The sequence below is a fragment of the Heptranchias perlo genome, chromosome 5 (assembly GCF_035084215.1).
Source record: "Heptranchias perlo isolate sHepPer1 chromosome 5, sHepPer1.hap1, whole genome shotgun sequence".
NCBI lineage: Eukaryota > Metazoa > Chordata > Chondrichthyes > Hexanchiformes > Hexanchidae > Heptranchias > Heptranchias perlo.
Window position 1 is genome coordinate 112,882,719 of NC_090329.1, and position 139,996 is coordinate 113,022,714.

Here is a 139,996-nt window from a genome sequence, read left to right on the forward strand (position 1 = left end):
TGCCTCCAAGCAAAATTCCATTGCTGAACAGTAAGTTTTTATTCCAAAATCCCATCGGAGTTCTCAACTCCCTGCAGTTTATACCTCACCAGTTGCTATGGTGCTGCTTCAAATTCATAGCCCTTGATTCAAGTTAGCTGCAGGTGGGAAAAAAAAATCTTGACTGGAGGAGACCACGAATTCAGAACAACGTAAGAAAATGCCCAAAAAGGGTCTTTTTTCCCCAGAGGTCTGTTGAGAGTTCATTAGGTGCAAAGAGCTTCAGAGTGACCAAGTAAGCTGTGGGAGATTGAGTCAGTTGGTTGTAATCATTTATTTTTTTTGTGCCAATGCCACTTTCCAAAAGGCATAGGTCAGAAAAACAACTCAGAATAAAAATTAAATTGTATTTCCAAAAAGGGTCCTGCAACAACAGCAGCATATTTATACAGGACTCATTTAGGGCGGTGGATAGCGAGAGGACAGCAGGAGGAGGAAGGGAAGGAAGCAAGGAAGCACAGTGAAAAAGATGGGGCTTACGGAGGTTTTTGAAGGTAAGGAAGATGGTGACAAGCCAAGATGGTGAGGGAGAGACCTCTAGAGATCGGTGACAGAGTGACTGAGGTTCTACAAGTAAAGAAACACATTAAATTCCTGAACTTTTACGTCCTCGCCCCTTTCATCTCCCCCATGAAAAAGCCTACATGGAATCAGCATTCTTCCTGCAGTAAACAAAAAGATCATAAATTGTTAGCTTGGCTCAGTGGTAGCACTCTCACCTCTGAACCATAAAGATATGGGTTCAAGACCCTCCCCCCCCCCCCCCCCCCCCCGGCCAACCTTCCAGGACTTGCGCTTATGCTAGGGCAGTGCTGAGGGTGCATGCATTGTCAGAGGTGGTGCTGTTTGGTTGAGACGTTATGCTGAATCCCTGTCTGCTGTTTCGGGTGGATGTTAAAGATGTCATGGTGATACCTGAAGTGAGGTGGGAGCAGGGGGGGTGGTTCTTTTGATGTCCTGGCTAACATTCAACCACCAAAAGACAAATCAAATAGAACCACAGAAGTTTGCAGTACAGAAGGAGGTCATCCGGCCCATTGTGTCCTCTGGCTTTTTGCTAGAACAATCCAAAATCAATTGCAAGGTCAATGCTCTCTCCGATAGCCCTGTATCTTCCTCTGTTTCAAATATTTATCCACTTTTTCCTTAAAAGATGTGATGGGCTCTCATTCAAACACTCCCTGTAAAAAGTATTCCGTTCTCCAACGGCCCCCTTCCAACCTCTCTACTCATTATCAGCGTCAATGATAAATTGATGACCCCTCATCACTGACTCTGCAACCACAGGAAGTCGTTTTCTTTCCCTTCATAATTTAAAAAAAACTTTCATTAAGATTAAGTGGTCATTTCCCTCACTGTTGTGTACAAAATTGCTACTGTTGCCTCCATAACAGTAATTCAAACTAATTGATTGAACGTGAAGTACTTCTAAGAGACATATTAAGATGCTGTATAAAAGTAAATTATTTCCATAAGTTAATTCCAAGGCACTGAAAGCACCACCAGCTCTCAACCCACCCCCCATATACGCACAAAATTGATTTCAACCCCCCACTGAATTAATTTGTGTATTAAAATTTTTGTTTTATGAGAACCAAAGAAAAGGAAGGCAGGTAGTTTAAAATAATTTCTTTCCTGAATGTTTTTATTTCCTTCTGTAATGCGTATATCATTTTGTCACCAATGTTGGCAACTGTCTACCCTGAGAACCAGGTCACCCATAAATACATTCCACATTGCACAAATATTACCTTTGGCCTTTAATGTGTCTAACAGCTGAGCTTGTCCATATTATACACATACATCATGACTGCTGCATATGTCTCTGCTCCAGTAATATCCAAATCAGATGCCGGCCCTGTTTACTGTCTGGAGAAAGCCATAACACCGAGCAAGGATTTGTAAATAAGCAGCCACGGTGACAACTGAAACTGTTCTGCCGTAAGAACTCAAGCCTTCGTTTCTTTGGAATAGTTTAATATACCTGAAGCAGGTTCACACTGCTGATCTCCGATAGTTTTCTCATAATGTATGCCTCATAGGGTGGCTCAATTTGAGCACTTGGAAGTCGAAACAGTAGCATCTTGCCTGTTCTGTCCTCACAACACATAGGTCAGTTCAGCTTGTTACCAATGTGTTCTGTATCTCCTGATTCAATACTATCTCCACTGGGTGTTGACCCAGCTGAGTATATAGCTGCTACTAGCATTGAAAGCTTGCTTTTGCAGGAAGATTTGTGGCTTATTTATGTTCTTGTAACTGCGGAAAAGTTTGAAGCTCCTCAGTTCTAGTTCCTTCAGAAGACTGTACCAATACCGAACAACATCACTGTCGTCTCCGCTGACCTCGAACCCAGGCCAGTGTAGATGTATTGCAAAAACCAACTGTCCAATTTCTTCAATGACATTTTCCAGAATTAGGTTTTCCAGAATCTTCCACTCTGCACTCTCCATGTCTGCCTTGAGAACATCAATCTAGGAAAGGAAAACAGATTCATTGGAATGTGCATTCTTAAATCACTATATCAATATCAAACTGATCAGTGCCCTGATGGCTTAGTGACTCCACTCCAATGACTTGAGCACAAAATCTAGGCTGAACACCCCAGGGGAAGAGGGGAATTTTAATTATAACGAGCACCAAAGAAAGAGTATTTGTTTCTTTAAAGTGGCACTTTAGTGTAAGATTCAGTACTAACCCCAGCTAAGCGTCAAGAAGTAACAATTTTTTTTAATTTCACAAATTTATCTTTTTTACTTTGTGTCCATTAAAGTGATGTCTGTCAGTGCTGGGGAATAGAAAACTTTTCTACTTTTGGCACCCTGTATCAGCATCAAGGTTTTTGTTTTATTCATTCATGAGATGTGGGCGTCGCTGGCGAGGCCAGCATTTATTGCCCATCCCTAATTGCCCTTGATAAGGTGGTGGTGAGCCACCTTCTTGAACCGCTGCAGTCCGTGTGGTGAAGGTTCTCCCACAGTGCTGTTAGGAAGGGTATTGAGCTTCTTGAGTGTTGTTGGAGCTGCACTTATCCAGGCAAGTGGAGAGTATTCCATCATACTCCTGACTTGTGCCTTGCAGATGGTAGAAAGGCTTTGGGGAGTCAGGAGGTGAGTCACTCACCGCAGAATACCCAGCCTCTGACCTGCTCTTGTAGCCACAGTATTTATGTGGCTGATCCAGTTAAGTTTCTGGTCAATGTTGACCCCCAGGATGGTGATGCCGTTGAAGGGGAGGTGGTTAGACTCTCTCTTGTTGGAGATGGTCATTGCCTGGCACTTGTGTGGCATGAATGTTACTTGCCAGGAAGACCAGATGCAGACTAAACCTCCCTCTATTTTGTCCCAGCAATAAGCTTTATCCCCAATTTCCCAGCATCTACTACAGCAGTGTATTTGCATTCCCCACACTAGCCAACTTCATGGGCTCTCTGAGTGACAGAACAAATTTATCAGCAATTAGTACCAAATTCTGGGTAGTTTTATGCTGAGGACTGGCTTGAATTTGCCCAAATTCGTTGCACATAGAACACTTACAGCTGTCAGCGGCTGGCCTTTCATCCCTTGAGTCTGAAATGGATTCAAACATCAGTATTGTAACACACTGCCTCCCAGTTCCCCATAATTTCCTTTTTAATTTATTTGCTTCATTTAAAAAAATATCAAATAATTTCATAAATAATAAATAATAATATAATTTAGAGCGCGTCCCCACATGGAGCCTCACATTCGACCATTTCAGTGGAGTGGAACATGAAGACTAAAGGGGATTCTCTTGCTGTACATCTGAATATTTGTGACAATGGGATCAGTCTATTTACCGACCTAATGCCGGCTGGCTCCTTTTAATTTTAGTTTTCACTAAAACGTGACAGGAATTAGTGGGTCTGCAAAAATTAAAGTAGAGAGTATATAAAACCTGTGGCACCTCCCCCCCACACCCACACCCCCACCTTTTTCTAAGGGCATTAATTCCTCTTTTTATTCTCAGTCCTGCCTCAGTCTCCTAGGTTACGCACTTCCTACACACGGCCTGATGAACTGCTTCCAGGCTACTGTCAATGCCACTTTGAATCAACCAGCAGCAGGAAGGAGAGAGACACCGTTCAATTCTCTCTGTCTCCTGTCTTGGGGGGGGGGGGCTCTGTTTACAGCAGCTCAGCTAGGGCCAGGAACCCTGCAAAGAGATCAAACCTGCATTCCCATCTATTGATGCTGAAACAAATCAGGGCTCCAGACCACAGGCAATGTGGAAAGACTACAGTGTGAATATTGCTGTAGGCTAAATGCAAGGGAAGATATTTTCCGTAAACAAAAAGCTCATACTGTCAGAAGTTCCCATGGCCGACCCCACCCCCCGCCCCCCCCCCATCCCAGCACCTTCCCCCACACATGCTAACAACCTCCCAGGGCGAGAAAGCAGGTCAAAACAGGAAGACAGCACACAGTGGCCCACCCAATATCTAGCACGGACAACGGTCTTAGCCAAGAGGACGAGTGGTTAGGCAGGACACCACTGCTAACCCCAACCCACTAACTGAACTCTCGTAACCAAACAAATTGCTTCAACCCTTAAAGTGTTCAATCAAAGGAATCTAATGTATCAAATACTCTCTCCACAAGCATCACACACGTATATATCCAGATATAGGAACATAGGAGCAGGAATAGGCCAGTCAGCCGCTCGAGCCTATTCCGCCATTTAATTAGACCATGGCTGATCTGTACCGTAACTCCATTAACGCGCCTTTGTTCTATATCTCCCAATACCCATACCCAATAAAAATCTACTCTCAGTCTTGAAAATTTCAATTGACCCAGCATCCACAGCATTTTGGGGGAGAGAATTCCAGATTTCCACTAACCTTTGGGTGAAAAAGTGCTTCCTGATTTCACTCCTGAATGACCTAGCTCTAATTTTAAGATTGTGCCCCTTTGTTCTGGATTCTCCCACCGGAAGTAGCAGCTTCTCTGTATTCTCCCCATCGAATCCTTTTGTCATTTACACACCTCAATTAGATTACTCCTCAAGCTTCTTAACTCAAGGGAATACAAACCAAGATAAAATTAAGGTAAAAAGAAGCTTAAAATAGGAACATAGGAACAGGAGGAGATCATTCAGACCCTCGTGCCTGCCTCCGCCATTTGATAAGATCATGGCTGATCTGTGATCTAACTCCATATACCCGCCTTTGGCCCATATCCCTTAATACCTTTGGTTGCCAAAAAGCTATCAATCTCAGATTTAAATTTAGCAATTGAGCTAGTATCAATTGCCGTTTGCAGAAGAGAGTTCCAAACTTCTACCACCCTTTGTGTGTAGAAATGTTTTCTAATCTCACTCCTGAAAGGTCTGGCTCTAATCTTTAGACTGTGCCCCCTACTCCTAGAATCCCCATAGCAGGACCATCTCATGTAGTATGGTTTAAAACAACAATAGTTGCTGAAGGCAGGAAATCAATTTGACGAAGTGTTTACCCTGAAAGACTTTTATTCAAACGTGTACACATCTGTGCAAACACCAGAAAGTAATAGAATTAGGTCAATAGGATGGCAGCAAATAACTCATAGGTACCGATCTCTACCATGCTGAACACATTTGAATGTAATACAATGGTGTGCAAATGAAATTTGAAGTCTTATTTCCTTCCCAAAGAAAAAATTGTGCTTCCCAGGTGCAATCCAAAAATATGTCTGGAAAAGCCCTAAATGCTCCAGACTGAGCTTCATGAGCTGTCGGGAGGCTGGCCGTTCTACTGAACAACAAATGGCTCTCAACCACCACCAAACCAAAAGTTTGTACGATATCACAGGAAGAACTGACTGACGTGAAACCTTTAAATTAAAAAGGGGGCTGTAAGTTGGATAAACATGCATATTGAAAGGGTAGCAAGCTGCAAATGTTATTGAATAATGTTAAGTGGAATTATTATTTGCTCTCGTTCCTCTTGATTTTCATTCAAAATTTTAAATCCAATTTTAAAATGGATTGAGGGAAAGCACACATTCAATTAGAATGTTCCTGCCAGTCTCCATCCTCCCCGAGGGTTGGTTACAATAACAGGCAAAGATAAGTCCATTGCATCTGCGTCTGCACAGTGTGTTTCCATGGAAACAGGGACAATTTGCATCTCCCTGAACAACAGAGTAAGCAAGATGATGAGCTGGGCCAGGCTCCAACAGTGGATCAGGAAATTTTTAGTGTTTTAGTTAAAAAGGTGGGAATTAAATAAAAATGTTGTTACTCTGTTTGTCAAAAGGCAGCTGGGTTTAGGTCGATTTAATGAAACTGACAGCACTGTTGCAGTGGTGCAATCTCACCCTAAAGGAAATCAACAATCAAATCATAAGTAGCGTTATTTTATTTTAACTGTTAGTTTGACTCAGTGGTAGCATACTTCATAGAATCATACAAAGTTACGGCACAGAAAGAGGCCATTCGGCCCATCGTGTCTGTACCTCAGAAGGTCATGGGTCCAAGCCCCACTCTGGGACCTGGGCACAGAATCCAGGCTGACACTTCAGCACAGTACTGCGGGAGTGCTGTCCTGCCTGAGGTGCCATCCTTTGGATCCCATTTTAAACTGAGGCACTGTTCAGGTGAATGTTAAAGATCCTATAGCACCATTTGGTCAAAATGTAGACTAACTGCTCATTTATATCTTTACTAGTTATAATAATGACTGCATTTCAAAGTAATTCATTGTAAAGCATGGGATGTTTCAGAGGGACATAACCAAATTAGTGGTCTTGAAAGTGAAGATATTTAATAATATTTATTAATGCCATCCAGAAATGTGCATTCGGTGTTAAACGGTGTTTTGATATTTCAGATCCTATAGTCCCGAAAATCTGCAGCATGCAATCCCAGAGGCTATGAGGGAATTGTGCCCACTGGTGCCATCCAGCACTCATCCTGCCGGGGTTTGTGGGTTCAGCAGGAGGACGTGCAATTTACAAGATGCCCACGAGTGGCCGCGTCACTACAGTCACCCGTCCCACTACAGCCGCCCGCCCCACTACAGTCGCCCGTCCCACTACAGCCGCCCGCCCCACTACAGTCGCCCGTCCCACTACAGCCGCCCGCCCCACTACAGCCGCCCGCCCCACTACAGTCGCCCGTCCCACTACAGCCACCCGCCCCACTACAGCCACCCGTCCCATTACAATCACCCGTCCCACTACAGCAGCCCGTCCCACTACAATCACCCGTCCCACTACAGTCACCTGTCCCACTACAGCCGCCCGCCCCACTACAATCACCCATCCCACTACAGTCGCCTGTCCCACTACAGCCGCCCGTTCCACTACAGTCACATCTTTGAAACCCGCCTGCTTCGTGCAGCTGAAAAATCCAGCATTTGCCCGCTATTGGTGGGGGTGCCTTGGCCCTCTCCCCGTGGCCCCTATTATACAATCTCCTGCACCTCCCCCCCACCCCCCACTCAGCCTATTGTGCAAAGAGGCTTATCCAACTTTAAAAAAAATTTCTTTTCTTTTAGGGTCCAAGCCACTTCCTCAGCTTTGGATCCCTCCCCGGTACAGCCCACTTGCGTCCACTTGGGGGCCGGTACACCTCATCTCTCTCTCTCTCACGCACTGACCTCTGGTAATGTGCTTGGACCCTATCACCCAGGGAAGTGCGAGCTCCCAGCGTACAGAGTCACCACCCCTTTAGTCTCTCAGGCCTTGGAAGGGGCAGGCGGAGATTCAGCCCCTCTCAGGCCGAGCAGGAAATCCTGGAGCCGGTGCGGATTTGGCCTTACAAGGTCCCTGCCGTTTCTGGTGCATTCCACCGGACTCCTGCTGGAATTTAGTGGAACCTGCTCGTAAATTCAAGGCCTGTAAATTGACTTTTTCTCCAAAATAAAAATTTATTTACTTGTTAAGTACAGTGCACACATCTGACCCAGAAAACGATGGTCCTTTCTCTCCAAAACAGCAGGCCAGCTATGCATTTTAAAACAAAATTACATCTGCAGATGGGGATTATGATTCACTTTCTTTTCCTTACAGCCAGTAGAATGGCACAGGTCATTCTTAAATATTATAGGGAAGGGGGGAGGTGAATGATGTCAGAGGCAGGGAGGGGCAGGTGAGTGATTGCTGATCTTTGACCTCAACTCCACTTTCCCTCCCGATCCCCACATCCTTTGATTCCCTTAGTGTCCAAAAATCTATCGATTTCAGTCTTGAATATACTCAAAGACTGAGCATCCACAGCCATCTGGGGTAGAGAATTCCAAGGATTCACAACCCTCCGAGTGAAGAAATTTCTCCTCATCTCAGTCCTAAATGGCCGACCCCTTATCATGAGGCTATGACCCCTAGTTCTAGACTCTCCAGCCAGAGGAAACAGCCTCTCAGCATCTACCCTGTCAAGCCCTCTAATAATTATAGACGTTTCAATGTGATCACCTCTCATTCTTCTAAACTCCAGAGAATTATAGGCCCATTCTACTCAATCTCTCCTCATAGGACAACCCTCTCATCCCAGGAATCAATCTAGTCGACCTTCATTGGGGGGGCAAGGGTCGGGAGAGGTGAGTTATGTCAGAGGCAGGAAGGACGGGTGAGTGATGTCAGCTCTGCGCCGAACAACACCGAACGTGTCGGGTGAGGGAGGAAAACGAGAAACCAAATGGCTGGATGTTAAAAGTGGGAAGTTGAAAAACTCCCTCTGGCATCGAGGAATAATGTGCTGCCTTTCTCAGAGTTCCGTGACACTAGAAAGGGTTCCTCTGCGTTTTTCAAGCACATGAGCTGCATGGGGGAGAGGGGCGAACAAAATGTGTAGAAAAACAGGAGTAGAGCTGTTGGCGACACAGGTACCCCTGGGCATTCGGTCGCACGTGTACCTCAAACAACATATATGCTGGTATTGTTTTTAATGGGGGAAGCCTTAGTGCAGGACATGGCCAAGTTTATAAAGCGGAAGTAGAGAAAGAAATTCATGATTTCAATGGAAGGAGAATCAGGCCGGTTCTAGACCAGGCGGGAGCTCCGCTCCACCAGGTTACCATCCACATCAGTAAAGACGAACATTTACCCCTATTAGTTATGGTATATAACCCCCCATGGACGATAAGAAAAGGGAAAAAGATTCACTACATAGGAAGATTGTTTACAATTAGTTTAGCCCAGAGTTGTGAACTCTATTATTTTCTACTGCATGAGGAATTGGCACTGATGATAATGTTACGTTTCTGCTATTTATTCATTTGTTCATTTGCTGTTCAATTAATTCATTTGGCAGCTAAAGCCTGAAACAAAGTCTAAGTGTAGCGTTATTTGGCCACTTTTCGAAGGTAAAAAAAGAAGACAGACAGGAAACGCGGCAGCCAATTTGCGCACAGCAAGGTCCCACAAACAGCGATGAGATAATGGCCAGATAATCTGGGGGTTTTTTAGCGGACCCCGTGGAGGTATAGGTTACAATCAGTAGCTAAAGCAATCTAAAGAAGGGTTTTCAGTTCCTTATTTTGGGAATGCTGTCAAATTTACCCAGTTATCAGGGGAAGTGTAAACATTCTTGAGAATGTAGGGAGAAAGTGATCTTGAAACACAGAAGTAAAAAATATCCAGAGTGAAAAGGGTAAAAAAAAAGACTCAGAGGCAGTACAGCATGAAGTGCACACATACAAATATAAATGAAAAATGATGACCATGGAGAGCCATGAACAGGCGAGCTTCAATCAAATCACACAGGTTTATACCAGGGTTGCAAACTCTCCAGGATTGTCCTGGAGTCTCCAGGAATTGAAGATTCATCTCCAGAATACTGAGGGGAGCAATCCAGGAGAAAAATCATAGGGGCATTAAAAAAAAATTCTTTCAACACTATTAGTTATAAAAATGTTGGTGTTGGGAAAGAAAAGGCCGTTTGACTGACAATCAAGAATTAGTCAATCGGGTAATGAAGAGTCTGTTCGCTTTCCAATTGGTGTAGGAAGGATGTGCGCCGGTGAGAATGGACATGTTGGGCGACCAATGGGGGGGGAAGGGAGTGTGGGGTGGGGCAGTTGAGGGAGGAAGTCATGTGTTGAAACCTCCAGGAATACATCCAGCCAGAGTTGGCAACTCTAGTTTATACATCAAGTCTGGACTCTATCCTCAATATAAACATGGCACCGAGCTTTCAACTGCCCGTGTCAATTTTGCACCCAGCCTTGAATGAACCATCCTTACTTCCGTTTAACGAATAATGTGGATAAACCCCATTGTGTTTAGATCCTTCCCCCAAATAACCGGTGCTTTTGAAAATATAAAACTGATTTTTTTTTTCTCCCACGAATTCTCAGCTCCCAGGCTGCTTTGTTTTATTCCCGGTACTAGTATTATAAAAGCAGCATTTCCAAACAGACAATTAGAGCCACAGTGCTTCAAACTGCATGGGGGAAAGGAAAGCTACTGATTTATAATTAGTTTTCCTGCCAGCAAGAAGTGATGCCAACCATCCTCAGAAAGATAGAAAAGGGCAGCATTCGATTATGCTGTAGGAAATAAGGGAATTCTGGTTCAGAAAAACTACAGACATTGCTTAAAAACTTACAGCGGAGGATTGCTGCAGTGGTGCGTTCGTGTTAATGTTGATAGAAGATGAAAAAGGCCAGAAAGTGGCATTTACTGGGATATAAATTAGCAGGTGCCATCAAAACTGGACAATCCAGGTGACTGAACAAATGGTCATTAACACCTAGAGAACTGCTCTTTAATTACCGGCAAAATCCAATTTGGATGTAGTCCCTTAACAGAACAATCATCATCTTTTGTTTCCCAAGTGCTTTCAGTCAGCTGTGTTAGACGAAAAGCCTATACACTAAACAGATTAAACTGTTAAGTGGAACAGACCTTAGCTTTAAGCACCATGTTTTTTGAAATGTTCCTAAAGGACATTAGGTCTCACATAGTAAATATCCTAGAGGGTTAGTAATTTGGGCTCTTGGATTTTGTAGGAATTTTTGTAACAGCCCATAAATACCTTGCATTTAGAGGTAGCACCACAGCCAATGACTAATTATTACCAAGAACTTACTTACGAGTTTTCATAACAGGCATCTGGCAAGGATATAGTGCAGGTCTGGAACCACGCAAAAAGCCCTAGGGCAGATTTTCCTGTGCCGTTTCACTGGTTCCCCAACATAACTAACGGGCGCAGGAAGGAAATCAGACAGGGGGCAGTTTTGCTGCTTCCTGCCCACGGGATGCCACTTCCGGGATTTCCCCTCAGGCCCACATTGGCCTAGAAATTGCTGGAGCAGTGCACCTCGTGGCAAGTGTCGTGAATTCGATTCTTTTTCTCACCCTTCGGGTCGTATTATTTTTTACGCCGCAAATTGCTGGCAATGCGAATTGATAACAGCGACATCAACGAGGCATCTGAGACCTCGTGAACGTCAGGTCCAATGGTCTATCTCCTTAACCAATGAAATTTAAGGATAGGGGAAGTAACAGAGTGAACGACAGAGAAAGAAATAGGGTGAATTAGAGTCAAATCAGGTACAGGAGGAGAAATAAAGGGGTCGATTGTAACCTACCACAACGGGTGAGAGAGGATCGAGAGGGGTTAAAAATTAAAACTCACAAAATGTGACCCCAATGTTTTTACGGCGGCGGGTTGCATGGCAAGTCTGTGTCCCGCTCTTGAGAGACAGGACACTTCATTATAATATTTAAATCAGGCTCCCAACATGCAATTTAACAGCTGCCTGCCGGGTTTCTCAGGGATCGGGAAACCCGGCAGCTAAATGGAAACGGGAGCTGCCGGATCTAGTAGGTAAGTGCTTTTTATGGCACTCCTTGTGAGCCAGCAGCAGGAGTGCTCCCCAGCCCCCCAACCCCACCGGCCCCTCAAGCAAATCTTCTGCCGATCACAGCCTCCTTCTTGCTGCCACAATCCTCCGACCCCCCCCCCAAGCCCCGACCTTTCCCTCCCTCCTGATTGCCAGGCTCCGACCCTCGCCCCCACCAAGCCCTGACCTTTCCCTCCCTCCTGATTGCCAGGCTCCGACCCTCACCCCCACCAAGCCCCGACCTTTCCTGATTGCCGGGGACCGTCCCCAATGGTCCCTCACTGCGGCCTTCTACCACTGGCTTTCCTGCCCTGCAGTCGGCCAGCCTGTCAATCTGGCTGGCTGTCAGGTGGGAAATGGAACACAAAAAGCATAATGAGTTCCGACCGTAAAAATTCAGCAGGACTGTCTGCAGGGATCATAAAAGCCCTGAGGTTTCGGATAATGAAGGAAAGCTCCATAAAGCATCCGGAGCGGCCCCAACAGAGTCCAGGCGTTCAATACCCATCTGAAACAATTGCCTCAAGGGAAGCCCGGTGAGGAACGTGACCGTTTATTACTGGTGGCCCTCTCCTCCGCATAAGGTCATCTTTCGTTCCAGGAACTCCTTCTGAATGGCCTCCACTGCCGGATGTAGGTATTGGCCTTTCCGGCACACGGCCATTTTTTAAAAAAAACAGGCAGAACTTCAAGGGAAGCTAGCAGCTCTTTACCAGCGATTGTCTCCCCATGAAACTAATCGCTATCTCAGGACAGAATTGTTTTTTTCTCCTGACGAGAAACAAAACGTCTTGAAGCCCATAATGCTGCTCCAGGACTGCTGAGCATCCGGCAGTAACAGCCTCCCCCACCACCACCCCCGACCTCGGCACTCGCCCTTTTTTTTATTCGTTCATAGGATGTGGGCGTCACTGGCCAGGCCAGCATTTATTGCCCATCCCTAATTGCCGTTGAGAAGGTGGTGGTGAGCCGCCTTCTTGAACCGCTGCGGTCCGTGTGGTGAAGGTTCTCCCACAGTGCTGTTAGGAAGGGAGTTCCAGGATTTTGACCCAGTTGTTTCTTGATATCACGTGGAGTGAATCGAATAGGCTGAAGACTGGCTTCTGTGATGGTGGGGATATCGGCACTTCTGGCTGAAGATGGTTGCAAACGCTTCAGCTTTGTCTTTTGCACTCTCGTGCTGGACTCTGCCATCATTGAGAATGGGGATGTTTACAGAGCCTCCTCCTCCCGTTAGTTGTTTAATCGTCCACCACCATTCACGACTGGATGTGGCAGGACTGCAGAGCTTTGATCTGATCCGTTGGTTGTGGAATCGCTTAGCTCTGTCTATAGCATGTTGATTCCACTGCTTAGCACTGCTTACAAAGTGATATTGATAGATTAGGTGAATGGGCAAAACTGTGGCAAATGGAATTCAATGTGGACAAATGTGAGGTCATCCACTTTGGATCAAAAAAGGATAGAACAGGGTACTTTCTAAATGGTAAAAAGTTAAGAACAGTGGATGTCCAAAGGGACTTAGGGGTTCAGGTACATAGATCATTGAAGTGTCATGAACAGGTGCAGAAAATAATCAAGAAGGCAAATGGAATGCTGGCCTTTATATCTAGAGGACTAGAGTACAAGGGGGCAGAAGTTATGCTGCAGCTATAAAAAACCCTGGTTAGACCGCACCTGGAGTACTGTGAGCAGTTCTGGGCACCACACCTTCGGAAGGACATATCGGCCTCGGAGGGAGTGCAGCGTAGGTTTACTAGAATGCTAGCCGGACTTCAAAGGTTAAGTTACGAGGAGAGATGACACAAATTGGGGTTGTATTCTCTAGAGTTTAGAAGGTTAAGGGGTGATCTGATCGAAGTTTATAAGATGTTAAGGGGAACAGATAGGGTGGATAGAGAGCAACTATTTCCGCTGGTTGGGGATTTTAGGAGTAGGGGGCACAGTCTAAAAATTAGAGCCAGACCTTTCAGGAGTGAGATTAGAAAACATTTCTACACACAAAGTGTTGTAGAAGTTTGGAACTCTCTTCCGCAAATGGCAATTGATACTAGCTCAATTGCTAAATTTAAATGTGAGATAGATAGCTTTTTGGCAACCAAAGGTATTAAGGGATATGGGCCAAAGGCAGGTATATGGAGTTAGATCACAGATCAGCCATGATCTTATCAAATGGCGGAGCAGGCATGAGGGGCTGAATGGCCTACTCCTGTTCCTATGTTCCTATGCATGTAGTCCTGAGTTGTAGCTTCACCAGGTTGGCACCTCATTTTTAGGTAGGCCTGATGCTGCTCCTGGCATGCTCTTCTACACTCCTCATTAAACCAGGGTTGATCCCCTGGATTGTTGGTAATGGTAGAGTGAGGAATATGCTGGGCCATGAGGTTACAGATTGTGCTGGAATACAATTCTGCTGCTGCTGATGGCCCACAGTGCCTCATGGATGCCCAGTTTTGAGCTGCTAGATCAGTTCTGAATCTATCCCATTTAGCACGGTGAGGGTAACACACGACACGTTAGGTGGTGTTTTCAGTGCGAAGACGGGATTTCGTCTCCACAAGGACTGTGCGGTGAGTGCAAAAGACAAGGCTGAAGCCTTTGCAACCATCTTCAGCCAGAAGTGCCGAGTGGATGATCCATCTCGGCCTCCTCCCGATATCACAGAAGCCAGTCTTCAGCCAATTCGATTCACTCCACGTGATATCAAGAAACGGCTGAGTGCACTGGATACAACAAAGGCTATGGGCCCCGACAACATCCCTGCTGTAGTGCTGAAGACTTGTGCTCCAGAACTAGCAGCGCCTCCAGCCAAATTGTTCCAGTACAGCTACAACACTGGCATCTTCCCGACAATGTGGAAAATTGCCCAGGTATGTCCTGTCCACAAAAAGCAGGACAAATCCAATCCGGCCAATTACTGCCCCATCAGTCTGCTCTCAATCATCAGCAAAGTGATGGAAGGTGTCGTCGACAGTGCCATCAAGCGGCACTTACTCACCAATAACCTGCTCACCGATGCTCAGTTTGGGTTCCGCCAGGACCACTCGGCTCCAGACCTCATTACAGCCTTGTCCAAACACGGACAAAAGAGCTGAATTCCAGAGGTGAGGTGAGAATGACTGCCCTTGACATCAAGGCAGCATTTGACCGAGTGTGGCACCAAGGAGCCCTAGTAAAACTGAAGTCAATGGGAATCCGGGGGAAAACTCTCCAGTGGCTCGAGTCATACCTAGCATAAAGGAAAATGGTAGTGGTTGTTGGAGGCCAATCATCTCAGCCCCAGAGCATTGCTGCAGGAGTTCCTCAGGGCAGTGTCCTAGGCCCAACCATCTTCAGCTGCTTCATCAATGACCTTCCCTCCATCATAAGGTCAGAAATGGGATGTTCGCTGATGATTGCACAATGTTCAGTTCCATTCTCAACCCCTCAGATAATGACTCTGTCCATGCCCGCATGCAGCAAGACCGGGACAACATTCAGGCTTGGGCTGATAAGTGGCAAGTAACATTTGCGCCAGACAAGTGCCAGGCAATGACCATCTACAACAAGAGAGAGAGTCTAACCACCTCTCCTTGACATTCAACAGCATTACCATTGCCGAATCCCCCACCATCAACATCCCAGGGGTCACCATTGACCAGAAACTTAACTGGACCAGCCACATAAATACTGTGGCTGCAAGAGCAGGTCAGAGGCTGGGTATTCTGTGGCGAGTGACTCACCTCCTGACTCCCCAAAGCCTTTCCACCATCTACAAGGCACAAGTCAGGAGTGTGATGGAATACTCTCCAGTTGCCTGGGTGAGTGCAGCTCCAACGACACTAGAAGCTCAACACCATCCAGGACAAAGCAGCCCGCTTGATTGGCACCCCATCCACCACCCTAAACATTCACTCCCTTCACCACTGGCGCACTGTGGCTGCAGTGTGTACCATCCACAGGATGCACTGCACCAACTCGCTAAGGGTTTTTCGACAGCACCTCCCAAACCCGCGGAGGACAAGAGCAGCAGGCACATGGGAACAACACCACCTGCACGTTCCCCTCCAAGTCACACACTATCCCGACTTGGAAATATATCGCTGTTCCTTCATCGTCGCTGGGTCAAAATCTTGGAACTCCCTTCCTAACAGCACTGTGGGAGAACCTTCACCGCACGGACTGCAGCGATTCAAAAAGCCGGCTCACCACCACCTTCTCAAGGGCAATTAGGGATGGGCAATAAATGCCGGCCTCGCCAGCGACGCCCTCATCCCATGAATGAATAAAAAAAACTCCTACCAGTACTGTCATGGACAGATGCATCTGCGACATTGGTGAGGACGAGGTCAAGTAGGTTTTTCCCTCATGTTGGTTCACTCACCACCTGCCGCAGGCCCAGTCTGGCAGCTATGTCCTTCAGGACTCGGCCTGCTCGGTCAGTAGTGGTGCTACCGAGCCACTCTTGGTGATGGACATTGAAGTCCCCCACCCAGGGTACATTCTGTGCCTGCATGTCATTCGCTACGTGCTGGACGTGCCGTCTAAAAGTTTACATTGTCTGACCTCGCGTTATACGGTGAGATCAACTTGTAGCTCCATTGGCACAGCTAAGGCACAGGCCAGGCCGACACTTCATTGCAGTACTGAGGGAGTGCCGCATTCTTCGAGGTGTTGTCCTTCACTTTCAAATGGGAATTGGATATATACTTGAAAAGGAAAAATTTGCAGGTCTATAGGGAAAGAGCAGAGGAGTGGGACTAATTGGATAGCTCTTTCAAAGAGCTGGCACAGGCACGATGGGCTGAATGGCCTCCTTCTGTGCTGTATGATTCTATGACCATGCCGGATGCACAGTGATCTTGCTCCATTATCCGCTCCAAAGCGTCGTTTGGTCTCATGTCAGGTGAGAAAAACAATTCTGTCTAGAGATAGCCATTAGTTGCATAGGGAAACAGCGAGCCTTTGTTGGTGTCATTATCTGATTAAAAACTAATCAGGTTGTTTTGACGAAAGGTCTTCGACCTGATACATTAACTCTGTTTCTTTCTCCACAGATGCTGCCTGACTTGCTGAGTATTTCCAGCATTTTCTGTTTTTATTTCAGGTTGTTTGTTTGGTTTGGTCCCTTATGTTTTTGAAATGTTAATGCATGCAAACTTGCAGACTCATAATCAGATGTTAAGATTGGATTCCGTTGTGGCCAGGTGTCAAGAACAAATGCCTCATCAAACTGTTGTTCACACCTTAAGTCGTAGAAATGATTAATATCTTGAATGACTGACTGCTGCGAAGGATCCCTTTGATCTTCAAATGCACCTGCTCGAGCTTAACTTCAAATCCCATAACCTATCCATCACTAAGACTGCTTACATCCACCGCTGCAACATTGCTCGTCTCCATCCCATCTCACCCTGCCGCCGCTGAAACCCTCATGTACATTTTCGTCAGCTCAAGACTCGATTTCTGCAGCACTCTCCTCACCTGCCTGCTGAGTTCCACTCTACGCCAATTTGTCCAAAATTCTGCCACATCCCACCCTGCTCACCCATCACCCCTGAACATACTAATTTCCACTGACTCCCTGCATTCCAACGCACTGAATCCAAATCTTCGTTTTTGTCTACAATCCCTTCATGATCTAGCCTCAACCTATCTCGACGTCCTCTTTATATCCCAGCCCATGAGCTTTGGTCCTCAGCCTGCTGAGCAACCACCCGTCCCGTTCTGCCTCCATCAGTGGCACAGTCTTTAGCTCTATATTCTGGAATTCCCTCCCTCAAACCTCTTCACCTTCTTATTCCGCACCCTCTTATGCGAAGCACACTGGGGCATTTTAATATATTAAAGACGCTATAGAAATACAAGTAGTTGTTTTTTTTGGCCTGGACTTCCAAGAATAGAGAGCAATATAATCAGGCCAGTGCTCTGCAGTGGTTAATTCCCTGCCATTCATTGCTTATTTCAGTGGAGGCAGCCTCGGGGGCACCATGGTGGTCTCTTCACCATCCAATGGTTCATCAGAGACTCAGCTGAAAAGCTATTGAAATAAAATTCTAAATATTCAGGATTCCTTATCTTTTCTGTAACGTGCAAGTCAAGTATTGTACTGCTAGATTCCCAGTGTGTGTTTCGATTTTTGCGTAATTACTTTACTTGTAAAAGAAATCCATTAGTTTCGCTTGAATGTCACACTCTATTTTCCACCTTTCGAGTAGACAGGAGAAAGTGGCAGGCATCCCGTGTGGTCTCATGCAAAACTCTATCGACTAAGTGTAACTGTTAGTCCTGTGGCATGCTATCCTATTCACTTCACGTATAATGCTACAAGCTTTTGATCATAAAATATGCAAGTCGGCTGTGAACACAAGTTTAGAGAGGGAATATCCAGGTTGCAACAGTGGCGACACACCACCATGAAGTGAAGAGACATGGGTCTGCACCTGTAATCCCTCACACAGTGATCTTGTGATCGCAATAGCGACACTATGGACCAGTGGGGGCCAGGCACTTCTCCACATGGGAGAGAAAGAAATATAAAAGTATAGGACCAACAGTTTTATGACCAATATTTAGTGCTCAACCAATATCAATGAAACAGATTATCTGGTTATTATCATATTGCTGTTTGTGGGACCTTGCTGTGCACAAATTGGCTGCTGCATTTCCCTACATTATAACAGTGACTACACTTCCAAAGTACTTCATTGACTGTAAAGCAGTTTGGGACGTCCTGAGGTTGTGAAAGACACTAAGTAAATGCAAGTCTTTCTTTCTATCTATCTGTATTAAGTAGTTCTGTTTTAATAGTGCCCTTGCACACCCTGGACGGAAGCTGGGACATTCATATCTCAGTGCAGCATTGCCGTGCTTTCTATTGATGGACGGAAAAAAAAGGAGTGAGAGCCGAATCCCAGTCAGACAACCAGAAATGAAGACCCAGAGACACAACGAGCAGCAAACCTGTCAAAGGCCACAGGTGAAGGGGATATGGGCCGCAAATAACCCCAGACTCTATCGTCAGTAGAAATGCCTTACGTACTGACACGATGAATGTACAATACTTGCATGGTGTCCTGGACTCCCAATTAGCAGGAACTCAGCCCATTTTGCAGTTTCTAGGGCCTAAATTATAAAAAGAAAGAGCTTACATTTACATGGCACCTTTCACAACCTCAGGATGCCCCAAAGTGCTTTACAGCCAATGAAGTGTAGTCACTGTTATAATGTAGGAAATGCGGCAGCCAATTTGTGCACTGCAAGGTCCCACAAACAGCAATGAGATAATGACCAGATAATCTGATTTAGTGGTGTTGGTTGAGCCAGGAGTGAGTAAATCAGGAGCAGAAAACCCAGCTGATTTTCCCCTTCCAGCCCAATGGCGAAGAGTCCAATTGTAGCGTCTCAAATGGAGCATGTTCTTACGGGGAAGAGAATGTGCGCTCAGCAATGAGGAAAAGAGTAATAATGCTCCTCGCATGGATTTCTCAGGAGCTGGTTTGAGTCTACCCTGACTGTGGTTGTAACCAGCATGGTGTCTGCAATAGAAACAGCTGTGCCTGTTGATTCAGCTATCACCAGAGATCATTTGTTTCGTGTGGGTTTGTCACAAATTCAGATGTAATGGCAAACCACAAGAGATTTAAGTTTGGAACATCACGGACAAGGCAAGGAGTCTCTCTGGTCGCATGATTATCTGTGGCAGTGTCAAACCTGAGCAGCACACCTTTGGAAGCCACAGAAGGTGCTTATCCCTCTAAGGAGATGGCAGGTGGCCTTGATCTTCCTGAAGCAGAGGCATCAGTCAGTGGCACTGAGCCATCCATCATCCCCAGTTTACAATCCGTTACCATGGAAATCAGATAAGTACTTTGTACATAAGCAATGCCAACACAGGGAGGGCAAACACCACCAATTGTGCACACAATGACGAGCATTTGAACCTCAAGGGATAAAACCATCACATACAACAAATTGGAAACAATCATCTTTGTTAAATGAACAGCCTAGTAATTTTGAAGTATGTTGTTTTCAATGTACTCAAACAATGCTTATCAACTATATTTCAAGAGACTTACAAGCTTGGCTGATTTTTTTTATGATTACCATGGTTTCAAGGCCATTTGTCTAGGGTCTTACTGGTTGCACAGTATAATTGCATTTTCGAAGTGGTTGTATTATAAAGTTTACAATTGGGTGCTGTTTATGGCAGTATATGAGTTCCAATCTATTCATAATTGCTGGCAAATGAATCGTGGCACCTTTGATGTAGTGAAAGGTATTCTATAAAAGATCATTTCACTTGTGCCACAAATGTCCAGCTTCCTCATAGAGTTCTCAGGAAAAGTAAAATTCATTGCAATTCAATCAATTTAACTCTGACCAACATCAGTCCGTCTACTTTTTCCACAAGCTACTGTGGCTCCTCCTTCTCACTAGCTAGCGCCAGCATTGCTCAGGGTTAGCACTTTTGGCTCTTTGTCAGAACCTCAGAAAGCCCATCTGCTGCTGAAACTCTCATTCATGCCTTTGTCATCTCCAGACTTGATTATTCCAAATATCTACTGGCCGGTCTCCCATTTCCCCCTCTCTGTAAACTTCAGGCCACCTGTATCCTATCCCATGCACAGGAACAAAAAGCAAAATATTGCAGCTGCTGGAAATCCGAAACAAAACCAGAAAATGCTGGATCTGTGTAGAGGGAAACGTAGGTTTAACATTTCAGGTCGATGAACTTTTGTCATCACTGGAACATAGGAACAGGAGTAGGCCATTCAGCCCTCGTGCCTGCTCCGCCATTTGATAAGATCATGGCTGATCTGTGATCTAGCTCCATATACCTGCCTTTGGCCCATATCCCTTAATACCTTTGGTTGCCATAAAGCTATCTATCTCACATTTAAAATTAGCAATTGAGCTAGTATCAATTGCCGTTTGCGGAAGAGTTCCAAACTTCTACCACCCTTTGTGTGTAGTAATGTTTTCTAATCTCACTCCTCAGAGGTCTGGCTCTAATTTTTAGACTCTGCCCCCTACTCCTAGAATCCCCAACCAGCGGAAATAGTTTCTCTCTATCCACCCTATCTGTTCCCCTTAATATCTTATAAACTTTGATCAGATCACCCCTTGATCTGTACTTCAATTCTATTTACCCCCCTTTGCACCATATCCCTTGATACCCACCCCTAACAAAAATCTGTTGATCTCAGTCCTGAAAACTTCAATTTGACCCAGCACCCACAGCCTTTTTGGGGGAGAGAGCTCCAGAGTTCCACTACCTTTGTGTGAAAATGTGCTTCCTGATTTCACTCCTAAAAAGCCTAGCTCTAATTATAAGATTATTGCTCTGGATTCGTCCACCAGAGGAAATAGTTTCTCTGTATCTACCCTGTCGAATCCCTTAATCATTTTAAACACCTAAAGAAAGTCAGCGTCAGGGTCTGGACACATACTCACCATGACCCTCCTTCAGAGGAGGCAGAGTTTGTCCTTGATTGTTGATAAATATCTCTCTGTATATTGTATATATTAAAAAGCTGGTTTATTATTTACTAAATATTTTCGCAGATCTCTCACTCTTTTAGTATGCATGTGTGTGTGTTGTGTTTGCATGATGCAAGAGCAAGTGGAGGCACTCATCCATCAATCCTGACTCTGCTAACCTACATCAACTGTTGGTCTCCCCACACCTCAGATTTAAAATTCTCATTTTTGTGTTTAAATCCCTTCATGGCCTCACCCCTCCCTATCTCTGTTACAACCCTCCCTCCAACCTCGTATTCTCTGTTCCTCTGACTCTGGCCTCTTTGCAGCCGCCCCCCACCCTCCCCCCCCATCGCCCCACCACTGGCAGCTGTGACTTCAGCTGCTTAACGAAAGAAAGAAAGAATAGGCCTCAAGCTCTGGAATTCCCTCCGTAAACCCCTCTCCTCCTCCACTTCCCTCTCCTCCTCCACTTCCCTCTCCTCCTCCACTTCCCTCTCCTCCTTTTAGATCATACTTAACACCCACCTCTTTAACCAAGCTTTTGGTCACTCCTCCTGATCTCTGCTTCTTTGGTATAATTTTCCTTACACCTCGGTGAAGGGCCTTGGGACATTTTTCTATGTTAAAAGTGCATAACAAATGCAAGTTACCACATTAACTGGCTGCACAGTGAGAGACGGAGAGGCAAGAGGACTAAAATTCATTCCTGGTACCAACCCACACTTGGCTGGTTAAGGAACGGAGGCAGAGAGATACACTGCGCTGCGGGTCTGCCATCTATCGTGGGTGGAAGGGACAGGAATGGTCTGTAAGTTGCCACAACCGTATTAAGTGCACATATACACCAGTGAAATACTAGGAGTTGTTGCTAAGCTTCTGCAGCAAGATCTTGATAACTGCAGAGGGAGCAGATTCATTTAAAGGAGATCACATTGAGACCATAAAGTGTGTAGATGAAGGATGAAGTAATGAGCCCGATATTAGGAGGGAGGCGGGTTGGCAGCGGGGGTTCGACTGGGCGCGTGGGTTCCCCATGCGATCGCAAGTAAATTGAAGCCACTTACCTTGACTTCCGGGTTTTGCGCTGGAAAGCTGCGCAGCGGGCGGACTGCGCACCCGCATCATAGGCTGTCAGCTGGAGGAGCCCTATTTAAAGGGGCAGTCCTCCACTGACTGATGCTGCAGAAAATAGGAAAAATTACAGCATGGAGCAACTCAGGGGAAAGGCTACTCCCAGGTTTAATGATGCCTCACTCCAGGTCCTACTGGATGGGGTGAGGAGGAGGGGGAGGACAGAGATCTTCCCCCCGGCGGGCGGGAGGAAGTGGCCTGCCTCTGCCACCATGAAGGCCTGGCTCGAGGTGGCAGAGGAGGTCACCTGCACCACCAACATATCGCACACCTGCATACAGTGCAGGAGGCGCTTCAATGACCTAAGTAGGTCAGCCGAAGTGAGTACTCTTACTCATTCCCCTGCACTCCGACTGCCACATCACCGCCCCCACCCCACATCCCCTTCTGCACTGCCAACACTACTCTATCACATCACTCTTCACACCCACTCAAAGCTCATCCTCATCTTACCTGCACTTACTCACCTCCCCAGTACTCATCCCACCACTACCACTCAACCCAATCCTCATATAATCTCATGGCTCTATCTCATACTCACCCTCTCATGCATCTCTTTCACAGTCAGCCTCGCTCAACCTGCCACTACCTGTGCTGCAGCCACAGGACATGCATCACATATGTGTAGTAGGAAGCGTAAGGCAAACGTGTCGTGAGCATGAAGGCGATACACAAGGGTGTTTGAGGGTTTGTCGTGGTTTTTACTTATATTTGATTTCTGATCAACTCATATTATATATTATATTGTCACCACTACTGCCACGTCTTGGCCATTCTTGACTGGCTTGTGCAATAATGCCCTTTCCTGAGGATCACCATGAAGACCCACACCTGATTGCACCCATTGTGTCACTGCAGAGTGGGTGTAGGTGTATTTGCAGGGCTCTTTTGTGCAGACGACTGAGAGACGTCGGCCATGTCCCCTGTGGCACCCTGGAAGGATGTGGAGGAGAAGTTGTTGAGGGCAGTGGTGACTTTGACAGCGACAGGTAAGAAGATGGTGCTCGGGCCAGCCGGGAGCAGTGCGGCCATCAAGGAGGCTGCAGATGTCCACGACTACATGTCGAGTGACTCTGAGCCTCCGTGTGCACTGCTGCTCAGAGAGGTCCAGGAAGATGAGCCTCGGTCTGTAGACCCTGTGGCGAGGGTAGTGCCTTCTGCGATGCATCTCTTCCTGCGGTTGCCCTCCCTCCTGCTGTGCAGGTGGATGTGTCACAGCACTGTGTTGTGGAGCTCCACGTGTCAGAGGTGGACGGTGTGGCCGGCGAGGCTGGTGATGCCGTTCGTCCTCCGAGGAGGTCATGACTGCAGCTATGGCGGCCCCCAACCGCAAGATGTACGTTTGAGGGGGTCCGCAAGGTAGGTAAATGTGTCTGCACACCGGGGTTGAGGTTGCAAGTTGGTGAATTTTTGTGTTAGGAGGAGGATGGTGGAGGCCAAACTTTGTCCAAAGTGACAGAGTGGCCTCCTGCAATGAGTGAGGGTCTCTCCCCCCTACCTGTTAAATGGACCTTTGCAGCTCCCACAGGCTGGTGGTTGCAACACGTCCATTTCAACTGGGAGTGTTTCCCACAGTACAGGAAACACGCTCAGTTTGGATGAAAATCCCACCCCTCCTAAAATATCCTCCCAATCAGGTCTGCTAATGACCTGAATTATCAAGATAATTGGTTTAAGTGGGATTCCGCCGGCTTTAATTGCCGGTGGGAGTCCCGCATGCGGGGGCTGCGCGCGCATCTAAGCCCGTCATTGGGGAACCGGGAAGTGGGCGGGTTGGAGCCGGGCTCCAGTCCCACCCCACCATGAACGCACCCGCTCGGCCATCCTAAAATCGACCCCAATGTCTTTGCGAATGGAAATCCATTTCCAGTGGTGTGCCACAGGGCTCAGTGTTGGGTCCCTTGCTGTTTGTGGTATATATTAATGATTTGGACTTGAATGTAGGGGGCATGATTGGCAAATTTGCAGACGACACAAAAATTGGCCGGGTAGTTGATAGTGAAGAGGATAGCTGTAGACTCCAAGAAGATATCAATGGGTTGGTGGAGAGGGCGGAAAAGTGGCAAATGGAGTTCAACCCGGAGAAGTGTGAGGTAATGCACTTAGGGAGGGCAAACAGTAAAAGGGGATACGCAGTAAACAGGAATATATTGAGGGGGGTAGAGGAAGTGAGAGACCTTGGCGTGCATGTGCACAGGTCCTGAAGGTGGCAGTACAGGTAGATAAGGTTGTGAAGAAGGCATACGGAATGCTGTCTGTTATTAGCCGAGGTATAGAATACAAAAGCAGAGATGTAATGATGGAACTGTATAAAACGCTGGTAAGGCCACAGCTGGAGTATTGTGTGCAGTTCTGGTCCCCACATTACATGAAGGATGTAATTGCTCTGGAGAGAGTGCAGAGAAGATTTACAAGAATGTTGCCAGGGCTTGAAAATTGCAGCTATGAGGAGAGATTGGATAGGCTGGGGTTGTTTTCCTTGGAGCAGAGGAGGCTGAGGGGTGGCTTGATTGAGGTATACAAAATTATGAGGGGCCCAGATCGAGTAGACAGGAAGTATCTGTTTCCCCTAGCGGAGAGCTCAAAAACTGGAGGACGTAGATTTAAGCTGATTCGCGGAAGGATTAGAGGGGACATGAGGAAAAACTTTTTTTACCCAGAGGGTGGTGGGTGTATGGAACTCGCTGCCCGAATTGGAGGTCGAGGCAAGGACCCTCAACTCTTTTAAAAAGTACTTAGACCTGCGCCTAAAGTGCTGTAGGCTGCAGGGCTACGGACCGGGTGCTGGAAGGTGGGATTAGAATGGGCACCTGGTTGTTCTTCGAGCCAGTGTGGACACGATGGGCCGAATGGCCCCTTCTGTGCTGTATCTTTTCTATGGTTCCATGGTTCTAATCTTGGTTTGTTGAAGGAGCAGTCTTACCTAGAAGGTAAGAACTCGTAGATGCAAGCTGCTGGCTCAACATTTTTACTCTGCATTATTTATATCAACTTCCCACCATGATTGGTAAAGTGATGGCTCCTGTAAATTCTTACGAAATGTCTTTACACAGAGGGTTGTTGGAGAGTGGAAGGCTTTGCCACAGTAGTCAAGGCAAGACCATTGCATTTAAGGTAAAAGTGGATAAATATTTGAAGCAAAGGAAGATACAGGCTATGGAGAGAGAGCGGGGCAGTGGGATTCATTTTAGATTGCTCTTAGCAAAGAGCCAGCACAGACACATTGGGGTAGATCTTGACTTTGTGCGACAGTGTAAAACGGGTGATAGCGAGTCGGCAACCCGTTTTACATCTCTCCCGATTTTTATTTCTATTAAAGGTGGAGCGACTCCCAGAGGATTTCCCCGATGTACTCCAATCGAGTAATGCTGGGAAAAACCCAGGCCACCATCTCCTAACCTCCTCTCTCCCCTTTGCCCTGTCTATGCAGAACAGTACTAATTCCAATAGGGGACAGGAGGTGAGCTGAGAGATTGCCACTTATCGATATCTTGCTCAGCCGCATGTGTTAAAGAAAGAAAAGTGCCCTGAAATCATGAAGAGCTAAATCTCTTGCTCTTAAATGCACAACCGTGACCTCCTCACCCTCTACTGGGTTACATTTAATGCAGCCACTTCCTAGCAGATGGTACTGCACAGCCGACAGATGGAGGCAGATTGTGAAAGTGTCTCTGGTAGAATTCCAGAGCTGCCAGTCTCAGCAGGTTAACAAGACTGAGAGTTTGGGGGAACAAAAGCTCTATTTACACACTGCAGACTTTAGTCTAGGGAAAACCTGGTCTAGCTTTCAAAACTTCCACCGTGATATTATTCTAGCGTGAAACCAGCAAAAAAAATTCCCTCACTCCTGGAGATGTGGGGTCAGAACACTAAAACATCAGTAATATGAGCACTTTTCCAGTGCAGCCTCAGAATAACCTGCGCCTTCAACCAACCTCGACATTTGCATCTTGAGGAAGATCACAACAGGATGCTGCTCGGGAGTCAGCAAAGCATATGCTGTCTTGTTTACTTAGGTCACCCTATTGGGATTATAGGGGACGATTTTCCTGTACAGTTATGCCGCTATTCCTGTGACGTCAGGAGTATGATAAGATGCGATGACGTCTTATGACGCATTTCCCATCGTTCCCTCAGCAAAGTTGGGCACAAAGAACGCCGGTATGTTCCCGATGTCCAGCGTCGCTATGGGCTGTGGGAGGAGGGGGGAGGTTTAAAATTTAAAGGGCCATTTTGCATAAGGCAACCTGCCAGAGAGAAATTAACTGTTTTAGTCAAATTTTAAGAAATTAGGATTAGAAAAAAAGTAATTTCTTTAGCCGGTGCTGTTGGCTAACTTGCAATGTGACAAGGTGCCCCAGCAACTTCCCACCTGAGATGGGCGCTGGTACCTGCTCAATACACACAAGATACCCTGACCCCAGAAAATGGGCCAGAGTCAGGGACGTGGGGAAGGGGTGAGCCCTGGCCCACTGTAGTCCCGTCTCCCATTGCAGGTCACAAGAAAATCATCCCTATAGTGCTTTACTGCACAGCCCAGGGTTCAGCCACGGCTAAACTGGCATAAAGCATATCAATGCTGAGCCAGTTACGAGCCGTAACAATTCTTTAGAATAAGGTAAATTACAAACCTAACCCTGGCCAAAACTATTGATGTCAGACAATAGCAAAAACACAGGGCCTCAAACCATTAGAATGCCCCAACAGAAACAGCGGTGGGAGAAGGATCTGAAATAGCTTTTGACAGGAAAGTAGATAAATATTTGAAAAAAAATAAAAGGCTATGGGGAAAGAGCAGGAGAATGGGACTAACTGGATAGCTCTTTCAGGATGGGCTGAATGGCCTTATTCTGCGCTGTGAAATTCTATGATTGCATGATTAAAAAAAAGTTTCAGCCTATTGTGCACTTTTTAAACCTAGCTACAGTTAATTTAAAAGTTTAGAAAGTGCCAATAGTCCAGCCTGTGCATTCTAAACATTTAAATTTTACATGTTTTACACATGCAGAGAGTAGCCTCTTGGGTGTGAGATTGGAGTTACAGTCAGGCAGTGTACTGAGGTACTGCTCAGCTGGAGCATATAGGGGGTTAAACTGGATAAGGCCTGATATCGGGTACGAGCATCGCGGTGCGTGATTAGCCCGCGCCTGGTGGTTCTGACGCAGGCAGCACATTAGATTCTGCCTGTGTTGGAACCACCAGGCACGGCCTGCACCTCTTAAAGGCAGCCTGCACTATATATGCGCTAAATATAAGATCCGCACGGAATCTGAACGGAAATCAGACATCGCACATATAAAACACAGATGCAGGTCCCGTCCCTATGTTTACAAACTGATGTGTTATGTTAAAACATTAAATAAAGGTTGCGCTCTTCTAAATCCCACATCCTCCAATCTGCATGTCAGACCTCACCAATCTGCCGATCTGAGTTTGTACCAGGCCTGCGAGAGTACATGCACCAAGGTTCTCTGATGATGCACTGGAGACCTTGGTGCAAGTGGTGGACAGAAGGAGGGGCATCCTGTATCCGCAGGGGGGCAAGAGGCCCTCCAGACATATGCTCACGAGGCAGTGGGAGGCAGTAGGAGGCAAAGTCAACGCCGGGCACATAGCACCATGAACATGGATGCAGTGCAGGAAGTAGTTCAATGCTTTGACTCAAGTGGTCAAGGTGACTGAAGCCAACTGTCAAGTGGCCTCTCCTACCAACTACACCACTAGCCGCATCCACTGCTCCACGCACTACACCCCCCATCGCCCACCTACCAGCAAACTCTTTCAATCAGTACTCAACTCATCCAATCAGATGCTTCCTCTCACCCTCACACATTACCACTGTTGCAAGCCGCACACCCACAAGTCACAGGTCACACACACTGGCAGCTATTCAACCATGACAGCCACATCACCCAAGCATCCTGCAGGACACTCACCGACACATGTCCCGCATTCTCGCAGAAGAAGGTGGAGCATAACAGCAGGCAGCATGTGGCAGTGGCATTTAGCCCCTCGAGCCTGTTCCACCATTCAATGAGGTCATGGTTGATCTGTGACCTAATGCCATATATCTGCCTTAGCCCCATATCCCTTAATACCCTTGGCTAACAAAAATCTATCAATCACAGGCTTAAAATTAACAACTGAGCTAGCATCAACTACTGGAACAGCGTTCGAAACTTCTCCCACCCTTTGCGTGTAGAAGCGTTTCCTAACTTCGCTCTTGCGAGTCCTGGCTCTAAATGTTAGGCTATGTCCTCTAGTCCCAGTATTCACGTATAGGAGACCTCCGAAAACGGGTACAGATGCATCAGCAGCCAGCAGCAATAATCCAGCAACTAATCTGTAAATCCTGCATGGTCCCTTTAAATTGCACTGGTGGGGGGGTCCTCTAGGCCGTCTACGACATGTTTAGCTGGTCGTCGTTAAGACAGTGTGTTGGTTGCAGTGTTAAGTGCCAAAATGGTGTCTATCCCTTTAAATCAGCATTGCACACTGATTGAACACATATTCTCCTTACTTTACATGCAGCCAGTGTTCGTTATCTGCCCCTGCACGAACCCCTTTACCAAGATGGTGTCCGGCGCACGTCACGCTAGAAGCGTGCACTCGCATTCCAGATGCCATTCTGGAACTTCAGGAGGCCGTGTAGCACCTATACAACATGTGCTACATAGCCGAATTTCTAGCCCATAGTGTCAGCCTTGGCTCAGTGGTAGTACTCTTGCCTCTCAGTCAGAAGGTCATAGGTTCCCTCCGCACTCTAGGCCTTCAGCACATAATCTGAGATGATACTTCAGTGGTGTGTTGTTGCAGGTGCTGTCTTTTGGATGAGATGTTAAATTGAGGCCCTATCTGCTCGTTAAAATGGATGTCAAAGATCCCATGGCATTAATTGAAGAACAGCAAAAGGAGTTTTCCCAGTCTCCTGGCCAACATTATCCCTCAACCAACATCACTAAAACAGATGGTCATTTATCTCATTGCTATCTGTGGGACCTTGCTGTGCACAAATTGCTTGCTGCACTTCTCTACATTACAGCAGTGACTACACTTCAAAAGTAACTCATTTTCATTCTTTTTTTTTACCACTCCAAGATCAGGTACCTGCAGCATAAATGCAGAGAGAGAGACTGAATGAGTGCACTTTGATTTTACATGGTTGATTCAGCGCTGGGGCTAAAAAAGGCCCTACACACCCACGTTGTGTGAGCGGAAGATTGTCCCCCACGGATTCCATGGGATTGGCTGATTTAAATAGTTTAAATATGTTGTTTCCACTGGCAGAAGGGTCGGTAACCAGAGGACACAGAATAAGATAACTGGCAAAAGAACCAGAGGCGAGATGAGGAGAATTTATTTTACGCAGCGAGTTGTTCTGATCTGGAATCCACTGCCCAAAAGGGTGGTGGACACAGATTCAATAAATAACTTTCAAAAGGGAATTGGATGAATACTTGAAAAGGAAACAATTTGCAGGGCAATGGGGGAACAGCAGGGGAGTGGGACTAATTGGATAGCTCTTTCAAAGAGCTGACACAGGCACGATGGGCCGAAAGGCTTCCTTCTGTGCTGTATGATTACATGCTGCCTGCATGTTTGCCCCCCGTGTCGGGCAGAGAATCAGGAGTTCAGCAGCTCTTAAAGGGCTGCGATGCTGCTGTGGGAGACGTACACCAAAGGAGTTCTGAATTGAAGGAAAGCAGAGTAAGGAGCAGGCAAGAAAAATAACTGGGTCTAAAAATCCAAGTGCCATGTTCTCCGCAGTGCCACCAGGATCGTACCCGCTAGTGGCCTCCAGATTTTGTGGGGTCACTGATAGGGCACCTCATTTGCACAAGCACGTACGGCACCACATGAGCACCTCGGAGCTGAGACTCTGTCCTTTACAAAGCCAAAAAGGAAATCCAGTTTAGGCCTGGATCTGGTGTAGCTGAGTCCTGGCCTTTCTCTGAGCCTTTCTGCCAGGCTCCCGTCAGAATTACCATGCGAGTCCGGCAGAATAAGCCGAATCCATTTAGCTCCACTAGCTCTAACGTTAGTTAAACAAAGTCAAAAACATCAGCCAGAATGCAAATCTTAATAAGATGGCAACCTCGCCGTAAGTGGTGGAGTTCTTCGACCAATTGCCAGAGTTCGTTTTACAACAGGGCACCCAACAAATCAGGAGCTGCACTGCAAGAAGACATGGGAAATCGGAGTGGGGCTGATTTATATTCATTTGCAGTGTGTAATGATGCCAACTCACCTGAGAAACGCTGCCTCCAAATCTTACAAAACGCTTCCTCCCGTGGAATCGGGAGTTCAGCGCCAAGTGCACTGGGGTCTTCTCTCCCGATTCTCTAGGCCACGCACGCTGCTGGTGAGGGGCGGCTTCCTGAACACGCAGCACAGGTAGAACCAAACAAGTATGACTGACCCTGGGATGCGGAGGACGAGGAGTTGTGCTTTGCATTAGTGTAAAGTTTTTGTTTTCTCCTCAATGCACTGTACCAAGATTCAAGTGGAGATGAATAAAACGGTCTCTAGCTTACCACATAACACACACAAAAAAGCCAGATGGCCATCTGTGAATGACTTTTGGAATAAGTAACATTAAGGATAAAACATCTTGGGAGTGTGGCTTTTACGGTCATAAACTTACATCTGTTAGACCTGCCCTTCTCATAAGTATGAAAAAAGAACAGCAGTGGAATATAGGAACAGGAGGAGGCCATTCAGCCCTTCAAGCCTGTTCCGTCATTTAATTAGATCATGGCTGATCTGTACCTGAACTCCATTTACCCGCCTTTGTTCCATATCCCTTAATACCCTTACCAAACAAAAATCTATCAATTTTTGTGAAGACTAGGCGGTTATTAGCAACCGGTACTAGAATAATGAACAGACTAGACTGTGTCCATGTGGATAAGTTAGAGAGAACCGGGAGACATAGGCATAAATTGCATAAACAATTTAGGTTAGATGTCAGGAGATTTTTCTTTTCAGAGATAGTCATCAAACTGTGGATCAAATTGCCAGCTTGTGCAATGAATGTGAATTTGCTGAAAGCTTTCAAATGGGAGCCAGACAAGTCCCTCATGTGACTGATATCACAGCGTACAAACAGGTGGGTGGGTATTGCAAGACGTGTCTCATGGTCACCGTGGTCTCCTGGAACTCGTTTCGATCATCTTCAGGCGTTCAAAGATTTTCTTTTCCCCTTGAATCGGCCTAGGGTTTTTTTCTCTTTTCTTTGCCTCTCCCGGGAGACCTAGGGGGTGGGGAGGCGTCGAGGATCCTGATGGGACCAACTGGTTGTTTCCCGACTGTTATTTTCGTAAGGTCGTACTCCTGTTACTATGGTACCAGTGTTATGGTCAACCGGCCAAATAAGAAAAAGACGCAAAGCTGAAGCTAAGAATTCTTGTCTCTGTTACTCTGTGGGACTGATATTCAGATCATTCGCATTCATTCAAAACAGGCCAGTTTTTACTGCAGCACCCACGTAATGTACCATACCAAGCAAATTCCTCCAGCATGACATAACTCTACACTGGACTCTCCTTTAGCCTTTTCAACGCTGTTGCTGCAATTAGTATGAGTTCATAGAGCAAAACAAAAATTATATAATCAGAGAGCACAGAAGGAGGCCATTTGGCCCATCGCGCCTGTGCCGGCTCTTTGAACGAGCGATCCAGTTAGTCCCACTCCCCCGCTCTTTCCCCATAGCCCAGCAATTTTTTCCTTTTCAAGTGTATATCCAACTTTTGGAATTTTAATTCGAACACGAGGCCCTAGGTTAGCAGCAGCCTGGTTTAAAAGGAGTTGAAGCTGGATTAAAAGCAGTTGCTTTATTCCTTTACTGTACCCATTACCTAACATTTTAACCAGGCTGCAATTATATTCATGTTTGATTATAAAGCATCCAATTGATCCTTTTTACACATTTATCCCAAATAGCCTTTCTTCTCCAAAAAAACCCCTTTACTTTGATTAACTTGTAACCTACCACAAATCTAAATTCTCACTTGAATACCCAGTAGAAGTCTGTACTTATCAGACTCAAAATTAAGGGGGAACTATTTTATGGGGCGTACTTTTAAGGGAAAGCATTCCCACCATATAATTTGTGAAAAGGAACCACTAAATATTTCTGTTCGGGACCAGTGCGAGGAAACTTTTGTTCCACTGCCTATACCACCGGCTGCTGGAGCCCATTACACCAGGTCTTTGAAACCTTGAGAGAACTGCTCAATGGACGTGGACATCAAGACTTTCAGCAAACAGCTGTGGCTCACTGGTAGCACCCTCGCCTCTAAGTCAGACAGTTGTGGGTTCACAGTCCCACTCCAGACACTTGAGCAAAAAATCTAGGCTGCTACTCCAGTGCAGTAGTGAGGGAGTGCTGCACTGCCGGAGGTGCTGTCTTTTGGATGAGACGTTAAACCGTCTGCCCTCTCAGGTGGATGTAAAAGATTCCATGGTACTAACCCCCTACCCCCCCAACCCAAGAGCTTGAGACGGACTGCCATGCAGTGTTTCCTGGGAACTGTAGTATCTCATTTCTATTTGTGGGATCTTGCTGTGCGCAAATTGGCTGCCACTCTTTCCCTTCAACAGTGACTATACTTCAAAAGTGAATCATTGGCTGTGAAGAGCTTTGGGCTAACCTGAGGTTGTGATAGGAGCTATGTAAATGAAAATTCCTTCTTTAACTATGCTACTTTAATGGAGGTGCTAACTCACGGGTTAACTTGAGTAACAGGAATTTCAAGCTCTAGTTTGTTATGCTGTATTGCAATAAGTACTAGGAAAACCTTCTGTAAGAGTTTACCTAACACTAACCTCCTGCAGTATTGGAAAAAAAAGACTGTAAATAACAAGTGACATCTTTACAGGATATTACAAACACATGAGAGTTTGTAGAAGACAATAAATTTATTTGCTGAAAGCTTCTAAGGTCATGTGCGAGCCCTGCTGTCCTTCCGCCTCTCATTGCACAGATGCTAATCAGGAAAAATATTATACTTTTTATTGTAGCAATCTTAAACTAATAATATTTTTGCGATGAAAATTACAGATTTAGGGAACTAGGTGGTGTAATGAGTTAGAGGCTCTCTATTTATCTCTGGCACCAGGGTTCAAATCCAGCCCAGACTGATAAGATGAAAGTCTCCCCTGTCTGCTAAGTGTAAGGGTCCGATGTCAAATGAGTTTGGGTGGTCTTATGGGCATAGACCTAGAGCACAGAACTGTCCCTAAATCGGCACTAATTGGAAAGCACAGGACGGCTGGTGCAGGAAATTGAGAAAATGTACTGGTGCAGTAGGGGGCGCTCTTCCATGGTTGGGGCAGAGTAGAGGGCGTTTTACTCGGCGTCTGGCTGTGCTATAACTGACCGGGAAGAGCTTGATGATGACGCCGAGTGCCTGAAATGGAAAGAGTTGTTGTCAAGAAAATCAGGATGTCTGGCCTGACTCCTAGGGGTTGAACTTCTGCGGCGAGGGATCATCTGCTGTAATTTTGACGGAAGCTCCGTGGAAACCCTGGAGAAATGGTGTAAATGGTGTTTACGCCGTTTCTCTAGAGTTTCCGCGGATCTTCCACTAAAAGTTACAGCGAGCGATCGGGAGAATCACTGCAGAAAGTACCGATGCTAATTTCTTCCAATTTCATACAAATATTTGCCCTGAACCCAAACCCAACCTCGTGTATGTTTCAATGTGCAACTACTTAGTGCCTAAGAATCTGCATCATCGAACTATGTGTAGATCTCTTAAGGCAAAAAAAAACTGTTTGTAATCAGTGCAGGGCACAGAGATGGTGAGAATGTTAGATTTCTCCAGACAAATATTCGCATAACAGTGACACTGGTATTTCCTCTTAAAATACTCCAGTCTTTCAAAATGTTCCTATAATCAAGAAACCCCGTGCAAGGTCAGAAGTGGGGCTGTTTACTGATGATTGCACAGTGTTCAGTTCCATTCGCAACCCCTCAGATAATGAAGCAGTCCGAGCCTGCATGCAGCAAGACCTGGACAACATCCAGGCTTGGGCTCATAAGTGGCAAGTAACATTCGCGCCAGACAAGTGCCAGGCAATGACCATCTCCAACAAGAGAGAGTCTAACCACCTCCCCTTGACTTTCAACGGCATTACCATCGCCGAATCACCCACCATCAACATCCTGGGGGTCACCATTGACCAGAAACTTAACTGGACCAGCCATATAAATACTGTGGCTAAAAGAGCAGGTCAGAGGCTGGGTATTCTACAGTGAGTGACTCACCTCCTGACTCCCCAAAGCCTTTCCACCATCTACAAGGCACAAGTCAGGACTGTGATGGAATACTCTCCAGTTGCCTGGATGAGTGCAGCTCCAACAAAACTCAAGAAGCTCGACACCATCCGGGACAAAGCAGCCCGTTTGATTGACACCCCATCCACCACCCTAAACATTCACTCCCTTCACCACCGGCGCACTGTGGCTGCAGTGTGTACCTTCCACAGGATGCACTGCAGCAACTCGCCAAGGCTTCTTCAACAGCACCTCCCAAACCCACGACTTCTACCGCCTAGAAGGACAAGAGCAGCAGGTACATGGGAACAACACCACCTGCACGTTCCCCTCCAAGTCACACACCATCCCGACTTGGAAATATATCGCCGTTCCTTCATTGTCGCTGGGTCAAAATCCTGGAACTCCCTTCCTAACAGCACTGTGGGAGAACCGTCACCACACGGACTGCAGCGGTTCAAGGCGGCAGCTCACCACCACCTTCTCAAGGGCAATTAGGGATGGACAATAAATGCTGGCCTTGCCAGCGATGCCCACATCCAATGAACAAATAAAAAAAAACAGGAAACGTCTGTTAACCCATCTATAGCCTAGAAATTGTACAATCTTTCCGGGTCAAAAATGGTGGTTTTGCAGCAAGGGAGGGGGAGAGGTCAAGATTTGGGGGGAGACTCGGTGGGAATGGGGCAGGGAGGTAAGTGATGGGCCTTACTAAACCTTCCTGCTGAAGACACGTTGGTCACTGTTTTAACTGCTCACTACATTTAGGTGACTGAGGTGCCTGCTGGAAGCAGGTAGGTGCTTCATGAATGTAAATCGGGATGCTGTAATTAGGAGTAGACAGGGAGAAACCAGCGGGAGGGTCGGTGACCAGAGGACACAGATTGAAGGTAATTGGCAAATCAACCAGGGAGGAAATTAGAACTTTTTTTATGCAGAGAGTTGTTATGATCTGGAATGCACTGCCTGAAAGGGTGGTGGAAGCAGATTCAATAATAATTTTCTAGAAGAGAACTGGATAAATACTTGAAGGGGAAAGAATTGCAGGGCAGGGGAGTAGGACTAATTGGACAAACTCTTTCAAAGAGCTGGCACAGGCACGATGGGCTGAACGGCCTCCTTCTGTGCTCTATGATTCTAGGACCCTATCGCAATTTTAACTGGGGCTAGTCGGAAACCCCATCTGGCCATCTCACCAAGTTAAACTCTTCCTGTTGCTCCGCCTCCTCCAGCTGGCCTTCTGGCACGGTGTCAGGTATTGGTTGAGGGTGTAGTGAGGGAGCAAACCAGCTGATATCCGGAGAACATGCTTACAAGTACCGTGCTCCCATTGCACCACTGCCAGTCCCTGTGGGGCTCAGGATCATCAGTCCCACTAATCTGCGGGACAGCAGACTGCAGGGGATGTGTGAAAGCTCCCTATCTATTCGATCCACCTTGAAATCTCCAACGTGGACAGCTCTCGAGGGGCCTACCGAATGTCGAGAGCTCGCTGCTTCAGCTTGGAGAGGACCATGATGCTGGGCATTCCTCCCCCTAGTCTTATTCCTCTCCTAGAGAGTGGGTGGGCTTCCCATTCCCAACTCAGTCGGGTGGGAAACCTGCCAGTAAAATTTAAATGAGGCCCGGGTGTTAAAATACCCGAGTCCTGAAACCTAGGCCAGCGGGTGCGATTTGCACTCGTCCCAAACCCGCTCCAGGTTAAAATCGACCCCCCACCCCACCCTCCTATTTTGGGTGATGATAACACTCCCTGTTTTCTCCCTGTTTTTCCTATTATGTTGTTCCATTCCATTCAGTATTCACAGCTAGAACAGGAGACAAACCTGCACCCAAGCCATCAGCAATGCTGCTCTGAAGTTGCTAATTGGAGGCATAAAGTCTCCTATTTTTAATCATAAAGTTTGCAAACTAAAAACAATAAAAAATATAAATGATGAAAACAGAAAGAAAGACGTGTCTTAGAGAGGGTGCTGTCTCCCCTTCAGCTACTCAAAGACTCACCTTCCTGTGGCCAAATTCATTCATTATTGTGCCCAACTTTTTTGTAGTTCTGCGCTGTTTCTGGGCAATGATGACTGGGTTGGGGTCTCTCCAGTCGATTGACATGCGATGGTGCCAATAACCCTCACTCTCCTGAATGTGGGCCTCTTTGATACTCGGGTCAAAATAATGAACCTCGCAACCAGCTTTGGCCATGTCCACTTCAAAATGTTTGTCTCCATTCCCCAGTCTAAAGCAAAAAAGCGAAAAGTTGAAGAAGTTATGTTCCTGGAATGTTGCCATGCAATCACCGCAAATCAAAACACTGCGCAAAAATATCATAGAATTATAGTAGTTACAGCACAGGAGGAGGCCATTCGGCCCATCGTGCCTGTGCCGTTTACCGACCCTTCTGCCACTGGAAACAGTTTCTCCTTATTTACTCTATCAAAACCATTCATGATCTTGAACACCTCTATCAAATCTCCCCTTAACCTTCTCTGCTCTAAGGAAAACAATCCCAGCTTCTCCAGTCTCTCCACACAACTGAAGTCCCTCATCCCTGCCACCGTTCCAGTAAATCTCTTCTGCACCCTCTCCAAGGCCTTGATATCCTTCCTAAAGTGCGGTGCCCAGAATTGAACAGAATACTCCAGCTGAGGCCTAACCAGTGTTTTATAAACTTTAGCATAACTTCCTTGCTTTTGTACTCTATGCCTCTATTATTAAAGCCCAGGATCCCATATGCCTTTTTAACAGTCTTCTCAACCTGTCCTGCCACCTTCAAAGATTTGTGTATGTACAACACCAGGTCTCTCTGTTCCTGCACCCCCTTTAGAATTGTACCATTTAGTTTATATTGCCTCTCCTCATTCTTTCTACCAAAATGTATCACTTCACACTTCTCTGCGTTAAATTTCATCTGCCAGTAGTGTAATAGCTCCTCTATCATTCCTTAATTCTAACCAAATAAATTCTGTCTTTGTCCCCAACACTACATCAACCCTTTCGAGTGCTACAATAGTTTCTTCGATTAATACTGCCACCCCCCTCCTTTCTTTCCTTCCCTATTTTTCCTGAATACCTTGTAGCCAGGAATATTAAGTTCCCAATCCTCCCCTTCTCTGAGCCAGGTCTCTGTTATTACCACTATATCATAGTCCCATGTGGCGACTTGAGCCTGCAGCTCACCAACCTTATTTACCACATTACGTGCATTTACATACATGCACTCCAATCTCATCTTAGACTGCCTTGCATTTGCCCCCTGTCTGATCCCTCCTATTTCTGAACTATTCTTTACTCTAGTGCTACTTGTCCCTCCCAGTCCTCTGTTTACTTTGTTTCTCCTCTTTAATGTTTTATCCTGGTGCCCACCCCCCTGCCAAATTAGTTTAAACCCTCCCCCATAGCACCAGTTAACCTCCCCGTGAGCACATTGGTCCCAGCTCTGCTGAGGTGCAACCCGTCCATCTTGAACAGATCCCTCCTGCCCCAGAACTGGTCCCAATGCCCCAGGAATCTGAAGCCCTCCCTCCTGCACCATTGCTCCATCCACGCATTAACCTGTCTTATCCTGCTATTCCTGCACTCACTAGCACGTGGCACTGGGAGTAATCCAGAGATTACTACCTTTGAGGTCCTGCTTTTTAATTCCTCCCTAGCTCCTGAAACTCTGACTGCAGGATCTCGACCCTTTTCCTTCCTATGTCATTGGTTCCCACATGGACCACGACTTCTGGCTGTTCCCCTTCCCCCCTCAAAATGTTCTGCACCCTCTCAGTGATGTCCTTTACCCTGGGACCAGGGAGGCAACACACCAGGCGAGACTCACATCGGCGGTTGCAGAAACACCTGTAAATCCCCCTGACTATCGAATCCCCTATAACAGCTGCATTTCTTTTGCCCCCGTGAGCCGAGTCTCCCACGGTCCCGTGGATTTGCCCCTGACTGCACTCCCCCGTGGTGTCGACACAGGATGTGCATGTGACAATTCACTGAACCTCCTCCCTGTGGGTGAGATATTAAAGCTGTTGTAGAACACTGTTAGCTGCAGACACAGGGATTGCAGAACTGAATTCTTCAACGATAACAAAATGCACTATTGATTTATAAGAAAAGAAAGGATTTCCAATATTTAATACATTTTTTCCTCTCCCTCTCAGAAGGTTGTGGGTTCGAGTCGAACTCCAAAGAATCAAGCACATAATCCAGGCTGACACTTCAGTGCAGGACTGAGGGAGTGTTGTCGGAGGTGTCGTCTTTCGGATGAGACATTAGACCAAGGCCCCATCTGCCCTCTCAGGTGGACGTACAAGATCCCATGGCACTATTTCAAAACAGGGAAGCTCCCCCGTTGTCCTTGCCAATATCCCCAAGAAAGAACTTGCATTAACATAGTACCTTTCACAACCCCCGGATGTCCCAAAGTGCTTTACAGCCAATTAAGTACTTTTGAAGTGTAGTCACTGTTTTAATATAGGGAAACATGGCAGCCAACTTGCGCACAGCAAGGTTCCACAAACAGCAAATAAATAAATAATCTGTTGAAGTGATGCTGGTTGAGGGATAAATATTGGCCAGGACTCTGGAGGGAACTCCCCTGCTCTTCTTCGAATAGCGGCATGGGATCTTTTACATCCACTAGAGAGGGTGGACTGGGCTTCGGTGTAACATCTCATCTGAAAGGCAGCACTCCATCAGTACTGCAGTGCAGTGTCAGTCTAGGTTATGCACTTCTGTCTCTGGAGTGGGGCTTGAACTTCTGACTCAGAGACGAGTGTGCTACCCACCGAGCCTTGTGAAAGTAATTCATTGGCTGTGAAGTGCTTTGGGACGTCCTAAAGATGTGAAAGGTGCTATATAAATGCAAGTTTTTTCTTACCTGAAAACTGTTTCAATTATTAAGACCTGATGCCCCCAACACTGATGATGACAAAATGTTTACAAAAGCAACTACCATCCAATGAAATAAACACTTCAAGTCTGAGTTCATATGAGTTTCTACAAACATTGATCTGAAACAGGTTAGGATTTTTCACTGCTCACGATGCGATCTCCTCTACACTGGGGAGACCAAACGCAGATTGGGTGATCGCTTTGCTGAACACCTCCGTTAAGTCCGCAAGCATGACCCTGACCTGCCGGTCACTTACCATTTTAATTCTCCGTCCCACTCCCACTCTGATCTCTCCATCCTCGGCCTCCTACACTGTTCCAACTAAGCTCAACGGTAGCTCGAGGAACAGCACCTCATCTTTCGATTAGGCACTTTACAACCTTCCAGACTCAACAATAACTTCAGATCATCACCATTGCTCCCATCTTTTTCAGACAGCAAGTGTTGCTAATGGTTCTGATGTTGCCATTTACAGCTCCTCTAGACCCATGTTTTGTTTCTTTACTTGTCCCATTACCACCCTCTTTGCCTTGCACCATCATCCCTTTTGTCATTTAATCATCTTTTAATCCTGCCCTCCACCCTATCACAGACCTTCCCTTTTGTTCTTTCCTCCCCCCACCTTTCCCTGATTCTGTACTTGCTTAAAAACTGTTTAATCTTCAACTTTTTCCAGTTCTGATGAAAGATCATCGACCTGAAACATTAACTCTGTTTCTTTCTCCACAGAAGCTGCCTGACTTGCTGAGTATTTCCAGCATTTTCTGTTTTTATTTAAGATTTTTCACAGGCTGCAGGGTGAAAGGACAGGGTTGCCGAAATGAATAATAAAGTGGATTTTTGAAGGATCATGAAATTTAAGATTTCCAGCATCCACAGTATTTTGATTTTGAAGGATTATGTCTGAAGTGGATTAGGATGGCCTCAGATTGACTTCCCTGAGCGTCTCCAGCTCACTTCATTAACCCAGCTCAGGTTTCAACAGTTGTATCATTTGTTCTAATCTATCTGATGGTATTAGGATTGACAGCTGTTGTAAAAGAGTATTCCAACAATGTACTTCAGTGAGCGAAGAAACAATCATCTGGCCAACAAGCTGCCAAAGAAAAGCCTAGAAATTCTGGGCGGGGTGGGGGGGGGGGGTGGAAGTTGGCCTGACGGGGCTATGGTGGGGTAGAACTTCGGGCCTCCATTTTGAATTGGTGGACATCCCATCAGAATTCATGGGGTTTGCTCATTTTAATATTCCACGGTGTGCAGGCTGTGTGACTTCAGCTTCTTGGAGTGACAAGCACCAGCACACCTCCCCAAATACCAGCACTACTGCCAACAGACAATTGATATCCTGCTTCACAGGAGAAGGTCGGCCACAATAAAACCAGTCACAGGCTACAGGCGCAGCACCAAACAGCGTTCCACCCTTAGCGGTACAGGAGGAAGCAGCGTTGTAGATCCTGGGGAGGCAGACAGCGAAGTGGGAGATGGTGAATTGGGAGGTGCCTGTGGCAGCTGTAGGTTTGTCAGGCCGGTCAGGAGCCTGTCACAATAAAGGCTTGTGCCTGAACCTGACTGGCATTTGTGAGAATGCACCTGGCGAGGCTTCCAATAAATCAACCTGTACTTCCAGCATCCTTTCCTTTATTTTACCTTGTGGAGAAGCCACAAGCAGCAGAGGGGGAGCATATACATCACGCAGTCCTTGAGAGTGCGGGTAAGAAGCAGCCCACCTCTGGGCCTCTGACAGTGCCCATTCACCCTGCCTGATCAACCCCCTCGTCACCCATGCTAACAATTCAACCTTTCTCTCTCACTTGCCAATCAAGAGAGATTCATCTGGGGGGATCCAGGCAGTTCCGATGAGAGTTTGTAACTGGGTGAGTCACAGAGGTGAGGGAGTCACAGGTGGCAGTGGAGTCTGACAGCGAGCAGAAGTATTGCTACAGAAGTCAGACCCCTGGCTCCAGAGCCTCCGGAATGAGATCTCAGGGATCCACGTCATAGCAAAAAAAAGGATGCTGGATGAGTATCGCATTTACACAGAGGCGCTGAGGATTATTTCAGAGGATCTGAGACAGGTGGCAGGGGAGCACGGTGGAGACATACTTGGAAATATATCGCTGTTCCTTCATCGTCGCTGGGTCAAAATCCTGGAACTCCCTACCTAACAGCACTGCGGGAGAACCTTCACCACACGGACTGCAGCGGTTCAAGAAGGCAGCTCACCACCACCTTCTCAAGGGCAAAAAAGGGATGGGCAATAAATGCTGGCCTCGCCAGCGACGCCCACATCCCATGAACGAATAAAAAAAGACCTTTGCCGTCCACTCTGCCAATATCCGAGATGGGTTTGAAATGATGTAGCGCTGCCTGGAGTGAGTGGCAGCTGCAAGAACCTCTGCCACCCTCTCCACCCTGACCCAGATACCTCTAGATAATTCCGATGAGGGTTTGTCGCTGGGTGAGACACAGAGTGCAAGGTGGAGTCTGGCAGAAGTCAGAGCTTCAGGACTCAAATCTCAGGAGTCCTGCTCTAGTAAGATGGATGTCAGGAAACACTTCTTCACACAAAGGGCAGTAGAAATCTGGAACTCTCTCCCCCAAAAAGCTGTTGAGGCTGCGGATCAATTGAAAATCTCAAAACTGAGATTGATTGATTTTTGTTAGGCACGGATGTTGAGGGTTATGGAGCACAGGCAGGTAAATCTCAATTCCATTTAACCGCCTTGGTTCCATAACCCTTAATATTGAATGGTGGAACAGGCTCGAGGGGCTGAATGGCCTACTCCTCTTCCTATGAGGTTTATTTTGAAGGATCCTGTGGGGTCTTGTTCCACCTCCAACAGAAAGACTTATATGGGAATGGCCAAGGGAACCCCCCGGTTCTCAATGAGAGGCTGCAAGTAAAACGATTCCCCCACCTGAAGCTGCTGAAGGGCAGATTGTAAAATCCTTTCTTTAGCAACACAGCAAAACAAAAAATTCAGATCACTCCAATCAAAGCTGAGATGTCAGATGTAGTTTGTGGACAGTGACGGCTGGTGAAATCAAACACTCCCTGACTTGGTAGGTCACACAAGCAACTCACTGCCTGCTTTTTGCACAGGTTTGAGTCAGGTGCAACGCTGGCTTAAATAGCGGACTTTGTGATGGATCGCATTTACACAAAGGGCGCTGAGGATTATTTCAGAGGATCTGCCCTCGTTATCTCGTCACATCCAAACATCTGCCAGTTTGGGGCAGACGCACCTTCCACTCAACCCCCACTTCCGCCGGAATTCATGTTGTGTGGTAGAAATAGTGCAAGTGTTTAATATGGGAGTCCTGCCCCAAATCCTGATCCCCTCTGCTGAAAATCCGCCATTTTCCCCTACCTAAAGGATCACAGGATTTCTAGACTCAAAGTAAATCGATGCCTCGGATGACAGACACTAATGGTTGCTGTACTTTGTGTCACACCAAAGAATTCAAGAGTGTGAGACCATTATTGCAAGATAACCAACAGTTAATAGATGTACTGTATATATAAGGGTATATTTATGAGGCACTACTCCCAACAGGGAGCCATGGCTGCTGGGAGCACAATATCAGAAATTTGGGTGCGCCCTCCCCATGATTTCCTGGCCATTCACGAAGGGGAAGGTTTGGAAGTATCAACAGGCCCGTTTGGCTTAGTGGTAGCATTCTCGCCTCCAAGTCAGAAGGTGCAGGGTTTTGTACCCTGCTCCGGACAGCCCCAGCAAGTGGAGGCCACAGCTCCGGCTTGGAATTCTGGGTTGACATCCTGCGGGATACTCGAGTCTGGTGGTTGTGGGTGGCCCTCCCCTCATCACATGGGCTGTAGGAGCCCATAAAACCCTCCCGCCATATAGGACTAACCACCCGATCGGCTGGTGATAATGATGGTTACAGCCATGGAAGGAGCGCTCACATGTGGTTAATCAGCCTGCGGATCCTCCCTCTACTTCACATTATTCTCCAGGGGAAGAGTGTGAACAGATGAAAACAACAACCACCATAGCTGTGAAACAAAAGTAAGGTACAGAGAAGGTTTCTCCCTTACACAGGACACAAGTGCTTCTCTCATGTCTAGCCTCCGACATCTCTCCATTACAACTTTCTTGTTTCTCTCTCTACTTTATCGACTGTGGCCTGTAGTCGTTGCTCCTCTGAACTTTGCTCTCTGGTTCCTCCGAAGCTCCAAGTACACTGTCCTACATCCTGTTTCTCCTCTCCGCATCCTCACTTTGTTGAAATCAAGGTTCCTTATCGCCCTCAGTCTTCCTCCTGCAATAATATAGGCTTTTCTCAACAACAACTTGCATTTATATAGCGCCTTCAACGTAGTAAAACATCCCAAGGCGCTTCACAGGAGCATTATCAAACAAAATTTGACACTGAACCAAATTAGGACAGGTGGCCAAAAGTTTGGTCAAAGAGGTAGGTTTTAAGGAGCGTCTTAAAGGAGGAGAGAGAGGTGGAGAGGCAGAGAGAGAGGGAATTCTAGAGCTTAGGGCCTAGACGGCTGATACCCAAGCCTGGCCTCACTATGTCCACTACTTCCTGATTTACCTCATCTGCTCGCCTATTCTTTTCAATCTTGTCCCGCACTATTGGACCTTGGCCCCATGCAATTTAAATCTTTCAGGATCTGGAAGGTCGGGAATGTGTTATTTTTGGACCTCGGCCCCATGCTATTTAACTTTTTCAGGATCTGGAAGGCCATTATAATGAGAGTGCTCCGCCCTGCATTAGAATCTCAAACAGGATCAAAAATTCTGTCTGAAGATTTGTGGCACTTTTGTTTACCATTACTTCCTGTCCTTTGGAACACCGAGTACACAACTTCAGCCAAGTTACTTTATCCTGAATCTCAGGAAATAGCTCAACATATATCAACTCCACTCTGTACCCATAGGTCAAACTTCTTCCACAGCAAACACAAACAGCAGAATGTTATTTTTCCACAAGAAGCAGACTCTAGTTATTCTTTTGAGGGGGGAGGGAATCTTTTGATTCCAACAGTATTTTCCTGGAAAACTAAAAGCAAAAAAGCATCCCAGGTGCTGGAAATGTAAAACAGAAACAGAAATTGCTGGGAATGCTCAGCAGGTCAGCCAGTATCGGTGGAGAGAATAGACAAGATAACATTTCAGGTGTAACCCGCTGTCAGAAGCCCAACTATACAGAGCAAGGTTGATTTTGAGCTATTTCCTGAGATTTCACAGAGTAGCTTGGCAGAAGTTTACTTTATGCTCTGATGAGTATATCCGGTATTACCAGTTTTTATAGAATCATACAACGCAGAAGGAGGCCACTTGGTTCATCGTGCCTGTGCCAGCTCTTTGAAGAAACGCCAATTAATCCCACTCCCCTGCTCTGTCCCCATGGCCCTGCAAATGACTATGTTTTAGTAATTTCCTGGACCCTATCATGCACCATTGGTCTGTTTCATTGCAAACACTCTTAACCTGGCAAAGTCCAGTTTACATTTTAGGTTGTTAAAATTCCGTGTAACAGCTGAGGCTACTAATATAAACGGGACCTGATGCTGACAAACTGAAAAATACTGAGGATGTACATCTGGTTAACAGTCTAAACACGTCTGTGGTAACCAGTGAGTCAATTCTAAAACAAAATCAGCCGAAGGAGTACTGACTGAAACATAATGCATATAATCACGCTGTGTTAACTCAGCTGCCACAGCACCAAGCTAATGACTGGTGTCAAAGGCGCCAAATTCACCATTGGTCCATTTTTCAATAATCTCCCAGTGGTTGCATTTGTTGACAGCAAATGGAAATAGGTGTCTCCCCGTCCAGTGGTACACACAGCTCGTTTTGGCCATAGTTAACGGCTGACGTGGCATGTGGTGGCTTTTTTGTTTAAACACCTGAGATGAACAGCTGGACTGCTGCCCTACTGTGCTTCTAAGTAGATGAACTACGTGAGGTGCACAGTCCTGGAGCTACAGCCAGTTCCTGCCTATCCAGCACTGCTGGATCTTTTTTTAAATTATACCTGGGTGAAGGGTCCGGGTCATAGTGCAGGTTACCACCATGATGCCCTCTGGGTATTAGAGGTCCATAGTAGCAGGGAGAAAGCTAAACACCCATGATGCATCCTTCCCACATGGACCTGTTGGGCCGAATGGCCTGTATCTGTGCTGTACATTCTCTGTAGAGTCGGTCAAGAGCTGCTGTTGAAATTTCTAACTAGGACTAAAGCAGAACTCAAACCCAGGCCCCAAAAAGGGGAAAGATGTGCAGGGGAAACTTACTGCAAAGGGCTCTAATGTTAAATGATAAACCTATGGGTAATTTCATGATTTTTTGATGTGTTTGTTATGTTAGAAATGTTATTTTGAGCGGTATATCATGATCGGAGTGAGGAGGAAAATGGTTGCCAAAAGCAGTTTGGAAAAAGAAACCTGAGCAATTTGATTGGGTGGTTTTGTGTTGCTTGTTGTGATTCACAGCTATTCTCACCCGTCTACTGAACGCGTCTGGGTTTTGATTATTTAGTATTTAATCACCGGGATATTTGGTCCAAATCAGTGTACAGTAGACTTTAACTCGGGGTGTGAATGAGGGGTGCGGGGGGCCAAAGCGGGGCCGTGATCTGTCCGGCCCCCACAGCGTGAGATTTTAACTTGGGGCGAGAGTGAGGGGTGCGGGGGGCCAAAGCGGGGCCGTGATCTGTCCGGCCCCCACAGCGTGAGATTTTAACTTGGGGCGAGAGTGAGGGGTGCGGGGGGCCAAAGCGGGGCCGTGATCTGTCCGGCCCCCACAGCGTGAGATTTTAACTTGGGGCGAGAGTGAGGGGTGCGGGGGGCCAAAGTAGGGCCGTGATCTGTCCGGCCCCCACAGCGTGAGATTTTAACTTGAGGCGAGAGTGAGGGGTGCGGGGGGCCAAAGTGAGGCAATGATCTGCTCGGCCTCCAGAGCATGCGATTTTAACTCCCAGGCCTTGTTAGCGTTTTACGAAGCTTACTCCCGCCTGAAGCCGGTGGAAACGACGATGGGGCCGGTGGGCAGGAGTGGGAAATTGGGAGGGGGAGAGGGCTGCCTCCGGCGACCATAGAAACGGTCAAGTTAAGTGAAGTATGGGGGGGTGGAAGTCGGGAACAATCGCGATGGGAGGCCAGCCCACCCAATTACAGGCAGGATCAGAGAGAAAAATCCAGCCCTTGGTTTCTTGACTTCTTTCTGTTGTTTTTTTTGAGGGGAGGATTGGATTGTTTATTTGCACCATTTTACCTGATTTCAATTTTACTGCTGACGCCAACACTCAAAACACTTTACCCGACATGTGTGATCCTGCTCGTTCCCGCTCCTGCCTAATCTCAGCACAAAAACGCAGCAGAAAATGCTCCATTTCAAACTATGCCACCAACAGGGAGTGCCGTTTAATGTTGAAGCACATTACTGCTCCTTCCCAGGAAATCCCAACCTCTGCGCTCCCAGCGGGTGATGCAAATCACTCCGGGAGCACATCAGCCGCATCTAAATGAGGGGACATCAGAAGCCCAAGGAAGCCTCATCTGTGCAGTAGCAGCGCAAAAATGCACCAGGCAATATAGTCCACTGGCACTACTGATGCAGCAGGAGCAGAACTGCAGCCCCAAGGTACCCCCTGCAGTGCTAATTTTCTCAATAACCGTTAACAATGGCTCCAAACTCAGATTTCACCGTGGGATGCTCTTTTAAAGCCACGAGATATCCACACTAATCTTTTAATATGGGAAACCTATTTCCCTTGTTGATCTACTGCCTTACCGTGTCTGTAACTGGAAGTCAGTTCAGAGAGAAAAAAAGAATAAATTTGCATTAATATAACGCCTTTCATGACCTCGGGTCGTTCCAAAGTGCTTCACAGCTAATGAGGTATTTTTGAAGTGCAGCCACTGTTGTAATGTAGAGAAACACGGCAGCCAATTTGCGCACAGCAAGATCCCACAAACAGCAATGTGATAATGACCAGAAAATCTGTGTTTTCTCAGTGATGCGGGATAAATACCGGCCAGGACACCAGGGAGAACTCCCCTGCACTTCTTCGAAATAGTGCCATGGGATCTTTTACATTGGTTTAACGTCTCATCAGTAAGACCTCTGACAGTGCAGCACTCCCTCAGTTCTGCACTGGAGTTTCAGCCCGGATTATGTGGTTGAGTCTCTGGAGTATGACTTGAACCCACAACCTTCTGACTCAGAGGCGAGAGCACTACCACTGAGCCAAAGAAAGTTGAACACGGTAACAATCTTCTTCAGCTACAAATCTCTGTCCCTTTCTCACTAATCCTTTAGCATGTCTTTTCCAACTCAATATATGCGAGAAAGTGATCCTTCGGGTCGAATGTTACTTAACAAGTAAGAGCTCACAATTCTCACTGCAGATTAAAAAATCAGAATTCTGAACCTTTCGAAGTCACACTTACCCCACTGAGTAAATCCGGCACTGTCTTCTGTGGATCTGCTGAGCAAGGTGAAAAGTATTGTCCAGGCAGACAGGCCATGGGTCCTGGGTAAGCTCCAGGTTGCCAATCAAGCTCTTTTCATCCACATTGGCACAGGAAATCTGTTCAGTGACAAAACGCAATTGTTGCTCGTATATTTCAAAATATGGGCATTGAGAAAACTGTCACCATGTCTGGAGCTTGAACAAATTGAGGACATGTGACCCGCACAGGAGTGACACATATAATCGATCTCATGTGAGGCTGACCAGACAACTCAGACAGAATGAAGTTACAAGTAGGTTATCACCAACCTCAGAAATGAAGTTATTTATCACAGTGTAGCGAAGCGTAGTGATTATGTTACTGGACCAGTAATCCAGAAGCCTGGACTAGTAATCCAGAGAACTAATAATCCAGTAGAACGTGAGTTCAAATCCCACCATGGCCGTTTGAGAATTGAAATTCAGTTTTTAAAAATCTGATAATAAAATGTTGGTATCAGCAAAAGTGACCATGAAGCTGTTGGATTGTTGTAAAAACCCAACTGGTTCGCTGCTGTCCTTTAGGGAAGGAAACCTGCTGTCCTTACCCGGTCTGGTCCCACAGCAATGTGGTTGATTCTGAACTGCCCTCTGAAGTGGCCTAGCCAGCCACGCAGATGTATAAAACCGCCACAAAGAACCACCCACCTTCCAAGGACAACTAGAGATGGGCAATAAATGTCGGCCTTGTTAGCAATGCCCACACCCTCGGAATTAATTAGGAGAATTAATAATACATCATATTGCTCACTATGACATAGCCTTAATTTATTATGTTATACTATTTATTGCATAAAGTATATTATACATACCATATATATTGCTGACCAGAGGAAGAGGCTAGTAGAGCCGATTTTCCTCCACTTTGCACCCGGGAACTCTCAGTTGCCCTGGGATGTCCAGGGTATCCCAGATGATGGTGGGGGAAGGGGCAGAGTGCATGCTCCTGTAGCAGGTGCAAGCGTTCAAATCCCATGCAAAATAAGGCAAAAGTGATGAAACTGCACTGCCTGCCTTATTTTCTGTCCCCAACGTCAGCTGGGTGACGATTATGAAGGACACCGAGAAGAACTAGGCCTTTCACCCAGCCCCACTCAGGTCGGAGGTAAAAGGAACCCAGAAAAGACAAGAAGCATTTTTTCCTGGGTGCTCAAGGGCCTTCGGGATTGGAGACCTTCTGGCTGCTGTGTCTGGACAGTAGGCAGAGAACCCATATGCCCACAGTAGAGCTTGGAGTTCCACCTCCCATTCTGGGTGCAGGTCTCTACCAAAAGGCAGGCCTGCCCTGGGGCAAGGGCGGGCCCATTTAAAAGAGAGGGAGGTGGAGAAGTGGAGGGGTTTAGGGAAGGAAACTGAGGCAGGAGGCCAGGAATGCCTCCTTTCATTGCAGTATGAACACCGGACCTGCATTTATTCCTGAGCCCAGTCGAACCCATCTGGGGAACCTCGGTAAATCCCAGGACAGCATACCGAGGGCAGAGGCCCGACATGATGGGTCTCCAATTCATGATGTCATGAGAGGGGAGCATCCTTTTTCCTCCTCACTACACCTGGGAACTGAGCGGGAAGAGAAACCATCTCCCCTATTTTCTTTCCGTACATATACGGGCAGACACAACTTTGCTGTTGATGCCGGATGAGATTACTCCAACAATTAAAGAGACCAAATGGAAGGTAACTGTGCAAGTTCAAATGAGACATAATCTGCTAGCAAAAATCAATTACAACTATAAAGGTCGGTCACTTTTAATTGAATACCATTTGCCACAAATTTGTATTCACTGTTGCTCTGTTTCTATGTAGAAGATAATATACAGCTGGAAGTGAGTTGCAAAGCAGTAATTCAATCAGACATTTCCGATGACATTGCAAACTATGAGAGTGAAGCTTGAGCGATTTATGAAGGTCACTGGAACTGAAAGATTGCCTTCGACTCACCACCAGATATTTATTAGGTTTATCTGCAAGTAATGAGATCACACTTTTAGTTTACAGTAGCCACACTGAGGACTGCAGAGGAGTTGGAACCTAAAGAGAAATGCTACAATGAGAGATAGCTGGGTGGAACCCAATGGTACGTTTACATTAGCAATACTGCAAAATCGGTTTCTTATTTAACGAAAAGTTTACTTGCAATCTGCGTACAAAGAATTTCCTATAGAAAATAAAAATTAGAATACCCAGGCTCGTAGGATCAAGTGAGTTCTTTCTTCGGGTTAGAAATGGCAAAATAAACACTCCTTTCATCTCCATGATCTGAGGAGTTGTTTATTGAAAAAGAATAATAGCCTAGTGGTTATGCTACTGGACTAACAACCCAGAATTTGAGAGTTTATAATTGCACCGTAGCAAGGTGTGAAAGTGAATTCAACAAATCTGGTAATTTGTCGGCTCGCACCAGAAAAGTAACCATGAAAGCTCAGAACCAAAGCAAGTAACCATAGCAAATTCATCACCATTTTGTAGTTCTGACCTGATACTGAGCATCAGCAGTGTTGCTTCATAACAGATTAAGAGTCAATGTTTATGTGCAATGACACAAAGAAAGATTTTTTTAGCTTGCTTGTAAGAAGAGACAGGAAAACGCAATTCCCCAAAAGAATTTACTTCAGATTCAATGTGGTCAGAAGTGCTCGAATTAGATATATTTCTGTGTATCCAAGTGTCAGGGAAGTTTTATTGTTCACAGGGGGAGTTGGTGGGGTGGGGGGGAGGGAACGTTGTATCCCAGCATAGAAGGCAAGGTGCACCAACCCGGGACTTCTGCCACTGACCCTGTCAAAGTTCGTAGGGTCTGAGGATGGTTCCCTGTTTTGCATGGCAATGGCAGATGCCTATGCCACTAGGGGTACATCTAGGGTGCCTGCCCACCAAAGAGGCTGGAAAGTCCAGCTGAAAAGTGGCTGGCCGGCCCGAGGGGGGGGGGAGGGAAAGACAGGGGACAGGGTGCCAGGTCTCACCCCCTTCCCCCCTCTCCGATGGGTCCAGGTCACTGCCACTGTTTGGCAGGTAGATACGCCTGGTCTGACCAGATATTCCTGCTCTTTCAAAGTCCCGGTACAGTCACGATGGGCCGAATGGCCTCCTTCTGCGCTGTAAGATTCTATTCCTCCACCAAGTCTATGTCTCGTCCCTCTGAGGGCCAGAAAGGTGGGAATTCCCAACATAGGGAGTCCCTTACCCCTCTTACACCGATGTCTTGTTTGGGACGGGTAGAGGCTCTGTCCCCAACAAGCTATTGTGGAATCATAGAATCATAGAATCATAGAAGTTACAACATGGAAACAGGCCCTTCGGCCCAACATGTCCATGTCGCCCAGTTTATACCACTAAGCTAGTCCCAATTGCCTGCACTTGGCCCATATCCCTCTATACCCATCTCACCCATGTAACTGTCCAAATGCTTTTTAAAAGACAAAATTGTACCCGCCTCTACTACTGCCTCTGGCAGCTCGTTCCAGACACTCACCACCCTTTGAGTGAAAAAATTGCCCCTCTGGACCCTTTTGTATCTCTCCCCTCTCACCTTAAATCTATGCCCCCTCGTTATAGACTCCCCTACCTTTGGGAAAAGATTTTGACTATCTACCTTATCTATGCCCCTCATTATTTTATAGACTTCTATAAGATCACCCCTTAACCTCCTACTCTCCAGGGAAAAAAGTCCCAGTCTGTCTAACCTCTCCCTGTAAGTCAAACCATCAAGTCCCGGTAGCATCCTAGTAAATCTTTTCTGCACTCTTTCTAGTTTAATAATATCCTTTCTATAATAGGGTGACCAGAACTGTACACAGTACTCCAAGTGTGGCCTCACCAATGCCCTGTACAACTTCAACAAGACATCCCAACTCCTGCATTCAATGTTCTGACCAATGAAACCAAGCATGCCGAATGCCTTCTTCACCACCCTATCTACCTGTGACTCCACTTTCAAGGAGCTATGAATCTGTACTCCCAGATCTCTTTGTTCTATAACTCTCCCCAACGCCCTACCATTAACGGAGTAGGTCCTGGCCCGATTCGATCTACCAAAATGCATCACCTCACATTTATCTAAATTAAACTCCATCTGCCATTCATCGGCCCACTGGCCCAATTTATCAAGATCCCGTTGCAATCCTAGATAACCTTCTTCACTGTCCACAATGCCACCAATCTTGGTGTCATCTGCAAACTTACTAACCATGCCTCCTAAATTCTCATCCAAATCATTAATATAAATAACAAATCACAGCGGACCCAGCACCGATCCCTGAGGCACACCGCTGGACACAGGCATCCAGTTTGAAAAACAACCCTCTACAACCACCCTCTGTCTTCTGTCGTCAAGCCAATTTTGTATCCAATTGGCTACCTCACCTTGGATCCCATGAGATTTAACCTTATGTAACAACCTACCATGCGGTACCTTGTCAAATGCTTTGCTGAAGTCCATGTAGACCACGTCTACTGCACAGCCCTCATCTATCTTCTTGGTTACCCCTTCAAAAAACTCAATCAAATTCGTGAGACATGATTTTCCTCTCACAAAACCATGCTGACTGTTCCTAATTAGTCCCTGCCTCTCCAAATGCCTGTAGATCCTGTCCCTCAGAATACCCTCTAACAACTTACCCACTACAGATGTCAGGCTCACCGGTCTGTAGTTCCCAGGCTTTTCCCTGCCGCCCTTCTTAAACAAAGGCACAACATTTGCTACCCTCTGAAGTAAGATCTGAATCCAGCCTAACTTGTCACTCTCCCGCCAAAGCTAGTGGGAGCGCACAGAAGAGCTGCAGACTTTCAGTCCCAAATACAGTGGGATTTATTTTTGGTATGGAGAAGCATTTAGAGGAAATAGAGCTGGATTTTCCTCCAATGAATGGAATACTTCCGCTACACTAGCGACCTTTTACGACAGCGACAGTTTGCGACTGTTTGTATCTAGGCCATCCGCTTTCTCCTCAGCAGTTTGATCTGCAACTCCGAGTTTAGTGGAAGAGGGCATCCAGATGCACACAGGTCAAGACAGCAGGCTGACCACTGAGACAATCAATATTTGCCAGATGTTTGGCATACATCTCTCAGAATAATCTTGTGCTGGGAGTTCTTCAGCTCATCAGGCTTCAAGAAGTCTTTGAGTATTTTTTTTCCTTTTGAGGTTTTTCCACGCTATCATTGTGTACGGTTTCCTTCTGGAGGCTCCCGTTGTTTATTCCTCTTCCTGCTATTTGCTGATCATATTTCACTCATGTGGAAATACTTTGGCGTGGGAGATGGTATCCTCTGGTGCTGGGGGACTATTTGCTTCTTTGCCTCATCCTCATTGCAGTGGTGGGTTCCATGTCTGCAATATCTGGTGGCTCGAACTTGCCATTTGAATGAAGTACAAAGGAAAACTACTAACAAATCATTGTGAACTCTGTAGCTGCTTCCTTTTCCTTAAAGTTACATAGCATTGTTGAAAGTTATTTTCAGGAGGATTCTGAAGGAATATTTTTGGTATGCAAGTATTTCATACCAAGCTACGTATGGTAAACCAGTGCAATTTTATTTTCTATGGAGTCACCCTCTTTACTGCTCAGGTCCTTCAGTCTCTTCACACCGCTCGTGGACAAGAGGGTGGACAGTGAATTTCATCCACACCTCAACCAGTGTCTCCCTCAACTACCATCAGGAGACATGCAAGAGCTGCCCCAGGAAGACTCTCCATCCAGTGCTCCCTCATACAGATGGAGAGATGCCTGGTCCCTGCTTGGCGTCTCGCCACAGCACTCAACGAAGATCAGGAACTTGTCAGAATGAGAGGTTCCAGCCCACATTACACAGCTTTGTGCTCAGTAAGTTATTGAAATCAAGAACTCAACAGAAATTTCTTCCACCCCCAGTGTGGCCTTTTATGTGAACAGTTATGGCTCATTCTCCTCCACAGATGTTAATAGGTTTTGGGACAATGGTCAGCCTCCAGTTGCACTTGTAGATTTCCAGTTGAATGCAGTCTTATTATTGGCATTTAATACCATCGAGATATTTTCCATCTTCCAGTTCTGGCAATTTCTGCCATACAGCACAATATTCCTGCAGGTGTGGCAGCCTGGACCCAAACACAGCTTCTCGCCTCTTTAGTACTTGATCTACCTCTGCTTCTCCTTCTTCTGTGACATTCAGATGTCATTTTCTGCTCCTCCCCAGAAACAGAAATAATGTTTACAAAGGTCAAGTGGCCCATTGCCAAGGCTTCAAGATAATTGATTTGCATTTTATTAAATTTGAATGTGACTGGACAGCTAAATTGGAAGGAAAGTCAGGACAAACTTTTGTTCTAAAAGGGATAATAATCTTATGGAATAAGTTACAAGGGTAATCCATTGAGTTGGAGAGTATAAATGGATCAAAGAGGCAATTAGTTGCATTTCCAGCAAGAGAAGGATTGAGGCATATTGCAAGAAAAGGGGAGGTGGGGGTTGGGAATCAAGGAAAAAGGAATTTGTCAGAATGAGACGTTCCAGCCCACCTCCCATAACTTGTTGGACCAAGCACATTATTTGTGATCTTGGTGGATAGGTCTACCATTTCAGAGCTTGTACATAAGTGCAGAGGGTTTACCTTCAAGAAAGAGGGCCTAAACTGTTCATTTAAGAACCGATAGTGGCTGTCATTCTAGATGGTGTTAAGAGTGCTCAGTGCTCCCTTGATGCACAATGATGCTCACACGAGAAGACATACCTGCCAGTTTATCAAAACGTTATCCACAGTTGAATGAATGCCACTCTGTGTCCGGTGCAGAGGTTATTAGAAAAGATATTAAAAATAAAGCATGTGGGCCAAACCTATATTTTTTGGCAAACCTCACTTCTTCAGAATTCTGAGCTTTGAGCACTGGTGTTGACAGGGCACAAAACAGATTTCAACGGGCTCTCACGAAAAGGAATTTTGTGTTTATTTGGGGAAGTAAGGTAGCATAGCAGAACGTACAGAGTCCACTTGTTTGCGGTGTTGCCAGGAAGTAAGGTATAATGATAATGTGATGATTAAAGTGGGAGAACATTACACAAGGGTTCACATAATCCTGCAAATGTGCCAGGAATCAACGAGATTGAGTATTCTCCACGGACACTCAGGAGACTGTGCCTCAACACCAATTAACTCTCTGTAGACTACAACAGCATTTTTCTTTTACACACATCAAAGACGGTAACAATATTTATTCCACAGTAAGGATGGTGAATGTCACTTCCTTGACCTATCAATGACTCGTGGAAGTGGAAAAACAAAAACAATTCTCATTTAGGAGAATTCTCAATTACTGGGGTACTACTCCTGGTAAACTGTCAAGGCCTTGGAGAGGGTGCAGAAGAGATTTACTAGAATGGTACCAGGGATGAGGGGCTTCAGTAGATTCTCTTTTGAAAGTTATTATTGGATCTGCTTCCACTACCTTTTCAGGCAGTGCATTCCAGATCATAACAATTCGCTGCGTAAAAAAAATGTTTCCTCATGTCGCCTCTGGCTCTTTTGCCAATTACCTTAAATCTGTCTCATAGAATCATAGAATCATAGAAGTTTACAACATGGAAACAGGCCCTTCGGCCCAACATGTCCATGTCGCCCAGTTTATACCACTAAGCTAGTCCCAATTGCCTGCACTTGGCCCATATCCCTCTATACCCATCTTACCCATGTAACTGTCCAAATGCTTTTTAAGAGACAAAATTGTACCTGCCTCTACTACTGCCTCTGGCAGCTCGTTCCAGACACTCACCACCCTTTGAGTGAAAAAATTGCCCCTCTGGACCCTTTTGTATCTCTCCCCTCTCACCTTAAATCTATGCCCCCTCGTTATAGACTCCCCTACCTTTGGGAAAAGATTTTGACTATCGACCTTCCCTATGCCCCTCATTATTTTATAGACTTCTATAAGATCACCCCGAAACCTCTTACTCTCCAGGGGAAAAAAGTCCCAGTCTATCTAACCTCTCCCTATAAGTCAAACCATCAAGTCCCGGTAGCATCCTAGTAAATCTTTTCTGCACTCTTTCTAGTTTAATAATATCCTTTCTATAATAGGGTCTCCTCTGGTTACTGATCCTTCTGCCACTGTTTCTCCTTATTTACTTTATCAAAACTGTTCATGATTTTGAACACCTCCATCAAATCTCCCCATAACCTTCTCTGTTCTAAGGAGAAAACCCCAGCTTCTCCAATTTCTCCACATAACTGAAGTCCCTCATCCCTGGTACCATTCTAGTAAATCTCTTCTGTACCCTCTCTAAGGCCTTAATATCCTTCCTAAAGTGTGGTAACCAGAACTGAACACAATACTCCAGCTGAGGCCTAATCAGTGTTTTATAAAGGTTTATCATAACTTCCTTGCTTTTGTCCTCTATTAATAAAGCCCAGGATTCCATATGCTTTTTTTAAACAGCCTTCTCAACTTGTCCTGCCACTTTCAAAGATCTGTGTACATACACCCAGGTCTCCCTGTTCCTGCACCCATTTTAAAATTGTACCATTTAGTTTCTATTTTCTCTCCTCATTCTTCCTACCAAAATGTATCACTTCACGCCTTCTCTGCGTTAAATTTCATCTGCCATGAGTCTGCCCATTTCACCACTGTGTCTATGTCCTCCTGAACTCTGTTACTATCCTCCACATTGTTTACTACATTTTTGAGTTTTGTGTCATCTGCACACTTTGAAATTATACCCTCTATACCCAAGTCCAGGTCATTAACATATATCAAAAAAAGCAGTGGTCCTAATACTGATCCCTGGGGAAACACCACTGTATATTTCCCTCCAGTCTGAAAAAACAACAATTCACCACTACTCTCTGCTTTCTGTCCCTTAGCCAAATTTGTATCCACACTACCACTGTCCCTTTAATTCCATGGGCTTTAATTTTGCTAACAAGTCTATTATGTGGTACTTTATCAAATGCCTTTTGAAAGTCCATATACACAACATCAACCGCACTACCCTTATCAACCCTCTCCGTTACTTCAAAGAATTCAATCAAGTTATTCATACACGATTTTCCTTTAAGAAATCCATTCTGACTTTCATTTATTAGCCTATACTTTTCCAAGTGCCAATTAATTTTGTCCCGGATTATTATTGTCCCTAAATGTTTTCCCACCACCGCTGTATGATTCTATGAACTGTCTTGTAAATTGTCTAGATGTGACAGAAAATAAAATAATTGGTCCATGCTTTCTTGTTTTTTTCTCTACTGTGTCTTTTAGTTTGTCAAAATACCTGACTCAGAATGGAAGTTATGCATTCATTAAAAAGCCAACATATTGGTTTTATAGATGGAAGTTAGGATTATCCTCTTTGGAGTGGAGTTCCAGTGGGATGGAACTTCTACCAGCCCCTGCAATCCAGCCCCAACCCCAACCCTTTCCCTGGGACAGGGCTCATGGAGTAAGCGCTAACGGGATTCCTGCCGCCAAGAAGGAGCTGCAGCACCAAAGAGGTGTGGACAGCATTAAATGGGCAGAAATCCCCCAAAACCTGATGCAGCTGCAGCCTTGTAGGCCTACACAGTTAGGAACATAGGAACATAGGAACAGGAGTAGGCCATTCAGCCCCTCGTGCCTGCTCCGCCATTTGATAAGATCATGGCTGATCTGTGATCTAACTCCATATACCCGCCTTTGGCCCATTTCCCTTAATACCTTTAGGGTATAGATCATTGGGTGCCAGATTGGAGGTAAAGTAGGCTGCTACAAGACTCTCTCTCTCTGCTGGGGAACCCAGGACTGTTAGTACCTCTTCTGAAACACCTGCCAACGCTGGTAGAGGTACAATGGGCAAAATGACCTCTTTCGGTATTGATTCTATAAAGTTTAGAAAATAAGTTTTCAAAGTATCTCATCTGGCTGGTTTGTCTATTTAAGCTTTCATGAATTGGCTCCAGACCGCTGATTTTGACTGACTTCAATACTTTGCCTTTACTATTTGCTTCCTATTCATGAATAAACCTCTTTCATAGATAGCTTGGCTGGTTACAAAAAGTGTCCAGTGTGGCCAATATTAACCATAGTCTGAAGTGACATGAGGTGTAGTGGAATCCCTACATGTTCCTCATTAGCAATAAAAGGGTTCATTGCTCATGGGCACATAAGCTCACAATTCCAGTCAAGAGGGCTTACCTATGGAAGTGGGCTGCATATGTTGGGTACAAGAAAAATTGACTGTACTGAGCTTTAATTGTAGCAGGTGTCTTCACACAGAAGCATATGCAGTGACTAGTTCGGGGCAGAATAACACCATTACTGTGATAGTGTTAAGATTATTTCAAAATATTTCAACTGAATTTTCACACTCAGGATTCAAAGGAAAGAATATTTTTGCACCTCGAGTCAGGTATAACTCAGGCCAGATGCAGAGTGAAGTCCTGTCCTGTTTGCCCAGCTTTGAGCTTTGCTTCTTTATGGCTAGTGTGTGTGTAGGCACAAAGACATTCAGAAACTGCAACATGGCGACAATTAATTAGATCTGACTACATAATAATGGCCTTATTTGGTGCGACACCTTCAGGGAAACAAAAGAGCAGGTTAACATCGGGACCCGGTGGAAAGGCAGCAGGATCAGAGGGGGTAAGTTGCTGCCCTCATTTTGACTGACCCGCCCGCCCGGTTTCCTCAAGGCGTGCGGGGGAGTTAAAATTGGGGCCACGTGTTTGGCGTGTAGTTCCTTTAAAGCGCAATTGGGAAAATACGTCCTCTCACACTTTAAGAGCACTTCTTTATACACACCAGGCAGAAACCGTGAGGAATCCACTGCCGACACTAGATTTGAGCACGCGTCGGAGAGAGGGCCTCAACACTGTAGCGCTAACTCTGCACCCTGCATTCTTAGCTAGTGAGGCTTTGCACCAGCAATTGACAGTGTTCACATCAGGTAAGAACACCTTTAGATTGATGAGCAAAGTAAAAGTGCCCTGTTCAGTGTGCTTTTAGCTGGCTCCCAACTCTCCTTTCCTACTGTCTCTAAGTGTTTCATTCAGTTACATTCCCTGGAGCTTGACCTTCATCAAGAGTCCATTTCATTGTGAAGGTCAGGTTGCTTCCCCCCCCCCCCCCCCCCCCCCCCCACTATCTGTTGTTGTTGATCTCCTGCCATTTCCTTTCTGTCAGGCTCATTATTTTTTTAAGTCAGGGTTACACAATGGCCAGCCAGCTGTCTGGTCTGGCATGCATATGTAATTAATTTGATCCAACTGGAAGAAATGATTAATTATACTCTTTGTTGTTGGCCTACTTTGAAAAGGAAAGGAAGAACTTATGTGACATCCCAAAGCACTTAGATGTTTACTGCTAACGGGCTTTATACTTGAAATTACAAACCACCTTTCCGTTTTCATTGCATCTTTATTTTTAAAGATGGGATTGAGTAGCAAAGTGGGTTAATACACTGTCCTTCCAACCTCTGGGACCTGAGTTTGAATCCAGCCCAAACTGATATGATAAAAGTTTCCCATCTCTGCTAGGGAGCTAATTGAAGAGAGTTTGGGCAGTTTCAACCTAATTCCTAGTCAGCATAAATCCAAACAAAACTGCCTAGGATCAGCAGGGTGGTGGGGGGGTTCTTCTATCTGCCCCCCTCCCCCGACCCTTTATGTCTACAGCAAGCTTTAGGGGCGTATTTGTGGATGTTCCTGGACCATCTTAGGAATTCTGCCCAGTCTGCTACCCAGTAGGCCCAACAGGACTTATGCTACTGGGGCTTGGGAAGGCTTCAGCAGTGAACCAGATGGGATCGATTGCCTTTAAGATATCAATTTGCTGCCTTAGGCTTTCTTCGGCCCCTCCCGGATCTCGGTGTCCCCATGTCAGAGCAGTGGGGTGCTGCTCCAACTACTGCCTGCCTATCGGGTCAGGCAGCTCCGTTACGCTTCAACAAAGCATGGGCCATCCATCCTGTCTATGTCCCCGTTATTTGTAGCAGACAGCCGGAGGTCCTGCCCCGTTGCACTTCCATTGGTGGTGCAGGGACTCGGGAATTTTGGGCCCTCAAAATCAAGTGGTATTTTAGGATTCTGGTTTTGGGTTAGGGTCTGGGTCCAGGCTTGCCCAGACAGCTGAAATGCTGCTTCAACATCGTGGTTATATGTTTCACCAGAATTCAAGTGGAAGCTTGGGCCTCACTATTTTCTCCCCGCCTCAATATGAGAGGGGTGGGGGTCCTTACTGGTGTTGATAGCTAGGGCAGTAAAGGACAGCCATAGTCACTCAGCAAGCATCCATCCAGCCTGTTTCTTCAAATAATTATTGCACTGTAGATTTTTTTTCCTGGATGATAAGAAGGGAGAGATCACTTTGATAGGATTGTACTACAGACCCCCAAATAGTCAACGGGAAATTGAGGAGCAAATATGTAAGGAGATTACAGACAGCTGCAAGAAAAATAGGGTGGTAATAGTAGGGGACTTTAACTTTCCCAACATTGACTGGGACAGCCATAGCATTAGGGGCTTGGATGGAGAGAAATTTGTTGAGTGTATTCAGGAGGAATTTCTCATTCAGTATGTGGATGGCCCGACTAGAGAGGAGGCAAAACTTGACCTCCTCTTGGGAAATAAGGAAGGGCAGGTGACAGGAGTGTTAGTGAGGGATCACTTTGGGACCAGTGATCATAATTCCATTAGTTTTAAGATAGCTATGGAGAAGGATAGGTCTGGCCCAAAAGTTAAAATTCTAAATTGGGGAAAGGCCAATTTTGATGGTATTAGACAGGAACTTTCAGAAGTTGATTGGGAGAGTCTGTTGGCAGGCAAAGGGATGTCTGGTAAGTGGGAGGCTTTCAAAAGTGTGTTAACCAGGGTTCAGGGTAAGCACATTCCTTATAAAGTGAAGGGCAAGGCTGGTAGAAGTAGGGAACCTTGGATGACTCGGGAGATTGAGGCCCTAGTCAAAAAGAAGAAGGAGGCATATGACATGCATAGACAGCTGGGATCAAGTGGATCCCTTGAAGAGTATAGAGATTGCCGGAGTAGAGTTAAGAGAGAAATCAGGAGGGCAAAAAGGGGACATGAGATTGCTTTGGCAGATAAGGCAAAGGAGAATCCAAAGAGCTTCTACAAATACATAAAGGGCAAAAGAGTAACTAGGGAGAGAGTAGGGCCTCTTAAGGATCAACAAGGTCATCTATGTGCGGAACTACAAGAGATGGGTGAGATCCTGAATGAATATTTCTCATCGGTATTTACGGTTGAGAAAGGCATGGATGTTAGGGAACTTGGGGAAATAAATAGTGATGTCTTGAGGAGTGTACATATTACAGAGAGGGAGTTGCTGGACGTCTTAACGCGCATCAAGGTAGATAAATCTCCGGGACCCAATGAAATGTATCCCAGGACGTTATGGGAGGTTAGGGAGGAAATTGCGGGTCCCCTAGCAGAGATATTTGAATCATCGACAGCTACAGGTGAGGTGCCTGAAGATTGGAGGGTAGCAAATGTTGTGCCTTTGTTTAAGAAGGGCGGCAGGGAAAAGCCTGGGAACTACAGACCGGTGAGCCTGACATCTGTAGTGGGTAAGTTGTTGGAAGGTATTCTGAGAGACAGGATCTACAGGCATTTGGAGAGGCAGGGACTGATTAGGAACAGTCAGCATGGTTTTGTGAGAGGAAAATCATGTCTTACGAATTTGATTGAGTTTTTCGAAGGGGTAACCAAGAAGATAGATGAGGGCTGTGCAGTAGACGTGGTCTACATGGACTTTAGCAAAGCGTTTGACAAGGTACTGCATGGCAGGTTGTTACATAAGGTTAAATCTCACGGGATCCAAGGTGAGGTAGCCAATTGGATACAAAATTGGCTTGACGACAGAAGACAGAGGGTGGTTGTAGAGGGTTGTTTTTCAAACTGGAGGCCTGTGACTAGCGGTGTGCCTCAGGGATCGGTGCTGGGTCCGCTGTTGTTTGTTATTTATATTAATGATTTGGATGAGAATTTAAGAGGCATGGTTAGTAAGTTTGCAGATGACACCAAGATTGGTGGCATTGTGGACAGTGAAGAAGGTTATCTAGGATTGCAACGGGATCTTGATAAATTGGGCCAGTGGGCCGATGAATGGCAGATGGAGTTTAATTTAGATAAATGTGAGGTGATGCATTTTGGTAGATCGAATCGGGCCAGGACCTACTCCGTTAATGGTAGGGCATTGGGGAGAGTTATAGAACAAAGAGATCTAGGAGTACAGGTTCATTGCTCCTTGAAAGTGGAGTCACAGGTGGATAGGGTGGTGAAGAAGGCATTCGGCATGCTTGGTTTCATTGGTCAGAACATTGAATACAGGAGTTGGGATGTTTTGTTGAAGTTGTACAGGACATTAGTAAGGCCACACTTGGAATACTGTGTACAGTTCTGGTCACCCTATTATAGAAAGGATATTATTAAACTAGAAAGAGTGCAGAAAAGATTTACTAGGATGCTACCGGGACTTGATGGTTTGACTTATAGGGAGAGGTTAGATAGACTGGGACTTTTTTCCCCTGGAGAGTAAGAGGTTTCGGGGTGATCTTATAGAAGTCTATAAAATAATGAGGGGCATAGATAAGGTAGATAGTCAAAATCTTTTCCCAAAGGTAGGGGAGTCTATAACGAGGGGACATAGATTTAAGGTGAGAGGGGAGAGATACAAAAAGGTCCAGAGGGGCAATTTTTTCACTCAAAGGGTGGTGAGTGTCTGGAACGAGCTGCCAGAGGCAGTAGTAGAGGCGGGTACAATTTTGTTTTTTAAAACGCATTTGGATAGTTACATGGGTAAGATGGGTATAGAGGGATATGAGCCAAGTGCAGGCAATTGGGACTAGCTTAGTGGTATAAACTGGGCGACATGGACATGTTGGGCCGAAGGGCCTGTTTCCATGTTGTAAACTTCTATGACTCTATGACTCTATAGCATCGTTACTGCTGCTAGATAGCTGCACTGATCGTCATTGCTGGAATGGAAGCATTTGATATTCAGCTACGCCTCGGGGTTCTGCTTAGGCAGCATGATTACATGCTGTGCCATCAATGAGGCCCTGCACTTTGGGAATCCCAACCCTACCTCATAAAAGGGCAGTAGCTTCTTGAGTTCTTCCTTTCTTTCCATGGGGAAAATGAGAAACGTCATACCCCTAGCAAACAAGGCTACGGTGACCTGTTTGACGCAGCGCTGTACAGATGTCTGACTGACTCTGGTAAATGTCTCCAGTGGTGCCTTAAAATAAGCTGGTGGCATAAAAGTTCCATGAGATGGTGACTTCCACTGGAGTGGGCAGGCAGCCTCTGTGCTGGATGCAGCTTGCAAGTTGGGCTCGAGCAGAGGGCACAACTCAGTGACTCAAGCTCCCTGATGAAGTGTGGATGGTGAAGGCAGGTCTCTTCAGACACGACCATGCAGTTATTCCTGGGTCAATAACACCATTCCTGGGATGCCTGCGAATGCACACCGGACGCCAGAGGTGAAAGCACATCTGCCTTCCTTCCCTCTGCAGGAACCTTCGCTCCCTCTACCAAATGAAGAACGGCTTGAAAAATTGGATCTATTTTCATTACAACAATGCTGATTATGGGGCGATATGACAGAAGTGTTTAAAATTACGGAAGGATGGGACAGGGTGGATAGGAGACTGTTTGCAGTAGTTGAGGGGTCAAGAACAAGGGGCCATAGATACAAGATAAAATGTAAGAGATTTAGAAGAGAGGGCAGGAGAAGTTTCTTTACACAGAGAGTTGTGAGGATGTGGAATTCACTTTCCGGTTGAGGCAGAAACTATGTCCACTTTCAATATTAGATTGGACAGGTGGATGAAGGAAATAGGGTTGAAGAGATATGGAAACAGTCGGGGGTGGGGGGAGGGTAAATATGATTAGAGCTACTTCATGTGGAGGGTAAACTCTGACATGGACTAGCTGGGCTGAACGGCCAGTTTTCGTGTTGTAACTTCTCTGTAAATCCAGGACAGTCACTGGCAGGAATGCCTATGCCGAGCCCCGTGGTTGGTAACTGGTGGCAGCATTAATGGTGCTGTTGGAGGTATACACCAGAGAAGTGGTAAAATACAGAACAGCAGTAACAAGTGGCAGAAAAACGCTGCAGTTATTGTGCTGAACCACTGAGCTCCCTCTTCCCCTGCCTCCCTTCTTGTCATGACATTTAGGGGTCACTTTGTGGTCCCAAAAGATCTTCAAAGAAAGTTCGAGCTCCCACACGATAATTCTAGGTTCCCTGGGCACTTTTATCATTCTTTATCAAATCTTGTAATCAGCATCACTGGAGGAGTTTGTGCACTTTTCTGTGTGTGACTTGTGATTACTATATTAACTGTGATTACTTGCAGCATTGTGTGTTTAGATTTGTTAATTATCTGCCAGTGGAATTTCCTGGTTGTATTGGATAAGTCAGCAGAAAGTATCAGGGAATTCCTCCTCATCCTTCAAATATCTAGAATCTGGCAAAGTGCCTGAAAATAAGTCCTGAGCCATTAAACATGCAAAATCACTTCACTCACGGATAGCTCAAGAGTTACAAAGCCACAAGTAGGTTTAGCCTCAAGAGCAGGCATATTTAGAGTTGCCAAACAAAACAAAATTTCCTTCAATAGACAAATCTGAAGTGGAACTGGTAGAAGACCCCCCCCAAACACCAAAAACTGGTCATCCGTGACAGAAGAAAAAATCCTACAGCTCATCCCTGCTGAGACTCTGTATGTTCATGGGGGACTTCTGAGATGGGGCAGACTCTGATAAGTTTATCTCAAATCTTGTACTTTCTAACAATTGACGCTGTAAAAGCAAATATGTTCCAACTGAAAAGAATGTAATACAAACTTATTTACAAAACAACCCCAGCTTCTCCAGTCTCTCCACATAACTGAAGTCCCTCATCCCTGGAACCATTCTAGTAAATCTCTTCTGCACCCTCTCTAAGGCCTTCACATCTGTCCCAAAGTGCAGTGCTCAGAATTGGACACAATACTCCAGCTGGGGCCTAAGCATTGATTTTTAAAGGTTTAGCATAACTTCTTTGCTTTTGTACTCTATGCCTCTGTTAATAAAGCCCAGGATCCCATATGCCTTTTTAAACAGCCTTCTCAACTTGTCCTGCCACCATCAAAGATTTGTGCACATACACCCCCAGGTCTCTCTGCTCCTGCACCCTGTTTAAAATCGTACCATTTCGTTTATATTGCCTCTCCTCATTCTTCCTATCAAGATGAATTACTTCATACTTCTACACTTCTCTGCATTAAATTTCAGCAGTCTGTCTATGTCCTCCTGAAAGTCGGGGACAGTCTGCAGCAATCGTGGAAGATCAGAGCTTGGTGGGGGGTGGGGGGAGGGGAAGGAGGGTTGGTCACCGATCGTCGTAGCTCCTCCTGACCCACAAGGAGTGCTTTTAAAAGCTGCAGCCGATAGCTCTTGCCTATATTTCGGTGCTAGTGTTTCCCGAGCCCCTGGAAACCCGGCCGGCAACTGTTAAATTTAAATCAGGCTCTCAACTGCACTGTGAGAGCCTGATTTAAATATGATAATGAAATGTCCCACCTCTCCACGGCGGAACACACACACACCTCGCTACCCGCCGCCGTAAAAACAGCAACAGGCGCGTACGTAGTGGGTTGGGGACGCGTCCCCCATTTTTAACCCCCCCTCCGACGTTCTCCCACTCAAAGTGGGGGTTAATATCAAGCTCCTCTAATATCACTAGTTCCTCTGGTGGGGGAATCCAGAACTAGGGGCACAATCTTAAAATTAGAAATAAGCCGTTCAGGAGTGAAATCAGGAAGCATTTTTTTTCCCCACACAACGGGAAGTAGAAATCTGGTACTCTTTCGTCCAAAAGGCAGTAGCTGCTGGGTTAGTTGACATTTTTAAGACTGAGATTGATTAGGTGGGGTTATCAAGGGATGTGGAGAAAAGGCAGGTAAATGGAGTTTAGGTACAGATCAGCCATGATCTAATAAAATAGTGAAACAAGTTAGAGAGGCTGAATGGCCTACTCCTGTCCCTAAATTCCATGCAGACTGGTTTCAGCCAACTTGATGGCTGCTTTTTATATCTGAAGCCATAATGGAGCAAGCCTGAAGCAGACAATGGCACTCATCCCAGTGATCTGTCTTTTGTGATATCGAGCATGGCTGTTATCCACAGCAGCGTATGAGGCAGACATTATGCAGATGTGCAGACACTAGCTAGTGCTGTTTCTGTAGCCAGAATCCATATCCTACAATTTCAGCATCCAGCTGTTGAAATAACTCATGCTTGATCTGGTACTACTATGAAATGGATTGTCTCAGGAATGCAATCTTGTCCTGCAGTGCTTTTAAGGAACGGTTCTAGGGTGACAAAGGAAAAACCACCACAGTCAACCAGCAGCCACAAATTTTAAATAAAAATTAAGCACTTCCATTTAAATTTTTTGCTTTACTTACCTATAAAATGTAACACCTCATATACAAAGTGTACCTGAAAGTATTTTTCTATCAATCATACGGTTTAATTTTACACATGCTCACGATTAGAAAATTCTGCTACTATGGGGTTATTCCACAACTTAAATTGATTATAAACTACACTTGCTGAGCATTATTAGAAATAATAAAAGGGAAAAAACTAAGTGCTGGAAATCCAAAATAGAAAATGCTAGAATGACACAGTAGATCCGTCAGCATCTGTAACAAGATAAGACAGGTTAATATTCTGGGTGTAACCGTTTGCTGTGACAAAGGGTTAGGCCCAAAACATCGCAGTGAGAAGCCCCACTCCAGCAAATTCCGAGCCAATATTAAGGATCAAAATTTGCTGGAGTGGAGTGTGTTAGTTAGATTTTTTACTGCACCCATCAGCTCAAAGATTATTTGCCCACAAAGTTGCTGGAAGTACGAGCTGATAATGGCGTAGCAAGGGTTACAGGGCATCTGGGACCTGAGTGAACGACGGGACCAATAGTCTATCTCTTTAACCATTGAGATTTAATGATTTTGAAATAAATAGAGGAAGAAGTGAGAAGGCGGATGAATTCAATGTCAAATCAAGCACAGAAAGAGAAATAAAAAGAGAGAGGGAAAGAAAGAAAGATTGGATTAAGAGAGAGAGAAAAGAGGCAGAAAGGGAAAGAAAAGAAAAATGTTTTAACATTTTTAAAATCTCCAACAATTCACTACCTGAAGGGATGAGACTCCATACTTTTAATTGTTCAATTTCTGGGCAAGAGCGGTTGATTGGCAGTCATTAACAATTATCATGCCGTTAAAAGGATATTTACACTGTTAATTACTAGACTTAACTTTTTGTTGCGAGTTTAATGGGAAATTAACATGCAACTGCAACAAGTTCATGAGAATCACGGGGAGGTTGAGGGCGAGATGCCGGTTTCACAAAGCTAACGGCAGAGCAGCTTGCGGCAATTCACAATTCACGGGGTACCTCTTCCTCGCCACAAGTTGCTGGCCGACTTGCACTGGATTGGGGGTAATATTCTGGCACGGGTGGAGGATTGGTTATCTAACAGGAAGCAGAGAGCTGGGATAAGTGGTTCATTCTCGGACTGGCAACCAGTGGCCAGTGGTGTTCCGCAGGGGTCGGTGCTGGGTCCCCAACTCTTTACAATCTATATTAACGATTTGGAGGAGGGGACCGAGTGTAACATATCAAAGTTTGCAGATGATCCAAAGATGGGAGGGAAAGTGGAGAGTGAGGAGGACATAAAAAACCTACAGGGGGATATAGACAGGCTGGGTGAGTGGGCGGAGATTTGGCAGATGCAATACAATATTGGAAAATGTGAGGTTATGCACTTTGGCAGGAAAAATCAGAGAGCAAGTTATTATCTTAATGGTGAGAAACTGGAAAGTACTGCAGTACAAAGGGATCTGGGGGTCCTAGTGCAAGAAAATCAAAAAGTTGGTATGCAGGTGCAGCAGGTGATTAAGAAGGCCAACGGAATGTTGGCTTTTATTGCTCGGGGGATAGAATATAAAAACAGGGAGGTATTGCTGCAGTTATATAAGGTATTGGTGAGACCGCACCTGGAATACTGCATACAGTTTTGGTCTCCATACTTAAGAAAAGACATACTTGCTCTCGAGGCAGTACAAAGAAGGTTCACTCGGTTAATCCTGGGGATGAGGGGGGTGGACATATGAGGAGAGGTTGAGTAGATTGGGACTCTACTCACTGGAGTTCAGAAGAATGAGAGGCGATCTTATTGAAACATATAAGATTGTGAAGGGGCTTGATCAGGTGGATGCAGTAAGGATGTTCCCAAGGATGGGTGAAACTAGAACGAGGGGGCATAATCTTAGAATAAGGGGCTGCTCTTTCAAAACTGAGATGAGGAGAAACTTCTTCACTCAGAGGGTAGTAGGTCTGTGGAATTTGCTGCCCCAGGAAGCTGTGGAAGCTACATCATTAAATAAATTTAAAACAGAAATAGACAGTTTCCTAGAAGTAAAGGGAATTAGGGATTACGGGGAGCGGGCAGGAAATTGGACATGAATTTAGATTTGAGGTTAGGATCAGATCAGCCATGATCTTATTGAATGGCGGAGCAGGCTCGAGGGGCCGATTGGCCTACTCCTGCTCCTGTTTCTTATGTTCTTATGTTCTTATCAATAACGGCGTGTGTCATTCACAGGCCGTTATATTTTCAGCAAATTCTAGGCTAATATGACCAGATGCAGAATAAAATCACAGCTGACTAAAGTGCCTGCACTACAATCTCAGAAGAGCACTCCCTAATTCAGCACTATTTACCACATCATCTACTTGCGTGGACTATGCAAGATTCCAACTTCAGCCAAATTATAGGATTTTCTGTGCAAAGACCGGAGAAAAGCTGTGCAGAGAATTTTGATTAATTAAGCAAAGATTTGCAGTGAAATACAAGGGATTTTTAAAAAAACTTGCTAGAAACTGCGGACGGTCCTCCAAGAATTGTTTGTGATTGCACCAACCTCATTTCACACGGGCCTCTTACAGAATGCAAGGAGGAGGAGCTTTCACCTCATTGGCCAATGCAGGATTCGAACCCAGAGATAAAAGGACAGTTTGTGAACTATTCCTTTGCAGAACTTTTTTGGTGCATTTTTGCAAAAAGATTTCTGCCTCTCATCAAATATCACTTTGCTTATTTTGGTATCGGATCTGAAAGAGGCACAAGTAAACGAGCAGGGAGTGGGAAATGTGGCAAATATTCCAATCATAGAGCAAACATTTATTGCAGTAATTTAATCCATCTGGAGAAAAGTCATGCAACATACCAAAAGGTTTGACACAAACAGACACGTACTCAAACAGCCACCTATCCAATCAGAGTTAAAACACGGCCAACTGTGAAGCACTAAAGGAGCTGTGGGTCTTAATTAGCAGTGTTCATAGTAGAATGCCTAATATTCCAATTCTACCACCAATCACTTAATTAAAATGTATAAATTTAAGAACATTATTAATTACAGATGGACTCAGTTCTCAGAGGGCACACTGATTCAGGTATCATAATCACACTTGATCTGTCAGTTTTCAATAACTGCACATTAATTCAGGGACCTAGTTACCCTGCATTAGTAGCGCGCAGCCAGCTAGTAGCCAGCCTGTTCGCAGATACTCCACAGCCAGCCATTAGCAGTCAGCTTGTGGCCATCCACTGGTAGCCCACAACCTGCAGCCCCTCCACATCTGGCCAGCAGCAGAACAGGAGTTTACGGTGGGAGGGGGGTCGGAATCAGGAGTCCGAGGAAAGCTGACAGATTCGGAAGTGGGGAGAGAGCTGCCACAACCAGCAGTGGTTGGGGTGACGCTGCCTGAATTGGGAGAGGATTGCAAGAATCTACAGCAGGTGAGGCAGCAGAGCTGGTACAGGCGGCTTTCATAGTAGATTCCTGAGTTAATAGAGACATGTCACGGGAACAACTGTTCAGTATCAACTCAGATACTAACTGAACAAATGCTGCTGCCTCTCCCACTCTTAATTCAGCAGCAAATGTTAGAATTTTCCTGAAGAGCAGAGGACTCCCCCAGGTGTCCTGGCCAACGTTTATCCCTCAACCAACACCATTAAAACTGCTTAATTGATCATTTATCTCCTTGCCGTTTGTGGGACCTTGCTGTGCGTACATTGGCTGCCGCGTTTTCCCTATATAACAACAGTGACGAGACTTAAAAAGTACTTTATTTGCTGTGAAGGGCTTTGGGATGTCCTGGGGTCGTGAAAGGCGCTTTATAAATGCAAGTCCTTTCTTTCTTTCTTGACTGTCTTTGGCGATGGATGCACCTATGATCACATCTTCATTATAGACCAAGTTACCATTACCAGACCCACCTGAGAACTGCTGATATAGGCCAGGAACCGAGCTGCCTCCTCCTCCAATGAATGACGTGGACTGACCCAGGGTTGGAGTTTAATGTGCCATCGAAGAGACTATGAAAGGAAGACAGGCCACAGTTAATGTACAAGAAACCCGCAGCTCATCTATCATTAGTTGCTACAACACATAATGGGATGATGGTAATACACTGGCATGGATTGAAAATTGGTTAACAGACAGGAAACAGAGAGTAGGAATGAATGGGTCTTTTTCGGGGTGGCAGGCAGTGACTAGTGGGGTACCGCAGGGATCGGTGCTTGGGCCCCAGCTATTCACAATATATATCAATGATTTGGATGAGGGAACCAAATGTAACATTTCCAAGTTTGCTGACGACACAAAACTAGGTGGGATCGTGAGTTGTGAGGAGGATGCAAGGAGGCTTCAAGGCGATTTAGACAAGTTGAGTGAGTGGGCAAATACATGGCAGATGCAGTATAACGTGGATAAATGTGAAGTTATCCACTTCGGAGGGAAAAACAAAAAGGCAGAGTATTATTTAAATGGTGATAGATCGGGGAATGTTGATGTACAAAGGGACCTGGGTGCCCTTGTACACCAGTCACTGAAAGCAAACATGCAGGTGCAGCAAGCAGTTAGGAAGGCAAATAGTATGTTGGCCTTCATTGCAAGAGGATTTGAGTACAGGAGCAAGGATGTTTTACTGCAGTTATACAGGGCCTTGGTGAGACCACACCTGAGTATTGTGTGCGGTTTTGGTCTCCTTACCTAAGAAAGGATATACTTGCCATAGAGGGAGTGCAGCGAAGGTTCACCAGACTGATCCCTGGGATGGCAGGACTGTCGTATGAGGAGAGATTGGGTCGACTTGGCCTGTATTCACTCGAGTTTAGAAGAATGAGAGGGGATCTCATTGAAACGTATAAAATTCTGACAGGGCTCGACAGACTGGATGCAGAAAGGATGTTTCCCCTGGGTCCAGAACGAGGGGTCACAGTCTCAGGATACGGGGTATGACATTTAGGACTGAGATGAGGAGAAATTTCTTCGCTCAGAGAGTGGTGAACCTGTGGAATTCTTTACCAGAGGAGGCTGTGGAGGCCAAGTCACTGAATATGTTTAAGAAGGAGCTAGATAGATTTCTAGACACAAAAGGCATCAAGAAGTATGGGGAGTGAGCGGGAATATGGTATTGAGATAGAGGATCAGCCATGATCATATTGAATGGCGGAGCAGGCTCGAAGGGCCGAATGGCCTACTCCTGCTCCTATTTTCTATGTTTTTATAATCAATGCTAGTTTGCAACTTAGTTCTCAAGGCTGTTAAGTGATTGGCTTACCTCTCCACAGTTTCCAGTATGATTGCATCTCAAACCATGCCACTAAACTCAGGGGGTGTTTTACAGATGATATATTACATGAGGATTACACACCTAGTGGTCCGCCAGTTTTCCCTGCCAATTACCATCTTTCTTTATTTCCCTTCCCAGGTCTCTATTGTGGTAATTAATCTTGCAAAATGAAGTGATTCCTAAGCCAAAAATGACATAATTGAAGCTCAGCAAATTGTTATAATGGAATCACCTTATCCGAACAGTGACAATAATTCATATAGACTTGGCTAGATACACAGCACGATCTTCTACTGCTCGTGATGTACTGAACGCAGAGCTGCACCAGTTGCTCCTTGTGTCTGGTAAAGATGGTGGCTTATGTCAATTCTGGAGCGCAAAAAATGTCATTCGGAAACAAGAGTGAAAAAGCAATTTTTAAAAAAATTTAAGTTGACTCTGATTTCTCTTCGTTTCTTTAAAACCAACATGCCACCGACCAGTATAACACGTCATCGCCCCTTCAGTTGGGACGGATGACATGGTTCAAACTCCAAATTAATCTACCATGCACTGTCAATGTGATAGAGCTGGCAAGGCTTTATTTGTAGTGGAGTTATTTTGAGGACTCCATCGGTCTCTCTCTCTCCCTCTCTTGAAGTCTAATTGTCAGCTCATCATGGGGCAGGTTCTTTTCCAGCTTCGACAATCAATGAGACAAATAAATAAAGAAACCTGCCCAATTTAGCACTGAGATCAGCAGCAATCATTCATTCACTGGTGCGACACTGGACCACCCGCCTCTTTCTGTATCTTTCATGTTGCCTTCGTGTGCTGTGCATCTGGCCAGTTCCACATGAGCGGTTGCCACTATTCAGTTAAGATGATTCCACAATAATAGCTTGCTCAGCTCAGTCATTTCTCAGCTTTGGCTGACAGTGCGCTGTCGCTATACAGGAAAAAATGACCCAAACAGGGAAGAAAAATAAGGAAAGCTGATAATGTACAAGGAAAACTGATACTTTAGAAAATACATAAAACAGAAAAGGAATCCTTTATGGGAATGAACCCAATTATCACCAAATTGGCCATTTCTGACACATTGAGCCCACTGTAGAAGCAATTAGTTCCTGCTTCTGATCATCATTTTCTGCTGTCCCCACTTCATTGTCTACACGTGTGGATGTCTGTCTGATGAGGGCTGGATCTGCCTTGGCTTGAAAGTCATCCATGCCATTCGCTGCCTAAACTCATGAAAATACCAGTGGGCTGTCAGTGTCATGGTGGGGGTGGTGGTGGGATTTAGGCACTTTGACATTCCATTATGATTCTGGCCGGCTCTTATGGATTATCCGCCTTATGTTTCTACTTTGTTACCTTTTCTTGGTTTCTTGCTCCATCTCCTTCTCCTTGCCCTGTACCTCAGTTGGGCGAGGAAATCAGTTGACTGTGGTTAAGAACTTTTATTCGCCACCTAAATGATTACATCACATCGACCACACTACAGAAATGGAATGAACAGGCTGTTCCATCAGGATAAAGTGTGGACTTTAACAGTGAGAACAAAACACCCAAATCATAAGGAAATATTAACCTAACCTGCATCATTCCTTCTTCACTAAAGACCCTGACATTTGTGTTTATTGTTACCAAAGAATTCCTGATTTTATGGTGTGTCTATATTCAGCACTTTCTATCAAGACCCATCCTCCCCCTTTCCCCCTGCCTCAAATGGTGGTAAAGTCCTTCCAGGACATTCCGCCCTTTGTTTGACCCTTTCTCTACTGTTCTTGTTTTTTGTTCTCTCTCAGATACACAGGAATTACAAATTCAACTGCCCCAAACCACTCAGAGCCTATTAGAGTAAATAAGAAATGCAAAGTTTCAAATACAAAGTTTTATCACACCAGCACTCATGGAGCCACGAGAGGGCAGAAAATTGGAGGTGGGGGGGGGGGAAACTATGGTGTTCATTATACAACAGTCCACCCACTGACATTGTAGTATTGCATATCACATCACTATTACGGTGTAAACAGGATATTTCTCAGTATGCCAATGGTTTTGATCGTAATTCATAATGATTATCGGCCTGTCTCAGTTAGATCAGATTATTGTTGTTATTGCGGGGATTGTAGTTAAGGGGGAGGAGTGTGAAATATTGATGGGATAAACATAGTGAGAGAGGAAGTATTAATGGGTTTAGCATCTTTGTAAGTAGATAAATCTCTAGGCCCGGATGAAATATATCCCAGGCTGTTAAAAGAAGCAAGGGAGGAAATAGCAAAGGCTCTGACCATCATTTTCTGATCCTCCCTGGCTACCGGTGTGGTGCCGGAGGATTGGAGGACTGCTAATGTTGTACTGTTGTTTAATAAAGGGAGAAAAAGATAGACCAAATAATTACAGGCCAGTCAGTCTAACCTCGGTGGTGGGCAAATTATTGGAATCAATTCTGAGAGACAGCATAAATAGTCATTTAGAAAGGCACGGGTTAATCAAGGACAGTCAGCATGGATTTGTTAAGGGAAGGTCGTGTTTGACTAACTTGATTGAATTTTTTGAAGAGATAACAAGGAGGGTCAATGAGGATAACGCGTTTGATATAGTGTACATGGATTTTAGCAAGGTTTTTGACAAGGTCCCATGTGGCAGACTGGTCAAAAAAATAAAAGCCCTTAGGATCCAAGGGAAAGGGGCAAGTTGGATCCAAAATTGGCTCAGTGGCAGGAAGCAAAGGGTAACGGTTGACGGGTGTTTTTGTGACTGGAAGGCTGTTTCCAGTGGGGTTCCGCAAGGCTCAGTACTAAGTCCCTTGCTTTTTATGGTACACATTAATGATCTGGACTTGAATGTAGGGGGCTTGATCAAGAAGTTTGCAGATGATATAAAAATTGGCTGTGTGGTTGATAGTGAGGAGGAAAGCTGTAGAATACAGGAAGATATCAATGGACGGGTCAGGTGGGCAGAAAAGTGGCAAATGGAATTCAATCCAGAGAAGTGTGAAGTAATGCATTTGGGGAGGGCAAACAAGGCAAGGGAGTAAACAATAAATGGGAGGATACTGAGAGGTGTAGAGAAACAAAGGGACCTTGGAATGCATGTCCACAGATCCCTGAAGGTAGCAGCACAGGTAGAGAAGGTATATGAGATACTTTCCTTTATTAGCCGAGGCACAGAATATAAGAGCAGGGAGGTTATGCTAGAACTGTATAAAACATTGGTTAGGCCACAGCTTGAGTACTGCGTACAGTTCTGGACACCACATTACAGGAAAGATGTGATTGACGAGAGAGGGTACAGAGGAGATTTACGAGGATGTTGCCAGGGTTGGAGAATTTTAGCTATGAGGAAAGATTGGATAGGCTTGGGTTGTTTTCTTTGGAGCAAAGGAGGCTGAGGGGAGATTTAATTGAGGTGTATAAAATTATGACAGGACTAGATAGAGTGAATAGGGAGGACCTATTTCCCTTAGCGGAGGGGTCAGTGACCAGGGGGCATAGATTTAAAGTAATTGGTAGAAGGATTAGAGGGGAGCTGAGGAGAAATCTTTTCACCCAGAGGGTGGTGGGGGTCTGGAACTCACTGCCTCAACTCATTTAAAAAGAACTTGGACGTGTACTCTAAGTGCCGTAACCTACAGGGATACAGACCAAGTGCTGGAGAGTGGGATTAAGATGGATAGCTCTTTTTCGGCTGGCACAGATATGATGGGCCGAACGGCTCCTTCTGTACCGTACGTTTCTATGATTCTATGATTATGGATAGTCAAGATACATTTCTGATTTTGTAGATAACTGTTTTCCCATCAAATACAACCACATCTCACTCCTACTCTGAATCGGGTCACATATCTCCACATAACAACAAAATAAAGAAATAGATTTGTTATTGGATAACTTTGGTAAAAGCACTAGCCAATAAACAAAGATGAATTTGATTGGATTTGGGGTTAGAGGGATCAACCAATTTGTAACGTCAGTAGGGAAAATTAAATTTGGCAATGGTTTCAGAAATTAGGTATGAAATTAGGTATACCGTGAACATGGCCTGTAGCAGATAATGCTGCATCTTTGTGTGTGCCTCCCTAGAAAGCTCCAGAACATGATCACATGCTCCTTCAGATCAAGATACAGAGTTTGAATATTTACTCCACAACTGGATGGCATGAACTGGACTTTACCCTACTAAACCACCAGCTAACACAAAACAAACCACTTCTATTTGTTGCTATGGTTACAGTTCCAGTCACTCATTCTCAATCCCCAGGAAGGTGGGAGACAAATGATATACAAGACTGCAGTGCATATATACAGCGAGATTAATAGCCCCTTTGTACACACACTTCTTTAGGAACAGGTCCCCTCCAACTGAACTGAGCTAAATTCAGTAATCGCCAAACTGGTTCAATCTACTTCAGGTCACTTACGGTCTATGATTTGGTTTGATGCCTAAGGGGTCAGAATTACACGTCAGTGCAACACCAAAATATAACGTGTCCCAGTGCCAATTTTTTTCAAATGTTACTACTACACAGAATAATTGTGCATATCCACAATAGTTCCATCATATTGCAGTTTAGTTTAACACCTGTTTCATTTATGTCAAAATGCATACAGCAGTGCTAACCAGCCTAATAAGCACACAGACATGTACTAATAAAGAGCTAGTACATCATTTTTATTACAGTCTGAAAAGTGATCTGGCCTATGTCTTCCATGTCTCCATTGCCTTCGATGATGACAATAGGGTGTCATTGATTTAAAAAGAACAAACTTGCATTTATATAGCGCTTTTCACAACCTCAGGATCACCCAAAGTGCTTTACAGCCAATTAAGCACTTTGGAAGTGTAGTCATTGTTGTAATGTAGGAAACGCGGCAGCCAATTTGCACACAGCAAGGTCTCACAAACAGCAATGTGATAAATGACCAGCCAGTCTGTTTTAATGATATTGGTTGAGGGATAAATATTGGTCAGGACACTGGGGAGAACTCTCCTATTCTTCTTCAAATAGTGCCCTGGGATCTTTTACGTCCACCTGAGGGGGCAGACGGGGCCTCGGTCTACCGTCTCATCCGATACAGAGGCGCCGTTAGAAGTTCTATGAAGGTCAAGAAATGCTAGAGTCCACTCATGTACTTCATCCTGTCCCTATTCGGTAATTCCTACTGGCACCATTTCCAGCAGATCATCTTTTGTGTAGAGTACAACTGCTGCCTGACTCATCACCCCCTCTGAATCCTGTCAGGTCGCCAAATCCAGCAACTTGTTCCACCCGATTGGAAATAATAATGAAGCCAACCTCGATGGATGTTTAAAGAGCTGTGAAGAGCAGAGGGGGACAGGAGATTTCCACAGCTGCAAAAATCTGTTGCTACTTTTGGGGGAAAAAAAAGATTTTGAATGCAGCTTATCTAATTCTTCCTGTTTATATAAGTTCTGAAATGAAAATAACGGGCTGTTTAACAGTGTGCCATTTGTTAATCTTGATTTAAATATAAAAATTTGGTGCTGTTGTAAGACCTGTCCTTTAAGAACTGTGAATGAGAAACCAAAGTCTTTCATCGAATGGTTTCCTACCAGAATTATATTATGGAAGGGTGTGTTAGATGGTGAAGGGAAGAGCCTCGGTCTTGACTTTGTTATTATTTAAAAGTTGGATTGTGGATTAGAGTTCTGATGAAAGGTCATTGACCTGAAATGTTCACTCTGTTTCTCTCTCCACAGATGCAGCCTGACCTGCCGAGTGAGGAAATTCCCAGCCACTATCACAGTACCAGGAACCCCTGCCAATATTGACACATTCCCAGGGACTCCTGTAAATATTGGCAAACTCCTGGGGACCCTACAATTATTGACACATTCCCAGGGAACTCTTGTTGTGTTGTGTGGCACTACCACCGTGCTAAATGGGATAGATTCAGAACAGATCTAGCAGCTCAAAACTGGGCATCCATGAGCAGCAGAATTGTATTCCAGCACAATCTGTAACCTCATGGCTTGGCATATTCCTCACTCTACCATTACCAACAAGCCAGGAGATCAACCCTGGTTTAATGAGGAGAGTAGGAGAGCATGCCAGGAGCAGCACCAGGCATACCTAAAAATGAGGTGCCAACCTGATGAAGCTACAAGACAGGACTACTTGCATGCTAACCAGCGGAAGCAACATGCTATAGACAGAGCTAAGCAATTCCACAACCAACGGATCAGATCAAAGCTCTGCAGTCCTGCCACATCCAGTCGTGAATGGTGGTGGACAATTAAACAACCAACGGGAGGAGGAGGCTCTGTGAACATCCTCATCCTCAATGATGGCAGAATCCAGCACGTGAGTGCAAAAGACAAGGCTGAAGAGTTTGCAACCATCTTCAGCCAGAAGTGCCGAGTGGATGATCCATCTCAGCCTCCTCCCGATATCCCCACCACCACAGAAGCCAGACTTCAGCGAATTCAATTCACGCCACATGATATCAAGAAACGGCTGAGTGCACTGGATACAGCAAAGGCTATGGACCTCGACAACATCCTGGCTGTAGTGCGGAAGAATTGTGCTCCAGAACTAGCTGCGCCTCTAGCCAAACTGTTCCAGTACAGCTACAATACTGGCATCTACCCAACAATGTGGAAAATTACCCAGGTACGTCCTGTCCACAAAAAGGACAAATCCAATCCGGCCAATAACCACCCCATCAGTCTACTCTCAATCATAAGCAAAGTGATGGAAGTTGTCGTCGACAGTGTTATCATGGGGCACTTACTCACCAATAACCTGCTCACCGATGCTCAGTTTGGGTTCTGCCAGGACCACTCGGCTCCAGACCTCATTACAGCCTTGGTCCAAACATGGACAAAAGAGCTGAATTCCAGAGGTGAGGTGAGAGTGACTGCCCTTGACATCAAGGCAGCATTTGACCGAGTGTGGCACCAAGGAGCTCTAGTAAAATTGAAGTCAATGGGAATCAGGGGGAAAACTCTCCAGTGGCTGGAGTCATACCTAGCACAAAGCAAGATGGTAGTGGTTGTTGGAGGCCAATCATCTCATCCCCAGGACATTGCTGCAGGAGTTCCTCAGGGCAGTGTCCAAGGCCCAACCATCTTCAGCTGCTTCATCAATGACCTTCCCTCCATCATAAGGTCAGAAATGGGGATGTTCGCTGATGATTGCACAGTGTTCAGTTCCATTTGCAACCCCTCAAATAATGAAGCAGTCCGTGCCAGCATGCAGCAAGACCTGGACAACATCCAGGTGGCAAGTAACATTCGCGCCAGACAAGTGCCAGGCCATGACCACCTCCAACAAGAGAGAGTCTAACCATCTCCCCATGACATTCGACGGCATTACCATCGCCGAATCCCCCACCATCAACATCCTGGGGGTCACCATTGACCAGACACTTAACTGGTCCAGCCACATAAATACTGTGGCTACAAGAGCAGGTCAGAGGCTGGGTATTCTGCGGCGAGTGACTCACCTCCTGACTCCCCAAAGCCTTTCCACCATTACAAGGCATAAGTCAGGAGAGTGATGGGATATTCTCCATTTGCCTGGATGAGTGCAGCTCCAACAACACTCAAGAAGCTCGACACCATCCAGGACAAAGCAGTCCACTTGATTGACACCCCATCCACCACCCTAAACATTCACTCCCTTCACCACCAGCGCACCGTGGCTGCAGTGTTTACCATCCACAGGTTGCACTGCAGCAACTCACCAAGGCTTCTTCGACAGCACCTCCCAAATTCACGACCTCTACCACCTAGAAGGACAAGGGCAGCAGGCACATGGGAACAACACCACCTGCACGTTCCCCTCCAAGTCACACACCATCCCGACTTGGAAATATATCGCCGATCCTTCATCGTCGCTGAGTCAAAATCCTGGAACTCCCTACCTAACAGCACTGTGGGAGAACCTTCGCCACATGGACAGAAGGCAGCTCACCACCACCTTCTCAAGGGAAATTAGGGATGGGCAGTAAATGCTGGCTTTGCCAGCGACGCCCACAGCCCATGAACGAATAAAAAAAACTATTGACACATTCCCAGGGTACCCCCTGCAAATACTGATCCACGTGAATATCGTGACTAAATAAAACAACAACAACTTGCATTTATATAGCACCTTTAATGTAGTTAAACCCAAGGCGCTTCACAGGAGCAATTATCAAACAAAATTTGACACCGAACCACATAAGGAGATATTAGGACAGGTGAGGTCAATGTGGTAGGTTTTAAGAAGCAACTTGAAGGAGGAGAGGGAGGTTGTGAGGTGGAGAGGTTTAGGGAGGGAATTCCAGAAGTTAGAGCCTAGGCAGATGAAGGCAGGGCTGCCAATGGTGGAGGGATTTAAATTGGGGATGTGCAAGAGGCAAGAATTGGAGGAGCTCAGAGATCTCGGAGGGTTGTAGGTCTGGAGGAGGTTACAGAGATAGGGACGAGCGAGGCCATGGAGGGATTTGAAAACAAGGATAAGAATTTTAAAATTGAGGTGTTCCCGGACCGGGAGCCAATGTGGGCCAGCAAGCACAGGGGTGATGGGTGAACGGGACTTGGTGCAAGTTAGGATAAGGGCTACAATGATTTGGATGAGCTCAAGTTTATGGAGGGTGGAAGATGGAAGGTCACCAGGAGATCATTGAAATAATCAAGTTTAGAGGTAACAAAGGCATGGATGAGGATTTCAGCAGCAGATGAGCTGAGGCAGGGCCGGAGAACAGTGATGTTATGGAGATGGAAGTAGGCGGTCTTGATGAAGCGGACATGTGATCGGAAGCTCAACTCAGGGTCAAATAGGATGCCAAGTTTGCGAGCGGTCTGGTTCAGCCTCAGGAGTGGTCAGGGAGAGGGATGGAGTCGGTAACTAGGGAACGGAGTTTGTGGTGGAGACCGAAGACAATGGCTTCGGTCTTCCCAATATTTTGTTGGAGGAAATTTTTGCTCATCCAGTACTGGATGTCGGACAAACAGTGTGTCAAATGAGAGACAGTAGGGAGGTCGAGGGAGGTGGTTGTGAGGTAGAGCTGGGTGTCATCAGCATAAATGTAGAATCTGACATTGTGTTTTCGGATGATGTCGCCGAGGGGCAGCATGTAGATGAAAAATAGGAGGGGGCCATTGATATATCCTTGGGGGACTCCAGAGATAATGGTGCAGGAGCAGGAAGAGAAGCCATTGCAGGTGATTCTCTGGCTATGACTGGATTTGGTAAGAATGGACCCAGGCGAGAGCAATCCCATCCAACTGGACAATGGAGGAAAGGCATCAGAGGAGGATGGTGTGGTCAACTGTGTCAAAGGCTGCAGCCAGGTCGCGAAGGATGAGGAGGGATAGTTTACCACAGTCAGAGTCACATAGGATGTCATTTGTGACTTTGGTAAGGGCCGTTTCAGTACTGTGGCAGGGGCGGAAATCTGATTGGAGGGATTCAAACATGGAGTCGCGGGGCAAACATGGAGTTGTGTGGATTAACCAAAGGAAAACAGTGCTGTCATCACAGAAAATATTCTTATTAGTATACAGCAACCAAAATAACTAGTATGTCAAAGAGAAATCTGATGATGGATGAGCAGGAATTTGATGAGTTAGGGTCCCCCTCAAATCCCGGGACTTCAGTTTGGTAGCCTGTGTTCTAAACTACCAAGTGGCTTATTTTTCGGTGTTTCTTTTTAGGCTTTCTCTGAGTGAATGTCCATGAAGAAGGGCAGAAGAATGCATTTCAAGTTGGCTATGCTCATAAAAATAATCTCTATACAAGAGAATGGCCACCTCACCCACCTCACAGGGGATTTGATAGCCTCCACTATCAAATCATCCAATGAAAGTGCAAGTGTTTTGTAACAGCACAACAAATTCCACGCATTTCTACACTTGTCGCATCAAACACGATTTGCCGGCAGTATGCACGACTTTGTATACCTCAAGGTGGTGACAATGCCATTTTCTGATCAGGAGTTCCATCTTGTACGATACAAAACCAGTACATACCCCTAAAAAGGCAAAGGCCCCACTTGCATAGTTAAGCAATCTCGATGAACACATAAGGTAAGAGACAGTACCGAGATAAAAGAAAAGGTTTACACAAATGCAAAGAAAAGTGAAAATCCAGCAGAGGGGAGAGCTATAAAAAAGAACAAAGGGATACAAAGAAAGTAATAAGAGGGAATGAAAGGAAAAAAAGCTTTCAAGGGATATCAAAGCTAACAGCTAAACTTTTTTAATAAATGTATTAAGAGAAAGAGAGTGGTAAAGGGAAATGTGGGCCCATTAAAGACGGATGCAGGCGGGAATATAATGGATAATAAGGAAATGGCAGACTTGTTAAGAGTATTTTGTATCCATTTTCACAGTGGAGGAAGTGGTCCCAGTGGTACAAGGGAACCTAAAAATAAGTTAAAGGGAAGAACTTAGTAGGTTTAATACAAGTAAAAAAACAATGGCAATGGAGAAAATAATGGGACTTAAGATCTCTAGGACCTGATGGTTTCAAGTCCAGGGTATTAAAAGAAACGAGGAAATTGTACCTGCATTAGTCATAATTTTCCAAAACTCTAGGTTCAAGAATTGTGCCTTTGGATTGGGAAATTGTCAATGTCACTCCATTATTTAAGAAGGGACGGAGGGAGAAACCAGGTAACTACAGACCTGTCAGTTTAACATCAATTATGGTGAGGTCACTGGAAACCATCAGAGACAATGTGACTGAGCACTTGGACAAGTATGAGATGATCATAGAGAGTCAGCATAGATTTGTGAAGGGTAGGTCATGTCTGAGTAATGTAGTTGAATTTTTTGAGAAGGTAACTAACGTGGTGGATAGGGGAGTGTCTATGAAGGTTGTGTATATGGACTTCCAGATAAGGTTCTGCACAAGAAAATATTAGCAAAACTGAGTGCACGGAATTGGAGGTAACCTTGTGACATGGATTGGTAATTTAGTTGGGAGGGAGGAGAGAGGGGTAGATCTTGACTGTGTGATAGTGTAAAACAGGTGATAGAGTCAGCTTCCCATTTTACATCTCTCCTGATTTTTATTTCCATTGACTCCAAAAATACACATGACAATGCCAATCTGAGGGAGGTACTGGAACGTCTGGAGGTCTGTCAGTGGGGGAAAGGAACTGTCCCTGATCATGAGTCAGCACCCTCAAGTAAGGAGGAGAGGAAAACATGCATCAGTTTCTGCAGCTGGACTGCACTCCAATGATCTCAGGTGATTTTGTAACCTTTTGTCCCTGATGTCTAGTCTGCAAATGTCAGCTGTCTAATAAAGAATGCTTACAATATTTACTGCACTGTGCCGGGTTCTACAGATCATTCATCTTAAAAGCTATTTGCTGCTATTTTATCAGTGTTGAGAGTGAAAACATGAACATCTTTCGAGAGCAATCTTTGTTACAAATCCTCTTGCTTTTCCAAGGAACAGACAGTATTGTAATAAATTGTGCAGATAACCGATTGTGATCGCAGCACATCACTGATCAGATTCTTAACTCCAGCAGTTTGAGTGAAAGAGCTAATGACACTGGTAGAGTGGACTAAAATGAAGCATGAAACATGTTTCACTCCATACTAGCTGTACATCTCATTTTAAAAGCAAAGCTGCTTTCTCTGCCACTCTAACCATGGCTCTCTTTCGCACCATGCTAACAGAGCAGATAGGCTGGTTCTGTCCATTCATTTGTCCTGACTGAATTTGGATTATTTCCTCGATGCTAAAATATAGACAGAAAGCATTGCAATCAAGCCCAGAGAAAAGTGAGCTATTCCGCACAAAATCCAGCTCAAGGAAAATAAATCTGGATAATTAATGATAAGGTTACAAACAATACGGAGAGTTCAACTGACAGCTAGTCCTCCATCTGTTTTCATAGGAAAAGACCATGTTTAACACCGTGCGATAGAGTGACCCTGTTGCTGAGCATTGGAGGAACGTTTCATCTAATGGGCACTAATGTTGCACAACTGTTCTGCTTTTCTAATTATCAGTGTAGTCATATTCTCCGTCTGATTTGAACTATCCAGCTACCACTACACTGTCAAATGGATCCCAGTTGAAACCCCCTCCTTGCTAAAAAAAATGAAATTGCAGAATGATCTTTTATGTAAAAATCTGGAATTACTACGCTAATTTTAATGTCTTTCAAATTGGTTCATGACATTCGGCTCAAGTATATATGTCTGTAACTTGTGCACGTATGTAGAATCTAAAGTTTCATTAGAGCTTAGTGGCTTGCCCAGTGGTTCAGTGTCACTAATAAGGTAGACAAAGGAGTGTCTTCAGGGGTTATCTATATGGACTTCCAGAAGGCATTCGCTAAGGTTCCACACAAAAGATTATTGGCAAAAATTAGAGCACATGGAATTGGAGGTAGCCTGTTGATGGGTTGGAAATTGGTTGGGAGTTAGGAGACAGAGAGTGGGGATAAAGGATATGTACTCTGATTGGCGGGATGTGACAAGTGGTGTTCGTCAGGGACCAGTTCTGGGGCCTCAACTTTTCACCATATTCATTAATGACTCGGATGAAGAAATGGAGAGTCGTATATCCAAGTTTGCAGATGACACCAAGTTAGGAGGAACAGTAAGTAGTGCAGATGGGAACAGGAAGTTGCAACGGGACATGGACAGATTAAGTGAGTTGGCAAAACTATGGCAGGTGAAGTTTAATGTGGGTAAGTGTGAGGTCATCCACTTTGGACCCAAGAATTACCTGTCCTAGCTGATATACAGAATTCTCTTCTGTGTGTTTTTCATTTGAAATACTCAAACAACTGCCAGCTTCCAAGCGGATACCTTGTGGCTTGGTAACCCTTCATGACGACTAGCTATTCCTCTGTTCAATACTTTCTTTCTAGCAGTGAAGGCATCAATCTAGTCTTCAAAGCAGAAACATCGGTGTGTGAAAATTTCACTTTCATATTGATTTCCTGTCAGTTTCTTGCTTTTTGCTCTGTCATGAAACCTAGGACAAGACTAGGCCATCAGGCCCATACACACTCAGCCCATTTTTTTTGTTGGATCTCATGCACTCCCTCCCTTCCACTTTTCTAGGAAATGCAACAGAACTGCTACCAGTAGCCAATTGAGGAGTCCTATGTCAAAAATTCCTCTCCAACCACCTCACATGCGATCAGACACTACTGCTATGTTCATGCCCTCATTATGGATCACTACCTCACAGTCAACAAGTTGATCCAGCAAAATGTGTTTCTCTTTATAAAAACCTGTACAAATTCGAGACACGAGGAATTTATACAAAGCATCCACATCTACGCTGAGTCATCGTGAATCATTACCAGAATATCCTGAAACCTTGACCTCGGTGTCAACGGAAGAAGCTATTGGTGTAGCCGGAGCCATTAAGGGCATAAACTGAATTCATATTTACATGAAAAGGAAGTTACAGTTCTCAGGATAAAACGTTAATAGGAAGTCGCACTTAGAATTAACATTTGTCCCATGGCCAATATTGGCCAAAAATAAATTCCTAGCAGCCCTGGCTTAGATGGAGGCATTTATGTTGTCCTTTTGGTCTTATGTTGATTGTTGAAGCCTGATTAATTCCAGAATTCATGCACATTCCAAGACCGATACCAGCTGGGACACTTTAACATAATTTAACAAAGGTCTGTGTTCAATTAGACGTTAATTAACTTGTACATCAAATTGCTTTGTTAAAGAATCTTGCTGAAGGAATTTTCCAGAATATTGGCCTCTTCTTGGGCTTACCTTAAATGTTTTTGCAGCTTCGCATTAAAACATGCTACTGCTTTTCTGATGAAGCCTGTAAAAAGAATCATTGAAACTTTTCCTATTGCTTTACTGGCTTCTCATTCAAAGCTGCCATCTTCCAGACTCCACGTATGTGCTGCCTGGGTTTGGCCAGTTTGAAATCCGACACATCCTGCCTTGAGGCACACCGTTTTCCCATGCCAATTGGAAAGCTAACAGACTCTTCATTACCCAACTATCAGTCAAACAGCCTTTTCTTCCCCATCTCCAATATTTTTTATAACTAATAAATGAATGTGTTCAAAGATAACGAAAGAAAAACAATTTTTTTTTAATGCTCCTATGATTTTTCTCCTGGGTTGCTCGTGTCCTAGAGATTAATCTTTAATTCCTGGACACTCCAGGACAATCCTGGAAGGTTGGCTACCCTAGTTCCCAGCAGGGATCCTGCCTCCATTGTGGAGCCTAACTTGGAGCGGGTGGGGGGTAGAAAGAGGGGAAAAGAAAAATGTCTGCAACAGGCCTTGGGTGTCTGCCACAGCATAAAGTGCGGCTTGCAGAGTCAGGGGGTGACCAAAAGAAAACTTTTGTTTTAATTTTTTTCAAAAATCTCCCACTGACCAATACAGTCAAATGGGAGACTGTGAGGCAACTCAAGGACATATTACTATTAAAGTTATTTCACTACTTAAACAGATATAGATATGTGGAATATAATGGTTCTATAGTTATTGACTCATGATATCAAGAAACGGCCGAGTGCACTGGATACAGCAAAGGCTATGGGCCCCAACAACATCCCAGCTGTAGTGCTGAATACTTGTGCTCCAGAACTAGCTGCGCCTCTAGCCAAACTGTTCCAGTACAGCTACAACACTGGCATCTACCCGACAATGTGGAAAATTGCCCAGGTACGTCCTGTCCACAAAAAGCAGGACAAATCCAAACCGGCCAATTACCGCCCCATCAGTCTACTCTCAATCATCAGCAAAGTGATGGAAGGTGTCGTCAACAGTGCTATCAAGCAGCACTTACTCACCAATAACCTGCTCATCGACGCTCAGTTTGGGTGCCACTAGGACCACTCGGCTCCAGACCTCATTACAGCCTTGGTCCAAACATGGATAAAAGAGCTGAATTCCATTGAGGTGAAAGTGACTGCCCTTGACATCAAGGCCGCATTTGACCGAGTGTGGCACCAAGGAGCCCTAGTAAAATTGAAATCAATGGGAATCAGGGGGAAAACTCTCCAGTGGCTGAAGTCATACCTAGCACAAAGGAAGATGGTAGTGGTTGTTGGAGGCCAATTATTTCAGCCCCAGGAGTTCCTCAGGGCAGTGTCCTAGACCCAACCATCTTCAGATGCTTCATCAATAACCTTCCCTCCATCATAAGGTCAGAAATGGGGATGTTCGCTGATGATTGCACAGCGTTCAGTTCCATTCGCAACCCCTCAGATAATGAAGCTGTCCGTGCCCGCATGCAGCAAGACCTGGACAACATCCAGGCTTGGGCTGATATGTGGCAAGTAACATTCGCGCCAGACAAGTGCCAGGCAATGACCATCTCCAACAAGAGAGAGTCTAACCACCTCCCCTTGACATTCAATGGCATTACCATCGCCGAATCCCCCACCATCAACATCCTTGGGGTCACCATTGACCAGAAACTAAACTGGACCAGCCATATAAATACTGTGGCTACAAGAGCAGGTCAGAGGCTGGGTATTCTGCGGCAAGTGACTCACCTCCTGAATCCACAAAGCCTTTCCACCATCTACAAGGCACAAGTCAGGAGTGTGATGGAATACTCTCCACTTGCTTGGATGAGTGCAGTTCCAACAACACTTGAAGCTCGACACCATCCAAGACAAAGCAGCCCGCTTGATTGGCACCCCATTCGCCACCTTAAACATTCACTCCCTTCACCACCGGCGGACAGTGGCTGCAGTGTGTACCATCCACAGGATGCACTGCAGCAACTCGCCAAGGCTTCTTCGACAGCACCTCCCAAACCCGCGACCTCTACCACCTAGAAGGACAAGAGCAGCAGGCACATGGGAACAACACCACCTGCACGTTCCCCTCCAAGTCACACACCATCCTGACTTGGAAATATATCACTGTTCCTTCATCGTCGCTGGGTTAAAATCCTGAAACTCCCTACCTAACAGCACTGTGGGAGAACGTTCATTACATGGACTGCAGCGGTTCAAGAAGGCGGCTCACCATCACCTTCTCAAGGGCAATTAGGGATGGACAATAAATGCTGGCCTTGCCAATGACGCCCACATCCCATGAATGAATAAAAAAAATTCTAGAAACATTCAGCCCTATGGCTAAGCAAAGCCTACATGCCATACAGGAGTTAATTAATCTTGAATGCATCTTTTCTTCCCCCAAAATTATAACGAACCTCTTAGTAATGTCTTTGAACCATCATTGCCACCAAAATATTGTGTTTGCCTTTATAAACACTTGTTCTTTATTTGCAGGAAACATTCTTGGTTGTTACAAATGGTACAATCACCTCATGGTCTTTGTGTTAACTGAAAACTCCGGATGATTACACTACAAATACTGCGCTATACTGCCAAATAAAACTTTGCCCTCAACACAGTTGGAATCTCAGCCTCAGTGTGGCAAGATTCCAGCCATCTGTTTCCTCAGGTAATCTTTAAAAATATAGATGTTTGTTAAAAACCTTCCCAGATCCAAAGCCCCTTTCCCTTTACACCTCAATTCACGCATTGAGTTCCGAATATTGCGGGTGACAAATGAAAATGCTCAAATAACCATCAGCCCGAAAAGAATTGCCGTGGCAGAGTGTGAGATTATTTTTCACCATTGGTAAGTCTACCCGTAAATTTCCTTGTGGACTTTTCTTTCGCTGAATGTTATGGGAAAACAACATACCTTGTATACATTACTGCAAAATTGCCTTTAGAAAAAAAAGGTTCTATCTTGACATTTGACTGAATTTTTGCAATGTTTTTTTTAAGTCTTTTGTACACTGCATCAATTCCATGCTCACAGCTTGGCACAGTGCGAATGATCTTACTAACTGACTGCCAGAACAGAAGACAGCAGTCGCCATCTCAATAAAAGGTAACGCAGATTTTAGATTCTCCGCTCACAAGGCTATGATGTGAGGGTAATCCGCTGATGGTTTACTACAAATAGGACACTAAGTGTCCGATCCTGTGGAGTTTGTGTCCTCTTTCTTCCTCGCTTGACGATTTTTAAGGAGTGAATTTAAATATTGACAAATAATACACAATAAAAATGCTCTTTGTAAAGCCGTACACAATATGTGGCCATACTGGAAGCTCTAGTTCCAGCTGCCTTGAAGCCCAGTGTACAAGTTACCGAGACCCTGTCAATCTTCCATCTTTCCTGTGGATCAGAACTGAAACAGTTCCACATGGGGGCGTTTTAGTTTCTGAGTCTCGAATATATCTGGAGCCATTTTGGGAATCGCAGCAAAAATGAGAAATGGAGACCTGACTCCCCAAAATATAAAGAGCAGGTATTTTGTGATTGGATTTTCATGAAAATACAAACTGGGTTTAAAATATTCAGGAGGGATCTGACAGAGCCAAGGGGGGGCCATTCATTTCGTTTTAGCATGTGGAAATGCCAGTTCTGTCATTCCTCCTCCTGGATTTCATACTTTCATAGATTGGGTGCACCACAGCTGCCCCGCATCATGAGACATGATAACTTTCTTACTGTAACTTAAAAGAACATCTAATGGAAAAACTGCACAACAGAAAACATTCAAATATCAGCCTTTTAAAATAATCTGCATGCATATCTACATCTTTCTATTTAGCGTATTATCTATGTAGAATTTTAAAATCTTGCATATTGTGCACGCTGCATTGAAGTCTCCTATGTAAACATTTTCCATGAGAATTTCAATATCAAACATCAATACTCAGCTGTTACGAATATCAGTGACAATGTTGTCACGTCACTAGGTGGCACTCTAATGATAATTTCACTAATCTCTGCGACATCAGCAGGTGACCCTGTAGAGGCTCCTCATTCCCCGGTCATAGCTGCCTCTCCTCACCTTCATCAGTACCTTGAATAATAAATCGCTGAGTTTCCCAGCAAACACCTGTTGGCCCACATTCCTCTTCTAGCTCCTCTTTACTCACTCAGAGTCGCCAGCACTTCTAACCTATTCTCTTTGCCCCCAGCTTCTTCACCCTCTGCTATGACCTGCAGCCACCATCCCTGTCCTTGTCTCTGCCATCGCCCGTTATCCCTCTGGCTCCACCCCCCTCCCACTCTGGTCTTCCCTTCTGGCTTCTCTTCACTCCCTCCCATGGCCTGAATCTGCCATCTCTGTCCCAATCTATGCCGCTCCTGCTAGCCCAACATCCTAGCCTGCTCCCGCGGGCTCTGGTCTCCTCTTTTGGCCGGTCTACTCCCTCTCCTGGGGCCTGGAGCTGTCTTAACCATGTGATCCTGTTGCCGCCTTTTCCATCTGCTTCTCTCCACAGCTACTCTTGATATCCTGCTGCCAAAACCTGTCCCTCCTGTTTCATCCAGCTCAGCCTCAGCTGGTCCTGCTCCCCCATTCTGGCCCTAATGTGGAAGTCCAGAGCACTGTGGGAAGGAAAATAGCACAGCGAGGCCTACTGCCGGCTCCCCACCCCTAAAATCAACCACCAGCAATTTCCTCCCCACAGCCACCAATTCTGGCCACCTGTCCATTGTCGTAAGTAAGTGGGGCCGATTTTCCTGTTTTGGCACCTCTGTACTGCCAGTGGAGAGGATGACAGGAAAGGAGGCGGTAGGCAGGAGGAATCCCGGAATGGAGGAGGGAACGTTTATCTGGTCACCTCTTCCATTGCTATCTCCTCCAACTGCCAGCTTTTCAGCAATTCAGAGCCATGTAAACATCTCCAGTCCGGCACAGCAGAGGGCCCTTCTGGCCCCTTTACCAGTTGCCCCACCCGTTGTTACAGGTACCCCGCTGCTGCACCACAACACTTTCTTCCCCAGAATTGGGGCAGTATTGCTCCCCCCTCCCCAACAAAAAGAGCAGAGATACCACTGGAAAAATAGGAAGTCACTGCCAGCAGGCAGGGAAAACGTAACAGAAGGAAATCCAGGTCTCTGCTTCCAGCCTCGCTGTATTTTCTCCCCATTCCTAGAAAATTGGTCTTGTAACCCCCCTCCCCCCACTTGTGTGCCGTATTATTCTTTGTTCATTCCTTAACCCCTTGCCAACTCTCTGAATCCCCTGCTAGTATAAAAATACAGTATATTTGTCATTTCCAATGTACAGAGAACAATTCTCACCAATAGAGGTCACATTTAAAAAAGTACATGAGAAAAGTGAATTCTGACCTCTAATTGACATGAGGATCTGCCTAAGAACAATTAGTTTCCAAATGACCCAGGAAGGCAGAGGCACCACCATGAGACCCTGTGGTCTTAAAGAAATATCGTACATTAAATGTAACTACCATTTAATAGCAAGATAATATATTTGTCAGGAATTTCCTTGGGGCTTCTGCTCCACTGGTGTAACTCTGGCGGAGGGTCGGTGGAAACTCCGAGTGTAAACAGAGTTTCTGCCGAAGTTATGGCGACGGAGCAGGAGAATCCCTGAGGAAATTCCTGGCGATTGTGTGTTATATGGTATAACGCTCCTGCACTTATAAAATGGCATATCCTCCAAACTATCAGCACCACTGCTAATTCCTCGAGCGGTGGGATGGATGTCTCCTTTCGATGCCGGATTCAAGTGCCCTATCTGAAATGAGTTTGCATCATTCTCAATCCAGGATATCTGTGCTTCATGTTTGACAGGCACTGCTGCACTGCTGTGTGAAGTAGTTTTTAAAAAAATGCAAAACAGTTCCTTAGAAACATCTGATCATAATTTTAAAAAGAAATCTTTTCTCTCTTTTATTCATTAGTTCCAGTTGTATCCGGCATCAGGTCAGGGACTGACTTCAGATTCAGGCTCCGTTTACAAGATAACTATAGCATCGGCGTGAAGCTAACCCGTTTTACGCTGACACAACAGCTGTAGTATAAATGCACCTTACAACTCCAAACTCTGTGTAAGGAAAGTGCAAACCAGTGCAACTTCAAACCTTATGGAACGCAGAGAAGTTAATTCTTTTTTTAATTGTTGATCAGATGTTTCTAAACAGCTGTCTTGACAAAAAGTTTGATAACTATTTGGCGCAGCAGTGCAGTATCGGGCATCAAAGTACAGATAGAATCATAGAATCTTACAGCATGGAAGGATGGGACTTGGCCCATGGTGCCTGTGCCGACTCTGTGAAAGAGCTATTCCACTTCCCTGATTTTTCCCCATAACCCTGCAAATCTTTCCTTTTCAAATATTTATCCAATTCCCTTTTGAAAGTTATTACTGAATCTACTTTCACCGCCCTTTCAGGCAGTGCATTCCAGATCATAACAACTCGCTGCGTCAAAAAAAAAATCCCCCTCATCTCCCCTCTGGTTCTTTTGCCGCTTATCTTAAATCTGTGTCCTCTGATTATCAATCCTTCTGCCAGTGATAGGATATCAGATCACGAGGCTTCTGAACACCCAGGGAAATAGCAATGATTTCAGTCAATCAGTTAGGGTTACAGTGTCATGACTAACATGGACCTTTCTAGGAAATACTACTTGTGATTTCACAAGATGCTGCAGAACAAACAGACACCAAAATAAACAGAGGCGCCAGAATGTTATTCAGGGCTGTTATTCTAAAAATCACAAAATTGCAAAGGGCCAGAAATTAGAGAAAGTATGAGTTTATATTTTCATGTGTTAAGCAATGCACTCCTCTTAGACATGCAATTGAAGCTCCACAGGTTTTATACACTTACCGAGAGTAGGTATAAAGCAGTGTTGTCCTATAGAAATCACCGACTAGCCACATCTGTGGTTATGGTGACATCATTTTAGCCGCATGCACTAATTATAGTAGAAAACGCCTTACACACATTCACACAATACACGTAAATATACTTCATGTGTATATTCACTTAAATATCTACCACCATTCAGTAACCAAGCAAGTAACTCACACACAACGATCAAAAAATTCACAGATTCTGCTTTTCATCTTACCATTTTACCAACAAATTGCACAAAAAAGGATAAAATCCACATGCATACGTGTGCAAATACAAGTAGCGAGGTCACATGCCCAACGGCGGAGTCTATTACTTGTTTTTTATTTGCTAATCAGAAATACACTTCACTACATCTGGATTCCCAATCAGTCACGTGACTAACAGCTAATGTATTGTTCAACACTGGTATATAGGATGCTCTGACTCCAAAAGCCATTTACTGAGAAACAGGCTTTTATGTTCAGTGAAAACACACCAGAAAGAGTACAGGAACAATGAAACATTGATTAAATTTTGTTGAAGAGCAATTCCATTACGGTAGCTCCATTTGGTGGAGATCAGGAACCGACAAATGCCGCTTCTGCAATGGGCCCCACACATTGCAAATTGCCAGTTCAGTAATGCATCAGCTCTTCCCCAAAGAAGGTGCACATATGCTGCCTCATGCAGTCTGCAAAAGGGGTGCGGTAGCATAGTGGTTATGTTACTGGACTAGTAATCCAGAGACCTTGACTAATAATCTGGGGTCATGAGTTCAAATCCCACCATGGCAGCTGCCAGTACAGTGATATACAGTCAAGGAGGGAGTGGCCCTGGGAGTCCTCAACATTGACACTAGACCCCATCTCATGGCATCAGGTCAAACATGGGCAAGGAAACCTCCTGCTCATTACCACCTACTGCCCTCCCTCAGCTGATGAATCAATCCTCCTCCATGTTGAACACCACTTGGAGGAAGCACTGAGGGTAGCAAGGGCACAGAATGTACTCTGGGTGGGGGACATCAATAACCATCACCAAGAGTGGCTCGGTAGCACCACTACTGGCCGAGTCCTGAAGGACATAGCTGCCAGACTGGGCCTACGGCAGATGGTAAGTGAACTAACACGAGGGAAAAACTTACTTGACCTCGTCCTCACCAATCTACCTGTTGCAAATGCATCTGTCCATGACAGTATTGGTAGGCGTGACCACCGCACAGTCCTCATGGAGATGAAGTCCCGTCAGAGGACACTACCACCGTGCTAAATGGGATGGATACAGAACTGGGCCTCCATGAGGTGCTGTGGGCCGTCAGCAGCAGCAGCAGAATTGTATTCCAGCACAATCTGTAATCTCATGGCCTGGCATATTCCTCACTCTACCATTACCAACAAGCCAGGGGATCAACCCTGGTTCAATGAGGAGTGTAGATGAGCATGCCAGGAGCAGCACCAAGTGTACCAAAAAATGAGGTGCCAACCTGGTGAACCTCAACTCAGGACTACGTGCATGCTAAACAGCGGAAGCAACATGCTATAGACAGAGCTATGCGATTCCACAACCAACGGATCAGATCAAAGCTCTGCAGTCCTGCCACATCCAGTTGTGAATGGTGGTGGACAATTAAACAACTAACGGGAGAAGGAGGCTCTGTAAACACCCCAGCCTCAATGATGGCGGAGTCCAGCACGTGAGTGCAAAAGACAAGGCTGAAGCTGTTTGCAACCATCTTCAGCGTGGATGATCCATCTCGGCCTCCTCCCGCTATCCCCACCATCACACAGAAGCCAGTCTTCAGCCAATTCGATTCACTCCACGTGATATCAAGAAACGGCTGAGTGCACTGGATACAGCAAAGGCTAAGGGCCCCGACAACATCCCGGCTGTAGTGCTGAAAACTTGTGCTCCAGAACTAGCCGTGCTTCTAGCCAAGTTGTTCCAGTACAGCTACAACACTGGCATCCACCCGACAATGTGGAAAATTGCCCAGGTATGTCCTGTCCACATAAAAGCAGGACAAATCCAATCCGGCCAATTACCACCCCATCAGTCTACTCTCAATCATCAGCAAAGTGAAGGAAGGTGTCGTCGACAGTGCTATCAAGCGGCACTTACTCACCAATAACCTGCTCACCGATGCTCAGTTTGGGTTCCGCCAGGACCACTCGGCTCCAGACCTCATTACAGCCTTGGTCCAAACATGGACAAAAGAGCTGAATTCCAGAGGTGAGGTGAGAGTGACTGCCCTTGACATCAAGGCAGCATTTGACCGAGTGTGGCACCAAGGAGCCCGAGTAAAATTGAAGTCAATGGGAATCAAGGGAAAACTCTCCAGTGGCTCGAGTCATACCTAGCACAAAGGAAAATGGTAGTGGTTGTTGGAAGCCAATCATGTCAGCCCCAGGGCATTGCTGCAGGAGTTCCTCAGGGCAGTGTCCAAGACCCAACTATCTTTAGCTGCTTCATCAATGACCTTCCTAAGGTCAGAAATGGGGATGTTCGCTGATGATTGCACAGTGTTCAGTTCCATTCACAACCCCTCAAATAATGAAGCAGTCCGAGCCCGCATGCAGCAAGACCTGGACAACATCCAGGCTTGGGCTCATAAGTGGCAAATAACATTCGCGCCAGACAAGTGCCAGGCAATGACCATCTCCAACAAGAGAGAGTCTAACCATCTCCTCTTGACTTTCAACGGCATTACCATCGCCGAATCCCCCACCATCAACATCCTGGGGGGTCACCATTGACCAGAAACTTAACTGGACCAGCCATATAAATACTGTGGCTACAAAAGCAGGTCAGAGGCTGGGTATTCTGCGACGAGTGACTCACCTCCTGACTCCCCAAAGCCTTTCCACCATCTACAAGGCACAAGTCAGGAGTGTGATGGAATACTCTCCACTTGCCTGAATGAGTGCAGCTCCAACAACACTCGAGAAGCTCGACACCATCCAGGACAAAGCAGCGTACTTGATTGACACCCCATCCACCACCCTAAACATTCACTCCCTTCACCACCGGCGCACTGTGGCTGCAGTGTGTACCATCCACAGGATGCACTGCAGCAACTCGCCAAGGCTTCTTCGACAGCACCTCCCAAACCCATGACTTCTACCACCTAGAAGGACAAGAGCAGCAGGCACATGGGAACAACACCACCTGCACGTTCCCCACCAAGTCACACACCATCCCAACTTAGAAATATATCACCGTTCCTTCATCGTCGCTGGGTCAAAATCCTGGAACTCCCTTCCTAACAGCACTGTGGGAGAACCTTCACCACACGGACTGCAGCGGTTCAAGAAGGCGGCTCACCACCACCTTCTCAAGGGCAATTAGGGATGGGCAATAAATGCTGGCCTCGCCAGCGACGCCCACATCCCATGAACAAATAAAAAAAAAATTCCAGCTTTAAAAATGCCCAAACCTGCTAGAAGGATATTAATAAAACACTGTACACACTTTCTTTTTCCCTCATCCCCATAAGTTAGTAACTGGCTTTCACTTTCCCCTTGCAGTATCCGTAGACAAGTAATTTCTTCTCCAAAATAAAAGATATTACCATCAATCTGGGACACTGTTAATGAGAGCCCTGCTATGTAACCTGTTCAGCTCGATTTATAGTGTATGTTCAGGCTCATGAATATACAATTTATATGCAGAGGACTAAAATTTTCCAACTTCATTCAATTTTCCAACACACCAACTTATGTAATTACACATATAACCTTGGCTATCTCCTCCCCTCGCCATCATTTAATGCTCCGATGCCTTATTTAATCATGAAATAAGCTTGGCACATAAGCCAATATTAATCATGCCAATGGTGCCAACCTAGTAGCAGTACCTCAGGTGCATTTCTTGCCCTCTGTACAAAGGGCATTCTGAATGCCTCATTCAGGGATCTCATTTCTTGCTTTCCCATTCCAGTTAGTTTGAATTTTGAACCTCACTGTCCACATCAGATGCTAAGACACCACTCATATTAAGAGGGATTATCATCAGCCCCCATAACTCTTTAGCAGACCTTTCAGTGGTGTGCATGTGGACACAGGGCAAATGACGCTGTTGTCTTATAGTCAATGTAATCCGTGTAGTGTCTACACAAACACTTGCTATATACTCATGACGGAATGACATGACCAAACGTTTCTCCACAAATCAAAAAAGTATATAGAAAGATAAGCATACCTTCCCCCTTGCAAAAAATACCCCATGTTACCCTGTCATTAACACTGTGTCCTGAGGAACTCTTCCCTCAGGATGGCACTTGTGTCCAGGTGCCTGCTTTCACAGCAGCGCAAAGGGACAGTACTCAGCTATACCGTCCCATCTGCATCAGGGGAACAGCTGCACTCTATCACTAAGTGTACAAAAGTGCACTTTACACAGAACTTTGCTCACTGATTTTTTTTTTAAAGTTAGAGGCTTACATTTCTCAAACTTCAATTTTAAAGGTTTGGAAAGTGCACGTGTAACAAGCACGAGGCACACTGGCATCTATTCAACCCTCGCCTCCCACCACCTCCCTTTCCCCTACATCCCAAATTCACTTTTAAAAGTACTGCAGCAAACAGCCTGTGGAGTATTCCACTGCCCCTAACCTCAAGGAACAGCAGTAGGTCCATTCAGCCCCTCAAGCCTGCTCTGCCATTCAATTAGACCATGGCTGATCTGTCCCTCAACTCCATTTACCCATCCTTGGGTTCCACATCCCTTGCCTAACAAAAAAAAAACTAAATGCAAAAGGCTAAGCCCAGGGAAGCAGTTAGTTCTCTCATTACTGGGGAGTAAGGTGGGGTTTTACTGCAGGCTGTAGGAGTCAGATTCCTGGAAATGGGACCTCAAGTCTGGTTAGCCTCCTGAGTTATACTGCCACTTTTCTGTTGATGTGCATCCAAAAAAACCCCCACTTTGCACGCGTGTGAAGTTGGCGCTGTGTCCAATGCAACTCCCCACACCCTCCCACCCACTCACCCTCCCACCCACTCACCTTTGGTTTGGCCTGAAGGAGGGGGGTGTGACAGCAATCCAGCCCCCGCCTCTCCGCACTCTCGCTCCGGGCTGTCGGACGGTCCCGTTTCAAGCTCCTGACATAAGTCACTTGCCTCCTCTCCCCAGCCTCCGATCTCCTGCCGGGCTGGGCGCTCGCCTCCTCTCCCCGGGCTCCCTGCTCGCCGGCCGCCTCCTCCCACCTCCTCAGGACGGAGCGAGGGGACCAGGAGCCCCGAAACTCCACCAACACCACCCCGGCCAGCAGGAAGAGGGCGAGGGACGGGAGGCAGAAGGGCGTCCAGCGGCAGCGAGGGGCGGCAGAGCCCGGTGTCAACCTCCTCCAGGACATGGCAAGTCAGCAAAAGACTCTCTCCAAAGCCCACCTTTATAAATATTATTAATAATAATAATTAATAACTCTTATCACTAGGACCTGCTGACTTTCTGTGCTTTGTTCCGCCTGGGACCGTCTCTTGGACCATTGAGTGTGATGTGGGCACAGACTGACATCCCACAGAGGAGAGACAGGGACACACACACAAACTTCTGCTCACCGCTTAAGATATCAGGTTCTTCCCCCAGCCCTTATCCTCTCCCTCCTCCCCACACAACCCCCCCCACCCCACCCCTGCTCCGCCCCCAAGCCAACACCGATCCTGCCCCCCTGGGTTAAGCTGTCAATCCCAACCCCGTCCCCCTTTCCCTCCCCCCCCCCCCCCCACCACCCCCCCAGCCGATATTGCACACTTCGTGCAACCCGCATTCGTCTCTGCTCCAGTCTCAGCCAGAGAGCTATTTAACCCCTCGAGTCCTAAAGCGCCCTTGTCAGACCCGGAGAGTTCCACGTTTTCTTTCTGCAAGAAGTGAGTTTCCCTGCAGCCACTGACAGGGATAAGTTTCGAGGACTGGATGGAGCCCTGGGATGCAGGGAGGTCCCAACTTTTGGAGCTGGGGATTGGGCACATGCACAGGATTACACAGAAATGCAAGACCCCAACACACAAAAACTCTGAGACCCCCAAAAGGTGAGACCGTCATACACACAAAAAGTGAGATCCCACACACAAAATAGCAAGAACTCGTTACACACAAAACAGGAGAACCTCATACACATAAAGAGCATGACCTCATACACATAAAGAGCATGACCCCATACACATAAAGAGCATGACCTCATACACATAAAGAGCATGACCCCATACACATAAAGAGCATGACCTCATACACATAAAGAGCATGACCTCATACACATAAACAGCATGACCTCATACACATAAAGAGCATGACCCCATACACATAAAGAGCATGACCTCATACACATAAAGAGCATGACCCCATACACATAAAGAGCATGACCTCATACACATAAAGAGCATGACCTCATACACATAAAGAGCATGACCTCATACACATAAAGAGCATGACCTCATACACATAAAGAGCATGACCACATACACATAAAGAGCATGACCTCATACAAATAAAGAGCATGACCTCATACAAATAAAGAGCATGACCCCATACACATAAAGGGCATGACCTCATACACATAAAGAGCATGACCTCATACACATAAAGAGCATGATCCCATACACATAAAGAGCATGACCCCATACAAATAAAGGGCATGACCCCATACACATAAAGAGCATGACCCCATACACATAAAGAGCATGACCTCATACAAATAAAGGGCATGACCCCATACACATAAAGGGCATGACCCCATACACATAAAGGGCATGACCCCATACACATAAAGAGCATGACCCCATACACATAAAGAGCATGACCCCATACAAATAAAGAGCATGACCCCATACACATAAAGAGCATGACCTCATACACATAAAGAGCATGACCCCATACAAATAAAGAGCATGACCCCATACACATAAAGGGCATGACCCCATACACATAAAGAGCATGACCTCATACACATAAAGAGCATGACCCCATACACATAAAGAGCATGACCTCATACACATAAAGAGCATGACCCCATACAAATAAAGAGCATGACCCCATACACATAAAGGGCATGACCCCATACACATAAAGAGCATGACCTCATACACATAAAGAGCATGACCCCATACACATAAAGAGCATGACCTCATACAAATAAAGAGCATGACCTCATACAAATAAAGAGCATGACCCCATACACATAAAGGGCATGACCCCATACACATAAAGAGCATGACCTCATACACATAAAGAGCATGACCCCATACACATAAAGAGCATGACCCCATACACATAAAGAGCATGACCCCATACACATAAAGAGCATGACCCCATACACATAAAGAGCATGACCCCATACAAATAAAGGGCATGACCCCATACACATAAAGAGCATGACCTCATACAAATAAAGGGCATGACCCCATACACATAAAGAGCATGACCCCATACACATAAAGAGCATGACCTCATACAAATAAAGGGCATGACCCCATACACATAAAGAGCATGACCTCATACAAATAAAGGGCATGACCCCATACACATAAAGAGCATGACTTCACACATAAAGAGCCTAACCTCGTACACATAAAGAGCATGACCCCATACACATAAAGAGCATGACCTCATACACATAAAGAGCATGACCTCATACACATAAGGAGCATGACCCCATACAAATAAAGGGCATTACCCCATACACATAAAGAGCATGACCTCATACACATAAAGAGCATGACCCCATACAAATAAAGAGCATGACCCCATACACATAAAGGGCATGACCCCATACACATAAAGAGCATGACCCCAGACACATAAACAGCATGACCTCATACAAATAAAGAGCATGACCTCATACAAATAAAGAGCATGACCCCATACACATAAAGGGCATGACCCCATACACATAAAGAGCATGACCTCATACACATAAAGAGCATGACCCCATACACATAAAGAGCATGACCCCATACACATAAAGAGCATGACCCCATACAAATAAAGGGCATGACCCCATACACATAAAGAGCATGACCTCATACAAATAAAGGGCATGACCCCATACACATAAAGAGCATGACCCCATACACATAAAGAGCATGACCTCATACAAATAAAGGGCATGACCTCATACAAATAAAGGGCATGACCCCATACACATAAAGGGCATGACCCCATACACATAAAGGGCATGACCCCATACACATAAAGAGCATGACCCCATACACATAAAGAGCATGATCTCATACAAATAAAGAGCATGACCCCATACACATGAAGAGCATGACACATAAATGCTGGCCTCGCCAGCGACGCCCACATCCCGTGAACAAATAAAAAAAATACACATAAAGAGCATGACCTCACACATAAAGAGCATGACCCCATACACATAAAGAGCATGACCCCATACACATAAAGAGCATGACCTCATACAAATAAAGAGCATGACCCCATACACATAAAGAGCATGACCTCGTACAAATAAAGGGCATGACCTCTCACATAAAGAGCATGACCTCGTACACATAAAGAACATGATCTCATACACATAAAGGGCATGACCTCGTACACATAAAGAGCATTACCCCATACACATGAAGAGCATGACCCCATACACATAAAGAGCATGACCTCACACATAAAGAGCCTAACCTCGTACACATAAAGAGCATGACCCCATACACATAAAGAGCATGACCTCATACAAATAAAGGGCATGACCTCTCACATAAAGAGCATGACCTCGTACACATAAAGAGCATGACCTCATACATATAAAGGGCATGACCTCGTACAAATAAAGGGCATGACCTCTCACATAAAGAGCATGACCTCGTACACATAAAGAACATGACCTCATACACATAAAGGGCATGACCTCGTACACATAAAGAGCATTACCCCATACACATGAAGAGCATGACCCCATACACATAAAGAGCATGACCTCACACATAAAGAGCCTAACCTCGTACACATAAAGAGCATGACCCCATACACATAAAGAGCATGACCTCATACAAATAAAGGGCATGACCTCTCACATAAAGAGCATGACCTCGTACACATAAAGAGCATGACCTCATACATATAAAGGGCATGACCTCGTACAAATAAAGAGCATGACCCCATACACATAAACAGCATGACCTCATACACATAAAGAGCATGACCTCATACACATAAGGAGCATGACCCCATACAAATAAAGGGCATTACCCCATACACATAAAGAGCATGACCTCATACAAATAAAGAGCATGACCCCATACACATAAAGAGCATGATCTCATACACATAAAGAGCATGACCTCGTACACATAAAGAGCATGACCTCATACATATAAAGGGCATGAACTCGTACAAATAAAGAGCATGACCCCATACACATAAACAGCATGACCTCATACACATAAAGAGCATGACCTCATACACATAAGGAGCATGACCCCATACAAATAAAGGGCATTACCCCATACACATAAAGAGCATGACCTCATACAAATAAAGAGCATGACCCCATACACATAAAGAGCATGATCTCATACACATAAAGAGCATGATCTCATACACATAAAGAGCATGACCCCATACACATAAAGAGCATGACCTCATACATAAAGAGCATGACCCCATACATATAAAGAGCATGACCTCATACATAAAGAGCATGGCCTCGTACACATAAAGAGCATGACCTCACATATAAAGAGCATGACCTCGTACAAATAAAGAGCATGACCCCATACACATAAACAGCATGACTTCATACACATAAAGAGCATGACCCCATACACATAAAGAGCATGACCCCATACAAATAAAGGGCATGACCCCATACACATAAAGAGCATGACCCCATACACATAAAGAGCATGACCCCATACACATAAAGAGCATGACCTCACACATAAAGAGCATGACCTCATACAAATAAAGGGCATGACCCCATACACATAAAGGGCATGACCCCATACACATAAACAGCATGACCTCATACACATAAAGAGCATGACCCCATACACATAAAGAGCATGATCTCATACAAATAAAGAGCATACACATGAAGAGCATGACCCCATACACATAAAGAGCATGACCTCACACATAAAGAGCCTAACCTCGTACACATAAAGAGCATGACCCCATACACATAAAGAGCATGACCCCATACACATAAAGAGCATGATCTCATACAAATAAAGAGCATGACCCCATACACATGAAGAGCATGACACATAAATGCTGGCCTCGCCAGCGACGCCCACATCCCGTGAACAAATAAAAAAAATACACATAAAGAGCATGACCTCACACATAAAGAGCCTAACCTCGTACACATAAAGAGCATGACCCCATACACATAAAGAGCATGACCCCATACACATAAAGAGCATGACCTCATACAAATAAAGAGCATGACCCCATACACATAAAGAGCATGACCTCGTACAAATAAAGGGCATGACCTCTCACATAAAGAGCATGACCTCGTACACATAAAGAGCATGACCTCATACACATAAAGGGCATGACCTCGTACAAATAAAGAGCATGACCCCATACACATAAACAGCATGACCTCATACACATAAAGAGCATGACCCCATACACATAAAGAGCATGATCTCATACAAATAAAGAGCATGACCCCATACACATAAAGAGCATTACCCCATACACATGAAGAGCATGACCCCATACACATAAAGAGCATGACCCCATACAAATAAAGGGCATGACCTCTCACATAAAGAGCATGACCTTGTACACATAAAGAGCATGACCCCATACACATAAAGAGCATGACCTCATACAAATAAAGGGCATGACCTCTCACATAAAGAGCATGACCTTGTACACATAAAGAGCATGACCTCATACATATAAAGGGCATGACCTCGTACAAATAAAGAGCATGACCCCATACACATAAACAGCATGACCTCATACACATAAAGAGCATGACCTCATACACATAAGGAGCATGACCCCATACAAATAAAGGGCATTACCCCATACACATAAACAGCATGACCTCATACACATAAAGAGCATGACCTCATACACATAAAGAGCATGACCTCGTACACATAAAGAGCATGACCTCATACAAATAAAGAGCATGACCTCACACATAAAGAGCATGACCTCACATATAAAGAGCATGACCTCGTACAAATAAAGAGCATGACCCCATACACATAAAGAGCATGACTTCATACACATAAAGAGCATGAGCCCATACACATAAAGAGCATGACCCCATACACATAAAGGCATGACCTCATATAAATAAAGGGCATGACCCCAGACACATAAAGAGCATGACCCCATACACATAAAGAGCATGATCTCATACAAATAAAGGGCAAGACCTCATACAAATAAAGGGCATGACCCCAAACAAATAAAGGGCATGACCGCATACAAATAAAGGGCATGACCCCTTACACATAAAGAGCATGACCCCATACACATAAAGAGCATGACCCCATACACATAAAGAGCATGACCTCACACATAAAGAGCATGACCTCGTACACATAAAGAGCATGACCCCATACACATAAAGAGCATGACCCCATACACATAAAGAGCATGACCTCATACAAATAAAGAGCATGACCCCATACACATAAAGAGCATGACCTCGTACAAATAAAGGGCATGACCTCTCACATAAAGAGCATGACCTCGTACACATAAAGAGCATGACCTCATACACATAAAGAGCATGACCTCGTACAAATAAAGAGCATGACCCCATACACATAAACAGCATGACCTCATACACATAAACAGCATGACCCCATACACATAAAGAGCATGACCTCACACATAAAGAGCATGACCTCGTACACATAAAGAGCATGACCCCATACACATAAAGAGCATGACCCCATACACATAAAGAGCATGACCCCATACACATAAAGAGCATGATCTCATACAAATAAAGAGCATGACCCCATACACATGAAGAGCATGACACATAAATGCTGGCCTCGCCAGCGACGCCCACATCCCGTGAACAAATTTAAAAAAAATACACATAAAGACCCCATACACATAAAGAGCATGACTTCATACACATAAAGAGCATGACCCCATACACATAAAGAGCATGATCTCATACACATAAAGAGCATGACCCCATACACATAAAGAGCATGACCCCATAAACATAAAGGCATGACCTCATATAAATAAAGGGCATGACCCCATACACATAAAGAGCATGACCCCATACACATAAAGAGCATGACCCCATACACATAAAGAGCATGACCTCACACATAAAGAGCCTAACCTCGTACACATAAAGAGCATGACCCCATACACATAAAGAGCATGACCCCATACACATAAAGAGCATGACCTCGTACAAATAAAGGGCATGACCTCTCACATAAAGAGCATGACCTCGTACACATAAAGAGCATGACCTCATACACATAAAGGGCATGACCTCGTACAAATAAAGAGCATGACCCCATACACATAAAGAGCATGATCTCATACACATAAAGAGCATGACCCCATACACATAAAGAGCATGACCTCATACACATAAGGAGCATGACCCCATACAAATAAAGGGCATTACCCCATACACATAAAGAGCATGACCTCATACAAATAAAGAGCATGACCCCATACACATAAAGAGCATGATCTCATACACATAAAGAGCATGACCCCATACACATAAAGAGCATGACCTCATACATAAAGAGCATGACCCCATACATATAAAGAGCATGACCTCACACATAAAGAGCATGGCCTCGTACACATAAAGAGCATGACCCCATACACATAAAGAGCATGACCTCATACAAATAAAGGGCATGACCCCATACACATAAAGAGCATGACTTCATACACATAAAGAGCATGACCCCATACACATAAAGAGCATGACCCCATACACATAAAGGCATGACCTCATATAAATAAAGGGCATGACCCCAGACACATAAAGAGCATGACCCCATACACATAAAGAGCATGATCTCATACAAATAAAGGGCAAGACCTCATACAAATAAAGGGCATGACCCCAAACAAATAAAGGGCATGACCCCATACAAATAAAGGGCATGACCCCATACACATAAAGGGCATGACCCATACACATAAAGGGCATGACCCTCATACACATAAAGAGCATGACCCCATACACATAAAGGGCATGACCTCATACAAATAAAGGGCATGACCCTCATACACATAAAGAGCATGACCCCATACACATAAAGGGCATGACCTCATACAAATAAAGGGCATGACCCCATACACATAAAGGGCATGACCCCATACACATAAAGGGCATGACCCCATACACATAAAGAGCATGACCCCATACACATAAAGGGCATGACCTCATACAAATAAAGGGCATGACCCTCATACACATAAAGAGCATGACCCCATACACATAAAGGGCATGACCTCATACAAATAAAGGGCATGACCCTCATACACATAAAGAGCATGACCCCATACACATAAAGGGCATGACCCTCATACAAATAAAGGGCATGACCCTCATACACATAAAGAGCATGACCCCATACACATAAAGAGCAGGGGCCCCATGGGACAGGGAAGATTTCATCTAATTTGGGGTAGATTTTGTCTGTAGCTCAGATGTTTTGTCTTTAGTGCCCGGACATAAAACATCACCTGGGCCCAGTACTGAAAGAAAAATCGGACCAGAGCGATTACACAGCCCTAATGGAGCCCGCCCAACTTTCCTTCCATTCATTTAAATGTTTGGTGCATGTTGCCCGATTTTCTCTCTGTGCCACACCCAGGCAATGATTTATGTCTAGTGATGAAAATCTACCCGTATCTACTCGTAAACGTTGTGGGAATATTTCTCCTGGCCATTAGTTCTAACAAAATCAAACATATTCTTTTAACGTTTTTATGATTCTGCAAGAAATGAGATTCAGTTGGTAACACTTGCACTTCAAGAGTCAGAAGGTTGAAAGGTCAGGTCCCACTCTAGGATTTCAGCCCCTAACCTAGGCTGCCACTTCAGTGAAGTACTGAGAGAGTGCTGTATTGTTGGAGAGTCAGCCTTTCAGAGGAAATGTTAAACTGAGGCCTTATCTGCCTATTCAGTTGGACGTAAAATATTCCTGGGCACTAATCAAAGAACTCCAAGAATTCTTCCTCATTCTTGCTCAATTTCATCCCTCAATCAACATGACTGAAACAGAGTAACTGGACAATCATTTCATTGGCTGCCACATTCACCTACTTAATAGTGACTACACTTCAAAAAATAATTAGTTGGCTGTGAAGCCATTTGGGACCACTCAAGGACATGAAAGACACTATATAAATGCAAGTCTTTCTTTAAATAGCAATCCTAGGAAATCTCCCTGCTAACCTAAAGCAACCAAACATGTTATTACGTTTTCTATTTGGAATAGGAGCACTGCCACAGTCATGAAAGGGCTGTGTCTTTCCTTTGCTCAGGAAACTTTGTTCTGTGTTTAACAAACACTTGGACACAGTGGCTCAAATCACACAGAAACAAGTCCACTGGGTGGGCGATTTTCAGGCAGCAGCCGAAACAGGCATGAAGTTGGAGGAGCAGCTTCTCCCCCAGCCCGTTCATGCTGATGTGAGGCCTGAACTATTTTGAGGGCATGCCGCCAGTGAGCTGTGGGTGCCAAGCAGGCGCCCTGCTGCAGCTCGCTGGTTCTGGGAGGGCAGAACTGGGCTGGCTCCCATGCTGAGCTGGCCGGCAGATCGGGCCTGGGGTAGGGGAGGTGATCCCAGGGGAGGCCTCGCACTGGGCGGCAGCAGGCCTGAGTTTTCTTTGGGGGGGTTGCCCAGGAGCAGCACTATTGTGGTGGATTCAGGGTAAACTCTGGGAATGGATAAGAAATTGGCTGAAGGGGAAATGCTGAGTGGGGTGTTCCAGGACTTGCTGTTGGAACCATTACTGTTTCTCATCTCCATAAATGACCTGGACTCAGAAACTCACTGCAAAGTGGTCAGATTTGCTGATACCAAACTGGGAACGGCTGTGGAATTGGAGGAGGCAACTCAGAAGTTGCAGAGCAAGTTGAACAAAATAAGTATGTGAGTATATCGATGGCAGATTAAATTTAATGCAGACACAGTACTACACATAGGATGGAAAAATAAGCAGCACACACACTCTGTGAATGGTATTGAAATACCTAAGGATGAAGTGGACAGAAATCTAGGAGTCCTGGTAGCAAACATGTCCAACCAATGCAGAGCGGCAATCAACAAAGCCAACAGAATGTTGAACTACACAGCCAAAACAGATGAATACAAGTCGGAGGAAGTCATGATCAAACTGTACAGTCTCTGGACAGACCATACCTTGAATACTTCACCAGTTCTGGTTGTCAAGACACACGGGAGAGACAACATAAAGTATCAACTGATATATCATCTGATTCTTGCTCTAGCCATGATGTGGGAACACTTATTTTTCATACCAAAATCGACACTGTAATCAGCTCATAGGCTGATTTTTTTATTTATTCGTTCACGGGATGTGGGCGTCGCTGGCAAGGCCGGCATTTATTGCCCATCCCTAATTGCCCTCGAGAAGGTGGTGGTGAGCCGCCTTCTTGAACCGCTGCAGTCCGTGTGGTGACGGTTCTCCCACAATACTGTTAGGAAGGGAGTTCCAGGATTTTGACCCAGCGACAATGAAGGAACGACGATATATTTCCAAGTCGGGATGGTGTGTGACTTGGAGGGGAACGTGCAGGTGGTGTTGTTCCCATGTGCCTGCTGCCCTTGTCCTTCTACGTGGTAGAGGTCGCGGGTTTGGGAGGTGCTGTCGAAGAAGCCTTGGCGAGTTGCTGCAGTGCATCCTCTGGATGGTACACACTGCAGCCACGGTGCACCGGTAATGAAGGGAATGAATGTTTAGGGTGGTGGATGGGGTGCCAATTAAGCAGGCTGCTTTGTCCTGGGTGGTGTCGAGCTTCTTGAGTGTTGTTTGAGCTGCACTCATCCAGGCAAGTGGAGAGTATTCCATCACACTCCTGACTTGTGCCTTGTAGATGGTGGAAAGGCTTTGGGGAGTCAGGGGGTGAGTCACTCGCCGCAGAATACCCAGCCTCTGACCTGCTCTCGTAGCCACAGTATTTATATGGCTGGTCCAGTTAAGTTTCTGGTCAATGGTGACACCCAGGATGTTGATGGTGGGGGATTCGGCGATGGTAATGCCGTTGAATGTCAAGGGGAGGTGGTTAGACTCTCTCTTGTTGGAGATGGTCATTGCCTGGCACTTATCTGGCGCGAATGTTACTTGCCACTTATGAGCCCAAGCCTGGATGTTGTCCAGGTCTTGCTGCATGCAGGCTCGGACTGCTTCATTATCTGAGGGGTTGCGAATGGAACTGAACACTGTGCAGTCATCAGCGAACATCCCCATTTCTGACCTTATGATGGAGGGAAGGTCATTGATGAAGCAGCTGAAGATGGTTGGGCCTAGGACACTGCCCTGAGGAACTCCTGCAGCAATGCCCTGGGGCTGAGATGACTGGCCTCCAACAACCACTACCATCTTCCTTTGTGCCAGGTATGACTCCAGCCACTGGAGAGTTTTCCCCCTGATTCCCATTGACTTCAATTTTACTAGGGCTCCTTGGTGCCACACTCGGTCAAATGCTGCCTTGATGTCAAGGGCAGTCACTCTCACCTCACCTCTGGAATTCAGCTCTTTTGTCCATGTTTGGACCAAGGCTGTAATGAGGTCTGGAGCCGAGTGGTCCTGGCGGAACCCAAACTGAGCATCGGTGAGCAGGTTATTGGTGAGTAAGTGCCGCTTGATAGCACTGTCGACGACACCTTCCATCACTTTGCTGATGATTGAGAGTAGACTGATGGGGCGGTAATTGGCCGGATTGGATTTGTCCTGCTTTTTGTGGACAGGACATACCTGGGCAATTTTCCACATTGTCGGGTGGATGCCAGTGTTGTAGCTGTACTGGAACAGCTTGGCTAGAGGCGCAGCTAGTTCTGGAGCACAAGTCTTCAGCACTACAGCTGGGATGTTGTCGGGGCCCATAGTCTTTGCTGTATCCAGTGCACTCAGCCGTTTCTTGATATCACGTGGAGTGAATCGAATTGGCCGAAGACTGGCTTCCGTGATGGTGGGGATATCGGGAGGAGGCTGAGATGGATTATCCACTCGGCACTTCTGGCTGAAGATGGTTGCAAACGCTTCAGCCTTGTCTTTTGCACTCACGTGCTGGACTCCGCCATCATTGAGAATGGGGATGTTTGCAGAGCCTCCTCCTCCCGTTAGTTGTTTAATTGTCCACCACCATTCGCGACTGGATGTGGCAGGACTGCAGAGCTTTGATCTGATCCGTTGGTTGTGGAATCGCTTAGCTCTGTCTATGGCATGTTGCTTCCGCTGTTTAGCATGCATGTAGTCCTGAGTTGTAGCTTCACCAGGTTGGCACCTCATTTTTCGGTACGCCTGGTGCTGCTCCTGGCATGCTCTTCTACACTCCTTATTGAACCAGGGTTAATCCCCTGGCTTGTTGGTAATGGTAGAGTGAGGAATATGCCGAACCATGAGGTTACAGATTGTGCTGGAATACAATTCTGCTGCTGCTGATGGCCCACAGCACCTCATGGATGCCCAGTTTTGAGCTGCTAGATCTGTTCTGAATCTATCCCATTTAGCACGGTGGTAGTGCCACACAACACGTTGGATGGTGTCCTCAGTGCGAAGACGGGATTTCATCTCCACGAGGACTGTGCGGTGGTCACTCCTACCAATACTGTCATGGACAGATGCATTTGCGACAGGTAGATTGGTGAGGACGAGGTCAAGTAAGTTTTTCCCTCGTGTTGGTTCACTCACCACCTGCCGCAGGCCCAGTCTAGCAGCTATGTCCTTCAGGACTTGGCCAGCTCGGTCAGTAGTGGTGCTACCGAGCCACTCTTGGTGATGGACATTGAAGTCCCCCATCCAGAGTACATTTTGTGCCCTTGCTACCCTCAGTGCTTCCTCCAAGTGGTGTTCAACATGGAGGAGGACTGATTCATCAGCTGAGGGAGGACGGTAGGTGGTAATCAGCAGGAGGTTTCCTTGCCCATGTTTGACCTGATGCCATGAGATTTCATGGGGTCCAGAGTCAATGTTGAGGACTCCCAGGGCCACTCCCTCCTGACTGTATATCACTGTACCGCCACCTCTGGTGGGTCTGTCCTGCCGGTGGGACAGGACATACCCAGGGATGGTGATGGAAGAGTCTGGGACGTTGGCTGAAAGATATGATTCTGTGAGTATGGCTAAGTCAGGCTGTTGCTTGACTAGTCTGTGGGACAGCTCTCCCAATTTTGGCACAAGTCCCCAGATGTTCGTAAGGAGGACCTTGCAGGGTCGACTGGGCTTGGTGTTTTGCCGTTGTCGTGTCCGGTGCCTAGTGGTCCGATGCCGGGTGGTCCGTCCGGTTTTATTCTTATTATGACTTTTCGTAGCGAGATTTTACAACTGAGTGGCTTGCTAGGCCATTTCAGAGGGCAATTAAGAATCAACTAAATTAGAATGGTTGGTTGGTTCTTTAAGAAAGCACACAGTACCACTTTTCAAATGTAAATTAGGTTTTCAGAAAGCAGAATTATGAAATAAGGATACTCACCGACCTCTTTTCTTTAATAGCACAATCTGCCTTTACAAATAGTGACTGATCAGAACAGAGGCCTCGGCTGTGTTTTGTGCCATTTACTTAAAGTTGTATGTTTATGAAATCACATCAGAAAATTCAATGCCAATGTCCGCTGGGAAAAAAACGAGCAGGGATAAGAATTTGAGAACGATTCCCATTAACCGGCAATTTGCCTGCTTTCTGGAAATGACTTATCCTGCTGGTATTTAATGTATCACAGTACGGGAGGTCAAGAACATGCAGTAGAAGAGGAGTTTTATGGGGGTGACTTTTGGTGGGGGGAGGGTCTGTCGCTTGTCTGTCGTAACTTTGATGGAAGAGCTGAGGAAACACCGGAGAAACGGCGTAAACACCGTTAGGACCAAAGTTAGAGCGGAGCAGCGGCAGAACTCCAGCCAGAAATCATCTTTTATTCTGTGCCTGGGATGTTCAGTCTACGAAGGTTTTTGAGATTTTTCGTTCATTTCTGTATACCTTGGGACGTTTTAAAGGAGTTTTATAAATGCAAGTTGTTGTTTGGATTCTTTAAGTGCTGCTGTGAAGTTGAGTATTGTTTGTCAACACTGATGATGAACAAGAGTGAAAAAATGTTTGTTATATTATGAAATATCCTTTCTTTAATCCTGTAAGGCCTTCTGTAGTATTGCATTTAATGAATGGACATAAGAAAACACATGACAGAAGAACATATTAACCATCAAGTCTATACCTTCCTGACTATATCAAATCCATTCTGTCATGTACTCAACTTAACCCATTGAATCTCTTGGGCAAATGTTCTTCAAATCTTCCCCCTGTGCCTCAGAAGCAAATCAAGCAAAGTTACAGAACATGTATACAGCCCTGTACTCTGCATTGTTCTTCCTTGATCCATTGTTTTCTTTGACATGGTCCTAGCAACTCAGGGACAATCACGTTCCAAATATTATTTGACCACCCCTATCTGTACTCATCCTTAGAATCTTCTATTTATAGCCATGCCAAATATTTTTGCAGCGTCTTTTTGAGATGTCAATAAACATGGGATCAAACTACTTGTTCCATCAAAATCTGTTTAGTGAGTTACTTGTGATGAGCTGAGAATTTTGCACTTTTTCAGTGTTAGGTTTGAAGAATATCAAAGTGTCTGTTAACATATTGAATTCTCACATAAAGGAAACTCACTGAAACAGCTAAAATAAGCGATTCACGTATATTTCTGCTATTCATTTTACTTGGATATAAGAAATTACTTTATTAAAAACACAGAAATAACAACAACAACAACAGCTTGCATTTATATAGCGCCTTTAATGTAGTAAAACGTACCAAGGCGCTTCACAGGAGCGTTATTAAACAAAATTTGATACCGAGCCACATAAGGAGATTTTAAGACAGGTGACCAAAAGCTTGGTCAAAGAGGTAGGTTTTAAGGAGCATCTTAAAGGAGGAGAGAGAGGTAGAGAGGCGGAGAGGTTTAGGGAGGGAATTCCAGAGCTTAGGGCCTAGGCAGCTGAAGGCACAGCCGCTAATGGTGGAGCGATTAAAATCAGGGATGTGCAAGAGGCAAGAATTGGAGGAGCGCAGAGATCTCGGAGGGTTGTAGGACTGGAGGAGGTTACAGAGATAGGGAGAGGCGAGGCCATGGAGGGATTTGAAAACAAGGATGGGAATTTTAAAATCAAGGCGTCCCCGGACCAGGAGCCAATGTAAGTCAGCGAACATGGGGTGATGAAATATAAATAAATATTTTCTTCGACTCTCCTGGTCCAATCCTTTTCAAAAAAAAAATTTCCCTGTGACATTTTGTAAGGTTTCTTGCAGCAGGACATGTTGCTAACGGTTCCCAGAACTTTGCCAGTGATGTTCTGTGATCATCCACTTCTAATCACTTGAGGGTCACGGCCTCTGACTTTACCTGTCTCCCTGTATGGAAGTGACTGGCCTCCACGTCAGCATGGGTGAGGCCAGGAACCTACGGTTGGTGAAGTGTGGCCACTAACAAGAATCTTACCCACTCTGACACAGTGCACCTTCCATTACGTTTTGTTGTGGAGAGCTGCAGTATTTTCTTCTGATCAACCAACGCTGAAATCACTAAATTAATTTGCTTCGCGATCTCCTCTGCAGGTGAGCAGCAATCAAAATATTACCAGAAATTTTCATATGTGAACCCCACCGCTATTCTTATTTTGAATTGTACAATGTTTAGGCTGTTAAAATAATTGCACAGCAGCATTGATAGGGCTTTTAAAAAATTAATCTATCGGTGCCCTCTAGGGATAAGATGAAGTACTGCAGGTACTGTTAATGCTGCCTCGTTGAGTGGCGATATTACTGCTGGGGGTTGACAGCACTGCCCTCAGGGTTAGATCAGCATTGGTGAGATGGCCTATGAATTCCTGCTTTATGTTGATGTCTATTTTAACAGCTTCTAGTGGTGGGAAAACAACATTCTCACCCTGAACATTAGGGGCTGATAATGTGATGCCAGGAGCTCCCTGTATTGTTAGGCTTTGAGGCCTGAGGCTTGCTACACACCCGATGGGTCCATTGTGGCCAAGTGTGGCTCAGTGTAGCTCAGTGTGGCCCAATGTAGCCCAATGTGGCTCAGTGAAGCCCAATACAGCTCAGTGTGGCTCAGTGTAGCTCAGTGTGGCCCAATGTAGCCCAATGTGGCTCAGTGAAGCCCAATACAGCTCAGTGTGGCTCAGTATAGCTCATCGTGGCTCAGTGTAGCTCAGTGTGGCCCAGTTTAGCTCAGTGTGGCTCAGTGTGGCCCAGTATAGCTCACTGTGGCTTAGTGTAGCTCAGTTTAGCTCAGTGTGGCTCAGTATAGCTCGTTGTGGCCCAGTATAGCTCGTTGTGGCTCTGTGTAGCTTAGTGTGGCCCAGTATAGCTCGTTGTGGCTCAGTGTAGCTTAGTGTGGCCCAGTATAGCTCATTGTGGCTCAGTGTAGCTCAGTGTGGCTCAGTGTAGCTCAGTGTGGCCCAGTGTGGCCCAGTATAGCTTATTGTGGCCTAGTGTGGCTGACCAGCACGAAGAGCGCTGGGAGCCTGCACACAAACTATGTTCAAGGGTTTGATAGGGCTGTGAAATATAATTAAAAAGCAGGGTTGAGGGGGGGGGGGCTCTTAATGCGATGGGAGCTCCTGAGCAACCACTGCCCATTTAAGATTACACCTGAAGAGGAGAACCTATTAAGAAAATTTAAATATGATTCCCTTGCTCTCCCTTTCGTGACTCCTTTCCACTTTTTCCACCATACCCCACCCGTTCCTCCTCGCCACTCCCTCAGCTCTGAAAAGCCTGGCGATCCTCCAAAAGTGACCAACAGCCCTTTATTGGCTGCTGGTGCTCGATATTCCGCCCCCCCGCTCCCCTGTGGCGTTCCTAGTGCACATTATTGATGCACCAAGAGTGCCAGAAAAATATTCAAATCACTTGACTTTGCATTATCAAACAAACTCATCTAATTTGTGCACAGATGCACACAGCATCTCAGGGGCAGTGGCCCTCAGGTACGTCCCGAGAGTGGGAATTGGAGTGGGTTACGGGAGGTGGGGGAAGATCGCGACTCCTGTGGAGTTGAATGAGCATTTTGAAAAGGGGTCCTTTCACAGGCATTAGCCCTCAATTTATGTAATTAAGGGGCCTAATGCCTGTTTTATGTGTCCGCCTGGGCACAGGGCACCCCACTGCTAAATTGGTATGTGAAAAGCAGGCATAATGCAGACCAATTTCTACCCTGGTAAGTTCATAAACAACCAACAATCATGTAAGATCAAGGAACATATAAACACATCCCAGATCTCCTTGAGCATAACATTCAGAACCACCCAGTGACCCTGTTTATCCCAAGCAACTCTATTTGTAGTTAACAACTTGTGTCTTGGAAGTCAGAAATTCCTGACCACAGCACACTTTCCAAGTACATTTTTTACACTCCATTCACATGTCCCAGTAGCTCAGCTCACATCAAACTTCTTCTTCTTCTATGCCTGAAAGTCAGCAGGAGCTAATGCGAGTGTACAGCCCATCAATGTCAGTCTTTGTGTAACATCTCTCTTTGTCCTAATCTCACAGGAGTTGGGAGTTAGCTGATGAAAGTTGGCAGATAATAATGTGGCATGAACTCCTATTGATTTATGACTGCCCAAGATCACAGATAAGGTCATGTGACAAAACTTCTAAAACCACCAACTAACTGATGTGGTCCATTGCAGAAGATCACAGGCTTTGTGGAGCAATTACATGATCTCTGATGTCTGACTATGAAGAAATCAATTTTGCCTGTGTGAGCAGTAGGCTGTCCAGTTGAATCAGCATTTGCATTTTTTTTTCATGGAGAAAAACACGTGCGTTAATACGCCATTTCATATCAAGAGCCGTTGGTATGGAATCGTCAGGTTAGAAATGTTTGCCTAGAAATTCGGGCACGCCCATTTTTGGGCGCATGGGGAGAGCAGGGTGAACACCCTGCGCCAGAATGGTGAGGTCCGAGGAGCCCCTGATATTGGGCCTCGGACCTCATTTTAATGGAGCCGGCACGGCGCTACAGCTTGCCAGCGAAGACTAGAGAGGAGTGGTGAAAAATCGGGCCACAGCTAGCATCGCAGCAGCCCTCAGGTAAGTGAATCCACGGGCTTCTTGCCCGCCAATTTGGGGCCTTGGGTGTCCACGTAGCACCCTATGCAATGCAATTTCTAAGCCGTTTTGACTAACCGCTCAGGCCCATTCCCAAAAGGTGAATGTTACTGTATGTGTGTGTATTATAATAATAAATACACTCATGTTTTTCATTAACAGATACGATAACAATGGGTGTAAAATCTGATCTAATTTTAGCCTTTTACCTGCATCTCTGATTTTAATCGCTCCACCATTGGCGGCCGTGCCTTCAGCTGCCTAGGTCCTAAGCTCTGGAATTCCCTCCCTAAACTTCTCAGCCTCTCTACCTCTCCTCCTTTAAGATGCTTCTTAAAACCTACTTCTTTGACCAAGCTTTTAGTCACTGGTCCTAATATCTCCTTATGTGGCTCGGTGTCAAATTTTGTTTGATAATCACTCCTGTGAAGCGCCTTGGGACGTTTTGCTACCTTAAAGGCGCTATATCAATGCAAGTTGTTGTCGAAGTGATTTATACATTAGTATAATATTAAATCAATTAAGAGGTCTTCCGTGGTGTTGGTCACAGGGAGTTGGAAGTTACACTGGGATAATGCTAGGGTGTGGGAGTTGGGGAGGGGAGCACCCCTCCCATGAAAGAACATTACAGGCACCTGGAATTTCCATCAATCTCTCCCAATCTCCAGCCCTAACTTTGGCGGAATATCGGCGGAAACCCTGGAGAAACAGTGTAAATGCAGATGATGTCCAATCAGGAAGTGTCCTCCCCATGCAGCAGTATGGGAGATATAACCGAGAGTCCCATCCTCCTGACCTCCCTCGGTGCTACTTGGATTGCTGCAGCTATTTGCCACTTTAAATGAAAAAGCAGCAGAGCAAAAATAATGACTACAAAAAGGCAGCACCAGGGTCCCCAAAAAACATTGGCACGATGATTGATGCAACACCTACAAAATGCTCACGGGGAAAAAAAATGGAATTGAAATGCAGCCAAAGCAACAAAAGACTAGTTTTAAGAGGAGCAGACCCTGGGGCCTGAAACACGGTGTCCCCAGTTTTTATGGGTCAAGGCTAATGGAGTGGGCAGCAATAAGGCCTCTCTAAATCTAGCTTATATCTCCCCTTTTATTTTATATTGTCCATTTTGTGTTTGAATACTAAAATTACTTTCTTTTCAATACTTCCACTGACCTTCCACCCTTCTAGAACTGGGAACCACATCAGTAAAATTTGAGCTGGTTTTCAGCCATCAGTAAGACACAACATTGAAATTTGACCCAGTTGGATTAGATTAAACTGTTGAGGGTTTCCCCTGGGCCGACATACGAAGTAGAAGAGAGTTAAATGAAAAAAACCCATCGGCAGTCCAGCAAACGGGGAACAAACCGGTTTAATTCGCAGTTCAACGATGATAAGTTACTTGTGTTGCTTGTACTGCTTGAAGCTGCTTTTCACATCCATTTTATATCGTAAATTCGTTGCAGTACACAAAACAATCAGGAGAAATGTACTGCAGCAGTTAGTTAATTTGTAACAAAAATAATTATATATGCCTTTATCTTTTTTAAAGATGTTAAGTTTGGAACTTTGCAGATGGATTTTGAAAATGTAGGTAAGGGACATCATAGAACATAGAACCATAGAATGAAACAGCACAGAAGGAGGCCATTTGGCCCATCGTGCCTGTGCTGGCTCTTTGAAAGAGCTATCCAATTAGTCCCATTCCCCTGCACTTTCCCCATAGCCCTGTAATTATTTTCCCTTCAAATATTTATCCAATTCCTTTTTGAAAGTTACTAATGAATGTGCTTCCATCACCCTTTCAGGCAATGCATTCCAGATCGTTACAACTCACTGCCACTGATCATAATAACTCGCTGCTTAAAAAAATCTCCTCATCTCGCCTCTGGTTCTTTTGCCAATCTGTGTCCTCTGTGTCCTTCTGCCACTGGAAACAGTTTCTCCTTATTTACTTTATCAAAACCATTCATGATTTTGAACACCTCTATCAAATCTCCCCATAACCCTCTCTAGTCTAAGGAGAACAACCCCAGCTTCTTCAATCTCTCCACATAACTGAAGTCCCTCATCCCTGGCACTATTCTAGTAAATCTCTACTGCACCCTCTCCAAGGCCTTGACATCCTGCCTAAAGTGTGATCCCCAGAATTGAACACAATACTCCAGATGAGGCCTAACCAGTGTTTTATAAAGTTTAGCATAACTTCCTTGCTTTTGTACTCTATGCCTCTATGAATAAAGCCAAAGATCCTATATGCTTTTTTAACAGCCTTCTAAACTTGTCCTGCCACCTTCAAAGATTTGTGTACATATACCACAAGTCTCTCTGTTCCTGCATCCCCTTTAAAATTGTACCATTTAGTTTATATTGCCTCTCCTCATTCTTCCTACCAAAATGTATCACTTCACACTTCTGTGTTAAATTTTATCTGCCATGTGTCTGCCCATTTCATCAGTCTGTCTATGTCCTCCTGGAGTCTGTTACTATCCTCCACATTGTTTATTACATTTCCAAGTTTTGTATCATCTGCAAACTTTAAAGTTATACCCTGTATGCCCAAATCCAGGTCATTAATATATGTCAAAAACAGCAGTGGTCCTAATACTGACCCCTGGGGAACACCACTGTATACTTCCCTCCAGTCTGAAAAACAACCATTCACCACTGCTCTCTGCTTTCTGTCCCTGAGCTAATTTTGTATCCATGCTGCCACTGTCCCTTTAATCCCATGGGCTTTAATTTTGCTAACAAGTCTATTACGTGGTACTTTGGCAAACTCCTTTTGAAAGTCCATATACACAACATCAATTGCACCACCCTCATCAACCCTCTCCTTGATTTCATCAAAGAGCTCAATCAAGTTAGTCAAACACGATTTACCTTTAACAAATCCGTGCTGACTTTCATTTATTAGCCCATAATTTTCCAAGTGCCAATTAATTTTGTCTCGGATTATTGTCTCTAAAAGTTCCCCCACCACTGACAGTAGGCTGACTGACCTGTAATTGCTGGGTTATCCCTCTCTCCTTTTTTGAACAGAGGTTTGGCAATCCTCCAGTCCTCTGGTGCCACCAACATATTTAAGAAGGATTGGAAGATTGTGGCTAGTGCCTTCGTAATTTCAACCCTCAGTAACCTAGGATGCATCCCATCTGGACTGGGTGACTTTTCTACTTTGAGTACTGCCAATCTTTTAGGAACCTCCTCTTTATCTATTTTTATTGCTATATTGCTGCAACTTCCTCCTTTACTGCTACAATGGCAGCATTTTCGTCTCTAGTGAAGATGGATGCAAAGTACACATTTAGTACGTTAGCCATGCCCTCTGCCTCCTTTATGGTCTCTAATCAGCCCCTCCCTTCCTTTGGCTACCCTTTTACTATTTATATGTTTATAAAAGACTTTTAGATTCCCTTTTATGTTAACCACAAATCTATTCTCATACTCTCTCTTTGCCCCTCTTATTCCCTTTTTTAGATCGCCTCTGTATTTACTGCCTCTTTAGCTTGGTTCTCCACTTTATTATGAACCTTACATTTGTCATAAATCTCCTTTTTCTGTTTCATTTTAATCTCTATATCTTTAGTCACCCAGGAAGCTCGAGCATTGGATGCCTTTCCTTTCCTTCCCATGGGAATGTGGCGATTCTGTACTCGAACTTTCTCCTCTTTGAAGGCCTCCCATTGTTCAATTACTGTTTTACCTACCAATTTTTAATTCCAATCCACCTGGGCAAGATCCCTTTTTAACTCACTAAAGTTGGCTCTCCTCCAGTTAAGTATTTTTACGCTTGATTGTTCCATGTCCTTTTCCATAACTATTCTAAACCTGATGATATTATGATCACTATTCCCCAAATGCTCCCCCACTGAAACATGCTCCACCTGCCCCACTTCATTCCCCAGAACTAGATCCAGCACGGTTTCCTTCCTGGTTGGGCTGGAAACACACTGTTCCAGAAAGTTCTCGAACACATTTCAGGAATTCCTCCCCCTCTTCGCCCTTTACACTGTTACTGTCCCAGTCTATCTTGGGATAATTGAAGTCCCCCATTATCACTACTCTATAGTTCTTGCATCTTTCTGTAATTTGCTCCTATATCTCATTCCCACTATTTGGTGGCCTATGGTATACACCCAATAGTGTAATAGCTCCTCTATTGTTCCTTAATTCTAAACAATTCGATTCTGTCTTTAAACCCTCAACTACATCATCCCTTTCCAGTGCTACAATAGTTTCTTTGATCAATACTGCCATCCCCCTTCTTTCCTTCCTTCCCTATCTTTCCTCAATACCTTGTAGTCAGGAATATTGGGTCTGATTTTGCTCTGCCTGCCGCTCGTTAGACTCTGACTCGCCCATAGACTTTTCATAGGCTTTTGCACAGTGAGTCCCTCTTATCGAGTCCTCAATCCAGCAGACGGCCCTCTCCTGGGCATCTGGGACTTGTGTGAACAAGGCAAGCGGCTGTGTATCCCCTTAACCAATTAGATTGAAACATGTAAATAAGCCACACAGACATCGAACCAGCAAGTGTAAGTTAAAATAGTGAATTCAATGTCACATTAGTTACAGAAAATGAAATATTGGATTAAAACTCAGAGATAAAAGAGACAGAAAGAAAAAGTAAAAAAATAAAATTTTTAAATTTTTAAAAAATGTCCAACGACAATTGAAATGTGAAGGAGTGAGACTCCACCCTTATTAAAGTTAATTTTCAGTGCCAGAGAGGTTGTTTGGCAGTCATTAAGACTTACCGTTAAAAGGTTGCTTAGACTTAAAAAACTTGACGTACCTCTTTCCAGCGAGATTACTTCGTTTTCATCAGGGCAGTGGAAGAATTTGGTGCTGTGCATTCATTTCAACGGTGAGTCAGCCGGCAAGGTGCAGTTCTCACACAGAAGGTTATGGAGGAGCAGGGCATCTGGTACAGCAACTTCCAGATTTCCGCGTTTAACTGCGCACGTGCAGTCGCCGGAAATTGCTGTACCGGATGCACTGAAATAATAAATTAGGCTCACCGTTATTTTTACAGCAAAAGCCGGCCCATTAAGTTCCAATCCTCCCCTTCTTTGAGCCAGGTCTCTGTTATTGCCGCTCTTTCATAGTCTTATGTGGCGACTTGTGCCTGCAGCTCACCAACCTTATTTACCATGCTACGTGCATTTATGCACACACTCCAAATCCATTTTAGACTGCCTCGCATTTGTCCCCTATTTAATCCCTCCTATTTCAGAAGTATTCTTTACTCTAGTGCTATTTGTCTCTCCCAGTCCTCTGTGCACCTTGTTTCTCCTCTCAAATGTTTTATCCTGGTGCCTATCCCCCTGCCAAATTAGTTTAAACTCTCACCCATAGCACTAGTTAATTTTCTGGCCAGGACACTGGTCCCAGCTCTGAGGTGCAACCCGTCCATCTTGAACAGATCCCTCTTGTCCCTGAAATAGTCCCAATGCCCCAAAAATCTGAAGCCCTCCCTTCTGCACCATTTCTCCATCCACGCGTTAACCTGTCTAATCCTACTTCTCCGAGACTCACTAGCGCATGGATAGTGCTGGTCTGCTAATTTCCAGTCGACTTGCGAAACATGACTTACTGCAGTACTTATAAAACCAGGCTGACTACCCCTGTGACCTCTATGCCTTTTAGAAGAATATTGACAGCGTCCCATAAAATGAAGATCTCTACAATCAATCTCTAGGAAGGACTATAATTCCCTGATTCATATTTTACTGCTTTATTTGAACAGCAAGGTTACATTTAATACCCTCCTCAGGCACAATCCCTCTATTTAGAGAATTGTAAAACTATTAACCAGGGCCTTGTCTATTTCTTCACTCATTTTCTTGAGAACTGTGGGTTGTATCCCAACTGTTGCTGGTGCCCTGTAGAGATTTCCCTCCTGGAACACACATTGGGAAAAATCACACGTATGCAGCCCGCACTTTTTCCATCCATTAAAATTGCTTTAATTTTCTTCATGAACAGGTGCCATACTGACCTGATTCACGAGACAGTTTGACTGCCTTTGAAATCTAACTTTGAAGAATTAATTGAATAAACATCTGCCAATTCCTGATCTCCCATGATATTTCTGCCCAGTTTCAATTCCCATGCTTCTTACCACTATTGACAATCTGCCTTTCTATTTTCCTCCCACTAGTTGTAATGCTCATTTCAATTACTCTGTGTATACTGAAACAAGTGATTATAGTTCATAAATTGTAGGAAGCAGGTAATAAATCTTCTGAAGATTCATATAATAGAAACATAACCTCCCCAAGAGAAGGAAGAACTAATCCTTTAAGATGCACTATTTATTTTGTTTTGCTTTCTTTTATAAATAGCAGTTACATAGAATTTATAGCACAGAAATAGGCCATTCGGCCCTACAGGTCCATGCCAGTGTTTATGCTCCACTCGAGCCTCCTCCCACCCTATTTCATCTAACCCTGTCAGTATAACCTTCTATTCCTTTCTCTTTCATGTACATATCTAGCTTCCTCTTAACGTTGATCGGCATGTTTTCTTTCATTTCTCTTGTGCTATTTGAATATATGTTTTTCTTCCTTTGCCTTCTCTTTTTTTAAGCTCTGCCTGTGTCACATCCGATTCCACGGCTGAAAGTTCCCAAGGCGGATATATTCCCGACTGATGCCGCTCGTGAGCAGCTCACTTGCACGAGGATGAGAGCTGCATGGAGTGATTTCCTCCGCCTAATATTTCCTCTGGCTCCCTTTGGGGAAGTGGAGCCCCTTGTCTTTCTAGGGTTGCCTGAAATGTACACGTTCCACAATGTAGACCAAGGAAGCTCATTACCTGTTCTTTGGAAATGCTGGCAGCCATAGACCTCCTCTGTTCTTCCAACTCCAATGTTTAAAGTTACATTATCACAAAACAGGAGAAACGAATATTGCTGATATCGGAGTCAGGGCGTGTGCAAAGGTTGTGAGGCTCCCTGGATACCACACATCACTCCACTTCAGATTGACACCACGTGGTGTGTAAATCCAGTGCGGCGTCAGACCTGGTTTTCAAAGTGCTCTGTTGGACCCTTTGGACTCTTAATAAACTCACCTGACCTCAGTTTAAATTTTGAGATCAGGGATTGTCTCCTCCCCACTCTCTAAATGTTAGTATTTTTTAATTTTCGGGAGACAGCCTGGCATGGACAGAACTCTCTCCTAAACAACAACAACGACTTGTATTTATATAGTGCCTTTTTTTAATTTGTTCATGGGATGTGGGCGTCGCTGGCGAGGTCGGCATTTAATGCCCATCCCTAATTGCCCTTGAGAAGGTGGTGGTGAGCTGCCTTCTTGAACCGCTGCAGTCCGTGTGGTGAAGGTTCTCCCACAGCGCTGTTAGGAAGGGAGTTCCAGGATTTTGACCCAGCGACGGTGAAGGAACGGCGATATATTGTCCTTCTAGGTGGTAGAGATCGCGGGTTTGGGAGGTGCTGTCGAAGAAGCCTTGACGAGTTGCTGCAGTGCATCCTGTGGATGGTACACACTGCAGCCACAGTGCGCCAACGTAGTAAAATGTCCCAAAGCGCTTCACAGGAGCGTTATCAAACCGAATTTGACATCAAGCCACATAAGGAGATATTAGGACAGGTGACCAAAAGCTTGGTCTACAATCACACACTCCTTACAGGAGCCATTCCCGCATGGAGCATGGTCAGAAATAAGGTCACAACACCATAAATCTGATTCTCCAACCACTATGCCCTGACAGCGCAGCTTTCCGCTGGGAGCCCTCGATCTGTGGAATCACCCCTTTAAAGTTCCAGCCAGACAGGAGCTGAACATTGTAAACAGGGTTCTGCCTGGCTGGAACTCCCAACTGCAGCTACTTGCCTCAGACCAATAACTGCAGTGGAAGTGCATCCCTGAATAACAGGGATGGCTGGATCAGTGATGGCTAGGCCAAGCACAAACTTATTATTACTTATTTTTCCTCCATTTGTAATGTCCATGATTTTTAATATGGCTGGGAAATAATAAAACTCTTAAAGCCTCATTTTATACCTTGAAAAAGAAATTGCTTTACCTTTTGAAGTCCCAACTGAGGGAAGTGCTACTCTGAGAGAAACCGTTAAGGACAATTATACATTTCAGCAAAGATAGGCTTCTGACCAGATTTGGCTCTAAAGCTCTGATTATACTGTTACTGACTGTGTGAGAACATTAGTAATTTACTTCCATCAGAACTGCACTGTACAACATTTGATTATATACCGAGCAGGTTTCACTGCGGATAGTTTTGGATTTGTTTAAGAAAGGGCTGTTATCTCATAAACCTGTAATTCTATTGCTGAACCAACAAACACACACAATCACACCAAACAACATCCAGTTAAATAAAACTGAGAGCCGTGTGAATAATTGCTGCAAATTTGCACAATTCCCACAGGGAATTGAAAATTGCTGGAATTTCTCCTGCAATTGATTGGCTTCCCTTCAGCTTCACATAAATACTGCAATTACTGCCCCCTCTCTTCTCCTCTAACCCCCCTCCCCCCACCACCAACGACTAACAGCAGCTTCTAATAATTGTCATCAGTAACCATGGAGTGGGAGCCAAGTCTCATTAATTATACAGTAGGAAGGGAATCTTTTGATCCAAATGACAATGGACAACAACATTCTTTCATCCACAGAATTATGTCGTGTCGAAAATTGCTCGACAATACACACACTGTAATGTGGCTTTGTCTCATGTCTTACATCTCTTACTCCCAGCACAGAATGGCATAGTTATAATAACACACTGTTTAATAAAGAAAAAGAATCAACTGGCCAGGAACTTCCTCGGAGCTGCTTATCTCCGCCGCTGTAACTTTGTCGGAAGTGAGGTGGAAACCTCGTTTACTCACAGACGTTTACACCGAACCTTCGGCAAAGTTACAGTGCTGGATTGGGACTAGATCCAGGGAATTTCGCGGTCAATAAGTTTCCTTTATAGTGCGGTAAAAAAAAATCTGGCTTGAGTGGTCCAATAACACAGATGTTGTTTCCCCAATGACTCAGTTGGAAGTGCACTGTTACGTAAGGTGTACAAGTCATAGGGGTCCCAGCCTGGTCTGTGCTGAATTGGCTGATCTCAGTTGGCCTCAGTACCTCTAAGGTAGGGAGGGGAAGAAAGTCAGCCAAAATTCCTGCGTCTCATCACTCCACTGACGCCTACTGGTAAGTGTGCACATGTGGACATAGGGTGAGATCGGGCTCGGCTGCCATGCTCCTCCACAGAGGAACAGACTATAATACTCAACGTCCAGTCTTAAACGAGGGGAGTGGCACTTTAAGCAAGGTACTGGAGGATGGCTGGCATCCATGGAACCAGATAACACCATCAGTCAGCATCTTCAGAAGGGGACAGAAGGGAAACACGTTAAACCTACACATCTTGCAGAGGGGGAGGGGTACATTTTTCTGAGTGCACATCTGTGGCGAGGTAACTCCCTCTCACTAAGGCACTTTTGGAAAATCGTGGGCACATGCCTCTGAATTTCCATCCATTGATTTTAGTGGATGGAACATCATGGGCAAGGTTGGCGATGCCCATTGGCACAGGCGAGATACCTCACTGCTGGTGTGTACTTGGAAATCTTTACCATTAAAGGTTCAGCAGTAGTACTGAGTACTTTTGTATTCAGTATTGCATTGCTGAGGGAATTCAATGGCTTGGGCATAACTGGCCCTTCATACCAAGTGAAAGGTCTAGGATTCTAGAGAACTAAACGTTTTCTGTAAGTTATTTTATTGTTTCTCCCCACCTTCTCTTTCTGGCCCCACAATGTCACATTCAGACACTTGGTTCAGAGGGGCAGGCAGGCGGTCAGCTGCCAGGCCTCTGCCAATGGCACTTTGTAACCATCAAAGATGGTCCACATACCATTTCAGCATTTAGAGTGGCCATTCTTCCCAGGGTCAATCTTGACAATTACCTCAGTGTCACACTAGTAAACTGCACACTCACCAGAGACTAAGTCTAGTATAACAGATCTTGTCTATGCCTAACTCATAAAGAATAAATAAAGGCTAATGAGGCTTACCCATCATCCCTGTCCTCACTGATCTACATTAGCTCCCAGTCCCCCAGTGCCTCCAATTTAAAAGTCTCGTACTTGTATTTGAATCTCTTCACTGCCTCACCGCTCTCTGTCACTGTAACCTCCTCCATCGCTACATCCCTCTACCCGAACTCTCCATCCTCTGACACTGACTTATTGTGCATCTCCCCATCTCCTTTCACCCCAACAATGGTGACTAGGCCCCAGCTTCTGGAATTCCCTCCCTAAACTCCTTTACCTCTCCACCTCCCTCTTCATCTTTAAGATCATCCTTAACACCCACCTTGTCAACCAAGACCAAGCTTTTGGACACCCCTACTAATATTTATGCCTCTGTGAAGCACCTTGAGACTTTTTTAGGTTAAAGGTGCTATATAAATGCAAGTTGTTGTTTATAGTGAACATCTGAGGACTAATCCTTAACTTTGTAGCCTCTAAGGAGCAGTGGAACTGGTCACTCATAAACATATAAGTGGAAACCTGGGCTTCGATGTGTAAATAATTTCATCTCTGACTCTGCACTAAATTAATCTCTTGTGCTTTTTAAAAAAGGTTCATTGTAGTTCAGCTGTACAAAACACACAAACATAATGCATCATTTATTGCTACTTCCACTAATGTTCAAACAGTAATGCCCTGATATTCTCCCCTGAAGCACCTGGCAAAAGCTCGGTTCCCAGGCCCAAGCCAGAGGAAAAGAGAGCAAAGACCTGTTACGTGGGATCTTTGCCCTTTTACGTTTACAATTCTGAGGATTTTCCCAGCGAGGCAGACATAGAGCTGCCCCTACAAGAGGCGTAGGGTAATGGCAACTATGGAAGTGAGGTGGGAGGGGGAGGTACACAATCCTCCTGCCTCAGTTTTCCTCTCAATGCAACAAAAGGTTGACAGGGAATCCCTTAGATTGGAGGGGACCAGGCAACAAGTCAAAGTTCGCCATCACAGCTTCCCTCCCTCCCCACCCCCACCCCCTCCATCGACTTTGTTAAATTTTTATTCTTATTATTTTAAAATAAATGTTGTCTGTTGAAACTTAACTTCTGTCCACCTGCCTGTGATGTTTCTCAGATCTTTCTCTGACATCCCTGGTCTTTCTCTTCGTAATCTTTCTTAGTCTCTTGGCGATCTTTCTTTTTCTTGCTTTTGTCCAGCGTCTGGACAAAGGGGAGAAGGAGAGTGTTGTGGCCAAATGCTCAATCCGTTTGAACCTAACATAATTAAATTCTGTTGTGACAAACAAATTTTCACTATAACAGCATCTCCCTGCTTTAAAACTGAGCAGTATAATGAGCATCAAAACTGTGGCTGCTTTTGAGATGCAAGTCAAGCACATTAGTGATCAACTTAGCATGTTTGTTTGCTGGGCTACAAGAAAATTGAGGACAGTTACTCCCTGATGTTTACTCCTTACTCATTCAGTCATATTTGATTTTGCATTCAGGCTCCCAGCAAAGACTTAATTGACTATGCATGAGATAAGCTAACTTGACATAGAGCCAACTGCAATTAAACGTGACTTATCCCAATGAAAACAGATTGTGCAATAAAATTAATCCACAAATACAACATGTACATTATTGGTTTATTCTGCAAGTCAATTTCACTGTTGGTTGTTGACTGTGAGCCTCACTTCTGTTTGTGCACATATGCAAAAGTGGGATCACATTAACAAAAGTGTTTCTCAAATGAAAGTCATCACCAATTTTAGATTTATTTCTCTTTATTTTTGGTCAGTTGGTGTCTCATGTGTTTGAAACCAGTCATCAGATTTATGAGTCTCCAAAAGAAGTTATTGAGAACTATACAAAGGTGGAATTTCTGTTAGCCCTATATGGAGCGCATATTCTTTCCCCATAGAAATACAACCCACTGACCTAAGTCCAGAGAGTTTAGATGGAGGTTGACAGAGCCAGGTCTTAAGGACCCCCAGTGTGCGCAGAGGTACTGCAGGAGTTTAATCAACTAGAGCATTGGTAGGTTTCCAACTGCTTGTCCAACCAGGACGATCCCATCCACCACAGCAGAGTTATCTAGTACCAAGTGGGAAGAATCCTTGCTCCCAGTGATAGGTCCACCCCTCCCATTATAATGGTTCCGTTACTGATCCAGACTTGGTAGTCAATCATAAACAGTCCCCTGGGGTACCGCAGGCTCACCTGGCTCTAGTATCAGAGTATCAGGTCTGCCACAGAGGATGAACTATGTTCTAAACTTGCATCACTGGGCACGCCATCTGGGAGCCACCTCAACCCCAAAGAAGATCCCACCAAGGAGGATGCCGATTAGTTGATCATTGGGCAACTCACGAGTGTGTATCTAGGCAGAGAGTAAATATCAGGAGCTCCTCATAAGTGGCGGGGCAGGGGGTAGTTAAGGTTGAGCTGGAGAATGGAATTGGTCCAAGTCTGATTCTTGGCCCCCAAGGTAACAGGTGGTACAAGATAGGAAGTTTTTTGGACAGATTAGAAGAGTAGCGGAGCAATGTGACGCTGTTATCATGGGGGATTTTAACTGCCCATCCATTAAATGGTCTGATGTGAGGCAGCCAAGTGCAGAGTGAGGCAAGACTGAGTGACTAGTTGACACTGTAAATGGTTGTTTCCTTATTCAATACATTAGGGAGAGTACTAAAGAGGACAACTTGTTAGATTTAGTACTTAGTGATCCAGAGGTGATTGGGCTCGTTCCCCGATGTAGCACTCAGCAAGTGGTCCTTCACCAGCAGTGCATGAGACCTATGGAATTAGAAAGCTAGGACACAGCACACTTGGCAATGAACTCATGATTCCACAGGAGAAAAATATCAAATTTTTGAAGCCGCACACTGAGCGTATGCTGGCCTCATTACACACTACAAAATTATTTGAATTGATGCAAAGTGCTCCCACAACAAACTCCCCATGCTCTTCTGCTGTGCAGCTCCTGATTAAAACAGGCACAGGCACAGGCTTGCAAGCTGTTACAAATTACAAAGAATTACAAAGAATGTACAGCACAGCAACAGGCCATTCAGCCCAACAGGTCCATACCGGTGTTGATGCTCCACATGTGCCTCCTCCCACCCTTCTTCATCTCACCCTATCAACATATCCTTCTATTCCTTTCTCCCTCATGTGTTTATCTAGCTTCCCCTTAAATGCATCTATGACAGTCGCCTCAACTACTCCTTGTGGTAGCGAGTTCCACATTCTCACCACTCGAGGTGGAGAGGGTTCTCTTGAATTCCCTATTGGATTTATTAGTGACTATCTTATATTTATGGCCGCTATATTCATAGTTATTCATCGAAGAAGTCCACCTTGACATATTTATGAGAGTTGGATTTTTCCTTCTCTTCTTGACTTGACAAACTGAGTCTTGTGCATGAAAACTGGTGCCTTTTTTTACATACTTGTTCTTGGGATGTAGGTGATGCTGGCAAGGCCACATTTACTGTCCATCCCTGGTTGCCTTGAGAAGGTGGTGATGGGCCTTCTCCTTGAACTACTGCAGTCCGTGTGGTGAAGGTGCTCCCACAATGGTGTTAAGTAGGGAATTCCAGGAAATTGACTCAGCGATGATGAAGGAATGGGTATATATATATATACAAGTCAGAATAGTGTGTGACTTGAAGGGGAACGTGGAGGTGATGCTGTTCCCATGACATTGCTGCTCTTGTCCTTCCCAATGGTAAAGGTTGCAGGAAAGGGAGCTGCTCCCAAAGTAACCTTGGTGAGTTCCTGCAGTGCATCCTGTCGATGGTACACACTGCAGCCACACTGCGCTGGTGGTGGAGGGGGTGGATATTGAGTCCAGTGGCAGGTAAACTGTTGTGTCCTGGATAGTGTCGAGCACCTTCAATGTTGTTGCAGCTGCACACATGCAGACGAGCGATAAGTATTCCACCACGCTCCCGACAAGCCCTATAGATGGTCAAGAGGCTTTGCGGGGTCAGGCTTGTGCTCACCTGATGGATGTAGATTGCTCTGTCCTTAGATCATAAGGAGATGCCCACCACCAATAGTGTACATTGGAGACCACAGGCACAGGGCAGGGCATCGAAGCTCATGCCATCAGCCGTTCCATGATATCGTGATGGCCTGCTCACATTTCTTCCACTGTCCCATTGGAAGATAGGGAGAATTCTGCGATGACTCTTCAAGGTACTCCATCATCAAGGGCTGTTGCTGTTCCCTATGAACAGTCTGAAAGTCCATGGTTGTGCAAGCGATCTTACACCAGCTGCTACCAGAGGAGGAGCAAAGAGGACAACATGGCCCTGGTATATACAGCAAGGCCCAGGCACATACAGCAAGGCCCAGGCACATACAGCAAGGCCCAAGCAGCCATCTGAATTTAACAGCTGTGGGCCGGATTTCCTGGGGCTCAGGAAACCCGGCAGCTGGAGGGAGGTGGGAACTGCAGTTAAGTGCTTTTCCAGCACTGGTTGTGGGCCAGGAGGAGCAGGAGTGCTTCCCCACCCCGGCCCCTCAAGCAAACCTCCTGCCGTGATCTCTGTCCTCCCCATAATCAGCCGACACACCCACCCCCTACAATTGTCTGACCCCCCACCCGCAATCTCTCTCCCCATGATCTCTCTCCCTCCACAATCTCCCTCCCCGCGATCTCTTTCCCCCAATGATCTCTCCCGTGATCTCTCCCCCACGATCTCTCTCCCCCCGTGATCTCTTTCCCCCAGTGATCTCTCCCAGCGATCTCTCCCCCATGATCTCTCCCCCGCGATCTATTCCCCGACAATCTCTCCCACCGTGGTCTCCCTCGCCCCGGGATCTCTCCCCCGTGATCTCTCCCCCCACAATCTCTCCCCCGTGATCAATCCCTCCCCATTCCCTTCTCGATTGCTGGGGACAGTCCCCAGTGGTTCCCGGCTGCGGCCTGCTATCGGAGGCTTCCCCCCCTGGCAGCTGGTCAGCCTGTCAATCTGGCCGGCTGCCGGGTGGGAAACAATAAAAAATTTGAACGAGGTCTTGCCTTTAAATTCGGCAGCCTTCCCGGTATTTCCGGGTTTCCCGGCTGCTGACAGGTGCCCCTGATCCCTCCCCGCCTCCCCGTAAATATCGGGGCCTATGTAACTTTATGACACAAATCCTAATATGTCCCATAATTGACAAAACAACGGGGCGGGGGGGCAGAAATAGTGCACCTCGTTTCAGGAAGGATGACATTCTCATCCCCATTTGCCGCCCCATTGTTTTAAATAGGAAGAAGTATCAACTGAAAAATATGAGAGTTCATGGTGTTACACAGAACAAAGCACTAACCCATACACAACAAACATGGTGTTGGAAAGCCATTACTGACTGAGCTGTCTTTCATTCTTGGATCCCAGAAATATCAATGGCCTTTCAGTGAAGGAAGTAGCTCAGATGCAATATAGATTAGATTTAAGCAATAAATAATTTGTGTTCTTCATGCGAATAGACTTTGCTAAATTTTATTCCCCAGCTGCCTACAGTGAAGGGGGAGTGAAGGCAGTAAAATCCTGTTTGTCTGCATGTCAGCATCTCTTGCAAGTGGTTTCATTCAAATTGATTACATTTGCTGATCATCTAGAACATAAGAACATAAGAAATTGGAGCAGGAGTAGGCCAATCGGCCCCTCGAGCCTGCTCCGCCATTCAATAAGATCATGGCTGATCTGATCCCAACCACAAATCTAAAGAACACAAGAAGTCGGAGCAGGACCCGGCCACATAGCCCCTGGGCCCTCTCCGCCACCCACAGGGCATTGACCGATCCGAACTCAGCTTCATGTCCAATTTCCTGCCCGCTCCCCATAACCCCTAATTCCCTTTACTTCTAGGAAACTGTCTATTTCTGTTTTAAATTTATCTAATGATGTAGCTTCCACAGCTTCCTGGGGCAGCAAATTCCACAGACCTACCACCCTCTGAGTGAAGAAGTTTCTCCTCATCTCAGTTTTGAAAGAGCAGCCCCTTATTCTAAGATTATGCCCCCTAGTTCTAGTTTCACCCATCTTTGGGAACATCCTTACTGCATCCACCCGATCAAGACCCTTCACAATCTTATATGTTTCAATAAGATCGCCTCTCATTCTTCTGAACTCCAATGAGTAGAGTCCCAATCTACTCAACCTCTCCTCATATGTCCGCCCCCTCATCCCCGGGATTAACCGAGTGAACCTTCTTTGTACTGCCTCGAGAGCAAGTATGTCTTTTCTTAAGTATGGAGACCAAAACTGTATGCAGTATTCCAGGTGCGGTCTCACCAATACCTTATATAACTGCAGCAATACCTCCTTGTTTTTATATTCTATCCCCCTAGCAATAAAAGCCAACATTCCGTTGGCTTTCTTGATCACCTGCTGCACCTGCATACTAACTTTTTGATTTTCTTGCACTAGGACCCCCAGATCCCTTTGTACTGCAGTACTTTCCAGTCTCTCGCCATTAAGAAAATAACTTGCTCTCTGATTTTTCCTGCCAAAGTGCATAACCTCACATTTTCCAATATTATATTGCATCTGCCAAATCTCCGCCCACTCACCCAGCCTGTCTATATCCCCTTGCAGGTTTTTTATGTCCTCCTCACTCTCTACTTTCCCTCCCATCTTTGTATCATCTGCAAATTTTGATATGTTGCACTCGGTCCCCTCCTCCAAATCGTTAATATAGATTGTAAAGAGTTGGGGACCCAGCACCGACCCCTGTGGAACACCACTGGTTACTGGTTGCCACGTCCTCCCTGTTGAATTTGAGGAGTACTGGGAGTAGCGACTGTAGTGTTGTGATTTGTCGGGCTGATTCTGCGGCTGGGCGCTCCCGGTGTGGAGCAACACTTGCAGGGAGAGCTGGTTGAGACATCGCTGGCCTGCAGGACCTGATTTTCTATCCATTCATTTAAACTGATGGAAAGTCAGGCAATGCAGGTCTGTGATTTCCTGGCCAGTGTCCAACCTGTGGAATCAGAGAGTGTTGGTGTGAGTAGAACAGATAGGAAAGCGCACAGGAAAGCAATGATAGAACTGCAAAGGGAAGACTTCTTCTAGTCAAAGCCTACTGTGGAGGATGAATTCCTGGAGTGTGTACGAGATGGTTTTTTAGACCAGTACATTGAGGAGCCAATCAGGGAACAGGCTATCCTAGATTGGGTATTGTGCAATGAGAAGGGGTTAATTAATAATCTTGTTGTGCGGGGTCCTTTAGGGAAGAGTGACCATAACATGATAGAATTCTTCATTAAGTTGGAAAGTGAAGTAGTCCAATCCGAAACTAGGGTCCTAAATCTAAACAAAGGAAACTACGAAGGTATGAGGAGTGAGTTGGCTATGATAGATTGGGGAGCTTCATTAAAAGGCATGACAGTGGATAAGCAATGGCTAACATTTAAGGAATGAATGCAACAGTTATACATTCCATTCTGGCAAAAAAACACAAAAGGAAAAGCGGTCCAACCATGGCTAACAAAAGAAATTAAGGATAGTATTAGATCCAAAGAGGAGTCATATAAAGCTGCCAGAAAAAGTAGCAAGCCTGAGGATTGAGAGAAATTTAGAATTCAGCAAAAAAGGACGAAGAGATTGATTAAGAGGGGAAAAATAGAATATGAGAGTAAATTTGCAAGGAACATAAAAGCGGACTGTAAACGCTTCTACAAGTATGTAAAAAGAAAAAGATTAGTGAAGACAAATGTAGGTCCCTTACAGTCAGAAATGGGAGAATTTATAATGGGGAACAAGGAAATGGCAGAGGAATCAAACAAATACTTTGGTTCTGTCTTCAAGGAAGAGGACACAAATAACTTCCCAGAAATGCTAGGGAACCAAGGGTCTAATGAGAAGGAGGAATTAAAGGAAATTAATATTAGTAAAAAAAATAGTGCTGGAGAAATTAATGGGACTGAAAGCTGATAAATTCCTAGGGCCTGATAACCTGCATCCCAGAGTACTAAAAGAGGTAGCCGTGGAAATAGTGGATGCATTAACTGTCATCTTCCAAAATTCTGTAGATTATGGAACAGTTCCTGCAGATTAGAGGGTGGCAAATGTAACTCCACTATTTAAAAAAGGAGGGAGAGAGAAAACAGGGAACTACAGACTGGTTAGCCTAACATCAGTAGTAGGGAAAATGCTAGAGTCTATTTTAAAGGATGTGATAACAGGACACTTAGAAAATATCAACGGGATTAGACAAAGTTAACATGGATTTGTGAAAGGGAAATCGTGTTTGACAAACCTACTGGAGTTTTTTGAGGATGTAACTGGTAGAATAGATAAAGGAGAACCAGTGGATGTGGTGTATTTGGATTTTCAGAAGGCCTTTGATAAAGTCCCACATAAGAGGTTAGTGTGAAAAATTAAAGCATATGGGATTGGGGGTAATATACTGGCATGGATTGAAAATTGGTTAACAGACAGGAAACAGAGAGTAGGAATAAATGGGTCTTTTTCGGGGTGGCAGGCAGTGACGAGTGGGGTACCGCAGGGATCAGTGCTTGGGCCCCAGCTATTCACAATATATATCAATGATTTGGATGAGGGAACCAAATGTAATATTTCCAAGTTTGCTGATGACACAAAACTAGGTGAGATTGTGAGTTGTGAGGAGGATGCAAAGAGGCTTCAAGGCGATTTAGACAAGTTGAGTGAGTGGGCAAATACATGACAGATGCAGTATAATGTGGATAAATGTGAAGTTATCCACTTCGGAGGGAAAAACAAAAAGGCAGAGTATTATTTCAATGGTGATAGATTGGGAAATGTTGATGTACAAAGGGACCTGGGTGTCCTTGTACACCAGTCATTGAAAGCAAACATGCAGGTGCAGCAAGCAGTTAGGAAGGCCTTCATTGCAAGAGGATTTGAGTACAGGAGCAAGGATGTTTTACTGCAGTTATACAGGGCCTTGGTGAGACCACACCTGGAGTATTGTGTGCAGTTTTGGTCTCCTTACCTAAGAAAGCATGTACTTGCCATAGAGGGAGTGCAGCGAAGGTTCACCGGACTGATTCCTGGGATGGCAGGACTGTCGTATGAGAAGAGATTGGGTCGACTTGGCCTGTATTCACTCGAATTTAGAAGAATGAGAGGGGATCTCATTGAAATGTATAAAATTCTGACAGGGCTAGATAGACTGGATGCAGGGAGGATGTTTCCCCTGGCTGGGAGGTCTAGAACGAGGGGTCACAGTCTCAGAATAAGGGGTAGGACACTTAGGGCTGAGATGAGGAGAAATTTCTTCACTCAGAGGGTGGTGAACCTGTGGAATTCTCTACCACAGAAGGCTGTGGAGGCCAAGTCACTGAATATATTTAAGAAGGAGCTAGATAGATTTCTAGACACATAAGGCATCAAGGGGTATGGGGAGAGCGCGGGAATATGGTATTGAGATAGAGGATCAGCCATGATCATATTGAATGGCGGAGCAGGCTCGAAGGGCCGAATGGCCTACTCCTGCTCCTATTTTCTATGTTTCTATGTTTCATACTGTTTTCAGGCAGACAGTCCATGTTCTCACCTCCCCAAAGTCCCACGCTTCTATCCACTCGTCTTCTCACCAAGTTTCATTGGCTCCCTGTGACTAAGGGCATCAATTTCAAGATCCTTCTTCTCACTTTCAAATCTCTACATGATTTCCCCCCTCACCCCCACCCCCTTCAGCAATCTTATCCAGTCATATTTCCTGTATGAACCCTCTGTTGCTCTGACACAGGTTTATTCCTTGTTCCCTACTCTGCCTCCCCCAATTCACCATCAGCAGAGATCTTTAATAATGGATTCCAGCATTTTCCCGACTATTGATGTCAGGCTAACTTGCCTGTAGTTCCCTGTTTTCTCTCCCCCTCCTATCTTGAATTGCGGTGCTGCGTCTGCTACCTTCTAATCTACTGCGACCGTTCTAGAATCTAGGGAATTTTGGAAGATCACAACCAATGCATCCACTATCTCTGCAACCTTAAGAACCCTAGGATGTAGGCCATCGGGTCCCGGGGATTTGTCGGCTTTTAGTCCCATTAATTTCTCCAGTACTTTTTCTTTACTAATATTAATTAGTCTGTTCATTAACCACCAGATTTGGATAGGGATGAGCAGAAGGAAAATGGATTCCAACGGGGAATTGGAGCAGCCGCCTGAATAAGTCACGTGTAAAATGGAAGTAAGCTGCTGGAGTGCATGAAAACTGCAATGCAAAATTTAAAAAGACAGTTCAGCCTGCACACTTCAGCAGCTGGGGGGACGGGCGGGGGAGGGGGGTAAACAGATAAGGAAAGAACAGCACTCGGTTCTCTTACTTCACTCTCAAATAGATAGTAATAGTGAGTATTTGGTGATGAAAGGTGCTGATACCCCTTGCAGCAGTCACGGAGGAGTCCTCTAAATGTTGGTGATCATGATGCTCACCGCGTTGCCGTTCTGAATCCACCGGGCTTTCTCGCCAGAATCCAGCCCTTCTTGAATAGTGATGTTGTGAAGGGCACCGCAGGCTATAGCTATTTGTGACACATGATTTGGAGCATACGGCAGAGCCCCCACCCCACAAATGATAAGCACACGAGGGAGAAAGGAATAGAAGGATATGTTGATAGGGTTAGATAAAATAGAGTGGGAGGAAGCTCATGTGGAACATAAATGCCAGCATAACTAGAACTAAAACTAAGAATACATCATGCCTTTGGGTTATGTTTTCCAGTTTGGTCATTTCCTTTCTCATTAAGTGTGTGGTGCTCCATCCATCACACTTCTGCAGTGGTGCTGTCATTTCCAGATAATACAATAATGAGGAGTAGCCTCCTGCAATGCAGGTAAGGCCTAAGGATATTTTACTCGATTTAGTTTATTTTGATGGAGGAATGGTTGGTTTGATTTTTTGGACTCTTATTTTTTGCAGGCTAAGGTTTACAAAAAAAAAGTGATTGGTAATTTCTTTATTAACCTCTTATCAAAATAAGAGGCATCGAAACATCCCCAGTATCATTAAATTCTGAATGTTTTTAACCCCATTATCCGTCCCCCAGACATTAAAGTGTTCAACAACTTGATTAATAGGTTGGAAGGAAAAACTACCCCTGGGAGGTCTGTTCCTGATTATGATCAACTGCCCCCGCCTGAATACAGCTACAAAATTAAGTTATGAAGTATCTTTATGTAACTGCTTAGCGCAACCACAGAAAGTCAGGGGGCCTAAGTTCCTCAGTGCACTATAGCCCAGTGGTTGACAAGTTCATGGCAATATTTTAACAAAATCATTAATGTGTTTATTTTCGTTAAAATAGCACACACGGGAATTTGATGTGTGTTTAGTGCAGTCACAATCCTAATAAAATCAGGAGGGCTGAAATTCCTTAGTGCACTATATTTAGCCCAGTGTTTAACACATTCATGGCAGATTCCTGTATGCACCATTTTAACAAAGTCACTAACTAGTTTATTTTCGTTAAAAAAGCACACATGGGAATTTGATGAAAACACATTAATCCGAGCACCAAAATTAGCGCAGGGAGGAATTCTAGCCCCCTGGTCATTTGGTCGGTTTAGCATCTCCACTACTGGAAAGGTACACTTGAACTTTCTTTTTGGTGAAGCTCCTGTCAAAGTATCTGGATTTGGATGTATTGTGTAGGGTGAAATTTACAAAGTACGAGCTGGCAGAAAACTGATACTGCACCACTGTGTTTTTTAAATAACAAAGTCCATAAAGGCTCACTTGTTCGTCTGCAATGCAAAGTCTAACTGCGACATCTCACCAACATGGACTAAATCTGGTGAGATGTTATTTAAAACAAAAAAGTTAATTGTAAGAAAATTCTGCTTTTAGAAACAGTCGAAATAAAAAGCTTAAAACGTCACGCTGTTTTCCCTCCGGTTTGAAGAAAGGGGGTGGGGGGCAGATAATGTGGTCCTGTCACAGCGGCAGCCAGACCGCTGCTCTTTGGATGTTGCACACACCGGTAGTGTAGAGAGCTGATCTCACACAGCACACGGCATGTTGGGAGCACCCCAGGGTCAAGGGGCACTTTATCCAGTGCCAGCAGATCTCAAAGCTGTCCTGCTCCTGGAAAGGAGGGAAAAATGGCTGAAGCACTCCATTTAATGAATGAGCTTTGGAGGTTGTGCTGGAGGAGGTTGTATGAAGAAGGGCTATCCTTTTTGGAGCTGAAACCCACCCTTCACTGAAGGCCAGGGCAACCTGGATGGAAGTGGCTGAAAGATTGAATGCTGTCTCACCTTGCACCAAACCTGGGAACAGGCAAGGAACAAATTTGCTGTTCTGAGGGAAGTTGCCAAGGGATTTACCTTTAATTTTATAATGTCAGCTAACAACGCACATTAACTTCAGTTTAGGTTTGGGACAGCATCACAAAGGGAGAATGCACAGCAGTCTGGCAACTGTCCACACACTACATATATGTACACATATATCCATATTTTACCAGGGCACTATGCGTGGGCCTTTGGATTAGTGGTAGCATTCCTGCCTCTGTGTCAGAAGGGACAGGGTTTGATCTCAGCTCCATACGGTCCTGGCTCTCAATCCTGGGTTGACATCCAGTGGGATATTCATGTCGGGTGGTTGTGGATGGCCACTTTCATCGTATGGGATGTGGGAGCCCATAAAAACCTCCCACCGTATAGGACTACCCACTCTATTGGCTGGTGTAAAGATGATTATGACCACGGAAGGAGCGTTATGTCAGCCTGTCAGACTGTTGATCAGTCTACAAATCCCTCCAATAGTTCACACTAGGGCTAACAAACACTAAGCACGCTGCTAATAAATGATATCTGCATGCTGTATGTTCATAAACTCACATAAGGTGGTTGCTGGCCTGGGCACTTGGGTGGCACACATCTTCTCTCAATCTCCTCTCTTCAACATCTGCTTGCCAGAGGAGCCACATAACAGGTTACCAAATGAATGGCCCCTGGCTCCTTTGCTGTGGGTATGGAAACAATAAGATAAGTGGGGTTGGAGGCCTCCCCAAGCCAAAGGCTAGTTATCATCCTTTGTTTTTCACTCATTATTTCTTCACTTGATTATTCAGGCAGCACTTGGTGAAGGACAGTATGAGTGAGAGGGAGCAATTGCAGGGAGAATTGGAGGAGCTTCAGACTGCTGGCTGGAGGATTAGTTCAAGTGCTCCAGCACAGGGATTCAGATCTCTACAGGGTGTGTTGGTAGCTCAGCATCAGCAATTCATGCAGTATTTTGGGACTGCGCGAAGCAGCCTGTATGATTCAGGGGCATCTGTGCAAAAGTCCAAAACCCATCTCTGTGCAGTGTTGCAATGATTGCCAAACCGAACTGCAGAGCACCATGGAGTACATGGTCACTCCAGAAGTCCCCACAGCGGAGCCCACTTTACTGAGGGCTTAAACCCAGCCTTAGCTTCCTTAATGAATGCTATGACTGGGACTCTCGAGATGCTGGGCTCCAATCTCTAGCAGTCTGCCTTCCCTGGAATCATTGTGTTGGAGAAATAGATAATGCCGGGCTTCAACACTCCCACAGCCACCCAGCAGTCAGTTCCCACACAAATCTACGATCGTTCGGAGGGATTGCCCAGCAGTCAATGAATGGTAGCAACTAACGCGTATCACACTGGGGCTCGCAGGGTGTAGTCACATCCTTTTAAGATAATAGAATCATACAGCACAGAAGGAAGCCATTCGGCCCATCATGCCTGTGCCGGCTCGTTGAAAGAGCTATCCAATTAGTCCCACTCCCCTGCTCTTTCCTCATAGACCTGCAATTTTTTCCCTTTCAAGTACATAATAGAATCATAGGATTTCACCCAGCTTGTCTGCTCAATTAATTACAGGTATGTTGCAGCGTATATGCCCAGGCAGCCACCACATCAATGAGGTGCCTGTAATTGCAGGGATGTCTACTGGTTCAGCATAAGAAGGAGGCAGTGGAACATCTCCATCCATAGAGGCAGACACTGACGCCCAGAGCCATCTGCCTCATTCCTCCTCCCACTTGCAAAACACTTAGAAGGAGCACATGGTTAGAACACACCCCACATTTTCACTGAGGGAAAGCACTGGGGACAATCACATCGAACACACCAGCACCGTACACCATAAGAGTGAATCAAGGTTGAAATAACCAAAATTGGAAAGTGTCCTGACATTCTTTTGGTTCGAGGCAGGTTAATATAATTGTGGAGAAACACTGTGGCATTCATGTCTTTTGATATATGGCTGGGGTCATTGGAAGCACTGCTTTATTTGACAAAGGTATTGGGCACATTTGCAGATAATTGTTGTACCTTGGATGTTTCTGGCACTGAACTAAATGTGTTATCTATCACAGCTGC

The 139,996-nt window shown here is 45.3% G+C and overlaps 1 protein-coding gene across 4 annotated transcripts; it reads right to left on the minus strand.

The window, feature by feature from the left end:
* Positions 1 to 1,663: 1,663 nt before the first annotated feature.
* Positions 1,664 to 97,908, minus strand: mettl24 (methyltransferase like 24). Of its 4 annotated transcripts, XM_067985029.1 has the most exons (5): positions 97,335 to 97,857; positions 70,382 to 70,480; positions 48,023 to 48,162; positions 36,711 to 36,939; positions 1,664 to 2,513 (listed from the first exon to the last, which is right to left on the minus strand). In XM_067985029.1, exons 1-5 carry the CDS (start codon positions 97,683 to 97,685, stop codon positions 2,199 to 2,201), a joined length of 1,134 nt encoding a protein of 377 aa, XP_067841130.1. In that variant the 5' UTR covers positions 97,686 to 97,857; the 3' UTR covers positions 1,664 to 2,198. The 4 variants fall into 4 exon arrangements, with proteins under 4 accessions (XP_067841130.1, XP_067841131.1, XP_067841132.1 ...); XM_067985030.1 differs by lacking the exon at positions 48,023 to 48,162 and having other exon boundaries at positions 97,770 to 97,908; XM_067985031.1 differs by lacking the exons at positions 48,023 to 48,162; positions 97,335 to 97,857 and adding an exon at positions 73,096 to 73,141.
* Between the last annotated feature and the right edge of the window lie 42,088 nt (positions 97,909 to 139,996).

Bases quoted from the DNA above. Each gene is read 5' to 3' on its own strand.
- mettl24 (XM_067985029.1), bottom strand. From the start codon at position 97,685: ATGTCCTGGAGGAGGTTGACACCGGGCTCTGCCGCCCCTCGCTGCCGC. The intron at 70,481-97,334 runs GTGAGTGGGTGG...TTCCTTTCATAG, and splicing joins TCCTTCAGGCCAAACCAAAG to TCTCTTCGATGGCACATTAA. The intron at 2,514-36,710 runs GTGAGTCTTTGA...TTCCTTTCCTAG, and splicing joins ATGAATTTGGCCACAGGAAG to ATTGATGTTCTCAAGGCAGA.